This window comes from Myxine glutinosa, chromosome 12, assembly GCF_964187855.1.
Source record: "Myxine glutinosa chromosome 12, kmMyxGlut1.1, whole genome shotgun sequence".
NCBI classification, from domain to species: Eukaryota; Metazoa; Chordata; class Myxini; order Myxiniformes; family Myxinidae; genus Myxine; species Myxine glutinosa.
In genome coordinates, this window is record NC_136272.1 from 9,557,722 (window position 1) to 9,701,900 (window position 144,179).

Consider the following 144,179-nt stretch of genomic DNA (forward strand, 5'->3'; position numbering starts at 1 on the left):
GAAACTTGACCGCAACCTTCACCCGTGATGTACCAAAGTTTGTTCACGGCATTAAAAAAAAAAAAAAATCCGAGGGGGGTCTGCAGGTGGTTTGAGTGACTGTTGCTCCTTTACCAGGTGAGCTTAAGGACCCATTGTTCTATTTTTATTTCTAGAAGGCTTACCACATCGAGGATTTGGCTGCTGTTGCTGGCTTTACGAACGACATTTCTTCCGCCACTGTTTCTGCGGCTCAGTACTTGCTCAACTTTCCAGTTCCATTCAAAAGCTCGGCTGACTGCATCGGCTTTATCTTTGGCCTTTAGTTCCCAGAGGTCCTCCATCTCCAGGGGCTTTTTGTAACCCAGGTAGACCATCCTAAATGTCAAAGGGTTAGATGCTTTCAACGGATCATGAATCCCATAAATATACGCGCATTTGTTCAAATTGCTTTCGCGTGACATTACAATAACTAGGAAGTTGAGAAAATAATTTGATTCAACACACTCACTGCCCTGTATCATCAAACTCAGCTCTTCTGGACTTGGTGGATTGGGCTAAACTTCACCATTAGCTATTTTTACTCACCTGTTAAACCAGCTAAACAAAAGTTTGTTTAAGAATGAAGCATCTTCTTCAGGGCTTTTCTTCTGCAGGGGAAAAGAGAACAGGTGAATGAGTGAAATTGTACAACCAGAAATTGCAGAGCATGATGTTTTCCATGGAGGTAAGATAAATACAAGCACATCTTTTTGTATCTTAGAGATTGAGGTTTGTGGAACAGCTGAGTTACAGAGGGGTGATGTTGACACTATGATGGAGCACAAGGACTTGACATACAAGAGGACAAAGAGATGTGGAAGGAACAAACATACAGGTAACATAATAATGGGTGTACAGATAGGACAAGGGAACCAAGTCGGCTGAGTACACAAGAAATGGGAAAGTAGATTGGAAAAGATGACAAACAAGGTATGTGTGGAGAAGTGCAGGAGGAGAGTCCACGGTGACAGAAAGAGGAATACATAAGAAATGGTGATGGATCGCCATTTTAAAGGAAAGGAGAAAAGAACACGATTGGAGGGACTAGATGAGGCAATGTAATGTTGGAGATAAGGGGTTGATAAAAGAGTGGAGGTGAGCAGTTAGTCTGGGTAATTTAATAATACAAGATCGAGGATCAAGAATGGGTGAGATGATAGACGGTAAAAATGCAACAAATGGACAGAGTGGCAGTGGGGTCACGTTTGGGACTCAAGCAAGGGCAAGGGCAAGGGCAAGGACCGACACACACACACTGACACACACACACACTAGAGTTTTATTTGGTAGGGTTAATGTGTCCATCCTTCTTGTGACAGGGTGACATTGGGAGATATTCCAGGATTGAAGGACATGCTCCACTTGTCAGACTAACATCTAATAAATTTCAGGTGAGTAGAGAGTGGCTCTTATCTTGTCTACCTGTTAGTATAGGCGATTGAGGGGGATAATAACGAGGATAGATCTTTATACTGTATAATTTTCATCATCCTACCATGTCTACAAGTATGTAGGGCCACAAACAAACTGATCATCCTTCCTACTCTGTTACCTAGAAAATTCAAACATCATTCTTGTAAACATACCAAAGCTCACCTTTGAAACAACCTTTTTTCAATTGTATTTATTGTTGGAGCAAACAAAGAACAAGAAACCAATTTTGTGCAATTCAAATAAATCAAATTTTATTCATCCATAACATACTCCTTGAAAAAGCTGTTGACCTTTTTTAAAATACAAAATGAGGACTCACGTGGAGACCATGAGGTAGCTGTTGGGACTCTCTGCGTGGTACGTCAGCAAAAGCTGAAATAATAAAGCTGATAAACTGGAGCCCGTAGGATATGAAGAAGAGAGAAAACATCCCAGTTTCATACACCGCTGTCTGTACACATCAAACGGAAGGGTCACGATCTGGATAAGCAATCAAAACAAGATATGATGGAAGTCACAAGGATCACCAATTGTAATATCAATAAATACCTCATTTAACGCTTTGCGAATAAGAGTTTGAAATGGAAAAATCCCCGTGAGAACCGACAACAGCCAGAAGATGAAGAGAACTCCCGAGGTCTTCATCTCAGCTAGGCATCCAAGTTTGTTTATCACCAACACTAGCAGCTGTCAGACAGAAGCCATTACTGTACAGCAAGAAGAAGGCCCAGTCATTGTGAAAGACGATCCACATTGCTTGTCGACAGCTTGATTAATGTCTCCTCGGATGGTGTGCTCCCAACTAATGGGAACTAACACTGGATGGCAATTTCAGTCAAACATCAAAGTTAAAACTAGGCAAGTCAGAGGTGAGCATGCCATGAAAATGAATAACTAGTCATGCTGGTGAAGGCTAGGGTCAATCTACCTGGGCAGACAGGTAGAACAATGGATGACATCAACAGGATATTAATCGAGGTATACCCAACGACCGTGGGAAGCAAGGAGAAGCTGACGTTTCGAGCATTAACCCTTCATCGGAGCAAAAGAGGTTTGTTTCCACCACAACGTTAGTCTGTTGTCCTTTTTTGCTCCGACGAAGGCCTAATGCTTGAAACATCAGCTTCTTGCTTCCCACGGCGGTTCGCATACTTCAATCGACATCCTCTTGATTTCATCCAGTGAGCATGCTTCCAATGGAGTTGTCCTGGCACCGTTAAAGTTGTGGTGAAAATGGTGACTTTCTTACCCAGGAGATGATGTCCAACAGCGGGTTCAAGTACAGTATAGGTGGAATGTTCCTGTTGTCTTCAACTTGTTGAATTATTGTGATAACAAGCTGAGCTACTGTTGAAGCCAGGAGCAGACATACCAATATCTGTGAGAAAGAAGAGGTTATTAGAATCATAAAATTCCTCCGTTTCCTGAATCTTCTTCTTTTTTCAATGGTGATGAAATACCAAATGAAAACAGGTGAATTGTAGAAAGCTTGGAAAGGTGATTCTTACAATAACTAGAGTTCACAGAACACTTTTCCCTCACAATCTTGGGGGAAAAAAAGGACATGGGCAGGGTCTGTGAGCGGCAAATTTCATTGGTCGAGATGATGTAAACTGCCGTAATCTTTTGGCCAAGTACAGTCGGACCCCGCTGTTCACGGGGGATACGTTCCTGGAAAATGCCACAAACCGCGAATGGGGGGCATTGTTTCAATGGGAAAAGGGGGGATTGGTTCCTGAATTGTGAAAATCCACGAATATCAAGGAACAAACCACGAATGGCGAGACAAAAATCCGCAAATGGCGAGGCAAATCATGTGAATGTCGACGATTTTTTTTGTTTTGTTTTGTATACAGAGTCGAGGCTCGTGAAAGAGCTAACATTTATCAAACAAGCAAATCAAACAAACAAGCAAACAATGTATATAAAAAGGGGAGCGGTCGACAAGATGGGGAGAGAAGGGGAGGAAGCACACAAACACAACATTTGAGAGCAGGGACATCGGGAGATGTGTGGGAGGGAGAGGGCCTGGGGGGAGGGGGGGGCAGGATAGGTATAAAACGCAAGGACACCAAGGACTTCCAGGAAAGAAGTCGGCACCTCAAAAAGTGGATTTGGGGTGAAATTAGCGGGGGTAGAAAAGATCAAGGTTTTGGATTGGGGAAGATAGGAGATGGTGGTGAACAGCCGTTTTAAAGACCTGGAGGGAGGAGTGGGATTGAAGAGAGTGAGGGAGTTTGTTCCAGAGGCGGGAGAAAAGAGGAATGAAGGAGTGAAGGTGAGCAGAGAGTCTTGATTTTGGCAGTTTAACCATAAGAGGGTTGCAGGCAGATCTTGTGCGACCTGTAGGAATATTTGGGGGACAGAGCCCAGAGAGAGCTGGGGGAGCAAGGCCGGAGAGGAGTCGGTAGAAGACGGAAAGACCACCAACCTGCCTGCGGTGAGTAAGTGAAAGGCCCTCGGAGATAGCGTCATCGCGGGAGATTCCAATGATTCTGAATGCTTTGGTTTCAACAGCGTGAAGACGAGCTAGGTGTGAGGCAGGAGCACCAGCCCAGAGGGGAGAGCAGTACTCCATTGAGCTGCGGATGAAAGCCTCGTATATGGTGAGGAGCTCAGGTGTGCCAAGGAAGGACTTCACACGACGGAGGATGCCCAGTCGGCGACTGGCTTTGGAGGCCAGATTTGAAATGTGGTTTTCCCAGGAAAGATCATGGCAGATAGTGAGACCCAAAAGCTTGAGTGACAGAACTTCTTGGAGAGGATTATTCAGAAAGTAGATGGGAGGGTTGTCCAGTCGGTCTTTAAGGAGAGACATCGTAAGAGTGTGAGATTTGTCAGGATTGAAAGACATGTTCCGATAATAAGCGATAATCAGCATGACATGATCAACATGACGAGAATCAGCGAATGTCGATGAAAGTCCTGGAAATGGCAAAACAAAACCCGCGAATGTCGGCAATAATCCACGAATGTCCATGAAAATCCACGAATGCATGCCATGCCATTGTTTCAATGCGGAAAGGGAGACAGTTAATTGCATTAACAGGTACTGTGGAGTGTTTTCATTCTGAACAGTAACTTGTGGGGATGACGTGTTATGCAGCTGGCGGAACATCCCACGAAACATTGTTTACCTGTGAACGGCGATGGAATATCACGTGAAGCTGTTCAGAGTGCTAATGACGGGATATCCGGTGAAACATTGTTTACCTGTGAATGGCGATGGAATATCACGTGAAGCTGTTCAGAGTGCGAATGACGGGATATCCCACGAAACATTGTTTTCCTGTGAATGGCGATGGAATATCACGTGAAGCTGTTCAGAGTGCTAATGACGGGATATCCGGTGAAACATTGTTTACCTGTGAACGGCAGTGGGATATCACGTGAAGCTGTTCACAGTGTGAATGGCAGAATATCCCGCAAAAGCCATGAAAATGTGAAGCACAGCGCCGCGAATGGAGGGTTTTTTTTTGCGTACGTCCAGCTGCTTTGCACATGGCTGGTAAAAGATGGGTTTTATAAATGTGTAAAGCTAGCAACTCGTGGAAAAAAAATTTTGCGCCGTAGAAAAAACAAACAAATTCGTGGGACACGGCTGCGAATAGAAAAAAAAAAAACTGCGAATTCGCCGGACACTTTTCAGTGAATAGAGAAACAGGTCGCATTTTATCAACCGTGAATACGCAGAACCCGCAAATAGCGGGATCCAACTATACTGCTAAAGGAAGGTGTTTGAGAGTGCTAATAAAGTGATTTGTGTTCTATGGTGTTCACGTATATAATTCAATTTAAACAAAATAAGTATTTTAAAGGACGTATAAAAAAATTAAAATAAAATAAAGAACTTTCAGAAGTTAAAACCGCTGTCGATGCAGCATCTATTACACCACCTTATTTAACACAGAACATTAGTTCTTCATGCCTATTGTTTGTGTCCTTAATGACATCCTTAAAACAGTAGGTTTCCTGTTTGGAATGATTTACAATTTGGTTTGACTGCCAGAGTAAATTTTTTTATCATTCCTCTATGTGCATGCGTACCGGTGTGTACCCCGGTTTAGAATAGGTACACCGTATCCCTGCGTATCGTAAGAGACGACTAAAAGAGTTGGCGTCAGGAAGGGCATCCGGCCAGAAAAAACATTGCCTCAAAAATGAGAACCATGACAATTACAACTACATATGGGCAGGGTACAGCCCGAAGTACCCAGTGGGGGACCCCACTCCCTCTCGTCAAAACTCAAGGTGGGGACCGCGATCGAAGCAAGGGTGGAAATCACTCCATTTATGACGACGAAACGTCTGATGCCTGACGTAGAGATCGGTTTCTGAGGTTTGGGACATGGAATGTAGGGATGACTGGGAGATCAGGAGAAGTGGTGGAAGTATTGGTCAGAAGAAGAGTGGACATATGTTGTGTGCAAGATGCGAGATGGAAAGGAAGTGGTGTGAGAATGGTGAAGGGTAGGCAGGGACAGAAATACAAGTTTGTGTGGCAAGGGTGTCCGGAGGGCGTGCATGGCATTGGTGTCCTGTTTTCTGAGGAGTTTGTAGACAGTGTGGTGAGTGTGACTAGAGTGAGTGATAGGTTGATGTTGGTGAAAATGATGATTGGAAAGCTCTTGGTGAACGTCATCTCGGGATATGCTCCGCAGGTTGGTCGGAGCGATGAGAAGGACAAGTTCTGGTGTGCGATTGAGAAGCTGATGGAAAATGTGAAAGATGAGGAAGTTGTTGTGGTAGGAGGAGACCTAAATGGACATGTGGGAAGGAGTATGGAAGGTTTTGAGGGAGTTCATGGGGGTTACAGATATGGTGCGAGGAATGGAGAAGGTGAAAGGATTTTGGAGTTTGCTGATGGAGCTGATTTGTTGATTTGTAATACTCAGTTCCAGAAAGAGAATAATAAGCTTGTTACATACATGTCAGGTGGGTCGATGTTGACTACCTGATAGGGGGCACCTCCGGGACACAAAGGTGATCCCGGGGGAGAAGGCTGTTTCACAGCACCACTTGGTTGTCTGCGACATAAGGGTGAAAGGTGCGAGGAGAGCTCGGTGGGTGAAGTACGAACCGAGAATGAAGGTGTGGAGATTGAAAGAGGTGACAGTAAGGGAGGCATCAAAAGAGAGGCTGAGTAGGGTAGAGGATGATGTGGTTGAGCTTGAAAGTGGTTGGATGTCAATGAAAGATAGTCTGTTGGGAGCCGTTGGTGAGGTATGTGGATGGACAAAAGGACCACCGAGGCACTCGGAAACATGGTGGTGGGATGATGAAGTTGGAAAGAGTATCGACGAGAAGAGGAAGAAGTTCAAGGAGTGGCAGAAGGGGAAGGGTACGGGAGCAGAAAAAGCAGAGCATGAAAGCTACAAGGCAGCCAAGAAGGCTGCAAAGAAAGAGGTAGCAAAGGCGCAGGAGGCAGGTAGGAAAATGTTCGGAGAACGCTTGAATTCGGAAGAGGGTCAGAGAGCAGTATTCAGGATTGCAAAGTAGATAGCAAAAGAGAGGTGTGATGTGATGGGGGTGAGTTGCTTGAAGGATGAAGTGGGACAAATCGTTGTGGACCCAGATGGAATTAAAAGAATATGGAAAAGATATAAGGAAATGCTGTTGAATACAGAGAATGAATGGGATGGCAACATAGAGAGTAACCCAGTTTTAGGACTGGCAGAGAAGATAACTGAGGAGGTTGAGGACGCGATAAAAGCAATGAAGAGTTGAAAACCGGGAGGGCCGACGGGAGTTGTGGGAGATATGTTGAAAGCAGCAGGAAGTTGGGGTGTGCAGAGAATGACAGAGATCTGTAATCTGGTGGTCAAAGAAGGTCGCATTCCAGCGGATTGGGAACTGAGTACCCTCGTCCCTCTATACAAGGGGAAAGGTGACACTCTGGACTGTGGCTCGTATCGAGCGATAAAGTTATTGGAGCATGGAATGAAGGTATTGGAAAGGGTGTTGGAGAGGACGATAAGGAAGAAAGTGAAGATCGACGAAATGCAGTTTGGATTCATGCCAGGAAGAGGAACGACAGACGCGCTTTTTATTGTAAGGCAGTTGCAGTAGAAGTACATGGAGAGGAGGAAGAAGTTGTTTCTTGGGTTTGTTGATGTGGAGAAAGCATTTGATAGGGTTCCACGCGACGTAGTGACATGGGCATTGAGGAGGTTAGGAGTGGAGGAATGGTTGATCAGAGTAGTGATGGCAATGTACGAGAGAGCGCGCACAGCTGTAAGGACGAAGGACGGGAACAGTGGTGAGTTTGAGGTGAAGGTGGGAGTGCATCAGGGGTCAATACTAAGCTGTGATAGAGGTGCTGGCTCAGAACGTAAAGGAGGGTTTACCGTGGGAGTTGTTGTATGCAGATGATCTGGTGTGGATTGTGGAAAGTATGGATGGACTGAAGGAAAAGATGAACAAGTGGAAGGAATGTATAGAGACAAAAGGTCTGAAGGTGAATATCGGAAAGACGAAGGTGATGGAAAGTGGTAAAGCATGTCGTGAGGTGGAAAGAACTGGGAAGTGGCCGTGTGCTGTGTGCAGGAAGGGTGTCGGAGTGAACTCTATTCAATGTACAATGTGCGCTGAGTGGGTTCATCAAAAATGTAGCGGTCTGAGAGGGTCATTAACCAGTGTGGCATCTATATTCAAATGTAAGGTGTGCACAGAGGGCGCTGCAGATGGAGGAAATGTTGAGTTGGATCTTGGAGATGGCGTGAAGCTGGAAGGTGTGAAAACATTTTGCTACCTCGGAGACATGCTGAATGGAGAAGGTGGATCAGACTCGGCAACGGTTGCTGGAGTGAGATGTGCATGGAAGAAGTTTCGGGAACTGAGTGGCGTGCTGATGAGGAGGGGAGTGTCGTTGAAGCTGAAGGGAAAGGTGTATGCTGCCTGTGTGAGAAGTGTTACGATTCATGGGAGCGAGACATGGGTAATGAACGTAGAGCAGCAACGAAGGTTGGAAAGGGTGGAAATGTGAATGGTTCGATGGATGTGCGGAGTATCGTTGAGAGAGAGGAAGACAAATGATGAAATGCGAAAGATGATGGGAATAGAGCCTGTGATTGATGCTGTGAAGAGAAACAGGTTGAGATGGTTTGGTCATGTGTTGAGGAAGGATGAAAGTGACTGGTTGAGAAGAGTGATCTATCTATAATTCCAGTAATCTCTGTGTGTATGTATGTATGTATGTATGTATGTCTGTATGTCTGTGACCGCTGTTTCTCGACAACCACGGGTCCGATATACTTTAAACTTGCCAGGTATATTGCTGGGGACCCGAGGATGTGCCTTTTCAAGGTTTCATATTAATCGGACAAGTAGTTACCGAGCTATGTCCAAAAAACGATTCAACCCATCAGAGAGCAGCGAGCTATCACATGTGCCGAACGTGCCGAACAGACTCTGCCTCGGACGGCACATTTGAGAGCGTATTCATTTATTTCACGTTGGCAAACTATGTTGGCGTTAAACTATGTTTTAAAACTAATTAAAACTAATTTGCGATTCTTTCGCTTTCCTGCGCGTTTGTGCACGCTATGGCGATTTCGTTACCAAACTCCGCAAGCCGTTCGCTTTGGACCAAACCATTTCATGTAAATAGAGGGGGGGGATTGTCACCGTACTCGCAAGCCGTTCGCTTTGGACCAAACCATTTCATGTAAATAGAGGGGGGGGGATATAATTTTAGATATATATATAGTACGGGCATGCCCTAGTAAAAATGAATGTCGAAGGAAGTGGAGGATGGGGAAGACCGAGAAAGACTTGGCAAAAGGTGGTGGAAGAAGAAATGCGGGCAAGGGGGTTAACAAGGGGAGATGCAGAAAATAGGGCAAAATGGAGAAGATTGTCATGGGGACCGCAAGGCTAACCCCCAGTCTAGCAGGGAAAATGGCCTTAAAATGCATGTTGTTGTTGTTGTTGTTGTTGTTGTTGTATGTGCATGCGTAATCGGGCCAAATTCGGAGACAAAGTTCTGCTAAATGGTAGGTTCGTTTTTGGATGCATGGTCCGATTGGTGTTCAAATATACAACATTGAATTGAAATCAGGTTGTTCCTCGTTCATAAACTGTCGTCTGTGGGAAGACAGACAGACAAAGTGAACCAATTCCTTAACCTTGGTTTTTGTTTCGTGCATGTGGGGTAAATATATGAACACAAAAGGACATCAATGATTACACGTCACTGCTACAGACACTTACACCAAAGGGTCACGGGGATTTGCACACGTTTCATTGACAAGGAAAAGCGGTGTATGCAAGTAAGGTGGTAGAGCAGAGATTAAAGAGAGCAGTGGAACAAGAGTGGCATGATAAGAGACCATCATTTCACCTGGCGAAAGACATAATGGCAAGAGATGCGGTTGCGGGGTGGAGGCACCCTCCTGCGCCAGAGGTGAATAAGCATGACTGGCGAACAAAGCCAAAGGAAGCCGATTGGCACCCAGGTTAGAACGGTCTGCTCGAAGCAGATAGTTAGGTCTGGGTCTGCCCTGTCCAGCAGAGAGCCATTCTGGTCAAAGAAGATGTGGAAAAGTTAACACCGCATGATTATTTAAATACAGTACAAATAAATGTGACAATTCATACTATTGCCCTGACTTACCCAAAATTCTGAACCACAAAATGCATCCATGTTGTTGGATTCACTGTGCAAGGTGTTAAATGTCAGTCTAGCTGCTGCAAAGTATGCTGCCACCTGTGATAAATATAAAAATCATTGCAAATCATTGGAGCTTCTACAGTGGCAGAAACTGCGACTACCACAGTTGAAAAACACGCAACAGAAAACTAGAAAGCATCTGAAAATGCAAAGCCCATCAGCTTTGTATTCAGACTTCTTCTTCTGTATGCTAAACATGATGAAAACAGCTAGAAAAAAATACAAAAATATTAAAGATTTGAGGAGACCGTGACCTTTTGACCTCAAAAGCAATAGGCTTCAGTGACCAAATATGCAAACCCTGCTCAAATTTCTGGTCAATCAGATGGAAATTGATGATTGTGACCTTGACCTTTTGACCTTCTTGACAGAACACAGGTTATACTTAAGGAATTGGGTCATATGACAATTAGGTAACTGATATGTTATGCAACCTTGACCTAAAAAACAAAATTAAAAAAAACAATCACCTATTAGCTTTTGATTGATGAACCAGTTCAGTGACCCACTATGCAAATTCTTAAAATTTCAGGTCAATTGGATGAAAATTGACAATTTTAGGTGACGCTGACCTTTGATCTTTTGACCAAATTATGAATTTGTCTTCTCCACATTCTCATAACAAGAAAGAGCAAACAGAGATTGCAAACCCTCACCAGGACATGTTCTTAGTGGTTTATATGGTGACCGGGCCACGTGACTGATGACATCATCATAAAAATAAAAAAATCCTCCAATTCATTTATTTAGATGACACTCAAGAAATTTCATCTTGATTGGATGAGGTTTTAACTTGTCGAATTATGACGTCACAATGAAGGCACCTATGACAATCATTAACATATTGTCACGGAACCGCGATTAACACCACAGTTGCGGATGGCCGATGACGAGGCTTTAACTCCCGAAGCGAGAACTCAATAGCGGATTCCAAATCAAACACTTAAACTAAAGTTAAACGTGCGGAATGGCGGGACGGGACACAGCAAAGCTCCGCCGCCTTATCTATTAAAATCCAACAGGAAACTGCGTTCAGATATATTCAGAAAATAATATAAGGATTTATTAACGGTTCCGAGAACAAAGAAATATGATGCTCTAAACCCCCTATATGGAGTACTCCCGCTCAACAGAGTTATTAAACAAACCACAGGGCAGACGACGAAATGAACAAAGAGCGTGTGTGTGTGTGGTGCGTTCTTAGCTCTGCTCGCTCGGGAGCATGGCGTGGAGATCGTGCAGGCCTCGGATGGCTAGGCCCTGACACGTGGGCGGGAAGGGTCTCCCCGACGCGACTCACTCGCCGACCCCAGTCCTCTCGCCCCGCAACTCTCAAACGCTCGCCCCGTCCGAAGGACCACGTTTTCTGGGGCTGTCGTCTCTGCCCGGCGGCCTTGGAGATCGTGAGTGGTTGGCGATGGTACGCAAGAGGCCACGAATGGAATACGGCCACCAACGGGGCGAACCTCGGCACGACAGCCGCCCACGCAAGCACGCGATCCAATCGCAGGGAAGATGGAGGGAACGAAGGCAGGAAAGAACTAGAGGGTAAAATGTCCAGTGCACTCTATCACGACTGAATCCTCTCAGCTCACCCAAGTAGCGTCTGCTCTGCCTCGTGTCCAACTCCGAACTCTCCTTCTTCTCCTTCGTGTCGTCACTTCCCTCACGCATCGTCCCGCCCTCTTGTGACGCCCATTCATCCGCCCTTCCCCATGACGTCAAAAGATCCACCCCCTTCTCATCGTGTCTCAGCAGGGTGCGTTTTGGTTGGTGTTGTTCCATTGATGTGAAAGGGAAGGGAATTAATTAATGTAGGTGCGCTAGGGGCATGAATTCCTGCTGTCTAGGTGCGATGCCAAAAGGGACATTGGATTGACCACAGGGGTGGGAAAACACACAAAGTTACCCTTATCGCCCTAACTACTTAGCACTTCCTGTCCCCGTACAGGAAATATATGTGCAATTATCCCGGCATACGCCTACACATACTAACTTAAAGGTACATAGTGGGTTCTAGCTATCGCGACATCCCGGAGCATTTTACCTACTCAGATCTACTCTGCTCTACATATTGCTCTACCAAATTCATAACACAGCCCCCCCCCGCCCCCCCCGGAACCGTAGCTCCTGCAAGGTTCACCGCAGGCGCTACCATTCCAGCCTTAACACTTACTGTCACACACTTAATTAACCTATGAAATAAATCAGGAAGGGCTGTGGGAAGTGAGTCGGACTACCTACCTACACTTCCTTAACATGCTAAACCCCTTAACCATCATGCAAGTATGTACATTTTCTTCATTGTTCCTGTGGAGGGAGGAAACAAACAACACGCAACACTAACTTAACCACAAAACTTAACCATCTTTCCAAAAACTCAAAACTCTAGCCTTTGTACATACCCCGTTCTACAGACCGCGTCCCCCGGTGGATGCCACAAGACACAACCTTACCTGTGGGGCCATCCCAATGCACCCCTAAATTTCCACGGGCCCTGTCCAGATGTTGCAGGTGAGTGACATGGCTCGGTGGATTTCGCCCACATTCATGCAACACAGACCCCCGAACCGCTCATCCTCATTCCAAAAATCATCAAGGCATTTCAAAATTCAACAAAGCACTTATTTCAATACACCCCCCTGCAGGACCATGGCATTGATGTCATTCGCGTGCGTGTGTGCATTCCTCAACTCGGCAGTGGGGAGGTACCGCACAAAAAGATGGTGGGGGCGCATCAGGCTGTGGTGCCCGCAATCCCAAAAACAAGTCAACAGACTTACAAGTTCATTGCCCCCCCCCCCCCCCCCCTTTACCTCTTGGCCCCGTGACAGCCCAACAGCCCCTTTCCGCCGTTACCTCGCCGGTGAGGGTCTCCACACACACCAGGCTCCTTTGCCTCCTGCCTCCACGCAGCAACACGGGTCACTGGGGGACTTCCTCCCCCACGGCGCCCAACCAGACCCTCCACCGACGAGCTCCAATTTCCAGTTACCACTGGCTGCCAGGGGTAATTGCCGCAGAGGGGGGCCCGCAGGCATCGCTCCTCAGAGCTTGCTCTGTACCTGCGGACACACACACCTTCCCCACCCACAAGACCCCAAAACACACTTCCTCCCCCGCTGCCATTCAATTTTCCACACAACTCAGCACAATTCCATAGATGATGGTAGTACAAAAGATGTTTAAAAGTTTGCCATGGCCTGCTACATGTGAAATCCCATTCATAGTTCAAATCATTGAATCATTACACATTTCCATTTCCAAAACACATTTCAAAACTCAATAATCACCACTCGCTCATTTTTTTTTTTTTTTCAACCTCACGACCACATCAAAACACATAACCACAACACAAAAACATGCGCCACCCACAATACACTGTGTGGCCCCCATTCCATCCTCTCACCGGCCATGTCATCACTCTCACCCGCCTCCCAACTCCAAATTACATGTCCCCAATTTCCAAAGCAAGTCCTGAAGCCTGGGACAGTACTCCTCAAAACACTCACCTCAAGTGCAGGTAGTTGCAGGTTGGTCAGGTCCAAGAGTGTCATCCACCACACCTAATTTCCAAAATTTAACATTGGGCCTAGCAAATACTTCCAAATTTCTCTTTTGTCCCCACTACACTGGCAGGTATGTGGATCCGCATCCAACGGTGATCATCACTACACAACCACCTGTGGCCATGACAGCTCTGCACCTCTACCGTGCAAGGGTCACCGGGACAAGGTGAGCAGTCAAAAGGCCAACATGGCCCATGAGTGTCCATAAGGGTGCGACCCACCATCCATCCTTCGACCCCCTGCGAGGAACACAGCTGCACCAGCCCCAGCTGGCCAATGTGGTGAGCACTTGCTGCCACAACACACACTACCGCACACACAACCTCGGCCCTGGGGGGCACGGTCGCAGTGCGTGGCATCCCTACAGCCACGTCCCCTGCACCTCCCCCATCATCCCCCAGTCCGACTACAGAACTGCAGCCCCCCAGTGCTCACCCACACTTGACCACACCAAGGTCCAGTCAACAGCCATGCTCCACCAGGAGACCCACCCAGAAGACATGGTCCACACACCTCGGACACGCACAGCACCACGTTGACCCTCAGGCTACACAACTACATCCCCATCATCCCGCGTCCCAAATATCAGCACAGTTGCCCCCGCAACCAGTTGAAAGCTGTGTCTTGCTACCCTATTAATTTCATCACAGCCTCCAACACTTTGGTCTGCACACCTGGATCAATAATGGCGTCACTGTACAGTGTCCACCATGACATTTCAAAATCCACCCTTAAATTTGCATCTAACCCACAGATTACCCATGCCAACCATTTGTCACATTTCACTAACCTCACCAAAGAAGGATGCTTTGCCATACACATGCCAGCCGAGCATGGCCCATATGCTCGGCTCGTTACACATCTCCCGATTCACATCCCCATGGCTCTCTTCCCAACCCGAGAGTCCATAAATCATAACGGAGCATCTGTGGAAGGTCACTCACACCATCACGTTCCACAGATGCCCCAATGGTTGTCCGGCAGGCTATCTCCATCCCTGTCCATTCGGTTTGACCCGCGTCCATCGACCAACACGGCATGGCAGGTCATCACATGCCGGTTGTCCCAAAGTCTCAGGGAGAGGGTGTCAGGTCGCATGCCCGGGTGGTCACTACATCAGGCCCAAGCTGGCCATCTGCGGTGCCACCACCAAAGCGCGACTCACAACACCTCCCCCTAGTGGTCCTCAATAAATGCCAACCCAGGCTTGAGAAACCACCTCGGACCCCTCTGGAGGTCTTAACCCCCACCAGGGTCCGGTGACCCTGCCGGCCCGAGCCACCAGCTCGGACGGCGCCCCGACGGACAAGGGACGCCACACTCCACCAGACCCCCCGTGGGACCCAGGTCGTACCTCGACACCCAAGGCTGGACCCCACGCCCAAATCCCGCCATCACAGCCCCCCAGCTGGCTGGCATACCCAAATTTTGAAAGGGGCAACTTTTGCCCGAGGCCATCACCCATGACCTCTCCATGTCCAGATCCCGCAGCCCGGGGACCAATCCCAACCATGGCTGCTCCAAATCAAGTTCCCATTGTAATTTTATTTTAAATTTTCTTTTACAAATTTTCATTCCCACTGCCAAACCGCAGCTGCAGGGAACAACCTCTACCACCGGTTGTTCTGCCCCTCCCTGCAGTTGATCCAAATTCCCTACAGGGACCAAATCTCCAGAAGCTCTATCTCCCGATCCTCCAAGATCCAAATCCAGCCCGGAGCCAACACACTCCCCAAAATGGTTGTCCAATTTTGGAGCCTCTGTTTCCAAATAGCAGTGTACGGTGAGCGTCCCCTCGGTCATTCCAACCACCTCCTCGGACCAACTCACCTCTTCCCCCAGACTCCTTTGGGCCTGGACAAGCTCTACCTCCATGGGACTGTCACAGGTCTCCAGCCGCTGGATCAAATCATCCTCATGCTCATCATCATCATTTCCACAAATCATTCCTGGCCCCGCCAGGCTTTGATCAATATCCCCAAAAAATACCCGGTTCGGCTCCATTGCACGGACCCCCAAAAACTCTACCCCCTCTTGCGCCGCACCACCGCCCTGGTGCTGCACAATTCCAAATTCATCCCCCGGTTGGGGTGTTGTGACATCCACACGGTCCCGATAAACAACCAGGCCAGAATGTGGGAAACATTCCCCATTACAACTCTCACATTACAAATTTCCTTCCCCATTCACCTGTGGGCACTCCCCGCTCACCTGTGGACACTCCACGTTTACCTGCCGGCATTCCCAATCTACCTGTACACCTGCAGTCTCTCCATCTACCTGTGGACATTCCCCGCTCACCTGTACACTTGCCACAATTGCCACTCCCGGTGCAATTCCCTGCTCGTGAGCAACATGCACATCTGCTCCCATTCCCAATTTAGCTTCCATCCCTTCGATCTGTTCTTTCAAGCCGTCGTTTAATCTATCCATTTGCCCCTCCATGTTTTTGGTTTGGGCATTAATTTTGTTCTCCAATTGCTCGTTCTGAGCATTCATTTCCCCTTTTAATCCATTAATTTGGTCACTCATATCCTTCATTCCTTCCCTCCATTCATTCCCCTGGGAATCCATTTTGTTTTTCATTTCTCCCATCTCCTTACTCATTCCCTCCATTTTATTTTCCAACCCACTTTTCATTTGTCCCATCTCATTACTCATTTTATTTTCCAGCCCTTCAATTCTGTCATTTATTCCCCGAATTTCTGCAAGGTTTCACTCACCCTGTGCGTTCATGTCTCCCATATCTTTTTTTATGTTATTTTCCATCCCTTCCATTTTCCTAAGCAATTGACCCAACATCTGGTCGGTTGTCGGGGCCGTTCCTACTGCTCCCGACTCCCCGGTGGGGGAGGGGGGTAAGTTGGTGCTCGGGACGAGGGAGGTTCCAAGGCTCACCTCTGCATCTTGTTCCCCTATTTCCGGCTCACTCCCGACGCTGACGGAGGCCTCGCTGCGTACCTCCATTTCGTCAATCTCCGACATCCGCCTTCCGGAAGATTGTTTCCCGCGCGCGTTTTTATTTTAATAATTCCAGTAACACAATTTAAATTTGACGAAGACGCGATATCGCGCTCCGTATGCCCAATAGATTACTAAATTTCTCCGCCTCGCCAAAAAAAATTTGCGTTCGAACGTCGGGCACAATGTACGCCCGACCGTGTCGATGTCTCGCAGCGTACAAAAAAAATTTGTCCGACGGTTTCGAATCCCACTCCTAGCACCACTTGTCACGCAACCGCGATTAACACCACAGTTGCGGATGGCCGAAGACGAGACCTCAATAGCGGATTCCAAATCAAACACTTAAACTAAAGTTAAACGCGCGGAATGGCGGGACGGGACACAGCAAAGCTCCGCAGCCTCATCTATTAAAATCCAACAGGAAACTGCGTTCAGATATATTCAGAAAATAATAAGGATTTATTAACGGTTCCGAGAACAAAGAAATATGATGCTCTAAACCCCCTATATGGAGTACTCCCGCTCAACAGAGTTATTAAACAAACCACAGGGCAGACGACGAAATGAACAAAGAGGGTGTGTGTGTGTGTGTGTGGTGCGTTCTTAGCTTTGCTCGCTCGGGAGCGTGGAGATCGTGCACGCCTCGGATGGCTAGGCCCTGACACGTGGGAGGGAAGGGTCTCCCCGACGCGACTCGCTCCCCGACCCCAGCCCTCTCCACCCGCAACTCTCAAACGCTCGCCCCGTCCGAAGGACCACGGTTTCTGGGGCTGTCGTCTCTGCCCGGCGCCTTGGAGATCGTGAGTGGTTGGCGATGGTACGCAAGAGGCCACGAATGGAATACGGCCACCAACGGGGCGAACCTCGGCATGACAGCCGCCCACGCAAGCACGCGATCCAATCGCAGGGAAGATGGAGGGAACGAAGGTAGGAAAGAACTAGAGGGGAAAATGTCCAGTGCACTCTATCACGACTGAATCCTCTCAGCTCCCCCAAATGGCGTCTGCTCTGCCTCTGCCTCGTGTCCAACTCCGAACTCTCCTTCTCCTTCGTGTCGTCACTTCCCTCACGCACCGTCCCGCCCTCTTGTGACGCCCATTCGTCCGCCCTTCCCCATGACGTCAAAAGTTCCACCCCCTTCTCATCGTGTCTCAGCAGGGTGCGTTTTGGTTGGTGTTGTTCCATTGATGTGAAAGGGAAGGGAATTAATTAATGTAGGTGCGCTAGGGGCATGAATTCCTGCTGTCTAGGTGCGATGCCAAAAGAGACATTGGATTGACCACAGGGGTGGGAAAACACACAAAGTTACCCTTATCGCCCTAACTACTTAGCACTTCCTGTCCCCGTACAGGAAATATATATGCAATTATCCCGGCATACGCCTACACATACTAACTTAAAGGTACATAGTGGGTTCTAGCTATCGCGACATCCCAGAGCATTTTACCTACTCAGATCTACGCTGCTCTACATATTGCTCCACCAAATTCAAAACAATATGTTATTCCGCATTGAGAGTTCTTTACAATGAGCAATGCCCAATTTTTTTCAATGCAGTGCTTTCGGGAATATAGAGGTGCAAATTTTTCAGTTTTTCCAAGATGGTGCCCATAACATGTGACCTCTGGCATCATAATTATTTTAAAATTCTACAGGTTCACCGATGGTGAAAATGTCCTGTCAATCAGACCAACGGTTGCAGAGAAAATCATATTTATTCTTTGTGGACAAACAGACAGACTCAAATGCAACACCCTCTCCTCTGGCGAGTTATAAAGCTTTGTTAAAAATGTGATGACAAAACTCAAATGGTGAAAAAAAAAAGTTATGCCATGCACGCCTGCACAAACACACACAAACAAACCCACATCTCCCATTGTATAGGGTACATGTTAACTCGTCCTTATAATAACGAGATGTGCCATAGATGAGGAAAGCCTGCAAACCAACCATTATATACACAAAGACGAACTTGTAGATCATAAACTGCATGCCAGGAGACAACTTGTCTGCATGACAACAACAATAACAACAACAACACAACCAGACAATTGTGTCAGTACTTTTTATTCATGATTTCTGGAGGTGTAAAGACTCATGGAAGAGTTAAAACAAAAAGATTATCTTCAACAGGAAGATGGATGAAAGTCAGATGGGATTGGAGGGAGTGTTTCTATTAAACAAGGCCTTGGATGTACATGAAGAATAACAATAATCTGTGAGCTATCATTCCTATTATGCAGGGAAGTCTGGGATTGAATAGATTGGATTGGACAGAACTCTTATGTCTCCCTCTTCAAAATCCTGGTGGCGTCTGGTCAAATCTGTTTCTGGTGTTTGGTCCCCCTCCATCCCCTCCCTCACCTCAAACGGCCACACGGCTGACTCCGCACGTGAAAAAGCTGAATGCCTCAACTCTGTGTTTGCCTCTAAATCTTGTGTCCCAAACTCATCCCTCTCTGTACCCACCATACCCAGTCGTACCCAGCTGCTCCTGGACTCTGTGTCCTTTCCTCCTGACAAGGTGGAAAAGTTTCTGACAACCCTCGACTCTGATTCTGCAACTGGACCTGACGGCATCAACCCTCGGGTCCTAAAATCCTGTTCTTCTGCTCTTTCACTCCCTCTCTCTGTTCTCTTCACCCTCTCTTTTGCTCAAGGTTATCTGCCATCTGCTTGGAAATCTGCCAACATCACCGCTTTGCACAAAAAAGGTGCAAAAACAGATCCCAGCAACTACAGACCAATCAGCCTTCTCCCAATTATCAGCAAAGTCATGGAATCCATCATTGCCTCAGATATGAAATCTTTCCTCTTCTCCAATGGCTTGATCTCTGATCATCAATTTGGTTTCAGACCTGGTCACTCTACTCTGGACATGCTGCTTCTGCTTTCTCAACAATGGATGGAGGTCCTCAATGACAAACAGGAAATTAGAGCTGTCTCCCTTGACAAATCACGTGCCTTCGATACGGTCTGGCACCCCGCTCTGCTCACCAAACTCTCCTCTTTTGGTATCCATGGAAATCTCCACGCATGGCTGGCGGACTTCCTCTCTAGTCGGTCAACGTGTGGCCCTGAATGGGTTTCTCTCATCTCCTCTTCCTGTTCAGGCTGGAGTTCCCCAAGGCAGTGTTCTGAGCCCTGTGCTTTTTCTGGTCTTCACCAATGATCTCTCTAACTCTCTTGAAAGGCTCTATGTCTTTGCTGATGACTCTACTCTCTGTTGCTCCATTCTTCATCCCTCAGATCGGCAGTCTGCAGCCTCCTCACTCTCTGCAGACCTGGACAAAATCACAGACTGGGCAAACAAGTGGAACATGTCTTTCAATCCTGACAAATCTCACACTCTTACGATGTCTCTCCGAAAAGACTGACTGGACAACCCGCCCATCCACTTTCTGAATAATCCTCTCCAAGAAGTTCTGTCACTCAAGCTTTTGGGTCTCACTATCTGCCATGATCTTTCCTGGGAAAACCACATTTCAAATCTGGCCTCCAAAGCCAGTCGCCGACTGGGCATCCTCCGTCGTGCGAAGTCCTTCCTTGGCACACCTGAGCTCCTCACCACATACAAGGCTTTCATCCGCAGCTCAATGGAATACTGCGCTCCCCTCTGGGCTGGTGCTCCTGCCTCACACCTCGCTCGTCTTCACGCTGTTGAAACCAAAGCTTTCAGAATCATTGGCATCTCCTGTGATGAAGCTAACTCCAAGGGCCTCTCACTCGCTCACCGCAGGCAGGATGGTGGTCTTTCCGTCTTCTACAGACTCCTCTCTGGCCTTGCCCCCAGCCCAGCTCTCTCTGGGCTCTGTCCCGCAAATATTCCTACAGGTCGCACAAGATCTGCCTGCACCCTCTTATGGTTAAACTGCCAAAATCAAGACTCTCTGCTCACCTTCACTCCTTCATTCCTCTTTTCTCCCGCCTCTGGAACAAACTCCCTCACTCTCTTCAATCCCACTCCACCCTCGAGGTCTATAAAACAGCTGTTCACCACCATCTCTTATCTTCCCCCATCCAAAACCTTGATCTTTTCTACCCCCGCTAATTTCACCCCAATTCCACTTTTTTGAAATACCAACTTCTGTCCTGGAAGTCCTTGGTGTCCTTGTGTTTTATAATTCTCCCACCCCCCCCACCCACCCCACCCCCCCCCCTTCCCACGCCTCCTCCCCCCAAGCCCTCTCCCTCCCACACATCTCCCTGCTCTTAATGTTGTGTGCTCTCAAGTGTTTGTGTGCTTCCCCTTCTCTTGTCTTCCGCTCCCTCTTTTTATATATTTTGTTTGGCTGGTTGATTTGTTTATGAAGTAAATGTCAGCTCTTTCACGAGCCTCGATTCAGTATCCAAAAAAAAATAAAAAAAATTGAAGCAGTCGAGTGGAGATGATTCCAGACACGAAGTGACTTGTTTACCTTTCCACCTTTACATGACATAAACTTCAGAGTTGGTGACATCTTTCTTTACCATGGATACATTTGAAATCAGTTGTTCTGATCATCCGCGAGTATAAAACAGGTTGGTTACTCCATTTCATGTTGTATTCTTATTGCCGATCATCGTCATGCGCCATCTTCCCACTAAATATGCAATTGGGAAGGAATTAGGAGAAAATGTGAAAAATCAAAGCATGGGGAAAGGTAGGAAAACATTGGGAAAATAGAGACAAAAGTGTGTAGGGAAGAACAGGAAGGTGCTGAATGCGGGAGAAATCCCCCCGTAGTATAATGGAGCAAACGTGGACATCACCAAAACTCACAAATTAATGTGGCAGAAATAGCGCCATCTTTGTTGGTAGCCGATATTATAAATCATCTTCCTTTATCTTACGATATGGAGTACTGTATAATGTTGTGATCATAAAAAATTCTTTTAAAAATGATAAAAATTATCACGTGCATTTTCACTTGCCCAGCGAAGGTGGGCCGAGATAGGCACTCCCGCCCGGAGGACTCCATCAGTCCGTCCGTCAGTCAGTCAGTCGTGCGTCAGTCAGTCACAGTCGTGCGTCAGTCAGTCACAGTCGTGCGTCAGTCACAGTCGTGCGTCAGTCGGTCACGGTCGTGCGTCAGTCGGTCACGGTCGTGCGTCAGTCGGTCACGGTCGTGCGTCAGTCGGTCACGGTCGTGCGTCAGTCGGTCACGGTCGTGCGTCAGTCGGTCACGGTCGTGCGTCAGTCGGTCACGGTCGTGCGTCAGTCGGTCACGGTCGTGCGTCAGTCGGTCACGGTCGTGCGTCAGTCGGTCGCGGTCGTGCGTCAGTCGGTCGCGGTCGCCCGTCGGGTCGCGGTCGCCCGTCGGGTCGCGGTCGCCCGTCGGGTCGCGGTCGCCCGTCGGGTCGCGGTCGCCCGTCGGGTCGCAGTCGCCCGTCGGGTCACAGTCGCCCGTCGGGTCACAGTCGCCCGTCGGGTCACAGTCGCCCGTCGGGTCACAGTCGCCCGTCGGGTCACAGTCGCCCGTCGGGTCACAGTCGCCCGTCGGGTCACAGTCGCCCGTCGGGTCACAGTCGCCCGTCGGGTCACAGTCGCCCGTCGGGTCACAGTCGCCCGTCGGGTCACAGTCGCCCGTCGGGTCACAGTCGCCCGTCGGGTCACAGTCGCCCGTCGGGTCACAGTCGCCCGTCGGGTCACAGTCGCCCGTCGGGTCACAGTCGCCCGTCGGGTCACAGTCGCCCGTCGGGTCACAGTCGCCCGTCGGGTCACAGTCGCCCGTCGGGTCACAGTCGCCCGTCGGGTCACAGTCGCCCGTCGGGTCACAGTCGCCCGTCGGGTCACAGTCGCCCGTCGGGTCACAGTCGCCCGTCGGGTCACAGTCGCCCGTCGGGTCACAGTCGCCCGTCGGGTCACAGTCGCCCGTCGGGTCACAGTCGCCCGTCGGGTCACAGTCGCCCGTCGGGTCACAGTCGCCCGTCGGGTCACAGTCGCCCGTCGGGTCACAGTCGCCCGTCGGGTCACAGTCGCCCGTCGGGTCACAGTCGCCCGTCGGGTCACAGTCGCCCGTCGGGTCACAGTCGCCCGTCGGGTCACAGTCGCCCGTCGGGTCACAGTCGCCCGTCGGGTCACAGTCGCCCGTCGGGTCACAGTCGCCCGTCGGGTCACAGTCGCCCGTCGGGTCACAGTCGCCCGTCGGGTCACAGTCGCCCGTCGGGTCACAGTCGCCCGTCGGGTCACAGTCGCCCGTCGGGTCACAGTCGCCCGTCGGGTCACAGTCGCCCGTCGGGTCACAGTCGCCCGTCGGGTCACAGTCGCCCGTCGGGTCACAGTCGCCCGTCGGGTCACAGTCGCCCGTCGGGTCACAGTCGCCCGTCGGGTCACAGTCGCCCGTCGGGTCACAGTCGCCCGTCGGGTCACAGTCGCCCGTCGGGTCACAGTCGCCCGTCGGGTCACAGTCGCCCGTCGGGTCACAGTCGCCCGTCGGGTCACAGTCGCCCGTCGGGTCACAGTCGCCCGTCGGGTCACAGTCGCCCGTCGGGTCACAGTCGCCCGTCGGGTCACAGTCGCCCGTCGGGTCACAGTCGCCCGTCGGGTCACAGTCGCCCGTCGGGTCACAGTCGCCCGTCGGGTCACAGTCGCCCGTCGGGTCACAGTCGCCCGTCGGGTCACAGTCGCCCGTCGGGTCACAGTCGCCCGTCGGGTCACAGTCGCCCGTCGGGTCACAGTCGCCCGTCGGGTCACAGTCGCCCGTCGGGTCACAGTCGCCCGTCGGGTCACAGTCGCCCGTCGGGTCACAGTCGCCCGTCGGGTCACAGTCGCCCGTCGGGTCACAGTCGCCCGTCGGGTCACAGTCGCCCGTCGGGTCACAGTCGCCCGTCGGGTCACAGTCGCCCGTCGGGTCACAGTCGCCCGTCGGGTCACAGTCGCCCGTCGGGTCACAGTCGCCCGTCGGGTCACAGTCGCCCGTCGGGTCACAGTCGTCCGTCAGTCAGTCGTCCGTCAGTCAGTCGTCCGTCAGTCAGTCGTCCGTAAACACATGAAACTTCTTCTCTGAAACCGCTGATGGGATTGCGACCAAATTTGGCACCAATAATATTTGTTGTGTTGTGACTAAAGTTTGTTCACGGCATTCAAAAAGAACAAATCGCGGTATACGGGGGTTTACCGGGGTCAAAGTGGATCCAGGTTTGACCCCCCAAAATAGCAATTTGCTTTTTCCTCTGAAAGTACAAACACTATTTCGATGAAACTTGATCACAAGCTTCATCACCCGTGATGTACCGAATTTGTTCACAGCCTTAAAAAAAAAAATCGAAGTCTAAGGGGATCTCCGGGGGTCAAAGTGGGTCAGGGTTTGACCCCACAAAATAGGTATTTGCTTTCTTTTCTGAAACGACACACGATTTTGATGAAACTTGACCACAACCTTCACCACCCGTAATGTACTAAAGTTTGTTCACGGCGTTAAAAAAAAACTTCCCCTTTGGAGGTCTATGGGGGGGTTGCCCCCCAAAATAGGTATTTGCTTTCTCCTCAAACAACACACGCAATTCCGATGAAACTTCACCACAACCGTAATTATCCATGATGTACCAAAGTTTGTTCAAGGCATTAGAAAAATTGGGGTCTTAGGAGGTATATTGGGTTGGGGGAGAAAGCGTTGCCCCCCAAAAGGTATTGTTTTGTTTGTTTAAAGTCTTATGATTATGTTAGTATGACTACATGCTGCCCTGTCTTCCAGCAACCATTGAAATTGATGAAAATACCTTTAGTCGGTGTAGTATACTGTTAATTCTACCAGGTGAGTGCCAGGGCTATTGCCCTTATGTTTAAAATGGAGGTACGGGTCTTTACGTAATGCAAATACAAGCGAATTAAATGAAGTTCAATTTGTATGAAAGGTAAATCATAACTATACCTGATGGATATAGATGTACCTGTAGTACTGGAATTATGGGTGAACATCACGTGGGATTTTAATCTGAACTTTGGATTAAAACAAAGTAAATCTTCAAAGGGCTTATCATTGTTAGTGATCATGGAAAGGTAACTGTGAAAAAACAAAAAGAATCGTCCGTCCCGGTAATCTCTAATGTTGTTCATCGAGTCCGTGCATCAAAGGGACAGTATACCTGCAAATACCTGTATGTCACTTAATTTACCATACGAGTAACAAAGAACCTACTACCAAACAAATGTTAACTTTTGAGATGTTACCTGCATGTTTACAGGTCACACAGAAACATGTCCATTTATATGCTGAACTTAATTTTTGCACAAATGTCAGATCGTAGAAACTTTCTTATATCAGCAGAAACTTGGATTAATGGGGGTTCCCAGCCCCAGGGAGGGTTACCCCCTGAAACTTGGATTTATGGGGGTTCCCAGCCCCAGGGAGGGTTACCCCCTGAAACTTGGATTAATGGGGGTACCCAGCCCCAGGGAGGTTTACCCCCCTGAAACTTGGATTAATGGGGGTTCCCAGCCCCAGGGAGGGTTACCCCCCTGAAACTTGGATTAATGGGGGTTCCCAGCCCCAGGGAGGGTTACCCCCCTGAAACTTGGATTAATGGGGGTACCCAGCCCCAGGGAGGTTACCCCCCTGAAACTTGGATTAATGGGGGTACCCAGCCCCAGGGAGGTTTACCCCCCTGAAACTTGGATTAATGGGGGGTTCCCAGCCCCAGGGAGGTTTACCCCCCTGAAACTTGGATTAATGGGGGTTCCCAGCCCCAGGGAGGGTTACCCCCCTGAAACTTGGATTAATGGGGGTTCCCAGCCCCAGGGAGGGTTACCCCCTGAAACTTGGATTAATGGGGGTTCCCAGCCCCAGGGAGGGTTACCCCCTGAAACTTGGATTAATGGGGGTTCTCAGCCCCAGGGAGGTTTACCCCCCTGAAACTTGGATTAATGGGGGTTCCCAGCCCCAGGGAGGTTTACCCCCTGAAACTTGGATTAATGGGGGTTCCCAGCCCCAGGGAGGGTTACCACCTGAAACTTGGATTAATGGGGGTTCCCAGCCCCAGGGAAGGTTACCCCCTGAAACTTGGATTCATGGGGGTTCCCAGCCCCAGGGAGGGTTACCCCCTGAAACTTGGATTAATGGGGGTTCCCAGCCCCAGGGAGGGTTACCCCCTGAAACTTGGATTCATGGGCGTTCCCAGCCCCAGGGAGGGTTACCCCCTGAAACTTAGATTCATGGGGGTTCCCAGCCCCAGCGAGGGTTACCCCCTGAAACCTGGATTCATGGGGGTTCCCAGCCCCAGCGAGGGTTACCCCCTGAAACCTGGATTAATGGGGGTTCCCAGCCCCAGCGAGGGTTACCCCCTGAAACCTGGATTAATGGGGGTTCCCAGCCCCAGGGAGGGTTACCCCCTGAAACTTGGATTCATGGGGGTTCCCAGCCCCAGGGAGGGTTACCCCCTGAAACTCAAGATCCCTACTTGTCCCTTATTTACCAACCGATTGCTCTGAAACCCGACACAGCCCTTCCACTAGTAACTAGATAGTCCGCAGGATCGCTATGTCTTCGATTTTCCGATTAAATTTTTTTTTCGATTAATGGGATCATGAGGGCACCTAGGGCGGGTTCCAGTGAAACGAGCGGTGGGAAACATGAATATTCAGTTGTGGTGAAAAGTGTGGTGGCCATGATGGATATTCCACCAGCTAAAGGCAATCCAACAATTACAAATACAATAAACGCGCTCACGGTAACGTCCGTCGTGACTCGTGAGAGAAAATACCGGCAAGTAGAAAAGTTCATCAGGTCCACGTGAGTACCTCGCGGGTCGTGGGGAAGTGGGGGAGAACGGGGACCTCCGCCCAGAGGTTCCACAGGAAGCAAAAACAGCAGTGGAGTATCGGTACCGATATCTAACTCCACGACACGTGTCTTGAAGCTCTAAAGTCGAAATCCCGCCAAGAGCAGACTCACCCTCCAGGCATCGATCCTCACGCGCGTGCACAAACCTCTTCTTCTTCCTCCTCTCAATCAACCCTCCATATGGTACTGGGAGTTGATGGTTGCTCCTGTTTTTAAACCACGCCCACCCATCATAAAGTTTGTCGGGAGCGTCAGTTTGTGAGTGAGGAACAAGGTTAGCGAATTAATTATCCCTGCACCGTATGTTCACGAATAAAATGATGCTTGTAATTTGTAATATACAAAAGCACTGCATTAAATGTAATGTCCCACACGAAGGTTTGAGACCAACTGGTTACCTCCACCGCCAAAGGTGGATGGAGGTTATGTTTTCACCCCTGTCTGTCTGTCTGTCTGTCCATTTGTGAACAGAATATCTCAAAAAGTTGTGGACGGATTTGGACGAGGTTTCGCAGAGATGTAGCGAATGTCACAAGGACGAAATGATTAGATTTTGGTGACGATCCGGATTCGGCTACTCGAATGTTTTAAGTGATTCTTCACCATTGTGAGAAAGGGCCAAAAACGATACATAGCAGGATATCTCAAAAAGCTATGGATGGATTTGGACGAAACTTGGTGGACCAGTTGGGTGTCTGGCAAGGAAGAATCGATTCAATTTTGGTGAAGATCTGAATTTGGATTCGGATATGAGAGTTATTTAAGTTTTTAAGTGATTCTGCACCATTGAGTGATAATCTGATATGGTCAACCAGGTGGAGGTATGCTCTCACCTGAGTGCCGTTCTAGTTCGTTTCTGCATTCACCCGTGGATCGTCACATACTATTGATACTACTTACACTACTTATACTTATGTGGTGTCCGGTTCATATTTTTATTACTTCCGCCACCGAAGGTGGATGGAAGTTGTGTTTTCACCCCTGTCCGTTTCTTACTTGCGAAAATCGAAGATTGTTCGAGTATATTGTTTGGTCTTGTGCGTTATTACTTGCCGGAAAAATTTTCCGGCAAGTATGTTGATCTGTTCGTTTGTTACTTGCCGGAAAAATTTTCCGGCAAGTATGTTGATCTGTTCGTTTGTTACTTGCCGGAAAAAATTTTCCGGCAAGTATGTTGATCTGTTCGTTTGTCTGTCTGTCTGTCTGTCTGTCTGTCTGTTTGTCTGTTTGTCTGTTTGCAGCACTGCGTCTACACCGTTGCACGTAGAATCGCCAAACTTTGCACACATATGGGTCTTGCCCTGGAATAGACTGTGCCCAATTGATGACGTCATCGGTGACGTGGTTCGGCCGCCATCTTGGAAAAACCGAAAAACTTTGCACCTCTATATCTCCGAAAGTACTGAACAGAAAAAATTGAGACATGGCTCATTGTAAAGAACTCTCCATGGGGAATAAAATATGTAAATGATGATGTCATCAGTCACGTGGTTCGGTTGCCATCTTGGAAAAACGGCAAAACGTTGCGCCACTATATCTCCAAAAGTGCTGAACAGAAAAAATTGAGACATGGCTCATTGTAAAGAACTCTCCATGGGGAATAAAATATGTTAATGATGACGTCATATGTCACGTGGTCGGCCGCCATCTTGGAAAAACCGAAAAATTTAGCACCTCCATATCTCCGAAAGTGCTGAATAGAAAAAATTGAGACATGGCTCATTGTAAAGAACTCTCCATGGGGAATAAAATATGTTAATGATGATGTCATTGGTCACGTGGATCGGCCGCCATCTTGGAAAAACCGAAAACCTCTGCACCTGCACATCTCCAAAAGTGCTGAATAGAAAAAATTGAGACATGGCTCATTGTAAAGAACTCTCCATGGGGAATAAAATATGTTAAGGATGACGTCATCGGTCACGTGGTTCGGCCGCCATATTTGTCCTAAATGGCCGATAAAAAAGTACATTCCGGCAAGTCCTCGGTCTCTGACCGATTTTTCATTTGTCTGTCTGTCTGTTTGTCTGTCTGTTTGTTACTTGCCGGAAAAATTTTCCGGCAAGTATGTTGATCTGTTCGTTTGTTTGTCTGTCTGTCTGTTTGTCTGTCTGTTTGTCTGTCTGTTTGTCTGTTTGCAGCACTGCGTCTACACCGTTGCACGGAGAATCGCCAAACTTTGCACACATAATGGTCTTGCCCTCTAATATACTGTGCCTCAATGATGACGTCATCAGTGACGTGGTTCGGCCGCCATCTTGGATAAACCGAATAAATTTGCACCTCTATATCTCCGAAAGTGCTGAACAGAAAAAATTGAGACATGGCTCATTGTAAAGAACTCTCCATGGGGAATAAAATATGTTAATGATGATATCATCGGTCACGTGGTTCGGCCGCCATCTTGGAAAAACCGAAAAACTTAGCACCTCTATGTGTCCAAAAGTGCTGAATAGAAAAAATTGAGACATGGCTAATTGTAAAGAATCCTCCATGTGGAATAAAATATGTTAATGATGACGTCATCGGTCACGTGGTTCAGCCGCCATCTTGGAAAAACCAAAAAACCTTGCACCTCGATATCTCCAAAAGTGCTGAATAGAAAAAATTGAGACATGGCTCATTGTAAAGAACTCTCCATGGGGAATAAAATATGTTAATGATGACGTCACCAGTCACGTGGTTCGGCCGCCATCTTGGAAAAACCGAAAAACCTACCACCTCCATATCTCCCAAAGTGCTGAATAGAAAAAATTGAGATGTGACTCATTGTAAAGAACTCTCCATGGGGAATAAAATATGTTAATGCTGACGTCATAGGTAACGTGGTTCGGCCGCCATCTTGGAAAAACCGAAAAACGTTGCACCTCCATATCTCCAAAAATGCTCAATATAAAAAATTGAGACATGGCTCATTGTAAAGAACTCTCCATGGGGAATAAAATATGTTCATGATGACATCATCGGTCACGTGGTTCGGCCGCCATATTTGTCCTAAATGGCCAATAAAAAAGTAAATTCCGGCAAGTCCTCGGTCTCTGACCGATTTTTCATCTGTCTGTTTGTCTGTTTGCAGCACTGCGTCTACACCGTTGCACGGAGAATCGCCAAACTTTGCACACATAATGGTCTTGCCCTCTAATATACTGTGCCTCAATGATGACGTCATCAGTGACGTGGTTCGGCCGCCATCTTGGATAAACCGAATAAATTTGCACCTCTATATCTCCGAAAGTACTGAACAGAAAAAATTGAGACATGGCTCATTGTAAAGAACTCTCCATGGGGAATAAAATATGTTAATGATGACGTCATATGTCACGTGGTCGGCCGCCATCTTGGAAAAACGGCAAAACTTTGCACCACTATATCTCCAAAAGTGCAGAATGGAAAAAATTGAGAGATGGCTCATTGTAAAGAACTCTCTATGGGGAATAAAATATGTTAATGATGACGTCATCTATCACGTAGTTCGGCCGCCATATTTGTTCTAAATGGCCAATAAAAAAGTACATTCCGGCAAGTCCTCGGTCTCTGACCGATTTTTCATTACTTGCCGGAAATTTTTTTCCGGCAAGTATGTTGATCTGTTCGTTTGTTTGTCTGTCTGTCTGTTTGTCTGTCTGTTTGTCTGTCTGTTTGTCTGTTTGCAGCACTGCGTCTACACCGTTGCACGGAGAATCGCCAAACTTTGCACACATAATGGTCTTGCCCTCTAATATACTGTGCCTCAATGATGACGTCATCGGTGACGTGGTTCGGCCGCCATCTTGGAAAAACCGAATAAATTTGCACCTCTATATCTCCGAAAGTACTGAACAGAAAAAATTGAGACATGGCTCATTGGAAAGAAATCTCCATGCGGAATAAAATATGTAAATGATGACGTCATCAGTCACGTGGTTCGGTCGCCATCTTGGAAAAACGGCAAAAAGGTTGCGCCACTATATCTCCAAAAGTGCTGAACAGAAAAAATTGAGACATGGCTCATTGGAAAGAACTCTCCATGGGGAATAAAATATGTAAATGATGACGTCATCAGTCACGTGGTTCGGTCGCCATCTTGGAAAAACGGCAAAACGTTGCGCCACTATATCTCCAAAAGTGCTGAACAGAAAAAATTGAGACATGGCTCATTGGAAAGAACTCTCCATGGGGAATAAAATATGTTAATGATGCCATCATATGTCACGTGGTCGGCCGCCATCTTGGAAAAACCGAAAAACTTTGCACCACTATATCTCCGAAAGTACGCAACAGAAATAATTGAGACATGGCTCATTGTAAAGAACTCTCCATGGGGAATAAAATATGTTAATGATGACGTCATCAGTCACGTGGTTCGGCCGCCATCTTGGAAAAACCGAAAAAATTTGTGCCACTATATCTCCGAAAGTACTGAACAGAAAAAATTGAGACATGGCTCATTGTAAAGAACCCTCCATGGGGAATAAAATATGTTAATGATGACGTCATCAGTCACGTGGTCGGCCGCCATCTTGGAAAAACGGCAAAACTTTGCACCACTATATCTCCAAAAGTGCAGAACGGAAAAAATTGCGACATGGCTCATTGTAAAGAAATCTCCATGGGGAATAAAATATGTTAATGATGATGTCATATGTCACGTGGTCGGCCACCATCTTGGAAAACGGCAAAACTTTGCACCACTATATCTCCAAAAGTGCTGAATAGAAAAAATTGAGACATGGCTCATTGTAAAGAACTCTCCATGGGGAATAAAATATGTTAATGATGACGTCATCGGTCACGTGGTTCGGCCGCCATATTTGTCCTAAATGGCCGATAAAAAAGTACATTCCGGCAAGTCCTCGGTCTCTGACCGATTTTTCATCTGTTTGTCTGTTTGTCTGTTTGTCTGTCTGTTTGTCTGTTTGCAGCACTGCGTCTACACCGTTGCACGGAGAATCGCCAAACTTTGCACACATAATGGTCTTGCCCTCTAATATACTGTGCCTCAATGATGACGTCATCGGTGACGTGGTTCGGCCGCCATCTTGGAAAAACCGAATAAATTTGCACCTCTATATCTCCGAAAGTACTGAACAGAAAAAATTGAGACATGGCTCATTGTAAAGAACTCTCCATGGGGAATAAAATATGTTAATGATGACGTCATATGTCACGTGGTCGGCCGCCATCTTGGAAAAACGGCAAAAATTTGCACCACTATATCTCCAAAAGTGCTGAACAGAAAAAATTGAGACATGGCTCATTGTAAAGAACTCTCCATGGGGCATAAAATATGTTAATGATGACGTCATCAGTCACGTGGTCGGCCGCCATCTTGGAAAAACCGAAAAACTTAGCACCTCCATATCTCCGAAAGTGCTGAATAGAAAAAATTGAGACATGGCTCATTGTAAAGAACTCTCCATGGGGAATAAAATATGTTAATGATGATGTCATTGGTCACGTGGATCGGCCGCCATCTTGGAAAAACCGAAAACCTCTGCACCTCCACATCTCCAAAAGTGCTGAATAGAAAAAATTGAGACATGGCTCATTGTAAAGAACTCTCCATGGGGAATAAAATATGTTAATGATGACGTCATCGGTCACGTGGTTCGGCCGCCATATTTGTCCTAAATGGCCGATAAAAAAGTACATTCCGGCAAGTCCTCGGTCTCTGACCGATTTTTCATCTGTTTGTCTGTTTGTCTGTTTGTCTGTCTGTCTGCCTGTTTGCAGCACTGCGTCTACACCGTTGCACGTAGAATCGCCAAACTTTGCAAACATATTGGTCTTGCCCTGGAATAGACTGTGCCCAATTGATGACGTCATCGGTGACGTGGTTCGGCCGCCATCTTGGAAAAACCGAAAAAAATTTGCACCTCTATATCTCCGAAAGTACTGAACAGAAAAAATTGAGACATGGCTCATTGTAAAGAACTCTCCATGGGGAATAAAATATGTTAATGATGACGTCATCAGTCACGTGGTCGGCCGCCATCTTGGAAAAACAGCAAAGCTTTGCACCACTAGATCTCCAAAAGTGCTGAACAGAAAAAATTGAGACATGGCTCATTGTAAAGAACTCTCCATGTGGAATAAAATATGTTAATGATGATGTCATATGTCACGTGGTCGGCCGCCATCTTGGAAAAACGGCAAAAATTTGCACCACTATATTTCCAAAAGTGCTGAACAGAAAAAATTGAGACATGGCTCATTGTAAAGAACTCTCCATGGGGAATAAAATATGTAAATGATGACGTCATCAGTCACGTGGTTCGGTCGCCATCTTGGAAAAACGGCAAAAAGTTGCGCCACTATATCTCCAAAAGTGCTGAACAGAAAAAATTGAGACATGGCTCATTGTAAAGAACTCTCCATGGGGAATAAAATATGTAAATGATGACGTCATCAGTCACGTGGTTCGGTCGCCATCTTGGAAAAACGGCAAAACGTTGCGCCACTATATCTCCAAAAGTGCTGAACAGAAAAAATTGAGGCATGGCTCATTGTAAAGAACTCTCCATGGGGAATAAAATATGTTAATGATGATGTCATATGTCACGTGGTCGGCCGCCATCTTGGAAAAACGGCAAAACTTTGCACCACTATATCTCCAAAAGTGCTGAACAGAAAAAATTGAGGCATGGCTCATTGTAAAGAACTCTCCATGGGGAATAAAATATGTTAATGATGATGTCATATGTCACGTGGTTCGGCCGCCATCTTGGAAAAACCGAAAAATTTTGCACCACGAAATCTCCAAAAGTGCTGAACAGAAAAAATTGAGACATGGCTCATTGTAAAGAACTCTCCATGGGGAATAAAATATGTTAATGATGATGTCATATGTCACGTGGTCGGCCGCCATCTTGGAAAAACGGCAAAACTTTGCACCACTATATCTCCAAAAGTGCTGAACAGAAAAAATTGAGACATGGCTCATTGTAAAGAACTCTCCATGGGGAATAAAATTTGTTAATGATGACGTCATATGTCACGTGGTTCGGCCGCCATATTTGTCCAAAATGGCCGATAAAAAAGTACATTCCGGCAAGTCCTCGGTCTCTGACCGATTTTTCATTTGTCTGTCTGTCTGTTTGTCTGTCTGTTTGTCTGTCTGTTTGTCTGTTTGCAGCACTGCGTCTACACCGTTGCACGGAGAATCGCCAAACTTTGCACACATAATGGTCTTGCCCTCTAATATACTGTGCCTCAATGATGACGTCATCAGTGACGTGGTTCGGCCGCCATCTTGGAAAAACCGAATAAATTTGCACCTCTATATCTCCGAAAGTACTGAACAGAAAAAATTGAGACATGGCTCATTGTAAAGAACTCTCCATGGGGAATAAAATATGTTAATGATGACGTCATCAGTCACGTGGTCGGCCGCCATCTTGGAAAAACGGCAAAACTTTGCACCACTATATCTCCAAAAGTGCTGAACAGAAAAAATTGAGACATGGCTCATTGTAAAGAACTCTCCATGGGGAATAAAATATGTAAATGATGACGTCATCAGTCACGTGGTTCGGTCGCCATCTTGGAAAAACGGCAAATCGTTGCGCCACTATATCTCCAAAAGTGCTGAACAGAAAAAATTGAGACATGGCTCATTGGAAAGAACTCTCCATGGGGAATAAAATATGTTAATGATGACGTCATATGTCACGTGGTCGGCCGCCATCTTGGAAAAACGGCAAAACTTTGCACCACTATATCTCCAAAAGTGCTGAACAGAATAATTGAGACATGGCTCATTGTAAAGAACTCTCCATGGGGAATAAAATATGTTAATGATGACGTCATCAGTCACGTGGTCGGCCGCCATCTTGGAAAAACGGCAAAACTTTGCACCACAAAATCTCCAAAAGTGCTGAACAGAAAAAATTGAGACATGGCTCATTGTAAAGAACTCTCCATGGGGAATAAAATATGTTAATGATGACGCCATCGGTCACGTGGTTCGGCCGCCATCTTGGAAAAATGGGAAAACTTTGCACCACTATATCTCCAAAAGTGCAGAATGGAAAAAATTGAGACATGGCTCATTGTAAAGAACTCTCAATGGGGAATAAAATATGTTAATGATGACGTCATATGTCACGTGGTTCGGCCGCCATCTTGGAAAAACCGAAAAATTGTGCACCTCCATATCTCTGAAAGTGCTGAATAGAAAAAATTGAGACATGGCTCATTGTAAAGAACTCTCCATGGGGAATAAAATATGTTAATGATGACATCATAGGTCACGTGGTTCGGCTGCCATCTTGGAAAAACCGAAAAACGTAGCACCTCCATATCTCCAAAAGTGCTGAATAGAAAAAGTTGAGACATGGCTCTTTGTGAAGAACTCTCCATGGGGAATAATATATGTTAATGATGACGTCATCTATCACGTGGTTCGGACGCCATATTTGTCTTAAATGGCCGATAAAAGAGTACATTCCGGCAAGTCCTCGGTCTCTGACCGATTTTTCATTCTGTCTGTTTGTTTGTCGCCTTCAAGTCACAATTTTCAACCGATCTTCGCGAAGCTTCACCAAATGGTAGAGTTCGTCATAAGCAAGAACCCTAGTGTTTTTGGGGTCAAAAGGTTAATAGGTCAACATAGGCCAAAGGTCACCAACTTTGTCAAGTTTTTAAAATCCTCAATTTTCATCTGATTGACTTGAAATTTGAAGAGGATTTGCATATCTGGTCACTGAATTCAACCATCAAGTATTTTTTGAGGTCAATATCGGACAAATGGTCAACATAGGCCAAGTTTCTAAAATCCTCAATTTTCATCCAATTAACTTGAAATTTGAAGAGGATTTGCATATCTGGACACTGAATTCAACCACCAAGTATTTTGAGGTCAACATCGACCAAAAGGTCAATATAGGCCAAAAGGTCAACATAGGCCAGATTTCTAAAATCCTCAATTTTCATCCAATTAACTTGAAATTTTAAGAGGATTTTCATACCATGTCACTTAATTCAACCACGAATTATTTTTGAGGTCATCATAGGCCAACAACTTATTTTAGGGATTTTTCAAGTATCGTGCTATGCACGACATATTTCTTGTTTGTTTGTCTCTCTGTCTGTCTGTGAAGATATCACAAAAAGTTGTGGATGGATTTGGAAGAAATTTGGCAGAGATGTAGCGTATGTGACAAGGACGAAATTATTAGATTTTGGTGAAGATCTGGATTCGGATCCGGCTACTAGAATTTTTTAAAGCGATTCTTCACCATTAGGAGATAGGGCCAAAAACAATATATAGCAGGATATCTCAAAAAATTATGGATGGATATGGTCCGGACCTTGATACTTCTCAAACACAACAAAATTGGCGATGAGGATGGGATGTTCCTGTTCCCTTATCTGCACCGTTTCTACCCCTGCGTGAGAAAACCTGCGATTCCGTTCCCGACTTGGCAGAAAATGTTTGAGAACTACTTACTTGTGATTGACACCGCTGGTGAGGCTTGGCCTATGAGCCGAAAGTGTGCCATTCTGTTACATTGCTTGGGGACAGAGGGACGACTTTTTTGCTGTCCAGTATCGACTCCGAATTCTGTTCTGACACCTCCACGAATGCATACTTCTCAAACTCCAAGGGAATGCATGAATGAAAACTGTGTGTTTGGGTGTGTTTAAACACCCCTTTTTAAGATGATTTACGAGGTGCTCACAAAAAAAAGCCTCACTGAAATGGCAGTCCGACATCTTCGTCAGTCCTCTGTCCCACCACTGGGTTCTTAAGCCGCCATTTTGTTTTGGCCTTTCGAAACGTGCCTTTTTTTTGCAAACAAGATCGAGGCTTGTTTAACAGCCAACATCAATCACAAAAAAAAAAAATCGGACACACAAAACATACAATAAAGGGAGCGGGAGACAAGATGGGCAGAGAGAGAGAGGGAAGCACACAAGTACAACAGCAGAGAACAGGGACATCGGGAGATCTGTAGGAGGGAGAGGGCTTGGGGGGAGGGAACATGGGAAGGCGGGGTGGGGGGAGAGGTATAAAACACATGGACACTGCTAGAACTTCCAGGAAGAAAATAAGTCGGTATTTCAAAAAAGTGGATCTGGGGTGAATTAACGGGGGTTAGAAGAGATCAAGGTTTTCGATGGGGGAAGACAAGAGATGGTGCTGAACAGCTGTTTTAAAGACCTGGATGGAGAAGTGGGATTGAAGAGAGTGAGGGAGTTTGTTCCAGAGGCGGGAGAAAAGAGGAATGAAGGAGTGAAGGTGAGCAGACGAGTCTTGATTTTGGCAATTTCACCAGAAGAGGGTTGCTGGCAGATCTTGTGCGACCTGTAGGAATATTTGCGGGACAGAGCACAGACAGAGCTGGGGGGTGGGGGCGGGCAAGGCCTGATAGGAGTCGGTAGAAGACAGAAAGACCACCAACCTGCCTCCGGTGAATGAGTGAAAGGCCCTCGGAGTTAGCTTCATCGCCAGAGATTCCAATGTTTCTGAAAGCTTTGGTTTCAACAGCGTGAAGCCGAGCCAGGTGTGAGGCAGGAGCACCAGCTCAAAGGGGAGAACAGTATTCCATTGAGCTGTCGATGAAAGCCTTGCATGTGGTGAGGAGCTCAGGTGTGCCAAGGAAGGACTTCGCACGAAGGCGGATGCCCAGTCGGCGACTGGTTTGGAGGACAGCTTGGAAATGTGGTTTTCCCAGGCAAGATCATGGCAGACAGTGAGACCCAAAAGCTTGAGTGACAGAACTTATTGGAGAGGATTGTTCAGAAAGTAGATGGGAGGTTTGTCCAATCGGTCTTTTCGGAGAGACATAGTAAGAGTGAGGGATTTGTCAGGATTGAAAGACATGTTCCACTTATTTGACCAGTCTGTGATTTTGTCCAGGTCTGCAGAGAGTGAGGAGGCTGCAACTGCCGATCTGAGGGATGAGGAATGGAGCGACAGAGAGTCGAGTCATCAGCAAAGAGATGGAGAGGATTTTCAAGAGAGTCAGAGAGATCATTGATGAAGACCAGAAAAAGCACAGGGCCCAGAACACTACCTTGAGGAACTCCAGCCTGAACAGGAAGAGGAGATGAGAGAAACCTATTCAGGGCCACACGTTGACTACGACTAGAGAGGAAGTCTGCCAGCCATGCGTGGAGATTTCCATGGATACCAAAGGAGGAGGGTTTTGGTGAGCAGAGCGGGTGCCAGACCATATCGAAGACATGTGATATGTCAAGGGAGACAGCTCTAATTTCCTGTTTGGCATTGAGGACCTCCATCCATTGTTGAGAAAGCAGAAGCAGCATGTCCAGAGTAGAGTGACCAGGTCTGAAACCAAATTGATGATCAGAGATCAAGCCATTGGAGAAGAGGAACGATTTCATATCTGAAGCAATGATGGAATCCATGACTTTGCTGATAATTGGGAGAAGGCTGATTGGTCTGTAGTTGCTAGGATCTGTTTTTGCACCTTTTTGTGCAAAGCGGTGATGTTGGCTGATTTCCAAGCAGATGGCAGATGACCTTGAGCAAAAGAGAGGGTGAAGAGAACAGAGAGAGGGAGTGAAAGAGCAGAAGAACAGGATTTTAGGACCCGTGGGCTGATGCCGTCAGGTCCAGTTGCAGAATCAGAGTCGAGGGTTGACAGAAACTTTTCCACCTTGTCAGGCGGAAAGGACACAGAGTCCAGGAGCAGCTGGGTACGACTGGGTACGGTGGGTACAGAGAGTGATGGGTTTGGGACACAAGATTTATAGGCAAACACAGAGTTGAGGCATTCAGCTTTTTCACGTGCGGAGTCAGCCATGTGGCCGTTTGAGGTGAGGGAGGGGATGGAGGGGGGACAAACACCAGAAACAGATTTGACCAGACGCCACCAGGATTTGGAAGAGGGAGACAGATAAGAGAGTTCTGTCCTGAGAACGGAGAGATATTGTTTCCTGGCTCTCCTGTGGGTGGACACACACTTGTTTCGGGCTTTGTGAAAGGAAATGAGATTTCCTTCCGTTGGATTTGCTTTCCAGGAGACGAAAGTAAGTTGTTTTTGGGCAATAGCCTCACCACAAGAATCCGTGTACCATGGATGGGAGGAAGGGTATGACAACTGAAGACGAGATGGGATAAATCTGTGCATGAGAGAGAGCAATTTACTTTGGAAGAATTCCCAGGATGAGTTTATGTCAGAGGCGGTAGAGATGGGAGACCAGTCCAGATGATTGATGGCTGCTTGAAGACCGTGCCAGTTGGCCTGAGTGAAATGCCAGACTCGTCGACACTGAGGAGGCCCTCTGAGAATGGTCAGAGAGATGTCCACTTTAACAAGCATGTGATCAGATGAGCCGATTGGAGCAGAAGAAGAGCAGCAGACATTTTCAGGGAAGTTAGTCATAACCAAGTCCAGAAGAGAAGATGCTCCGTTGACTGAGATCCGGGTCGGGAAATTGACAGATTGTGTCAGTCCCAGTGACAAATGTCTTGTGATTGTTTTGTATTTATTTATGCGAATGTGTTCTTGTATTAACTGTCATTAATCAAAAAGGCTTTGGCACTATCGAGCGATTTTGAAAATATCCCAAAAAAATAATTGTTTTCAAAAGTTTTTTTTTTTTTTTTTGGCATGAAACACTCGTCACTCACTGATGAACCTCTGAAATTTGACGAAGATCCGTTCAGCTATCTCTGAGAAAAATGGCGACAAACACATACTTATATATTGTTACGGACCGCGGATAAGATGCTGGTTTGCCGAGCGGATGGCACCGCGGCCGAACAGTTACCCCGACTAACCCGATTCCTGAACGTTGGCCGGATCGCGCCACAGATGGGGGAAAAGACTAAAGCGAAGGATGTGAAGAAGAAGAAGAAGACAAAGGGTAAGGAATATGAATATAATTTATTTACTATTGACAACCAAAAGTAACCAAGGAAGAAGGAAAGATAATAAAATAATATTCAGAAGAATTCAGAGACACAGTGCAACACTAGCTTATACAAACTTAATTAATACCCAAGGACAGAACAAACAAAACAAACTCACGTACACAAGAAGGATGGAAAGGCAGGAGGTGGATGGCTGGAGGGAAAGGAAGGTCCAAGGATGCTGCAGCACGATCGGCGCGTTTGGCAGCCGCCGTTCCTTCGCGGCCCCGCTCAAACTGCCGTCCAGGCCCCAAGCTGCGGTTACTGAAGCTGCTGTTGTTGTTGCTGCTGTGTTGCTGCGTGGACGTCGCGTGCTTTCTCCAGGCTTCTTGCTGTTAACTCCATTTCTTGGTCCAACTTTGGTGAGCAAGGCGACGAATAGCAGGCTTTGTGCTTCCCTGGATATCCTCTTCGCAGTACCTTGCGCGCGTGCTTTTTATAGCACCTCCGGCGATCAAGCCGCCGGCCTTTAGGACACGCCCATCGGTCAGCTCGCCTCGGCCCTGATTGGTGGGCACAGGCCCTCTGACCCCGAGCTGAGCACATGCTTAATGGCGGCTATTGGGGTGAAATCAGCAACCCAACTGCTGGCAACCGCTGCGCTGCAACCGTACAGTGGATGGCAACCCACGGCTGTAACAAACCTGTGCCCCATGCAGTTGGCAATGGAGGCTTGGAGGGGATGTAATTGGCAATCGAGGCTTGGCAATGAAAGTTTTTGGGAGTGGGAATGGGGAATGAAAGGAATCTACTCTATTTCACTTGGTGCAATGGAGTGTCATCTTAGTGGAGGACAAGGCCTTACCCTAATACACATAATAAAGATATAACTATCAACCAGGGGGAAATCTATGATTGGCTGACGTGATTGTTTATGACCTAATTATGGGACGCCCTTTGACCTGTATACATAACTGGAGTAAGGAGGGTCCAGAATAAAGCAATATTTCACAACAATTTACTATACAATACAACACAATAAAAAAAACACAATCCTCATATCCGCAACACTGCACCCTCCTCCTCTTAGGCACGTCCCGGGCCTATAACTTTAACTTAGTGTGACACGTAGGTGGAGTTCCCTCTATTTTTAACCTGACCCTGAGTGCGACAGTTTTAAAACATAAATAAATATGTCCCGCTGCTCCATTGCACCCTACCTAACAGACTCACGCCCACAGCTAACCGAATTGCGGAATTGGTCTTCAAGCTATACATGGACGGTGGGGAGCATTATTTACAGTGACGCTATTTTTTTTACAAAACTAACCCAGGACCTGTGATTGTTCTTTCTGGGGGGGGGGGGAGACAGTCTGCTCTGCATCGACGCACCATGAAAGCACCCAAAACGCACCAACACACCCTCAAGCACCAATCGGTGCACAGTCATCACTGTTCATCAATAAAAAATAAAAACAACAACCCCTAACCCTGCAGGTGGTCTCTTGCTCTTCGGCTCCCTCTGCTGGCTATTACTCTCTTCCTGATGTTGTCATCTTCTTTGCTGGCGGCCTATTTGCACTATTAAAATGCACCCAACGTGTCCATGTTTATTTATTTATGGCCCACAGGGCCGACTAGTGTGGTTTACCTGTGGGGCATCGGTGCCCTGTGGCCAAGGTCCGCCAGCAAGATTTCGGGCCTTCATGGCCGGTTCCAACAGAGGGGCCATGCCCCAACCCATGGGGTCCATAAGTGGTGCTCGGCCACAGACATGTGGTCCATAATGTGGTGCATCGATGCAGACAGCTGGTTCTGGGAGTCTCGGGCGCACAATGGCGGACTCACGCTCCCCTCGGCGCCCAGTGGCGCACAGGTCCTCATGTGGGAGACAAAGGGGGGGGGGGGGAAGACAGATGAGCGAGGGGTAAGGTCTCAAGGGTACACATCAAACAAGGCAATGCAAGGCGAAGTGCGTACGGAGAATGAAGTGAGAAAAGCTCGTCCCTACCGTACGTCACCCCCCCCCTTGTCACCTACACTACCCTTGCCCTTACCCCATATGTACAACAATCTACACATTTACAAATCCGTCGCTACTGTCACGTCTTCCCCATATTTCTTCTATTCCAAATTCGTCACCACAATCCCTCTAACCAAAATTTGCCATCACCCAATTCATCATCAATCCTCATAAGGATGGAAAGATGGAACAACAAAGCACAATGTCACACCCACGTCATGATGCGTCTCACAATCCAAAACATTTGCATCATAAAAATAATAAAAACCACCTGGCATGGTGTGGAGGTACGTCATCCCAGGTGAGTGGATGTAGATGGTGCGAGGAGATTCTTAATCCTAACTATCTATCGAAAATTCCAGTAATCTCTGTGTGTGTGTGTGTCTGTGTGTGTGTGTGTGTGTGTGTGTGTGTGTTTGTCTGTGACCGCTGTTTCTCGACAACCACGGGTCCGATATACTTGAAACTTGCCAGGTATATTGCTGGGGACCCGAGGATGTGCCTTTTCAAGGTTTCATATTAATCGGAGAAGTAGTTACCGAGCTATGGCGATTTCTTTACCAAACTCCGCAAGCCGTTCGCTTTGGACCAAACCATTTCATGTAAATAGAGGGGGGGGATTGTCACCGTACTCGCAAGCCGTTCGCTTTGGACCAAACCATTTCATGTAAATAGAGGGGGGGGATTGTCACCGTACTCGCAAGCCGTTCGCTTTGGACCAAACCATTTCATGTAAATAGAGGGGGGGGGATTGCCACCGTACTCGCAAGCCGTTCGCTTTGGCTTTGCGAATGGACCAAACCATTTCATGTAAATAGAGGGGGGGGATATAATTTTAGATATATATATAGTACGGGCATGCCCTAGTCTTCTAAATGACATTAACACACTTTACACTACCCGGGGTCTTTCACTGCCAATCCATTGGCAATCTTACTCTATGTGGTTTAAAAAACCAAATTCCCATTGACCAAACTGTGGTGCTTCTCAATTTGGGGTCTCACTCCCCCGATGCAACTCCCTGTGCCCTTGCACAATTTCAGGACTGGGTCATGCAGCTCTCCCAGCAGGTCTACCCACCTGCACACCTCCACCACTGTAGTTGCCACCCGAGCTTACCTAGCTCCTCACCCTAACCTAACTAACTGGGGAAGGCCCCTCCTGGCTCTGTCACCCCTTGGTGCCCTCTGGCACTGGGCTACCCGGGTCCGTCCTCCGGATCCTCAGGCCCCATCCACAACAACTCTACCGGCTCCCAGAGTCCACCTGCGGCCTCACCTGGCCGACATCCTCACAGTGGTGGAGTGCCCAAACCAACTACACACACTAACAGGCGACACGCCCAGCCATTTCCACAACACTAATGCACCCATCCAAATACCATTCTTTCACCCGCACCACAGATGCCAATATCCAACCGCAATTTACCTATACCCTCTACCTAACACTTACACTACCCTCCCCGGGTATTCGTGATGGGGGTCCATCCTTCCCCCATTCACACCTTCGCACCATCCACTCCACTCCATAGTTTCCACCATACTCACTCCACGACCATCCATTCCAATACTCCATATATTCCACACTCCATGTATTCCACACTCCATGTATTTCACACAACCATTCTCCATACACCTGTTGTTGCACACCTGTGCAATCACACCTGGTGCCACCTGCACCCTCCTTCCTTCCTGGACCATTTGGTCAGCACAATACTCATCACCATCACTCACTCAAACACTGCTCCATACACCTGTTCAGTTGCACACCTGTGCAATCACACCTGTTCACCATACACACGGCATCATCTAATCTACCTGCCTGCTAACTTAGTGCTCCCCGTCTTCCCTTTAAACTAAGCACATACCACGTCATTATAATCCACACTAATCTACCTGCATCCCCACTACAGGTATCATTGTCACTAACTAATCTTAACGTTACCTATTGTCATCTTCTAGGTCCCTACACATTATCCAAACCCTCCCTCGGCGAGCTTACACTGCCATAAACCCCATAAAACTAGTGCTCCTTTGCCCCCGCTGTGAGAGATGGCAGAGTTGCCATCCCACCACATCGGGCATCTTCGACTATCAATTTTGCTCACCAAATTTCAGCCAATCAAAAATTTGCCAATCACTACCAATCAATCTACCAATCATCACTGCCAATCCTCAAATTTTGTTTTCCTAATTTCGGGTCCAAAACACTATCCTCATCATCACGTCTACTCACTAGTGCCTCTCGGTGCGCCAATTCACTTCTAAAGCTCGGCTTCGTAAAACCGAGCAATGAATGCGGGTTGTTTGGTGCCAGCGGCTGGATACGTCCGGCACTCGGTGCAGGGAAGGAGGTTTACCCGGGCCGAGATCCCACGCACCACCTCGGCACGGAGCCATCCAATGGCCCGATCTCGACCTGCCGGAACACCTCAACAAAAAGGGGTCGCCATGACGACCCTTCCTATCGGGCTGCCCGCTCCGCCTAGTGGAGCACGGACGCGGCTGTTCCGAGCGAGGCCCAGCATGGGTCGCGTACGGCGGTTCTTTCGAAACCGCCGTGGTTCGGATCCCCGCTGGTTCTCGCGGCATGCGAAGCTGCTCGGCGCGCACCGAGGGCGCGATTCGGCTAAATGTCGTTCTAACCGCTAACCCGGTTAACGTCGATGCCTCACCTGCATGCTCACGCACATACGCTACCCCTTTCACCCTCACCGAGCTCGGTGCTCCAACGCCGCCCGTACACCCCGCGTACTTCGCTATTGCACTCGTTCTTTCGCTCACAGACTTGGTCACACACCTGACCACCGCACACCTTTGCACACCCTCGTCGTTCGCACACCTCACCAACACACCTCTTCGCGCCCCCTCCTCGGTCACCTCCTCTGTGACAATCACAGGTGCACTCTCACTTGCACACCCAACCATGTGCCTCACGACCAATTCCAGTGTGCATTCCCACACACGCTCTACCATTCCAGGTGTGCATCCTTCCATTCCAGGTGTACATCCTCTCTCCCCTGCCACAACCAACTTACGCTCCGTGTCACTCTTACTACTTTTACCACCACACTCGGTCGCGCATTCACCCTCACTCTCACCAGCGCACTCTTTCCTTATGCCCCCGTCCATTACACACCTTTCTCGCGCACACTCTCGCGCACACTCTCCCGTTACATCCTCCGTAACACTCACCACAGGTGTGCATTCTCCGTTACTTTTGACAGCGCACTCTTCCCTCATGCACCCGTCCGTTACACACCTTTCTCGCGCATCCTCTTGCGCACACTCTCTCGTTACTTCCTCCGTAACACTCACCATACCGCGCTTCCATGTGCCCCCTCGCACACGCGCTACGACCAACTCACTCTCGACAGCACACTCACTCCTTGGTGCGCACTTTTTCCTCACACACCCCAGAGTCGGACATTCTCGCACACCTCCTCTTTCGCACACCATACCTGTCGCACACGTCACCAATGGCCTCTCACGAACACCCGGATCCAAATCAACCCCCAAGCCGACTGAAGCTCCCCTCACATCCATCATATGCATTTCCGAATATATCGCCACTCACCTTGGCACCTCATCTCCGCACCTCCTTTGCCACCTGCAAACTCTTTATTTGGTTAGCGAGCACATAGTCATGATTTGAGCACCGACCTTGTACATATTCCATCACCTCCTCCTTTATTTCCCTCTTAGTTTCCGTCCGTCTCTTCTTAATTTCACTCACCCCTCTTCCACCTCCTTTAACTTTTGCTTCACCTCTTTTATTTCCCGGTGCATCTCCTCTATCTCGTCCTCTAAGGCTACCTTGACCATTTCTTTGTGCGTCCTCACCTCCCGGTCCTTCGTCTCCATTACTTCTGTCACCTCGTCCAACCTCGTTGTCAGTCCCTCACGTACCATCTGACATTGCCTCTTCGTCGCTATCAACTCGTCTCTGATGTCTTTTTGTGTCGCTTTTAACCCCCCCTAGTACCGCAGTGTTCTTTTCTACCTGCTCCACTAACTCCGTCTGTCCCACCGTCAGCTGTTCCACCTCCTCAGTCAGGTCCTCTATGCCCCCTTGTAACCTAGCCGTATTATTCCTCACCTCTTTCTCCATGCACTTCTCACCTCGCTTTACCTCCTCGCTTACACCTCGTCGTATCTCCTCTTTCATCTCCTCCATCTCTTTTGTAGATGCCACCCTCATCTGTCCCAATTCATCCCTCTGAGCATCCAATTTACTTTGGAACCCGATTTTCACCTCCTCTATCTGGTTCCCCATCCGTTTCATTTCCCGGGCGGATTGCTCCCCTACTTCCCGCAATTTGCCTTCCATCCTATCTTCTAGCCCCCTTAACCCATTTTTCACCCCCTCTATCTGATTCTCCTGGGCAGCCATTCTATTTTCCACCCCTGTTAACCCATTCTTTACCTCTTTTATCCCGTTGTCTAACCCCTCAAATTTGCTGGCTATCTTCCCAATTTGGGCACTGGTACCCCTCACTTCGTCCCTCATTACCCCCATCATTCTGCTTTCCATTTTCTCACTATCAGCCCTCCTTCTGTCTTCCATTTCTTCACCCGACTTAACCATAAAGGCCTTTATTTGTTCCATAAAAAGGTTCAAATCTACCGGTGCTGCTACGGTCACGGGCGCCGCTAAATTTGGTGCCGCTGTAACCGCGTGCGCAAAGGCGCCATTTTGCGCGCCCGTAACCTCATGCGCGAGAGCGCCATCTTGCGCGCCTGAAACCTCCTCAACCACCTCCTCATTGCCCTCCTCCACATACATTTCCCCAAGGTCCTGGGTCGATTCTACCCCGTCTATCTCTCCCACCGGCATCCTGTCGCCTTGACCAGCCATGGCGCGATTTCAAAATTCGGGTTTTGTAAAACAAAACAAATTTCGGCAGCTCGTAATTTTGAGCGCATTAAGCGCACTTCGGGTCCGACCCCGCTCCCGACACCAATTGTTACTGCCAATAGTACAATTGGTGTTCCAAAATTTGGGCTAAATAAATTTAGTCCCAGGTTCGAATCCGATACTCCTGACACCAATTGTTACGGACCGCGGATAAGATGTTGGTTTGCCGAGCGGATGGCACCGCGGCCGAACAGTTACCCCGACTAACCCGATTCCTGAACGATTCCTGAACCCGATTCCTGAATTCCTGATCGCGCCACAGATATTCAATGGGGAAAAGACTAAAGCGAAGGATGTGAAGAAGAAGAAGAAGAAGACAAAGGGTAAGGAATACGAATATAATTTATTTACTATTTACAACCAAAAGTAACCAAGGAAGAAGGAAAGATAATAAAATAATATTCAGAAGAATTCAGAGACACAGTGCAACGCTAGCTTATACAAACTTAATTAATACCCAAGGACAGAACAAACAAAACAAACTCACGTACACAAGAAGGATGGAAAGGCAGGAGGTGGATGGCTGGAGGGAAAGGAAGGTCCAAGGATGCTGCAGCACGATTGGCGCGTTTGGCAGCCGCCATTCCTTCGCGGCCCCGCTCAAACTGCCGTCCAGGCCCCAAGCTGCGGTTACTGAAGCTGCTGTTGTTGTTGCTGCTGTGTTGCTGCGTGGACGTCGCGTGCTTTCTCCAGGCTTCTTGCTGTTAACTCCTTTTCTTGGTCCAACTTTGGCGAGCAAGGCGACGAATAGCAGGCTTTGTGCTTCCCTGGATATCCTCTTCGCAGTACCTTGCGCGCGCGCTTTTTATAGCGCCTCCCGCGATCAAGCCGCCGGCCTTTAGGACATGCCCATCGGTCAGCTCGCCTCGGCCCTGATTGGTGGGCACAGGCCCTCTGACCCCGAGCTGAGCACATGCTTAATGGCGGCTATTGGGGTGAAATCAGCAACCCACCGCTGTAACAAACCTGTGCCCCGTGCAGTTGGCAATGAAGGCTTGGAGGGGATGTAATTGGCAATCGAGGCTTGGCAATGAAAGTTTTTGGGAGTGGGAATGGGGAATGAAAGGAATCTACTCTATTTCACTTGGTGCAATGGAGTGTCATCTTAGTGGAAGACAAGGCCTTACCCTAATACACATAATAAAGATATAACTATCAACCAGGGGGAAATCTATGATTGGCTGACGTGATTGTTTATGACCTAATTATGGGACGCCCTTTGACCTGTATACATAACTGGAGTAAGGAGGGTCCAGAATAAAGCAATATTTCACAACAATTTACTATACAATACAACACAATAAAAAAAACACAATCCTCATACCCGCAACAATATTATACACTTGACACACACACTCGACAATGTAAATGGCGACTCTCTTATATATATAGATGACAACCTTGAATGACTCGTGTAACTCCCGACAAGCAGCCATTTACAATGATTTTGATAGCTTTTGAAAACCCCTCAATGTAAGATGAGAACGTGAATGGCACTAGGCACTGCGCAGCACATAACATGTATGTCACATTTAAATAACAAAATTATTGAGAGGTGGATCTGGGTTTGAAATCACTTACTCGTTAATATCATTGCTTGGACTTGTTAGTAGTGTATATATGTTGCTTCTGGGACACTCTCATTTTCCCATTGACTAACATGTTAATTTTCCTCTTAACCTCATTGCCCATTAACACCTCTATTTCTCCCACCCTAATCTTTATGAACCTTTTGTCTATAGTACCTATCCTTAATGTTGTTCATTAGACCACTCAAACACGACAAATATTTGTTTTCCCTTATAGACCTATAATCCTTCTTCTACATATCATTTGGCAGATTATCTTTGACCCACTCAAACATCGACCCATTCACTTACATGTTAATTTTCCTCTCACCTCTTTACGAACCTTTTAGCCTTTTGACACCTATCCTTATTGTTGTTCATTAGACCACTCAAACAATGATTCCCCCTTGGTCTTATGGTACTCTTACTATCAATGATCCCGAGTAGACCACTCAAACATCGACCCTACAAATATTTGTTTATGCGTGGGAAATAATTTAATTCTCTTGCCACTCCCTTCACCATCTAATATATTAACAAAAAAGATGTTTGAGTTTGGTTCTTTATTAAGATATTTGAACTGAGCTAAGATAAAATGGTAAACCTCCCTCAATGTTATTGTCTGAGCGCCTCCAGTGCCGCCCATTTTTTGGTAAGCTCCACCCACTTTTTGATAAGCCCCACCCACTTTTTTACTAAGACCCGGCCACTTTTTTGTAAGCTCCGCCCACTTTTTGGTAAGCACCACCCACTTTCTACTAAGCTCCGCCCACTTTTTGGTAAGCTCCGCCCACGTTTGGTAAGCCCCGCTCACTTTTTACTAAGCTCCGCCCACGTTTTGTTAACCCCACCCACTTTATAAACTCTGCCATTGTATCATTTTCAGTTCAGACATTACATCATTTTCAGGGAATTTCCATCACATCATTTCCAGTTAAGACATGCCCAGGGAATTTCCACAGGAAATGACACCCAGTCCTTATAAAAGGCACCGACCACACAGGCTTTTTCAAACACGCTTTCTGCACTTGAGAATGGACTACTATGCCGAAATCTTGGGGACATCATGACGAGCCTCGATCTTGTATACAAAAACAAAAACAAACAAAAAAAAAAAATGGAATGGGATAACTTTGCTATTCCTTGGAGTCCTACTACCTGTGTAGAACTCAACCTTCAGATTGATGAACTGGACTCGAACCTCTTATCAATGGAGGTAAGTTTGTTTATTTATTAATTTATTTATTTATTTATTTCATTAATTATTTATTTAATTATTTATTTTAATTTTTTTTTTTTAGATGAGACTCGTGTAAGAGTTAACAAAGTTTATTTTAATATTCATAGAGCTTGATTTATACAAATAAAAATATTGTATTAAATTAATACATTGTTATTTTCTTTCACAGGAAATTGTATCTGAGATACGAAATGAAAATTCTGCTTTTAACACAACTTGGGATGAAGTTATTTTTTTGTTTGAAGACATTTTGAACAACCAAGACCCCCAGAACGAGGTCTACCTTGATGACCCAGCCAAAGAGTTATACCTTGGAGATCCACAAAATCCTGAAAAAGAGTTTTACCATGATGATACTTGTTGTGAGTTATCAAAACAAAACCCACTGAACAAGTTCTACCTTGATGAGCCAGAATACAAGTAATACATTGGAGACCCACAAATTTCTGAAAATTGGGAAAGGGGAGTTCTCCCTGATGGTCCACAGTTATACTATGTAAGACACATCATAGAAACCCTAAAAAATTGTGAAATGGGAATTCTCCCTGATGGTCCGCAGTTATACTATGTGAGACACATCATAGAAACCCTAAAAAATTGGGAAACGGGAATTCTCCCTGATGGTCCGCAGTTATACTATGTGAGACACATCATAGAAACCCTAAAAAATTGGGAAAGGGAAGTTTTCCCTGATGGTCCGCAGTTATACTATGTGAGACTTATCACAGAAACCCCCAATATTTCTGAAAATTGTGGTTCTACCTTGGAGACTTGGAAAGATGGTTATATTTTTGGAGACTCGGAATGGGGGGTTTGTTTTGATGACTCGGAATGTGATACCTATCTTGGAGGCTCAACAGGAATGTGGTTATACCTTGGGAACTTGGAAAGTTGGTTTTATTTTGGAGACTCTACCTGTGGGGTCCATCTTGGGGACTCTTTGGATTCTAAAGCAATGAACAATGTTCTTTGTTTAATGACGCTTGATTTAAGCAATATCAAGAAAGTTCGAGGAAGAAAATGCTGGAAAATTCTTTCTTCCCATTTCTACTTCTTTAAACTTGAAAGCCTTGAAAGACAGAATTGGGAGAAGAGGAAAACAAAAAAATTAAATATGTATTTTTAAAAAAGAAGAAAAAAAAGATTATGTTAGGGTTAGGGTGGGATTTTGAATGTGAGGGTTAGGGATGGGGTTGGGTTAGGGATGGGGTTGGGTGAGGGTTGGGATTTTGAATGTGAGGGTTAGGGTTGGGGTTGGGTTCGGGATGGGATTGGGTTAGGGTTGGGATTTTGAATGTGAGGGTTAGGGATGGGTTGGGTTAGGGATGGGGTTGGGTTAGGGATGGGGTTGGGTTAGGGATGGGGTTGGGTTAGGGATGGGGTTGGGTTAGGGATGGGTTGGGTTAGGGATGGGGTTGGGTTAGGGATGGGTTTGGGTTGGGGATGAGGTTGGGTTAGGGATGGGGTTGGGTTAGGGATGGGGTTGGGTTAGGGATGGGGTTGGGTTAGGGATGGGGTTGGGTTAGGGATGGGGTTGGGTTAGGGTTTGTATATTATTATGACTCACTCACACATACACACACACAAAAGTTAAGCCCCAACTGAAAAGTTGAGGGATTCTGTGTTTGGGGTTCACAGATCTCAAGAACGTATCCCCATTGTACACACAAAAGTTAAGCCCCAACTGAAAAGTTGAGGGATTCTGTGTTTGGGGTTCACAGATCTCAAGAACGTATCCCCATTGTACACACAAAAGTTAAGCCCCAACTAAAAAGTTGTGGGATTCTGTGTTTGGGGTTCACAGATTTAAAAACGTATCCCCATTATACACACACAAAAGTTAAGCCCCAACTAAAAAGTTGTGGGATTCTGTGTTTGGGGTTCACAGATTTAAAAACGTATCCCCATTACATTTTATTTATTTATTTATTATTTTCAAGGGTATTAACTGCTTACTTGTGTTTTTTGTAATTCTTGCGAGTAAAATGAACCCAAGATTTCTTCTCCATTTAAATCATATAATTTGTAGGTCCAAGGGACTGTATCCATTACATCAATGATTTTAAATAATTTGAGAAAGCCCGTAATGACTAATTAAGTCATTCAAAATGACTTTTCCATTTGTATATTCTTACAATATCACCAACTTTAAACTTGGGCTTTCTCAAATTAATCTCCTTTTCATATTCTAATTTTGTAAATGTTTCCGATGGTTTTGATTTTGTTGATGAATGAACTGTATTATTGTAATTATCTACAATATCCTGAATTAAATACACCCATTTTTGAGAACCGAGTTGTGTGAATTTTTTATATAGTCTCTCAAAGTACGATTAAAATGCTCAATAACAACTGCTTTTCCTTCATTAAAGGTGCTGTATAATTTAATACCCTCCCCCTTAAGAAATTTCATAAATATTTTGTTATAGAACTCTGTTCCCTCATCAGTCCATAACTTCTTTGGTTTCCTTTTATTCCTATCAAATATTAGCTTAAAGGCTAACATTAAAGTATTACCTCTCTTGTTTTTCAAAGGAACAACCCAGGCAAATCTACTCCTCAAATCAATAACGGTTAAAGCATACCTGTATCCCTTATCATTATTTAGTTCGATTAAATCAGCGGACCATATTGATCCACCGTTTGCCCTTCACGTGACTCGTGGTGGTCCCTCCCGGCTCTCCCCCCGTTGGTATTTTTTGTGCACATAAGATTGTTCACGGTTCTGTTTAAATTTTATTTAAATATGTATAACCTTTCCCCTTCAGTGTTTTACTCAGTGGTATTTTACAACATGCTGTTTTTCTTCCTATTTAAAAGGCTTTTCTCAATTTCCTCTCCAACTCATTCCACCTCAAAAAAAAGAAATTCAATATCTTATACGTCTCCCTCACTACATGGTCTAAATTCATATTCATTCCATCCCTCCTGCATCATTCTGAACCGGATTGCTAACTTGAAAATCACAACAAACCCAATTTGTTTTCAATGTTCGTCTTTCATTAATCATCCACTTTCTAAACTCCCCTCTTGCCCCACCCATCCAAATCCCTCCCCTTGCACCTACACTCCTAAACTCCCGCCTTGCCCCGCCACTCTTAAACTCCCCCCCTGCCCCTCCACTCCTGAACTCCCCCCTTGCCCTTACACTCCTGAACTCCCCCCTTGCCCTTCCCCTCCTAAACTCCCCCCTCACTCCTCCACTTCAAAACTCCCCCCCAACCCCTCCCATTCAAATCTCCCCCCATACCATTCCTCTCCAATTCTCCCTCCTCCCCCCTCCTCCTCGAAGCTGCCTCCTCCCCACTTCGTCTCCCTTCTATCTCATACCTCCACCCCCCCCCAACCTTCTTCTTTCCTCTGCCCCCCCTCAAACAACCCCTCACTGTGCCTCATCCCTTCACCTTCAAACCTTTCATCCTCCTCATCCTTCCCTTTCTTGGAACTCTTCTGCAATCGCTGACACACTAACAACTGCTCTCCCTACCTCCCCCTCTCATCCTTCATCTTACCCTACTCCTCCCCTCCCCTGTCCTGTACCCGATGCTCCCCCTCTCTCTTCATTAACGGTATGGACCTCAAACATCCGGGGCCTTCGCTCAAACCTGACTGATCTCTCCATACAGGTTGCTTCTGACAATCCAGACTTGATCTGCTTAACAGAGACTTTCCTCCGTCAAGATGTCTCTGATTCCTTAATATCTCTTCCTGGTTACTCCCTCCTCCGGTATGATAGACCTGAGCCTCGGCCTGGTGGTGGGGTGGCTATCTTTATCAAAAACTCTCTTCCTCACTCTCCTTGCACTGCCCTCTCTCCTCTTCACCCCCAGGAGTACCTCTGGCTACGGCTTCCTCTCCGCTCCCACCTTTTGTTCATATGTGTTCTGTACCGTCCCCCAAACAGTGATGACTCCATCTACATTTCACTGTCCGACAACATGGACCAACTTCTATCCACTCATCCCAACTCTCTCTTCCTCATATGTGGTGACTTCAATTGTCATCATGCCACCTGGTTGGCTGCTCTTCTTCTGCTCCAATCGGTTCTTCTGATCATGTGCTTGTCAAAGTGGACATCTCTCTGGTTCCTCTCTCACCAGTCATGGCACCTCAGCAAAGGACTTCTGTGACTCACTGGGATTGACACAATCTGTCAATTTCCTGACCCGGATCTCAGCCAATGGAGTATCTTCTCTTCTAGACTTGGTTATGACTAACTTCCCTGCTAATGTCTGCTGCTCTTCTTCTGCTCCAATCGGTTCTTCTGATCATGTGCTTGTCAAAGTGGACATCTCTCTGGCCATTCTCAGAGAGCCTCCTCAGCGTCGACGAGTCTGGCATTTCACTCAGGCCGACTGGGACGGTCTTCAAGCAGCCATCATTCGTCTGGATTGGTCTCCCATCTCCACTGCCTCTGACATCAATTCTTCCTGGGAATTCTTCCAAAGCAAACTGATCTCTCTCATGCACAGATTTATCCCATCTCGCCTTCAGTTGTCTTACCCTTCCTCCCGTCCATGGTACACTGAATCTTGTGGTGAGGCAGTTGCCCTGAAACAACTTGCCTTTGCCTCTTGGAAGGCTAATCCAACTGAAGGAAATCTCAGTTCCTTCCACCAAGCTCGGAACAAGTGTGTGTCTACCCTCAGGAGTGCCAGGAAGCACTATCTCTCCTCACTCAAGAATGAACTCTCAAACCTGTCTCCTTCCTCCAAATCCTGGTGGCGTCTGGTCAAATCCGTTTCTGGTGTTTGTTCCCCCTCCATCCCCTCCCTTACCTCAAATGGCCACACAGTTGACATCGCACGTGACAAAGCCGAATGCCTCAACTCTGTGTTTGCCTCAAAATCCTTAGTCCCAAACCCATCTCTCTCTGTTCCCACCTTTCCCAGTCGAACCAAACTGCTCCTGGACTCTGTGACCTTCTCTCCTGACAAGGTGGAGGAGTTTTTGTCAAACCTCGACTCTGATTCTGCAACTGGACCAGATGGCATCAGCCCACGGGTCCTAAAATCCTGCTCTGCCGCTCTATCTCACCCTCTCTCTGTTCTTTTCAACCTATCTTTTGCTCAAGGTCATCTGCCAGCATCCTGGAAATCAGCAAACATTACCGCTTTACACAAAAAAGGTGCAAAAACAGATCCTTGCAACTACAGACCAATCAGCCTGCTCCCAATTATCAGCAAAGTCATGGAATCCATCATTGCTTCGGATATGAAATCTTTCCTCTTCTCCAATGGCTTGATCTCTGATCATCAATTTGGTTTCAGACCAGGTCACTCTACTCTGGACATGCTGCTTCTGCTGTCTCAACAATGGATGGAGGTCCTCAATGCCAAACAGGAAATCAGAGCTGTCTCCCTTGACATATCACGTGCCTTCGATACGGTCTGGCACCCAGCTCTGCTCACCAAACTCTCCTCCTATGGTATCCATGGAAATATCCATGCATGGCTTGCGGACTTCCTCTCTGGTCGTAGTCAACGTGTGGCCCTGAATGGATTTCTCTCATCTCCCCTTCCCGTTCAGGCTGGAGTTCCCCAAGGCAGTGTGCTGGGCCCTGTGCTTTTTCTGGTCTTTATCAATGATCTCTCCGACTCTCTGGAAAATCCTCTGTATCTCTTTGCTGATGACTCCACTCTCTGCCGCTCCATTCCTCTTCCCTCAGATCGGCAGTCTGCAGCCTCCTCACTCTCTGAAGACCTGGACAAAATCACAGACTGGTCAAACATGTGGAACATGTCTTTCAATCCTGACAAATCTCACACTCTTACTATGTCTCTCCGAAAAGATCGACTGGACAACCCTCCCATCTACTTTCTCAACAATCCTCTCCATGAAGTTCTGTCGCTCAAGCTTTTGGGTCTCACCATCTGCCATGATCTTTCTTGGGAAAACCACATTTCCAAGCTGGCCTCCAAAGCCAGTCGCCGACTGGGCATCCTCTGTCGTGCGAAGTCCTTCCTAGGCACACCTGAGCTCCTCACCACATACAAGGCTTTCATCCGCAGCTCAATGGAATACTGTTCTCCCCTATGGGCTGGTGCTCCTGCCTCACACCTGGCTCGGCTTCACGCTGTTGAATCCAAAGCTTTCAGAATCATTGGAATCTCCCGCGATGAAGCTATCTCTGAGGGCCTTTCACTCACTCACCGCAGGCAGGTAGGTGGTCTTTCTGTCTTCTACCGACTCCTCTCCGGCCTTGCTCCCCCAGCTCTCTCTGTGCTCTGTCCCCCAAATATTCCTACAGGTCGCACAAGATCTGCCAGCCACCCTCTGATGGTTAAACTGCCGAAATCTCGGCTCTCTGCTCACCTTCACTCTTTCATTCCTCTTTTCTCCCGCCTCTGGAACAAACTCCCACACTCACTTCAATCACACTCCTCCCTCCAGGTCTTCAAAACAGCTGTTCACCACCATCTTTTATCTTCCCCCATCCAAAACCTTGATCTTTTCTACCCCCGCTAATTCACCCCAGATCCACCTTGTTTGAAATTCCAACTTCTTGCCTGGAAGTCCTGGCAGTGTCCATATGTTTTATACCTCTCCCACCGCCCCCTTCCCATGCCCCCCCCCCCAAAGCCCTCGCCCTCTCTCAGATCTCTCGATGTCTCCATGTCTCTCGGTCCCTGCTCTCAAATGTTGTGTTTGTGTCCTTCCCCCTCTCTCCCCATCTTGTCTACCGCTCCCGATGTTATTTGTTTTGTGTGTCTGTTTGTCTTTCTGTGTGATTAATGTTCGCTCTTTCACGAGCCTCGATCTTGTATACAAAAAAAAAAAAAAAAAAAAAATATGTGGTCGGTGTATTTAGAATAAACTTTCCTTCTTTTAAACTTTGTGATTAATAGGTTTATGTAATTCTTTAGCCAAAAGCTCCTCAGTCTTGATGACATCATTAGAGCCTAATTGTTTTTTGAGGAATAACCAAGACCAAGTTTCAATTTAGCACTTATCATTTATTTTTACAATAAACCTATCAACTTTCTCTCTCAACGTAGGATTTCGTATCAAAGACAAATTATATAACATTTCTCTGTCTGCTTCATGTTTTTCATCCAATGTAGTGGTATTCCCATCAGCAATATCATGCTTCATACACACTTCATCAACCTTATTTTTTGGTTTAGACCAAGGTTTAGGATTGTTAGCCTCATCTAATCTTTTATCCAAGTTTGTTCCAGGACCACAGAAAGAATACCCTGGAAGGTGTAATTCCCCCGGAATTCCAGTTGTTGTAAATTTACTTCCTGACAGAAACTTTTGTATGTCTCCTCCACTTTTAGGAGAGATGAATTGGCACTTTTTAGAGCCACACACTTGACATATTCCTTTTTGATAAACTCTATTATTTTTAGCTTTAACATAAGAGATATTTTTAGATTTAGTTTTCTTTTTACATTTGAGACAATAACTCATATTTATTTATCAGAAAAATTCCGACAGAGTATCAAAACCTTTTTGGTTTTCAACATATACATTTCTGTCTTAATTTTTAAAACATAAAGAATCCTCAGGAATGCCTTCACTCTCTCCTCCATTTATTTACAAATAAAAACCAACTAAAGTCAATAGCATCATCAACCACATAATCTTTGTCTTCTTCATGTAAATCTCCTCGCTGAACTCATCTCAACCATTTTTAAAATCATTATCTTAGTAAGAGTCGTTAATTCTTTATTTTCCTCTTCGGTGCGTTGAGATTGATTTATTTGCTGTAATACACTCAATCTTTTACGAATCTCACTGATTTCCATATTTTTATATTTTTCCTCCCTCTCTCTTTGCTCCCTTTCCTCCCTCTCCTCCTTCTCCTTTTTCTCCCTTTCCTCCTTCTCCTTTTTCTCCCTTTCCTCCTTCTCCTTTTTCTCCCTTTCCTCCTTCTCCTTTTTCTCCCTTTCCTCCTTCTCTCTTTTCTCCCTTTCCTCCCTCTCCTTTTTCTCCCTCTCCTCCTTCTCCTTTTTCTCCCTTTCCTCCTTCTCCCTTTCCTCCTTCTCCTTTTTCTCCCTTTCCTCCTTCTCCTTTTTCTCTCTTTCCTCCTTCTCCTTTTTCTCCCTCTCCTCCTTCTCCTTTTTCTCCCTTTCCTCCTTCTCCTCCTTCTCTTCTTCAACTCCTTCCTCATCCCTTGATACCCTTGAGCTTGAGCCCCAAAGAATCTTATACATATACTCATCTGGATTTTGAGATATTCTTGTATCTATAATTATTTTTCTCATAATAGGATACCAATAAGATTTGTTGACGATTTCTAAAAGTTTTATATTTCATAACTTTGAAAAGTTCATTTTTATTTAATATTTTAAACAAGTCTCTATTTGTGGGTTTAGCAATATCAGTATAAGGCCAGTTTTTAATGACAAAATTTCCATGTATATGCTCCAAATCATAAGGTATGTAATACCGAGCACCCTTTTCTTGTAGGTATCACTGAATACAAAAATTATAATTCTCTTGTAGTCTTCTTCCTGCCATTTATGTATCAGAAATATATGTGAGATTAATATTATGACAGGTAATACCACCCCATCTTCCCACTACCAAATCGGTTTGTATTCCTCGGCTTTCTATCCTTATCTCATTACCTTCCTTCTTTGTCATGCTAATCATCGCTATACTATCATATATTTTTCTTTTCTTAAAATCATGTATTTGTTGTTTACTAATTGTACTTCCACATAAATCCTTATCCTCGCCAAGCGGATAATATTCTTCTTTACGAGACTGATTCAAATCATGTAGGTCTTCTAAGTTTATTGAAAAATACCAATTATACCCTAAATCAGGCATATCATACCCCCATTTATTAATTCGCATATTAACTATATGTCCTTCTTTATAAAATTCAATTGTAAGCAGGTAGTTAAATTCAATGAGGAAAGGTGTATGGTCAGTATAACCAGGTGTTGTGGTTGAAAATTTTACTTGTTTAACAAAACGTGCTGTTTTCTTTAAAAATATATATTGTGATAAATCACTGAATCTAATTAAGTCATTCGCATCTGTAGGGTTTGGATAATTGATTAATTTATAAGTATTCTTCATATTAATATTTTTACTTATACTATATTTTTGTCGTTCAGCCTGTGCCTTTGTATAATAATTTGATAAATCAATATCCTGAGAGGATTTTCCAAAGATAGAACCATCTTTTCCAACATAATTCATTTATATTAGATTTAAAATGATATCATTAAAATTTTCATTATTGTTGAGTTGAAATAATACATATAAACATAATTGACCACAACATTTAGAATTAATTTCTTGAACTTGAAATGTTTGATAAACACCATTCTGTAAGAATTGTATTACTTCAACAGGTGGTGGCATACCATAACTATCAAAATAATATTTATCCTGACTATTATTTATCATATTTATCCTGACTATATGACTGACTTGACACCGTCAAGACATCAAGACCAACCTCATCTCCATCTCTTCTGCTCCATCATTTGAACACCTGGCTTTTAAACTCTCTGGTCGCACGCAGTCAGTCATGGCTGTCGTCTACCGCCCTCCCAAACCACACCCATCATTCCTGTCTGACTTCTCCTACTTTCTGACCCAGCTATGTTCCCTCTCCCCCGCAATCCTCCTCCTTGGTGATTTCAATATCCACATGGACTCCACTGACTCCACAATAACCACTGACTTCACTGATTTACTCACCTGCTTTAACCTCACTCAACATGTCGACTTTCCTACCCATATCCATGGTCACATTTTGGACCTTGTCTGCTCCACTGGATTAAATTTGCACCATCTCTCTGGCTCCGACCTCACCCTCTCTGACCACTTAGCCATCACTCTGACCATCAACATCCCCGCCCCAACACCAAGGCATTATCGCACTATCAACTTCCGTAAGCTAAACGCTCTTTCACCTACCTCATTCTCATCCACCCTCTCTGAAAAAATGTCCACTTCTCCCTTCATTGACCTCCACACCCCTTCCGACCTCACTGACTACTACAACCACACTCTCTCCTCCTGCCTTGACCAGCTTGCGCCTGTAAAAACCAAAACAGTTTCTTTCACCCATTCTGCTCCCTGGTTTACCCCTGAACTCCGCCTGATGAAAACTCGTGCTCGCCAACTTGAAAGACTCCGCAATAAAACGGGTCTCACAGTTCACTCCCAAGCCTACAAGGACCACCTACAACACTACAAAGATGCCCTCTCCCGTGCCCGCTCCGCCTACTACTCTCAAATTATCCACTCTGGCTCCGGAAACCCAAAAGCACTCTTCTCGACAATAAACAAACTCCTCCGCCCCCTGAACACCACCACCCAGTCATTCACAGTAGACAACTGCATCTCCTTCCTCTCTTTCTTCCAACGCAAAATTGACAACATCTACAACAGCTTGACCACCGCCGCACCCGTTCCTCCTCCAACCACCTGCCCCCCCTTGTCCTGCCATCCCCTGTCTCGGTTCTCCCCAATCTCCCCTACTGACCTCTCTGAACTCCTCATAGGAATGCAAACTGCCACCTGCACTCTTGACCCCATCCCCTCCAGCTTTGTCAAGGCCTCCCTCCCTGCTCTCTCTCCACTTATCATTGCAACAATAAACTCCTCCCTGTCTACAGGCATCGTCCCACCTTCCCTCAAAATTGCTGCTGTTACCCCCATTCTAAAAAAACCTGGTCTAAACCCTGACACCCTAAACAACTTCAGACCCATCTCCAACCTACCCTTTCTGTCAAAAGTTTTGGAACGCGCTGTAGCCACTCAACTCAAACATCATCTCTCTGCCAATAACCTGTATGAAACATTCCAATCCGGCTTCCGCTCCAACCACAGTACTGAAACTGCTCTCCTCAAAATCACCAACGACCTTCTCCTCTCCTCTCACGCTGGCAACCTCAACATTCTCGTCCTCCTCGACCTCAGCGCTGCCTTTGACACCATCGATCACACCATCCTCCTCACCCGACTTGAATCCACCTTTAACGTTACCGGCACTGCCCTCTCTTGGATTAAATCATACCTCTCTGACAGACGCCAGTTCATCTCCATCAATAACTGCAAATCCCCCACTGCTCCCCTCCCCCAAGGTGTCCCCCAAGGTTCAGTTCTTGGCCCCCTCCTCTTAATCCTTTACCTGTCCCCCCTCTGTCACTTAATCCGCCGTCATGGTCTCCAATTCCACTGCTTCGCCGATGACATCCAGCTTTTCATCTCCACCAAGTCCGTCTCCACCGACACCCACTCTATCCTGACAAACTGCATCACTGAAATAAAATCCAGGCTTCAAATCAACTTCCTCAAGCTTAACTGTGATAAATCTGAAATAATCATCATTGGCCCAAAAACGCTCACAAAATCCACCCATAACTTTGCCCTCAACATCGACGGTATCCCAGTATCCACCTCCCCTCACATCCGGAATCTTGGCGTCATCTTTGACCAAACCCTTTCCTTCGACAAATACACTAAACAGATCACAAAGTCAGCCTTCTTTCACCTGAAAAACATTGCCCGTCTCCGCTCATCCCTCTCCTCCATGGCTGCAGAAACCCTCATCCACACCTTCATCACCTCCCGTCTGGACTACTGCAATAGCCTCCTCTATGGTTCACCCTCAAAAATCACCAATAAACTCCAATACATTCAGAACTCCGCTGCCCGTCTACTCACCCATTCCCGGACCCGTGACCACATCACCCCCGTCCTTTACAAGCTTCACTGGCTCCCCATCCCCCAGAGAATCCAGTACAAAATCCTCCTCTTGACATACAAAGCCCTCCATAACCTGGCCCCATCCTACCTGGCTGACCTCCTCTCCAGACACACTCCCACACGCAACCTCCGCTCTGCTGGTACCAACATCCTGACCCCCTCCATCCGGACCAAATTCAGATCCTGGGGGGACAGGGCCTTCTCCATCGCTGCTCCCACCCTCTGGAACTCACTACCTCACACCATTAGAGACTCCTCCTCACTCACCACATTCAAAACATCACTAAAGACCCACCTGTTCAACACTGCATTCAACATTCAACCCACAGCATTTAACCCCTGACTATCTCTTCTCCTTCTCCCTCCTTTTGCTTTAAATATTTCCCTATTGATTCTTGTCTTTTTGCAATTGTTGTTTTCATGTATTGTTATGCATTATGTTTTCCACTCTGTCAAAGTGCCTTTGGGCTTCTGGAAAAGCACTATACAAAATAAATGAATTATTATTATTATTATTATTATTATTATTATTATGAATACAAACCCAATGAGAACCATTCTGTGTGTCTAAATTCATAATAATATTCTTTGTATTCTTATTTATATGTATTAATTCATCTCTCATACAAATAACCACATTATCAATTTTTAGTGTTTTACAATACTTAGCTAGTTCTATATTTGATGTTGTATTCTTTCCAAATTGTTTAAACCATTTATCCATTTATTTATGAGAAAGATACAATCCATTACCCCGTTTAGTTAGTTTAACACCCGCTTGAGCGATAGAGGAAAGCATATCTCCAACCAACAATCTAGCTTTATCAGGTAGACTTTCAAGTTTTTGAGCAAAATCTACAATTACACCACTTCCACGAATTTGTTTCTCCAACTCCTTGTTATGTCTTTCCAATTATTTTTGAGCTTTTAGTTGTGCCTTCCTTTCATTAGCAGTTTTTACCGCTGCTGAAATACCACCAGTCAATGCTCCCGCCGCACTTAAACCAGCAAATAAAGGAATTAGAAACGGGAGAAATCCTCCTCTTGACTCGTCTATTGAATATTTCTTTAACATAGGTTTTGTCATTTTAATTTTAAGTGAACCAGTATCATTTAGTGTTTTTACTTGTGTGTGTGTGAGTGAAACATCAATTCTTACAGCTCCTTTTCTTTGAATTGTATTAACATTAATAATACAAGGCTTTTGATTTTGAATACAAGATGTTAATTTATTAAGATTGATTTGATTAACATATACCCCTACCATTTATTTATGAGAAAAAACCTATGTGATATTAATCATAACACCATTATCTGTATTAATCTGTAATTCTGTTTCCTCCAAAAGCAAACAATATGCATTAACCTCTTCACTCTCCCCTCTTTCAATGTATAGAGAAGTATCCACTCGATTAGACTTTATAGTTTCCTTTTGAGAACTCAGGTCAATTGCATAGATTGTATAAAGTTTTTGAAACGCAACCATATCCAAAATAGGTTCATTATTACCGTTGCTTTCACACACCTTTTGGTAAGACTTGTAGGCTTCCGCATAATCATTTTTTTCCCAATCAATTTCCAATCTATCTCGCGGATAAAATGTGCCATCAAGAGAAACCTGAAGTTGTTTCACCTTAGCATTATCACTCAGCGCATTATTCTTATCAGTACCTTCATCTCCATCTGGTTTCTTAAAAATGAGCCATAGGTATCGTGGCTTTCCTTGAAGAACACCTAAATTCCAAGTGTAGGTAGTGTGGTCCAGTTTAACGTGTTGACATCTTCTTTTAAGGTATGATACATTTAGTGGTTTCTTTGAATTAAGTCTTCTATTTAACATCTCTTCCATTTTAAGATTAGTAGCAAGGGCATTTTATGAGATATTTCACAAATCTGTTAACTAAATTGTTACCAAAAAATTTCTTCACCAATATGTTTGTAAAGGTGTGTAATAACTAATAACATGTGTTAAAATGTTGAAGTTCAACTCCCGTGGGAAACCCAGAATAAAAGCTGTTGAATTCGGGTACCGAAAAATTATTTTCGAGAATTTTTATTTTTTTTAATCGGCCCTTAAGTAACTTATGAGGGGTCAAAGAAGGGTTTTTCATGATTCTGAGTTGATTGTTAACATTTATATTTTCACTTTTACATTTACACACAAAGTAGCTTTTATTTCACATACATATATAATACTCAAGAGTTATTTCTCATTCACAATGTCAGAAGTTTCAACAGTCATTGTCTATGTCTTCTTCAGACTCAACAACATCATGACTGCAGTTTCTGCATGTAATGCCATTACAGACTCCACAGGCCGAGATGCACGTGACCCCATTCTTCTTGCAGCTGCATCGCCGGTTGCTGCAATCTCCAAGATAAGACTTCAGCAGGTGAAAACCACCCAACCTTGGAATGACAGGTAGATTTGCCTGCTTTATTATATTCACAGCCTTCAGCCAAATCGGAAGATCAAAGGTCACTATAGCGACCCCAGCGCGCCGTATGCACTCTTTCAGAGTGGTGAAGATTGTGTTGAGGTCATTAGGGTCTCCTTCAATAACTGGGAGGAACTCGATCTGTGTGCTCTGCTTTGCATCATTAGCATGGATTCTCTTCATCCAGCCATTCCAGTTGGAGTGTGGGAACTCAGGATCGTTGGCTTTGATCACCCACCCTGCTGCCGAGAGTGTGTCACCTGGAGTGAGGAGTGGCTGATCATGAGCCAGGGAGGAGGAAAGCTCAGCGAGGGGGAGAAACATGATCGCGTTCGTTCCTATCTGTTTCCTGTTCGTAAATGGAATAATCTTTACTTCAGTTCCTCTCAGGATCTTAGCTTTGTCGAGTGCCTTCAACTTCACCCGGGGGAAAGCTGCTGTTGTCTGTGGATCTGGCAAAGGTGGTGCCGGAGAGGTGACTTCGATCCAACCCATTGAGTGAAAGGGAGTGTTTCCGTGAATAGAGACAATGTTTAAATCTATATTGTCTCCAACAAACTGAGTGACTGCATTGTTTGTTTCCCCAACCTCCATAAAGACCACCTGATCATTACTTGACAATTCACTTTCACTGGCTGGCACTTTGGCTGTCATCACTGATTGATCCTCAAGCGCAGCATCAACCGCAACCTCATCATTGATCTGTTCATCGGTTTCCTCCACAATGGTGTCAAGAGTGCCAGAAGTATCTGGAACATCATCTCCACTCCTACTATTAAGGAAGCAGTATTTGTAGTTTTGTGTCTCCGTGTAAGACTCAGTGTATCCCAGCCGGTGGAACTTGTTGAGCATCCATTTTGACCCAAATCTATGATCAAGTTGTATGGCAAGCCCCATTTGGTGTGGCAATACTCTAGACCGAGGTCGACAGGCCTTAATAAAATTCTGCCCCCAAATGGCAACTCTTTCGTCTGTCTTGACAATCGGTCTCAAGAACATCTGAAGGCTTGCAGGAACAAGTGTCAGCTGACTATCGATGTCAGTCATACTGTGTGTGGTGGGGTATGACTTTGGACCTAAATCAATCAAGGCAATATCATTGGATATGAACTTGAGTGCCGTCTTTATGATCTGAGTCTTCTCATCTCCATGGTCAAGATTAGCATGATGCTCTCGCAGAATATTGTCGGTGCCATCTTTGAGACAGAGTACATCTGCCCTTCTTTCCTGTGTTGTGAAATACAAGGTGTCTTCGTATTTCTCTAGAAGTTTTATCTTTAGCCAATGCTTTGAATAAGAAAGGCTCTTCTCTGGTGACTGATCAAACTCCTGCAGCTTTTCATGGACTTGGTCCATGTTCATTACCCCATTCTCTAATTCTGAGTCTAACCATTCGCAGAATTCAATAAAAACTGCCTCTCGCTCCTCATCAATACTCCTCTGTCCTCTCTTCCTTTTTCCTTCCTCATCAGTCTTGGACAAACTGTCACCTCTCGCAAACATAAGTTTGCATCGCAAATGGTACAGTGTTTCTTCTGCTACCAAGTCGTTGATCCCTTCCAGGTGTCCAGTGACTTCAGTGCCCCAGTCATCCCCACGACTCCGTGCTGTCTTCAGCAAGCTTGCCTTCAGTGTATCTGCAGTCAAATTATCTGGCACTCTGTATTTCTTTCTAGCTTGTGCTGGATTATTTTTGTAGAGCTGGGCTGGTTGGTTGCAAAGAATGCATACATCCTTATACAGGAGGTCAACTGACTGTGATCTTCTAGAACTGCAGCCAGTTGATGAACTGACCTCACAAGAAGTGCGTCTTCTCTTCAACTTTGATGACTCTTTCTCTGCCTTTGATGCTTGAGCTGACTTCTTGGTGGTTGCAACAAAGTTGTTGTACAGATCATTTTTACACTTCTGGTGGTACCTCAGTTTTCCTTCCTTTTGAGCCTCCTTCATACGTTCCACAACAGTAACATTTTCGACAGTTTCTGCTTGTTTCAATAAAGTTGAGTATCCCTTTGGAGATGCCTGTATGAGCCTTTCAGCTGGTGTATCCGAGCGTGCACAGATGAAGCAATTGAGCACAGGTGGAGTAACGTCTTCATCCATATTGCTAGACTCCATGTCCTGCAAAGTAGAAAATGAGATATATTTAGAAATTATTTTTCCACAAAGGAGTGTCTGTGGTGAAATATAAATGTTAACAATCAACTCAGAATCATGAAAAACCCTTATTTGACCCCTCATAAGTTACTTAAGGGCCGATTAAAAAAAATAAAAATTCTCGAAAATAATTTTTTGGTACCCGAATTCAACAGCTTTTTTTCTGGGTTTCCCACGGGAGTTGACCTTCAACATTTTAACACATGTTATTACACACCTTTACAAACATATTGGTGAAGAAATTTTTTGGTAACAATTTAGTTAACAGATTTTCATATGTTTCCCTTACTATAGGAGTATATTCACTGATATACCAACACAAATCATTAATAACAAATTTATTATTATCACCAAAAGCATTTTGAGCCCCAAAAAGCAGTCTATTTACATTATCATTCCTTTGTAGTTGAAATCTAATTTTAAGCCCATACAAAACTTTATCATAATCACAAAATCCAAATATACCTTTAAGAGGTACTGCTACGGTAAAACTATTCTCTGCTTTTGTTTCATCATTATACATTGCCTTCCTTTGACTATAACCAGGGTCAGCATTTGTTCCCGTTGACATATCAGGAATAAAACCTTCAACAGCTCCCTTACCCATTCTATCACCAAACGAATATAGTGTAAATTTCATCATTTCAGATGTAGCAGAGACATAATCAACCGCTTCAACCTCTTGTGTTCCAATATACAGGCGAACACTATCAAACATTTTCCAGAAGAAATCATTTACGAGTGTAGCATTAGTATTATTCGCAGCCTTAGTGAATTTAAATTTACACAGCAAGAAACTATCAGCTATATTCAAGTAAGTTTGTTGATTATTTATTTCAAAACTTTTTGTGCCATTTGAATTCCAGTCTGTTCCTGTTATAGCATTTACCTTAAAATAGGCTTCCTTTTTCGTGGAGTTTGAAATGATAATTGTATCATCCAAATCATAGATACTATCAATCGCTTCCATACTTGTATTTATATAGTATTAAAATTGTTGAAACCCTGACCCAAGTATTTTAATGATTTTTTGTCGTTCTTGTGAAGGTGGTTGAGTTTTACCTTTTTTTATTTCTTTGATTGCTTGTAATTTATGAGACTCCTTTTGAGCATCTTTTATACTCTTTATAGCACCCGCAACGGAGCCCACGGCAGAAGCAGTTGAACCAATTAGGTCTTTATGTTTAAGGATGGTTGAACCAATACCCATTAGAGTATCAATTATCCCATCTCCTTTATTTCTAAATTGATGTCCCACACCCCGTTGTCTCTTTGGTTTATAGTATCCTCTACCAAGAAACATACCTTCACCCTTATAGTATGGTGAAAGGAACATCCCATCCCCTGTAATTATTTTATATTTTCCCAACTCGTGTTTTCTCACAATAACCATTATTTATTTATCAAAAAAAACTTCACGAAGGTGAATTCTGATGGATATAATTTCTTCATTAAAGGAGATCATACGATTATCTTGATCGGTTATCCTCAAATTTACTCTGTATATGGTTTTTCCTGACACAGGTAAATAGACAAGATTTTTTGGTTCCATATTGAATTTATAACCAATCGGTGTTGAGTATGCGCTGAATGAAAATATTGTATTTGTTCTTATTCCATCGTTATAAGCACCATCAATCAAATCACAATGAATTAATACTGAATTTATACCGGAGGATATTTGAATCACATTATCACTGTAAGACGTCCCGTTAGTTTCAATCTTTTTTGAAGAGAAACCCAATAGCTCTCTGAACGAATTTTCAATCGTGAAATCAACTTTATAATTATTTTAAAGTTTAATCGTTGATTTTGAAGTGTGTTTTTGAATATCTATTACAATATTTTTGGGTTCATCACCTTTTTCTTTCATAAGGCGAGAGACTTCTTGAAGATATTTGAGAAATCTCGTAAGCTCCGGGTGAAACGGTTATAGTTTTTTATCCACTTCCTGGATTATAACTAAACTTGTTGTTTTTCTCTGTGATATTAAACAAGGTATTATAAGTTTCCATCAACAATAAAGATGCCTCATATGAGGTAAGGGGGTCAAGTTGTAGTGGGTAAGGGAATGATGCTGTGTAATCACTCGTTGTAAAATTAAAACTAAGAATTGTGCTTCTCATCTTATTTAATATCTAATAAAATATCTTTGTATTGACATTTATTAATTATTTTCATATTCATCAACTGGTCTAAAATGGCGGATGTTTCATTAAAACAATTGTTGTTTCCAGCCTTCTTACTACCTAACAACAATAATAGCCTATTAACTAATTGTGATGGGTCATTTGGAAGAAAGCTAACACCCGAACCAAGCTTACTTAAAGCATCAATAATATGTTTCTCCTTCTCATTCTTCTTACTTTTACCAGCAACAGAAACTCTATAATCAAGTGCGTTTAGTAAATCAATATATACCCTATCTTCCTCTCTTTCCATATCAAGTGGTTCCTCAAAATATTTTGAACTGCTGAATCCGGAGTTTGTTGGAAGAAACATTAATCTTGGAGTTAATTCAACATTTGGTTGAGCAGAACTTAAGAACACCAATTTATCATTAAATATCAATAACTTTTCTTTCACAAGATGGAACTGTGCTGGTTCTTCTGTTGGAATGAGACCTGCTCTGGTTTTTGAACCCGCCGAATACTCATTGTTTTGAAGAGCTTCCACAACATAATTAGGGGGTTGATTTACCTCCTCAAGTTTCCGAAATAATCCCTCGTCATCATATTCTAATTCACCAAGTTCTTGCTCTGTCATTTGACTAAAATCTTTGATCATTTGAAGTTTTTTTGGAGTAAATTCTACCGTGGGGACTGTAGGTGAGTGTTGAGTTTTCAAAAGTGGTTTCAAGAATTTCTCTTGTTTTCTTTCAAAGACTTCTTCGCCAGTCAGTTTTTGTCTCCGTTTCTTCTTTATCCCTTCCTGTTGTTTAACAACTTTTGAAACTAATTGTTGATGTTCCTTAAGCTTTCTTGCTCTTTCTTCGGCATTCATTTAGTATTGAAAAATATCATTTAATGAACTGTAAAGGTCAATGGGAAAATTTTCCTTTTCTTCATCATCTATCTATAATTCCAGTAATCTCTGTGTGTCTGTGACCGCTGTTTCTCGACAACCACGGGTCCGATATACTTGAAACTTGCCAGGTATATTGCTGGGGACCTGAGGATGTGCCTTTTCAAGGTTTCATATTAATCGGAGAAGTAGTGACCGAGCTATGTCCAAAAAACGATTCAACCAATCAGAGAGCAGCGAGCTATCACGTGTGCCGAACGTGGCGAACAGACTCTGCCTCGGACGGCACATTTGAGAGCGTATTCATTTATTTCCCATTGGCAAACTATGTTGGCGCTATGTTGGCGTTAAACTATGTTTTAAAACTAATTAAAACTAATTTGCGATTCTTTCGCTTTCCTGTGCGTTTGTGCACGCTATGGCGATTTCTTTACCAAACTCCACAAGCCGTTCGCTTTGGACCAAACCATTTCATGTAAATAGAGGGGGGGGATTGTCACCGTACTCGCAAGCCGTTCGCTTTGGACCAAACCATTTCATGTAAATAGAGGGGGGGGGGGGGGGGGATTGTCACCGTACTCGCAAGCCGTTCGCTTTGGACCAAACCATTTCATGTAAATAGAGGGGGGGGATTGTCACCGTACTCGCAAGCCGTTCGCTTTGGCTTTGCGAATGGACCAAACCATTTCATGTAAATAGAGGGGGGGGGGGGGATATAATTTTAGATATATATATAGTACGGGCATGCCCTAGTTATAGTAAATGTGTTGAAATAAATCCTTTTCTTTAAATATTTCATCAAATTCTTTATTGGTATTAATACGAGTTGTTATTTCTTCTTCACTAATACTTGTATCTCTGCTTTTCATATGTTTGCGTTGAGTCTCCTCATCGATATCAAAACCGAATGATAAAATCTTAACTCCATCACCACACAATTGTTTCATAATTTGTCTCATTCCTTCAGGATTAGTTTCTAAAATCCCAAGACCATTAGATTTTACTTTATTTAACTCACTCTTACAATGTGAATATTTTGTAGAACCAAGAGAGACCTCCTCAAATATTTGACCTTCGTTCCTCAATCGCATATGTTCCTCCATTGAAATGTCGTAATAATCTTTCCTTTCTACTTCTCCTGGTCGCTTTGCTCTGGTTGTAGTACTCACAAAACGAATCATAGGGTGTTTTTAAAAAAAAACTTACAATCTTTTCATTTTTACTATTCAAGAGTTTAGATTTATGAAAGTTCTTTCCTGAAGCAGATTTACCCACAAGATTAATAATAATAGTTATCATTTATATATGTAATTATGTTTAAAATAAAAATACATCCTTTAATATCTCATCTTGTTTCACAACAATATATTTATATTTTCCAATCGTGTGTTTCATATAATTTTCAAATTCTTTTTTACTACATAACGTAGAGCAATTATCTCTCCAAAAATTATTTACATCTATTGAATTTAACTTAAATAAAATAAAAGTATTGGCATTGTTTCTTATTGGGCGTCGAGGGAGTTGAAAATATGACTGACTAAGATAAATACAATTACAAGAAGAATGTCTCCCTCTTGTATAGTAGCTATCCATTACTGTTTGGTTTCTCTCATTAACACAATCATCAAAGATAACGAGGTTCTTTTTTGATTTATCTAAATCTTGAGGTGAAGGTATATCATCCGTATTATCACTGAGAATACAAGTTATGGGTTTTGGTTTCGATTTTGATTTCTGTGTATCACAAAATAATTGTATTATATTGTTGTGGATATGAGGACTGTATATTTTTTGGATTGTGTGCTGTACTATTGTGATTATTGTTTATTCTGTGCCTCCTGCCTCCGGAGCTGTGTAAAGACCAAAAGGGCGTCCCATAGTCCACAAGCATACACGTCAGCCAAGTAATAGAATATACCTGTTGATAGTTATCTCTTATTCTGTGTATTAGTGTAAGGCTGTGTCTTCCATTAATTGAAATACTCCATTGCACCAGTGAAAGAGAATAGATTCCCTTTCCTTCCCATCCCCAAAACCTCCATTTCCATATTACATCCCCTCTCGTCACCGCTGAGCCCTCGATTGCCCATATTACCTCCGATCCAATTGCCGCCATTGACCACGAGGCAGGGTTGGGGGAAGGAAGGCGTTTCCCCACCTCGTCAGAGAGGGGAGGAGTGAACCAGCCCCGCTCGACCAACCATGAGCCAGGGGTTTGGCTACAGAGGGCGGAGGAAGAGCGGTCGGGGAGGTTCGCAAAGGTTGAGGGGCGGGGGCCTATATAACCCAAGGCAGGGCGTGTCCAAGGGAGAGATGCGTTTTTACAGAGTCGAGCTTGGAAGCAGAAACGGAGATGCACTTTTGAGCCGAGACAAGGAGGGTCACAAAGAGCTGAGTTGGTCATCAGTGGTTGCGTTCAGTGGTTGCGTTCAGTGATTGCGTTGAGGGGTTGCGTTGGAGACGGAGTGGTTGGACCAAACAACAGAAGAGAGGAGAGAACCCGTCACGCCAGACCCCCCACCAGCGCGTCGGCTCTGACCGTGATCCAACCCGTGATCCGACCCGTGACCCGACCCGTGATCCGACCCGTGATCCCACGCACACGACAGGATCGGAGGCATCAGCGGCCGTCGAGGTCCCGCCCGACGTCCCGTGCAGGATCAAGCTCCAGCCAGCTCCGTGCCGTCCTCCCCCTCCAGCCACGCACCGCCTTCCAGCCAATCCACTCTGCAATTCCCCGTGTGAGTCGTCTTTGTTTGTTTTGTCCTGGGTAGTTAATTAAGTCTGTATAAGCTAGTATTTTCCCTGTGTCACCTGCGTCTTATGTGCTTGTAAATAAACTTGATTGCTCCTTTTTGCTTGTGTGTGTAAATAATAAACCCCATTACTCGTCTGTACGTCTTCTCGTTTTAATTCCTTTTCCTCTTACATTGCGTCGCTTTTGTCTTTTCCCTCATTGAGCAGCTAGGGTGCGATACGGCCAAAGTCTGGGTGAATCGGGTGAGTTTTGTTAGGTCGCGGTCTTACACCACCGCTCGGTCTATAACATCTAACCGCGATCTATAACAATTGGTGTCTGGGAGTGAGATTCGGGGCCCGAACCAAATTTTTAAAACATCTAGAAAAAAAATTTTGGTCAAAATTACGAGCTGCCGAAATTTGTTTTTTTTTTAAGCAAAACCCGAATTTTGAAATCGCGCCATGGCTGTTCAAGGCGACGGGATGCCGTTGGGAGAGATAGACGGGGTAGAATCGACCCAGGACTTAGGAAAAAAAATGGTGGAGGAGAGTAAAGAAGGTGCGGTTGAGGGTGTATCAGGTGCACAAAATGGCGTCCTCACGCATGTGGGTGTAGCGGCACCAAATTTTGCCGCGCCCTTTGTACCAACGGTGGAAGACATGCAATTAATTATGGCTGAAATGGAGGCCCTTTTGGACAGGAACAGGGAGCGATTGTTAAACCAAATGGAAGCTGACAGTGAGCGATTGTTAAACAAATTGGGAAACCAAAAGGAAGCAATAACGAACAAATTGGGAAACCAAATTGAAGAAATAACGAACGGAATGAGGGCCGATAGGGAGGAAGGGGAGCAGAGGGACAGAGACCGCAAGTTGGGCGAAAGGGTCCCAGGGGTGCACGAGGAGGTAACGCGAGTCGAAAAGCGCTGGTTGAGCGAAGCGGAGGAAAGCACGGGTACAATGACGGGGGTAGAAATCGCGACCCGGGGCTTGGAAAAGCCGGCGACCGATGAGGTAGAGGGAATTTTATTAAAGCCAACGGTCGTCGAGGTGAGTACAGAAAAAGCGGAAGTGGGCATTGAAATTGAAGAGATGACGGAGGTAGCCCGGGAATTGCAGGGAGAAATGGATAATGTACAAAGTCTGTGTTCAAATCATGATGAGATGCTCACTAACCAAATAAAAAGTTTGCAGGTGGCAGAGGAGGTGCGACGAGGTACGGAGGTGAGTGGCAATGTACATGATGTGAGGGGAGATTCAGTCGGCTTGGGGATTGGTTTGGATCCGGGTGTTCGTGAAAGGCCGTTGGTGAGGTGTGTGACAGGACAGGTGTGCAAAAAAAGAGGTGTGCGAGAATGTCCGACCATGGGGTGTGTGAGGAAAAAGTGCACGCCGAGGAGTGAGTGTGCCGTCAAGAGTGAGTTGGTCGAAGCGCGTGTGCGAGGGAGCACAGGGAAGCGCGGTGTGGTGAGTGTTACGGAGGAAGTAACGAAAAAGTGTGCGCGGGAGGATGCGCGAGAAAGGTGTGTAACGGACGGGTGCATGGGGAAAGCGCATGCTGTCAAGAGTAAGGGAGAATGCATGCCTGTGGTGAGTGTTACGGAGGAAGTAACGAAGAAGTGTGCGCGGGAGGATGCGCGAGAAAGGTGTGTAACGGACGGGTGCATGGGGAAAGCGCATGCTGTCAAGAGTAAGGGTGAGTGCGTGACCGAGAGTGGAGGTGAGAGTAGTTAGAGTGAAACGGAGCGTGAGTTGGTTGTGGCAGGTGAGCGAGGATGTACACCTGGAATAGAAGGATGCACACCTGGAATGGTAGAGCGTGAGTGGGAATGCACGCTGGAATTGGTAGTGAGACACGTGGTTGGGTGTGCGGGTGAGAGCACACCTGTGATTGTCACAAAGGAGGTGACCGAGACAGGGGCGCGAAGAGGTGTATTGGTTAGGTGTGCGAGCGACGAATGTGTGCCAAGGTGTTCGGTGGTCAGGTGTGTGACCAAGTCGGTGAGCGGAATGAGTGTACCGAGGTGTGTAAGGAAAGGTACGAGGAGAATGGGAACGGCTGCATGTATGAGCACGAAAGGGGTAGCGTATGCATGTAAGCCTGCAGGTGAAGCGTCGACGATAACCGGGTTAAAGGTTAGGTCGACTTTTAGCCGGCTCGGGCCCTCGGTGCGTGCCGGGCTTCGCGTGCCGCGAGAACCGGCGGGGATCCGAACCACGGCGGTTTCGAAAGAACCGCCGTGCGCGATCCACGCTGGGCCTCGCGTGGAACGGCCGCGTCCGGGCTCCACTGGGCGGAGTGGGCAGCCCGATAGGAAGGGTCGTCATGGCGACCACTTTCTATTGAGACGTGCCGGCAGGTCGAGATCGGGACATTGGATGGCTCCACGCCGAGGTGGTGCATGGGATCTCGGCCCGGGTAAGCCTCCGTCCCTGCCCCGAATGCGGGACGTATCCAGCCGCTGGCACAAAACGACCCGCGTTCATTGCTCGGCTGTACGAAGCCGGGCTGTAGATGTGAATTGGCGCACCGAGAGGACCTAATAAGTAAACGGGTGATGGTGATAGTGATAGTAGTGATTTGATACAAAATTTAGAAAAGTGAATAGAATTGGCGGTAAATAGAAAATTTTTGATTTGTTGAAATTTGATGTGCAAAATTGGTAGTGAGAGACCCCCGATGTGGTGGGATGGCAAATCCACCATCCTTCCCATGTGGGGGCAAAGGAGCAATAGTTTATGGGGTGGCTATGACAACCGAGCCAGGGAGGGCTTGAATAATGATAGGGATCTAGAAGAAATTGACATTAGGTAACGTTAAGTTTAGTTAGTGACTGATACCTGTAGTGGGGACGCAGGTAGATTAGTGTGGATTATAATGACGTGGGAGCGCAATAGTTTAAAGGGACGACTGGGAAGCGCAAGTTTCAGAGGGGAGAAGTTAGCTGAGATGATGCCGTGTGTGTGAGGATTGAACAGGTGAGAATGGAACAGGTGTGATTGCACAGGTGTGCAACTGAACAGGTGTGTGGAGCAGTGTATGGGTGAGTGATGGTGATGTGTGTTGCGTTGACCAACTGGTCCAGAAAGAGGAGGAGGGTGCAGGTGGCACCAGGTGAGATTGCACAGGTGTGCAACGACAGGTGAATGGAGGACAGGTGTATGGAATAAATGGTATGGAGTATTGGAATGGATGGTCGTGGAGTGAGTAGGGTGGAAATTGTGGAGTGGAGTGGATGGTGCGAAGGTGTGAATGGGGGAAGAGTGGACCCCCATCACGGATACCCGGGGCGGGTAGTGTAAGTGTTAGGTAGAGGGTACAGGTAAATTGTGGTTGGATATTGGCATTTGTGGTGCGGTTGCAGAATGGTATTGTGGATGGGTGCATTAGTGTTGTGGAAATGGCTGGGCGTGTAGCCTGTTAGTGTGTGTAGTTGGTTTGGGCACTCCACCACTGTAAGGATGTCGGCCAGGTGAGGCCGCAGGTGGGCTCTGGGAGCCGGTAGTAGTTGTTGTGGATGGGGCCCGAGGATCCGGAGGACGGACCCGGGTAGCCCAGTGCCAGAGGGCACCATGGGGTGACAGAGCCAGGAGAGGGCTGCCCCCAGTTAGATAGGTTAGGGTAAGGAGCAGGTAAGCTCGGAGGCAACTACAGTGGTGGAGGTGTGCAGGTGGGTAGACCCGCTGGGAGAGGTACACGTCGCGGCCCAGAAATTGTGCGAGGGCACCGGGAGATGAATCGGGGGAGTGAGACCCCAAATTGAAAAGCACCACAGTTTGGCCAATGGGAATTGGTTTTTAGAACCCATAGTGTAAGAGGGCCAATGGTTTGGCCGGAGAAAGACCCCGGGTAGTGTAAAGTGTGTTAAAGTCATTTAGAGGATAGTTAGGATGAAGGATCTCCTCGCACCATCTGCATCCACTCACCTGAGGTGACAGGTACTCCACACCATGCCATGTTTAATTATTTTTACTGTGCAAATGTTTGGAATGTGAGACGCATCATGACGTGGGTGTGACATTGTGCGTAATTCCATCTCTTCCTCCTTATGAGGATTGATGATGAATTGATGATGGCAAATTTTTGAAGTAGAGGGATTGTGGTGACGAATTTGGTATAGGGGAAATATGGGGAAGACGTGACAGTAGTGACGAATTGGTAATGTGTAGATTTTGTACATATGGGGTAAGGGCAAGGGTAGGCTAGGTGACAGGGGGGTGACGTACGGTAGGGACGAGCTTTCTCACTTCGCCCTCCGTACGCATTTTGCCTTGCATTGCCTTATTGACGTGTACCCTTGTGACCTTACCCCTCGCTCAATTGTCTTTCTTTTGTCTCCCACATGACCTGTGCGCCGTTGGGCGCCGAGGGGAGCGTGCGTGGGTCGGCCATTGTGCGCCCGAAATTCCCAGAACCAGCTGTCTGCATCGATGCACCACATTATGGACCACATGTCTGTGGCCGAGCACCACCTATGGACCCCATGGGTTGGGGCATGGCCGCTCTGCTGGAACCGGCCATGAGGGCCCGAAATCTTGCTGGCGGACCTTGGCCACAGGGCACCGATGCCCCACAGGTGAACCACACTAGTCGGCCCTGTGGGCCATAAATAAAATAAATAAGAAGGACACATTGGGCACACTTTATTGAAAATAGGCCGCCAGTAAGCAAAGCAAAATGAAAATGACAACATCTGGAAGACAAATAATAATCACCAGCAGAGGGAGCCGAAGAGCAAGAGACACCTGCAGGGTTAGGGGTTGTTGAATTTATTTTATTGATGAACAGTGGTGACTGCACTGATTGGTGCTTGAGGGTGTGTTGGTGCGTTATAGGTGCTTTCATGGTGCATTGATGCAGAGCAGACTGTCTCCCCCCCCCAGAAAGAACAATTACAGGTCCTGGGTTAGTTTTGTAAATAAAAATAGCGTCAGTGTAAATAATGCTCCCCACCGTCAGTGTTTAGTTTGAAGACCATTCCGCAATTCGGTTAACTGTGGGCGTAAGTCTGTTAGGTAGGGTGCAATGGAGCAGCGGGACACATTTATTTATGTTTTAAAACTGTCGCACTCAGGGTCAGGTTAAAAGTAGAGGGAACTACACCTACGTGTCACACTAAATAAAAGTTGTAGGCCCGGCACGTGCCTAAGAGGAGGAGGGTGCAGTGTTGTGGATATGAGGACTGTATATTTTTTGGATTGTGTGCTGTACTATTGTGATTATTGTTTATTCTGTGCCTCCTGCCTCCGGAGCTGTGTAAAGACCAAAAGGGCGTCCCATAGTCCACAAGCATACACGTCAGCCAAGTAATAGAATATACCTGTTGATAGTTATCTCTTATTCTGTGTATTAGTGTAAGGCTGTGTCTTCCATTAATTGAAATACTCCATTGCACCAGTGAAAGAGAATAGATTCCCTTTCCTTCCCATCCCCAAAACCTCCATTTCCATATTACATCCCCTCTCGTCACCGCTGAGCCCTCGATTGCCCATATTACCTCCGATCCAATTGCCGCCATTGACCACGAGGCAGGGTTGGGGGAAGGAAGGCGTTTCCCCACCTCGTCAGAGAGGGGAGGAGTGAACCAGCCCCGCTCGACCAACCATGAGCCAGGGGTTTGGCTACAGAGGGCGGAGGAAGAGCGGTCGGGGAGGTTCGCAAAGGTTGAGGGGCGGGGGCCTATATAACCCAAGGCAGGGCGTGTCCAAGGGAGAGATGCGTTTTTACAGAGTCGAGCTTGGAAGCAGAAACGGAGATGCACTTTTGAGCCGAGACAAGGAGGGTCACAAAGAGCTGAGTTGGTCGTCAGTGGTTGCGTTCAGTGGTTGCGTTCAGTGATTGCGTTGAGGGGTTGCGTTGGAGACGGAGTGGTTGGACCAAACAACAGAAGAGAGGAGAGAACCCGTCACGCCAGACCCCCCACCAGCGCGTCGGCTCTGACCGTGATCCGACCCGTGATCCGACCCGTGACCCGACCCGTGATCCGACCCGTGATCCCACGCACACGACAGGATCGGAGGCATCAGCGGCCGTCGAGGTCCCGCCCGACGTCCCGTGCAGGATCAAGCTCCAGCCAGCTCCGTGCCGTCCTCCCCCTCCAGCCACGCACCGCCTTCCAGCCAATCCACTCTGCAATTCCCCGTGTGAGTCGTCTTTGTTTGTTTTGTCCTGGGTAGTTAATTAAGTCTGTATAAGCTAGTATTTTCCCTGTGTCACCTGCGTCTTATGTGCTTGTAAATAAACTTGATTGCTCCTTTTTGCTTGTGTGTGTAAATAATAAACCCCATTACTCGTCTGTACGTCTTCTCGTTTTAATTCCTTTTCCTCTTACATTGCGTCGCTTTTGTCTTTTCCCTCATTGAGCAGCTAGGGTGCGATACGGCCAAAGTCTGGGTGAATCGGGTGAGTTTTGTTAGGTCGCGGTCTTACACCACCGCTCGGTCTATAACATCTAACCGCGATCTATAACAATATCTTCAATATTATAATCATTTAGTTTGTTTTGAAGTTTAAATAAACCGATAATGTCTTCCTTTTTAAGACCTGCATTAAAACCCTTTGAGAGTCGTTGATACTCGGGTTGAAAACTAGACTTTGTAAAAATTATTAAATTATCATAATCTAAAAAATTAGGACCAAGGAGCATCTTTAAAAGTAAACAGGTTTTTCCACATCCGCTTGAACCAACTATTAGACATCTCAATGAATTTGGAATGTTTTTATGGTTATTAAATTTTATCTTATTTTCCCAAACGGGTAAAAAATCATTCATTTATATATTTGGAAAACAAGTCATCTAACTTTTTTTGAGCTATTTTAGAAACTCTATATTTTATCCTGAGTTCGGGTTTAATTTCAAAATAATTCATTATTTTATTTATATGGTATCTTGTATTAACATTTCCATTAAAATTATTTTGAATAATAAATATCATTAAACCCTTATACATTTCCTCAATACAAATAGTCTCTTCCCTTGAAAGAAATGGTGTATTATCATCACAATACTTAACATTCATCTCTCTTATTCATCTTGTAAAGTAATTCATTTTTGGTTCTAATTTAAAAGAGTTATATATTTTTTTATATTTTTTATTATCATTAATTAAAATTAAATCACAGAAAATACATTGTTTATATGAACCCTCATTATTAAGCCCTATTCTATCACAAGCCGGACAATTCTCTAATTTATCATATGGAGAGTCTGGAAATTCTAAATATCCTTCAGAACTTATCATATTTATATGGTAAATTGTTACTTAAACTAAACGCAAGTTTATTCATTAATAAATACAATGTTTCAAAGCACAAAAGACAAATTTCAATCAATCTCTACTTCGGTGAAAGATATAGAAAAATATGTCAAAGATGTTAAAGTGAACAAAGATAAATATGGAAATTTTTGGGTGAAACCAGTTATGGAAAATAACATGAGCCCCTCTATTTCATTTAAAGGAAGAGCTCCAACTATACCTGGAAAGACATCCATTAAAGTAAATCTAACAAAAGTTTCTCCTCTACTCCTGGCAATTTATTCAAAGCTTGAAAAAGTGATCGATCGCGATACTTTGAAAAAGAATGATAAGACCATCAACAATACTCATGGAGAAATTTGTATTTACTTTAATAATCCAAAGGGTGTAGATCTTAGTAAAATGAATGATGTTAATATTTCTGGTGAAATGTCATTTCATTCTATGATAGTTAGAGATTATTTAAAGATAACTTTTGATATTAAAAATGTAGAGATTGAATCTGTTAATGAAAGAAAGTATCTTGATATTGATGGGAATATTTTTCCTGCTAATTAAATATGAGTCATTACAGCAGTGAAGATTTTACTATTTTATTGAACTCGGACGATAGTGATGATAGTATTTCATTGACCTCGGACGATGGTGATGATAGTATTTCATTGAACTCAGATGATAGTTATGATGCTAATAGTTTGTGCTCAAATGATAGTTATGAGAGTAGCTTTATTGATGACTCTGAGTATGATTCTGAGTATTCATGTGATAGTTATGACTCAGATGATTCTGAGTGAAAAAGTGTTTTAGTTTAAGTATAGTTTCATATATAAAAAGCCTATAAAAAGGCACTTTCTTCTATAAGTGATTTACTTTAAGCACAGTTTCATCTTTAAAAAAGCCTCTAAAAAGCTGTTTTACTTTAAGTATAATTTTGCTATATAAATATGATCAAAGCAACGTATTGTGACGTTTGTGAACAAGAATATAAACAATACAAAAGACACCTTAAAACTAACAAACACACATTTAATCTACTTCACCTACTATCTCCTATTCAGAAGGAAACAAAACACTGTTCTGCCTGTAATAAAAAATATCCTCAAGAAAGGCTTCGAAATACATCTTAAAACAAATCAACATTTATCAAATTTTATCACAACTAAAAACTCTGATGGTGCATTCAAAGGACATAGTAAAATAAGAGTCTTTAACTTCAAACCTCCTGAACCAGAGTCTATAGTTGATGCTGTAGAAATAGTTAAACCTGCTGTTCAAACGTTGATTGAAAAAACACTAAAAGAAATGAAACCACTTAAATTTTATATGGGAGTAAAATTAGAAATGACAAAGGATGAAGGAGTTATAGATGCACCATACATGAGAACTGAGCCACACTTTATATCTTCATATCAAGATTTTAAAACATCAGGAGTCTATGATGAACTTATTAAACAAGAGCAAGATGTGGATAATTCAATCGTAGGAAGTGGATTCAATATAGGAAAAATTATTTACATAGACATTCATATTCTTAAATCAGATCCTCTAAAAGCTTCTTCTTACATTGATTTACCCAGTGTTATCAAAAATAGAAAAGCAGTTATCAATATCAAAAATAAAGACAATAAATGTTTTCTCTGGTCTATTCTAGCACACTTACATCCTCCACATTTTCATGATGAAAGAGTATCTCATTATAAAAAATATGAGAATACATTAAATACGAAAGATCTAAAGTTTCCGATGACTTTAAATGATATTCCTAAATTTGAAAAGTTGAATAATTTATCAGTTAATGTTTATGGTCTAACAGAAACAAACAACATTCAGGTTTTAAAGCTTTCTGACAATTGTAAACAAACTCATATTAATCTTCTATATTTTAATTCAGATGAAAATTCACATTATACATACATCAAAGATATTACAAAATTAATAAAACCACAAGTATGTAAAAGAACAAATAAAATATATATTTGTATGCATTGTCTTAACTTCTTCCATACACAAGAAAGATTAGATAAACATTCAAATTATTGTGGTGAACATAAATCAACGGTAATCAACATGCCTAAAAAAGGCTCAAAGATCACATTCAAAGATGAAAAGAAAACAATAAAACATCCATTTGTTATATATGCTGATTTTGAAAGTATTTTAGAAAAAATTGATACTGCTTCTCCAGATCCAAAATAATCATACACAAATAAATATCAAAAACATACTCCTTGTGGTTTTTGTTATTATATCAAATCATCGGTTGGTGATGAATATAACAAGTTAGAGGTGTATAGAGGCTCAAATACCCCAGAGGAGTTTGTGAAACGACTAGAAAAAGACTGTGTCCGATTAACCAAGATAATGAGAGAAACCAATAAACCAATGTCCTTAACAAGTAAAGAAAAAAGAGAATTTAGACTGCCAAAGGTTGCCTGTCATATTTGTGAGAAGAAAATTGGTAAAGGTCTAAAGGTTAGAGACCATTGTCATCTCACTGGTAAATATAGAGGTCCGGCTCATCAAAGTTGTAATATTAATTATCAACTCCCCTCTTTCATTCCTGTCTTTCTTCATAACAACGCTCATTATGATACACATCTATTTATCAAGGAACTCTCAAAGACTTCTGGAAGTATCTCAGCAATTCCAAACACGGATCAGAAATACATTTCATTCACAAAAACAATTCACACATCTCCTATTACTCATATCAGATTTCTTGATACATTTAAATTCATGGCAAGTCCATTGGCTAACTTGGTTCAAAATCTAAAAGAGTTTCCATGTCTTTCAGAGTATTTTTTAGATAAAGATTTTCTAACACAAAAGGGAATTTACCCCTATGACTATATGGACTCATTTGAGAGATTCAATGAAACACAACTTCCTTCAAAAAAAAATTTCTATAACAAATTAAACAACAGTCATATATCTGATAAAGATTATGTACACGCACAAAATGTTTGGGAAAAATATAACATCAAGAATCTTGGCGAGTATCACGATTTGTATCTCAAAACTGATGTGCTTTTATTGGCCGATGTATTTGAAGCCTTTAGATCTGTTTGTCGCACTGGATATGGATTGGATCCTGCTCACTACTACACAGCACCTGGATTGGCCTGGAGTGCGATGTTGAAAATGACAAAACAAGCTTTGGATTTGATAACCGATGTTGATATGCTTTTGATGATTGAAAAGGCAAAAAGAGGTGGAATTTCACAAGTATGCTCGAGTAGATACGCAAAAGCAAATAACAAATATCTTCCAAATTATGATTCAACGAAAGAGAGTTCTTACTTGATGTACTATGACGCGAACAACTTGTATGGCTGGGCAATGTCTCAGGCTCTTCCTTATGGAAAACTTAGATGGGTAAAGGAAAAAGACTACAAAAAGGTTTTACAAGATGTATGTATCTCTACACAAAAAGAATTGGATAAAGAAAAAGTTGGTTATTATTTTGAAGTTGATTTGAAATATCCAGAGGAACTTCATAACCTACACAAAGATCTCCCATTTGCTTGTGAAAAGGAAAGTCCAAAGAAGGAGTGGTTAAGTGATTATCAACAATAATTTAATATAGGTGAATCAACAGAAAAATTACTTACTACATTATATAACAAGAAAAATTATGTTCTACACCAAAGAAATTTGCGACAATATTTATCAAAAGGTCTTTTTTTTTTTTTTTTTTTTTTTTTTTTTTTTGTTTTGTTTTGTTTTGTTTTGTATACAAGATCGAGGCTCGTGAAAGAGCGAAGATCCATAGGGTTCTAAAGTTCAATCAAAGTCATTGGTTAAAGGGGTACATTGATTTTAATACACAAAGAAGAACAGAGTCAAAAACAGATTTTGAGAAATACTTTTATAAATTGATGAATAATGCGGTCTTTGGTAAGACCATGGAAAATGTGAGGAAAAGACAAAATATCAGACTATCAACATCTTGGAAACAAGCATCAAAATTAATTAATAGACCGAGTTTTACTAGAGCTGAGGTCTTTACTGAGAACTTTTGTGCGATCCATTTGATTAAAGAGAGTATTGAAATGGACAAACCTATTTACATTGGAACATCAATTCTTGACTTGTCAAAGTCATTAATGCATTGTTGCGGATATGGGATTTGCATCCATCCATATCCGCTTGTAAATATTCCCCTATTTCCTCAATACTTCCCAACTCTCCCCAATCCCCCATTCCCTAGTCCCATTTTCTGTAAACAACACTCTGTAGACCCGACCTCCCCCTATTTCCCCCATTAAATGTCGCATCCAGGTCCACCGCATCTCATGTAAGACACCTATCGGACATCTTGCTAGTTATTCTTAGTCTATGTCAGTTAAGGATTCGTTTCCATTAATTCTGACCCTTCATTGCACCAGAATGTGATTGTATGGCACCGTTAGGAAGTTTAGGACCTCCCAATACCTCCCCGCAGCTCTTCCTCACAGTTCTCTTCAACAACAACAACAACAACAACAACGAGCGCAGGGAGTGCGCGTCCTCAATCCGGCTTGGTTGGTAGGAGTGGTGGGAGGGCACCAGGCCTTCCCAACGAGCCGCCATCGGACATGTGCTCGACGGGGTTACCAAACAGGGGCTCCCTGTCGGCTCCTCGTCAAGGGCGGAGCCCGGTAACCCCCGCACCCAATGGAAGCGGCGGACCGGCCCCAGTTGGGGCGGAACCAACCAGCCGAGGGCGTGTCACTCCCTGTGGAGCATGCGCAGTAGAGAGAGAGAGGTGACAACAGATGCACGCCGAGCTGAGAGAAAGCAAGACGTCCCCTCCGAGCGCTGTGAGACCTCCCTGCATCTTTGGACTGTGTTTATCCTGTCCCTGAGCCACGGTGCACCTTGTGCCATCGACCTACCTGTCCATGCCTGCCATCAATCCCTGTGTAAGTCTACCTTGTCCGTTTGTCCGTGGTCTGTCTGGGTAAAGATAAGACTGTATTTAAGTGCCCATCTCTTCTGTGTCTTTACCTCACTCTGCCTTGTAATCTACCCCCTTTTCTCCACCACTGTAATTATACCCTCCTCCGGAGGTCTTGAGAACTGTACTGCGTCGTTTCATCTTTCCCAGTCGTCGTGTCCTTTCTATCATTGATTTGGCATCGCGCGATTTGGCCAACGTCTGGGTGAATCGGGTGAGTCGGGAAGAAAGGGGGAACAACTGTTCGGCCGCGGTTACCTCCGCTCGATAAATAACATCCAATCCGCGGTCCATAACAACTGGTGTCGAGGAGTGGGATACGAGGCCCGAACCAAATTTTTTTTTTTTAAAACATCTAGACAAAATTTGGTCAAAATTATAAAGTACCGAAATTGCTTTTGTTTTACAAAAACCCGAATTTTGAAAGTCGCGCTATGGGAGATCAAGACGGCTGGGTTCCGGTAGAGGAGAGTGAGGCAGGGTCGATCCAGGACCAAATTGAGGGACATGAGGAGAGCAAAGCAGTGAGGGCGGCAGGTTCGCAAAATGGCGGCGCTAGGCATGGGGAAGAAGAGCGCGAACAACAGGTCGGCGCCGCGCATGGGATTGCGGTAGCGGTACCCGTGCCGCCGATGGACATGCAAGTCCTCATGGCGCAAATAGGGGCCCTGTTGGCCCAGAATAGCGAGAAATTGAGGGATGACATGGGAAACCAGATCGGGGGTTTAAGGAATGACATGGGGTCCAATAGCAAGAAATTGAGGGAGGACATGGGGGCCAATAGCCAACGGTTAGAACAAAGAATGGGGGCCCAGATCGGAGGGTTAGGGAGTAGAATAGAGGGATTAGACAATAGATTAGGGGAAATACAGGAGGGGTTAACGGGGGTAGAAAACAGAATGGCCGCTCAAGAGAATCAAATGGAAGGGATGAAAAAGGCGTTAGAGGGGTTAGAAAACAGTATGGAAGGCAAATTGAGGGACATGAGGGACCAAGCGGAAAGGGAAGTTAAACAAATGGGGCAGCAGATAGAGGGGGTCAGAATGGGGGTAGAAACTAAATTGGATGCTCACAGGGAGGAAATGGAGCAGATGAGGGTGGCATCTGGGCAGGAGATGCAAGTGATGGGAGGGGAGATCAGAAGAGGTGTGAGTGAGGAGGTTGGAGGAGTGCGCGAGGAGGTGAGGCACTGTGAGGAGCGCATGGAGAAGGAGGTGAGAAAGGGGACTGTAAAATTGCAAGGTGGTATAGAGGACGCTGGGAGTAGAACAGCTGACAGTGGGACAAAAGGAGTTGGGGGCCAGGTAAAGAAGAACACAGCGGTAATAGAGGGTTTAAAATCAACACAGAAGGAGATGAAAAAGGACGTAGGGGTAATTAAAAAAGAGTGTCAGATGGTACATGAGGACCTGACGAGGAAAATGAACAAGGTGGTAGAGGTGATGGAGGTTAAAGAGCGGGAGGTGCGGGAGCACATAGAAAAAAATAAGGTGGAGTTAGAGGAAGAACTTAAGGGGACGCACGAGGAGATGAAGGAGGTGAAGCAGAAATTAGAAGAAGTGGAAGAAGGGGTGAGCGAAATTAAGAAGCGACGGAGAGAGGATAAGAAAGAGATAAAAGAGGAAGTAAAAGAATTGGTCCAAAGTCTGTGTTCGGATCGTGATGATGTGCTCATTAACCGGATGAGGGATTCGCAGGTGATGGAGGAGAAGCGAAGAGAAAGAGGACCCGGTGTAAGTGGTGACCAATATGGTCGTGCGTATGATGCGCCAGGTGATTTAATAAGCTTGGGGGTCGAGATGGACCCGGGTGTTCGTGAGAGGCCGTTGGTGAAGTGTGCAACAGGTACGGTGTGCGAAGGAGGAGGTGTGCGAGAATGTCCGACTCTGGGGTGTGTGAGGAAAAAGTGTGCGCCAAGGAGTGAGTGTGCTGTCGAGAGTGAGTCGGTCGTAGCACGTATGCGAGGGAGCACATGGAAGCGCGTAGTGAGGAGTGTTACAGAGGATGTAACGGAAGCATGCACGCCTGTGGTGAGTGTTACAGAGGATGTAACGGGAGAGTGTGCGCAAGGGTGTGTGCGAGAAAGGGGTGTAACGGACGGGTGCATGAGGAAAGAGTGCGCTGTTGAGAGTAAGGGTGAGTGCGCTGTCCAGAGTGGAGGTGAGAGTAGTAAGAGTGACACGGAGCGTTAGTTGGTTGTGGCAGGTGAGAGAGGATGTACACCTGGAATGGAAGGATGCACACCTGGAATGGTAGAGCGTGTGTGGGAATGCACACTTGAGTTGGTAGTGAGGCACGTGGTTGGGTGTGCGAGTGAGAGCACACCTGTGATTGTCACAGAGGAGGTGACCGAGGAGGGGGCGCGAAGAGGTGTGTTGGTGAGGTGTGCGAACGGCGAATGTGTGCCAAGGTGTTCGGTGGTCAGGTGTGTGACCAAGTCTGTGAGCGGAATGAGTGTACCTGGGTGTGTTAGAGAAGGTGCAATGACGAGGAGCATGGGAACAGCTGGATGTTTGAGCAAGGAACGGGCTGCGGGGTGTAAGCATGCAGGTGAGGCATCGACGGTAACCGGGTTAGAGGTTAGAACGACTTATAGCCGAATCGGGTTCTCGGTGCGCGTCGGGCAGCTTCGCGTGCCGCGAGGACCAGTGGGGATCCGAACCACGGCGGTTTCGAAAGAACCGCCGTACGCGATCCACGCCGGGCCGCGCTTTGAACGGCCGCGTCCGTGCTCCATTAAGCGGGGCGGGCAGCCCGATAGGAAGGGTCATCATGGCGACCCCTTTTTGTTGAGGCGTTCCGGCAGGTCGAGATTGGGCCATGGGATGGCTCCGTGCCGAGGTGGTGCGTGGGATCTCGGCCCGGGTAAGCGTCCTTCCCTGCACCGAGTGTCGGACGCATCCAGCCGCTGGCACCAAAGAACCCGCATTCATTGCTCGGCTGTACGAAGCCGAGCTTTAGAAGTGAATTGGCGCACCGAGAGGATCTAGTAAGTAGACGGGTGATGAGGTTAGTGTTTTGGACCCAAAATTAGAAAAAGGCAAAATTTGATGATTGGCAAAGGATTGGCAGTAATGATTGGCAGATGGGTAGTGATTGGCAAATTTTTGATTTGTTGAAATTTGATGTGCAAAATTGGTAGTGGGAGATGCCCGATGTGGTGGGATGGCAACTCTGTCATCCCTTACAATGGGGGCAAATGCGCTATAGTTTATGGGGTGGCTATGACAACCGAGCCAGGGGGGGCTTGGTTATATTGATAGGGACTAGAGGTGACTATAGGTGACAAAATTTAAGTAAGAGACTTGGTACCTGTAGTGGGGACGTAGTAGCTTAGTGTTTGATAATGATGTGGGAGCGCTGAGTGTAAGGGAAGACGGAGGAGCGCGAGTTTTAGAAGGGAGTAGGCAGAGCAGATGATGCAGTATGAATGGAAGTGCTGGTGAGCAGCTTCAAATGAGGCATCGGTGAGGCAATGCTCCGAGGTGTGTGTGAGTGTACAAGTGATGAATGAGAGAGCATTGCGGATGAGTGTCATGGTGAGTAGTGAGTGTTGTGGATCAGCGCGAATTCGCTTGGGGGAGAGAAGGGTGCAAGCGGCACCAAGTGTGAGTGCACAGGTGTGCACCAACAGGTGAATGGAATAAATGGTTGTGTGGAAGACATGGTGTGTGCAATATATGGAGCAGAGAATGAGTGGTGTGGAGAGAGTTGGAGTAAGTGGTACGGAGTGGTGTGCATGGTGCGAAGGTGTGGATGGGGGAAGAGTGGACCCCTTTCACGAGTACCCGGGGAGGGTAGTTTAAAGAGTAGTTAGAAGGTATAGGTAAATTGTGGTTGGATATTGGCATCTGTGGTGCGGGTGGAAGAATGATGTTTGGATGGGTGCATTAGTGTTGTGGAAATGGCTGGGCGTGTAGCCTGTTAGTGTGTGTAGTTGGTTTGGGCACTCCACCACTGTGAGGATGTCGGCCAGGTGAGGCCGCAGGTGGGCTCTGGGAGCCGGTGGAGTAGTTGTGGATGGGGCCCGAGGATCCGGAGGATGGACCTGGGTAGCCCAGTGCCAGAGGGCACCAAGGGGTGACAGAGCCAAGAGGGGCCTTCCCCAATTAGATAGGTTAGGGTGAGGAGCTAGGTAAGCTCGGGTGGCAACTACAGTGGTGGAGGTGTGCAGGTGGGTAGACCTGCTGGGAGAGCTACACGTCACAGCCCCGAAATTGTGCAAGGGCACCGGGAGATGAATCGGGGGAGTGAGACCCCAAATTGAGCAGCACCACAGATGGTCAATGGGATTTTGGTTCTTCGAACCACATAGAGTAATGAGGGCCAATGGTTTGGCAGGAGAAAGACCCCGGGTAATCTAAAGTTGTTAAAGTCATTTAGGAAATAGTTAGGATTGATGAACCTGTCGCACCATACGCAGCCACTTACTTACCTGAGGTGATGATGATGGCTCCACACCTGTGTTTTCTTTGTTTTGTGTTGCAGGAGATGAGAATTGCTGTTTGGATTTGTGAAACGCATCACGACGTGGATGAGACATTGGGGTGATTCCATCTCTCCCTCCTTAGGAGGGACTGATGATGAATTGGTGATGGCAAATTTTGATGTTGAGTTGGAAATGGCAAATTTTGCTGAGAGTTGGAAATGGCAAATTTGATTGGTTAGGAGGGAGAGAAGACGAATTTGGTTTTTGGGAGGAACGGGGAAGACAGTAGGGACGTTTGTTGATGTGTAAAGTAGATGTTTATGGGTAGTGTTGTGTTTTGTGGATACAGTAAGGGGTAAGGGAGGGGCAATGTAGGTTACCTGGTGGGGGGGGGGGGGGTGTACGGTAGGAACGTACCTGTCTCACCTGGTTCCCATGTGCCCCCAGTGTGCATTACCTTGTATTGCATGCACTTTTGCGCCCTTACCACCTTACTCACTTGTCTTCTTTTGTCTCCCACCTCCGAGGATCTGGCTTTGGGGCAGAGAGAGAGGAGAGAGAGGTGCTGGCTCCGCAGTTGTGGGCCTGTACTTCCGCTGCTTGCTGCCTGGATCGATACACCATATGGACCGCAATTTTTGTGGCCGCCCACAATGGACCGCAGTTCTTTTGCGGTCAAGCACCACCCGTTGATGGACCTCTGGGTCAATGTGGCACCTATGCCATACAGGTGAACCACTTTTAGTTGGCCCCCCTGATGGCCACAATTCAGAAATGGATGTGGTTGGCGCCTTTCTTTATTTCTGAAGAAGCCAGAAGGCCAAGTGCACTCCATGAAGGCAAGACCAGCGGCAGAACATCGGCCGGCTGTGACACCACCGGTGACCATGGACACTTGATTGTGCATTGTTATTGAACACTTTATTGGTGCACCGGATGGTGCTGACTGTGCATAAGGGGGTGGTGCTTTTGGTGCTTGGAAGGGGTGCTCTGCACATTAATAAAGGCCGTAGGGCCACAGGGCACTCGTGGGTTGGTGTATCGATGCTGGCATGCGTGCTCTCCCTATGCATAACATCTGCATGTGTTCCTCAAAGAACAGGTCCTGGATCGTAGTGTAAATATCAGTGTAGTCTTGTATAAATGATGCTCCCTACCGGCTGTATGTTTAGTTTGAGGATGCTTTCCGCGATTCGGTTATCCTGTGGATGTGTTTCTGTTAGGAGAAGGGTGCAACGTCGCAGGGGGACATATTTACTCATTTGTGAACATCTGTAAAACTGTCACACTCAGGGTTGAGTTAATAGTAGAGGGAACTACATCTGAGTGCCACACTAAAGTAGGTAAAAATTTATCGGGTCGGGACGCCCCGAGGTCGAGAAGGGTGCGGTGTTGCGGATATGGGATTTGCATCCATCCATATCCGCTTGTAAATATTCCCCTATTTCCTCAATACTTCCCAACTCTCCCCAATCCCCCATTCCCTAGTCCCATTTTCTGTAAACAACACTCTGTAGACCCGACCTCCCCCTATTTCCCCCATTAAATGTCGCATCCAGGTCCACCGCATCTCATGTAAGACACCTATCGGACATCTTGCTCGTTATTCTTAGTCTATGTCAGTTAAGGATTAGTTTCCATTAATTCTGACCCTTCGTTGCACCAGAATGTGATTGTATGGCACCGTTAAGAAGTTTAGGACCTCCCAATACCTCCCCGCAGCGCTTCCTCACAGTTCTCTTCAACAACAACAACAACAACAACAACAACGAGCGCAGGGAGTGCGCGTCCTCAATCCGGCTTGGTTGGTAGGAGTGGTGGGAGGGCACCAGGCCTTCCCAACGAGCCGCCATCGGACATGTGCTCGACGGGGTTACCAAACAGGGGCTCCCTGTCGGCTCCTCATCAAGGGCGGAGCCCGGTAACCCCCGCACCCAATGGAAGCGGTGGACCGGCCCCAGTTGGGGCGGAACCAACCAGCCGAGGGCGTGTCACTCCCCGTGGAGCATGCGCAGTAGAGAGAGAGGTGACGACAGATGCGCGCCGAGCTGAGAGAAAGCAAGACGTCCCCTCCGAGCGCTGTGAGACCTCCCTGCATCTTTGGACTGTGTTTATCCTGTCCCCGAGCCAAGGTGCACCTTGTGCCATCGACCTACCTGTCCATCCCTGCCATCAATCCCTGTGTAAGTCTACCTTGTCCGTTTGTCCGTGGTCTGTCTGGGTAAATATAAGACTGTATTTAAGTGCCCATCTCTTCTGTGTCTTTACCTCACTCTGCCTTGTAATCTACCCCCTTTTCTCCACCACTGTAATTATACCCTCCTCCGGAGGTCTTGAGAACTGTACTGCGTCGTTTCATCTTTCCCAGTCGTCGTGTCCTTTCTATCATTGATTTGGCATAGTGCGATTTGGCCAACGTCTGGGTGAATCGGGTGAGTCGGGAAGAAAGGGGGAACAACTGTTCGGCCGCGGTTACCTCCGCTCGGTAAATAACATCCAATCCGCGGTCCGTAACAGTATGATTACTTTTATATTAATCTAAAATCAAAGTATAAGGATAATGTGTCATTGTTGCATATGGATACTGATCGTTTTATTTTTAAAATTAATACTGATGATGTTTATTCAGACATGAAAAAGGACATTAATATCTATGATACAAGTAATTACAGTCCAGAGAGTGAGTTGTTCTCTTCTAAAAATAAAAAGGTGATTGGAAAGTTTAAGGATGAATTAGGAGGAAATGTCATGAGTGAATTTGTGGGATTGAGGTCTAAGGCTTATGCTTATAAATACATTGTGAATAACGTTGAAAAGACTGATAAGAAGTTAAAAGGTGTAATGAAAAATGTTATTAAAGAAACAATAAACTTTAAGGATTATTATAACTGTTTAACAACAAAGAAAGAAGAGTTTAGAAAGATTAATGGAATAAGAAGTTATAAACATAAATTATATTCATAAGAGGTGAATAAGAAAGCATTGGGGGCTTTTGATGATAAGAGGTTTATTTTAGAAAATGGAATTGATAGTCTCCCTTATGGTTATATAAGTAGATAAGTGATAAGTTAAAAAGGGGGGTTAGGGATTTTAACGGGCTACCGCCGCCTTTTTACTATTATATAAATGATAGAACCAAGTACCAACCAGACTAAAGAGTGGAGGTGTAATCAACCTTGGTATATAAATGGTAAACATAACGAATGTGAAAAATATCAAATAGGTATAATTGAAAAGACAACTGGTAAAAAAATTTACAAAACAAATAAGAGAATTAATTTAAATACCGGTGAATTGGGTAAAAAAGATGGAAATATTTTTGAGTGGACGGAAAACTTTGATGGTTGTCAGGAAAATATATACTTTAATTTTAAAATGGTATGTGGCACTGGAGGCGCTCAAACAAGAACATTGAGGAAGGTTTACCATTTTATCTTAGCTCAGTTAAAATATCTTAATAAGGAACAAAACTCAAACATCTTTTTTGTTAATATTGTTACGGGTCGCGGACAAGATGTTACTTTGGGCCGAGCGGATGGTCAACCGCGACCGTTACAGGATCCCCGATTAGCCCGACTCCCCCAACGTTGACCAAATCGCGCCACAGGTATTCAATTTGGAAACCTCTAAAGCGACCGAAAGAGAAGGAAGAGAGAAGAAGACAGAGTACGGAGGAACAACAGGATTTATTATACACACAAGCAAAAAGAAGGAGCGATCAAGTTATTTACAAGCAATGGATGGAAGGAGCAGTCACACAGTGAATCGTTAGCTTATCTATGCAGTTTACTTATAAACCCCAGGACAACATTCAAGACAGACGACGTTCACACTTACACGGGGAAAATTGCAGGCAGGTATGGCTTGAGGATGGATGGCTATTGAGAGGCAAGGGAGGTTCAGCTTCCACGTGTATTGCTGCCTGGCGCGCCCTTTTCGTGGCCTGCGTCCTCTTAACTGCAGCGCAGCTGGTTGCACGATGGCTCGCAGGCTCGGTCACACCTGCTCGTTCAGGCGTCTTCCTTCTCCCCAGCACCAAAGAGCGACAGCAAGCAAGAGGACGGGGTCAGAGCAAGAGGGTAAGAGTGCGTCCCGCGGCGGTTTATATTGGTTTCTCACCGAACCTTCGCGTACTTTCTCGGGGGTTCCCGCTCCGCCCTCTTTTAGCCAAACCCCTTGTTCTGGGTTGGATGAGCGGGGCCGACTTACTCCTCCCCCCTATGAGGAGGGGGGCGACCCGTCTTCTCTAGCCACTCCCCTTGTTCGTAATGGCCGCAAATGTCAAAAACCGGTCAGCAGCTGCAGGTAATGCGCCGTCACGTTGCACAGCAGTTCAGTACTGCAATAAACGGTTGCTGTCAAAGCTCAAGTGGGGGAATCCCTGGCACTTGAGCTGCCATGGATCATCGGAGGGGCCTACGCTTATTTCGTTTGATGCAATGCAGAGCCAATCTAGTGGGAAACACATATTTAGCCTACATAGAATAAGGAAATAAGCTATTTAAAAAGATATATCGTGGCCTGTCTGTAGGTTCATGGAATTAACTAGGGGGACGTCTTTCGATCTTATTTACTCTACGAGGGCCAGTTAAAACACCGCAAACCAGTTCTCACATTCTTTACACTTTCCAAATTCGTTACACTGCACCCTCCTTTCTTCTGGTCCGTTCCCGGGCCTACAACTTTAATTTAGTGTGACACGTAGGTGTAGTTCCCTCTACTTTTAACCTGACCCTGAGTGTGACGATTTTAAAACACAAATAAGTATGTCCCCCTATTGCATTGTACCCTGTCTAACAGACTCAAGCCCACAGCTAACCGAATTACGGAATTGTTCTCAAACTATACATTTACGGTGGGGAGCATTATTTACAGTGACGTTATTTCTTATTTACAACGCAACCCAGGACCTGTGTTTTTTTTCTTTTTAGGGAACAAGAAAAAGAAATTCCTGTTGGGAGGGAGGAGACAGAACGCATTGCATCGATGCACCAGTACCAATACCACCAAAGCACCTAAAAGCACCAAAAGCACCACAAAGCACCAAAAGCACCACTCGGTGCACAGTCACCACTGTTCATAATAAACACAACAAAACAACTGGTGGTGGTCTTCTCTTTTTCTGCTGGGCCGATGTTCTTCCCGACATCTTCTGGCTTCATGCGGCCTACTTGGAAATAATAAAAAGCACAACTTGTGTTCATTTTTATTTAGGGCCTCAGGGGCCAACTAAGGGTGGTCCACCTGTTTGGCATAGGTGCCACCTTACCGAGGTCCGCAAGCAAGATTCCCTGGCCACTATGGCCGGTCTCCAACAGAGGTGCCCTGCCCCAGAACCTGGGGTCCATCAAGTGGTACTTGGCCGCAGAACAGCGGTCCATAAAGTGGTACATCAACGCAATGCATGCTGGTTCTGAGAATCTCGTGCGCACAATGGCCACCTCACGCACGCTCCCCTCGGCGCCCAATGGCGCACAGGTCCTCAAGTGGGAGACAAAAGGGGGGAAGACAAATGAGCGAGGGGTAAGGTCACAAGGGTACACGTCAATAAATGCAATGCAGGGTGAAGTGCGTACGGAGAGCGAAGTGAGAAAAACTCGTCCCTACCGTACGTCACCCCCCCTGTCACCTACACTACCCTTGCCCTTACCCCATATTTACAACAATTTACACCTTTACAAATTCGTCACTACGTCTTGTCTTCCCCATCTTTCCCTTCCACACCAAATTCGTCTCCAATCCCCCCTATCCAAAATTTGCCATCACCAATTCATCATCAATCCTCATAAGGAGGGAGAGATGGAATTACGCACAATGTCACACCCACGTCATGATGCGTCTCACATTCCAAACATTTGCATCAAAAATAATTAAACATGGCATGGTGCGGAGTACCTGTCACCTCAGGTGAGTGGATGCAGATGGTGCGAGGAGACTCCATTCCTAACTATCCTCTAAATGACCTTAACACACTTAACACTACCTGGGGTCTCTCCCTGCCAATCCATTGGCCAACTTACACTATGGGTTCTAAAAACCAATTCCCATTGACCAAACTGTGGTGCTTCTCAATTTGGGGTCTCACTCCCCCGATTCATCTCCCGGTGCCCTTGCACAATTTCTGGGCTGTGACGTGTAGCTCTCCCAGCAGGTCTACCCACCTGCACACCTCCACCACTGCAGTTGCCTCCCGAGCTTACCTGCTCCTCACCCTAACCTAACTAACTGGGGAAGGCCCCTCCTGGCTCTGTCACCCCTTGATGCCCTCTGGCCCCTACCCGGGTCCGTCCTCCGGATCCTCGGGCCCCATCCACAACTACCGGCTCCCAGAGCCCACCTGCGGCCTCACCTGGCCGACATGCTCACAGTGGTGGAGTGCCCAAACCAACTACACACACTAACAGGCTACACGCCCAGCCATTTCCACAACACTAATGCACCCATCCAAATACCATTCTCTCACTCGCACCACAGATGCCAATATCCAACCACAATTTACCTATACCCTCTACCTAACACTTACACTACCCGCCCCGGGTATTCGTGATGGGGGTCCATCCTTCCCCCATTCACACCTTCGCACCATCCAGTCCACTCCATCGTTTCCACCATACTCACTCCACGACCATCCATTCCAATACTCCATATATTCCACACAACCATTTATTCCATTCACCTGTTGGTGCACACCTGTGCACTCACACCTGGTGCCCCCTGCACCCTCCTTCCTTCCTGGACCATTTGGTCAACACCACACGCAATCACCACTACTCCCTCATACACTGCTCCATACACCTGTTCAGTTGCACACCTGTGCAATCACACCTGTTCCTTATACACTTCCAATCCTCAAACACACGACATCATCTCAGCTAACTACTCCCCTCTGAAACTTGCGCTTCCCAGTCGTCCCTTTAAACTATTGCGCTCCCTCGTCATTATCATCCACTCTAATCTACCTGCGTCCCCACTACAGGTATCATTGTCACTACCTAACCTTAACGTCACCTAATGTCATCTTCTAGGGCCCTACACACAATATCCTAACCCACCCGGGCCAGTTTTCACTGCCATACACCCCATAACTAGTGCTCCTTTGCCCCCCCGTCTGTGAGGGATGGTGGATTGGCCATCCCACCATATCGGGGAGGTCCCACTATCAATTTTGCTCACCAAATTTCAACCAATCAAAAATTTTGCCAATCATCTGCCAATCACCGTACCAATCATCAAATTTTGCCTTTTCTAATTTTGGGTCCAAAACACTAACCTCATCACCCGTCTACTTATTAGATCCTCTCGGTGCGCTAATTCATGTCTACAGCCCGGCTTCGTACAGCCGAGCAATGCATGCGGGTTCTTTGGTACCGGCGGTTGGATGCGTCCGACATTCGGTGCAGGGACCGGGGCTTACCCGTGCCGAGATCCCACGCACCACCTCGGCGCGGAGCCATCCAATTGCCCGATCTCGACCTGCCGGAACGTCTCAATAAAAAGTGGTCGCCATGACGACCCTTCCTATCGGGCTGCCCGCTCCGCCTAGTGGAGCACGGACGCGGCCGTTCCAAGCGAGGCCCAGCGTGGATCACGTACGGCGGTCCTTTCGTACCCGCTGTGGAAGTGTAACTCAGTGTAACTTATTAATTGGCACTGGTAACTTATTAATTAACACTGGTAACGAAGCAGATACATTTTACCTGCAAACTCTGTGAAAGACGAGTTCGTAAATGAGTGTCAGGAATGTGCCCGAACATGATAATCTCTTGTCCACCTGGTCACAGCCCCTGGCTGAAGCACCCCCCTATCGTTTGGTAAACGGAACTCACAGCAGGAGGGGAGCGAGCTGATGCCAGGACTTGGTGCATGCATGACCTCGGGGCATTAGCGGAGAAAGGATTAACGTTCAGCGGACAGGGGATTAAGTCCAGTTTGTCCATATAAACGAGAGCAAACGTTGAGTCGAAAGAACTTGTGAGCAGAAGCTCTGACCGACGGGAGTGGCGGAGGAACATCGGCCGAACGAGAAGGACCATGCGAAAAGAGTTAACCTGGTCCATTGAATTAAGCGGTATCATTTGGTAATTGGAATGAAGTGAATAACCAGTTAATAAACCAGACCTTTTGTAAAACCTGTGTCCGGTCATTGGAGTCTTGAGTCTCAGCTACAAATTCCCTTGCAATCTGGAGGCACCGCTGGAATTTCGAGTGGACGTCGTCAAGGTAAGCATGACGTCTTGGGGATCTGTCCATTATGAAATATGAATTCTGAAGATGGAGGATTTGGTGTGTGGGACTTGCGATTGTCCATAGGTAATACAAGGATGAAACGTTTTAAATGATGCTATTCGTGTGCTTGCGAGGATATGATTTATTATACGCTGGGTATTAAAAGCCTTACTCTGGTCTGCAGGCAAATCGGCTCATGAAGTGCACCATAAGACGATTTGTTTGCCGGTTCGGTAAGGTTCGGTAAGGTCCGTACACGTGTACAATCGTGTACACCCGTTTTAAATAAATAATTTTTTTTCAGTTTTCCCGCCATGTCTAAAACTCGTTCGATCAACAAATAAATTCATGACAGACAATCCCACCTCATGCCGGTCCAGAATTATTGTGAAAGATGGCGATTGGATAAAAATTGCATACCAACACTCCCTCACTGTCCCTCATTGTCCCTCATGTCCATTCCGGCACCCTGTCTCTTGCTCCCGCTCCTTCTCCCTCCCCTCCCTCTAGTTCTCATAGGTGGACGTTTTGCGAGAAGCAAAGCGTTTTGCAGGAAGCTTCCAGGAAGCAAAGCCAGGGCTGTTGCTTTTTGTGTATTTTCTCTGCGCCCCATACTCGCAGATTTGGTTGGTACAAATATTTTATTGAAAGGTGAAAGATGCTTTTGTGGAAGAGCAATGGCAGACCACGCATTGTCACCACTTTCATGAGCTCAGAGAAATAAAACAGCTAGTGGAAATCGGCAGCAGAGTGGGAATCGGCAGACAATGGAACAGCTAGCGACGAGTGTTTGTGAGTAACAACCACCCTCTGGTCGAGGCTCATAGGAGGGGTGATGCTTACTGATTCGGCACGCTTACAATAGGTGTTAATGGTGGGATGTCAGAGGTTTTGGTGTGGTTTAATGTTCACACTGTTTTGGAAAATAATGCTCGATGCAACATGATCCTAAAAAGAACCCATCCCTCCATCTGATGATCAAGGAGATGGAAGGAATGGAAAATTTGAAGTATTAAAGTTACGGAACTCAAAATGTCTGGGTTTGGATGTAGTCATTAAAGGATTGAGTCATTCATTGGTGTGATGATGGTCCTAATATTTATTTATCTGGTTAAGTGGGTCCCAAGGTATGGTCACCGTACTCGCAAGCCGTTCGCTTTGGCTTTGCGAATGGCCCAAACCATTTCATGTAAATAGAGGGGGGGGGGGGGGGTTCTGTGGTCGTTACTGCCACGTGGTTTGAATAAAATAGTTGTTGATTGAACTAGTTGACGGATATATAAATCCCATTCGAATGTCAAGTGAATCGAATGAAAATTAAGGATTTTTCAAATTGTTGTGGACTTTGGCCTATGTTGAATAAAATAGTTGTTGATTGAACTAGTTGACGGATATATAAATCCCATTCGAATGTCAAGTGAATCGAATGAAAATTAAGGATTTTTCAAATTGTTGTGGACCTTTGGCCTATGTTGAATAAAATAGTTGTTGATTGAACTAGTTGACGGATATATAAATCCCATTCGAATGTCAAGTGAATCGAATGAAAATTAAGGATTTTTCAAATTGTTGTGGACTTTGGCCTATGTTGAATAAAATAGTTGTTGATTGAACTAGTTGACGGATATATAAATCCCATTCGAATGTCAAGTGAATCGAATGAAAATTAAGGATTTTTCAAATTGTTGTGGACTTTGGCCTATGTTGAATAAAATAGTTGTTGATTGAACTAGTTGACGGATATATAAATCCCATTCGAATCTCAAGTGAATCGAATGAAAATTAAGGATTTTTCAAATTGTTGTGGACTTTGGCCTATGTTGAATAAAATAGTTGTTGATTGAACTAGTTGATGGATATATAAATCCCATTCGAATGTCAAGTGAATCGAATGAAAATTAAGGATTTTTCAAATTGTTGTGGACTTTGGCCTATGTTGAATAAAATAGTTGTTGATTGAACTAGTTGACGGATATATAAATCCCATTCGAATGTCAAGTGAATCGAATGAAAATTAAGGATTTTTCAAATTGTTGTGGACTTTGGCCTATGTTGAATAAAATAGTTGTTGATTGAACTAGTTGACGGATATATAAATCCCATTCGAATGTCAAGTGAATCGAATGAAAATTAAGGATTTTTCAAATTGTTGTGGACTTTGGCCTATGTTGAATAAAATAGTTGTTGATTGAACTAGTTGACGGATATATAAATCCCATTCGAATGTCAAGTGAATCGAATGAAAATTAAGGATTTTTCAAATTGTTGTGGACTTTGGCCTATGTTGAATAAAATAGTTGTTGATTGAACTAGTTGACGGATATATAAATCCCATTCGAATGTCAAGTGAATCGAATGAAAATTAAGGAATTATTTCATTATTAACGATTAATGAAGTACTTATTTAATTAATTACATTTCTTATTAAATTACAGTAATTACATTACAGTAATTACCTGAGGTAATTACAGTAATTACAGTTCCGGTAATTACAGTAATTACAGTAATCATTACAGTAATTGCAGTAATCTTATTACAGTAATTACATTACATTAACTCAGGCACCTTTTGAGTAAGGAAGCTGATATTTGGACATGACACTGACCAAGTGATGTGGCTGTGGAAGCTGATATTTGGACATGACACTGACCAAGTGATGTGGCTGTCAAGGAAAATATTGATTTATTGATTAATCATTTAATAAATTAACTCGTTGATTTATAAATGACTTATTTAATTAAAAGTCCTCAGAGATACATCTTCGGATGAAATACTTACAGATTGGTTATGCTATGAGCCAATTGATTAAGGAAAATATTTTGTGATGGCCATATTGGCAATTTCGTGGCCATATTCGTGGCAACTCAGTTAGTGCCACTGCACCTTTAAAATGCATCCCTGCGTTCATTTTTCGATCGATTGAGTTGAAATTTTGAACAATCGGATCTGGACTGTCGTTGTTAACGACTCTAGCACGCACTCGTCCAATCAGGATGGAGCGGTATGGTCCCCGGATTATCACTGCCCGCAGTTTTAATTAGTTTTACTTTTTCTCTTGGTCATATAATTTTGAAGACATGCATGTCATGATAGAGGAAATGTTTGTTCTGTTAAACGGAATAAATGTTGTTTATTTGTGTGGGTGTGTATTTTTGTGTATTTTGGATATATTTTCACGACTAATTCCAGTTATCGTCCTGCAAAAGGTCTGCTCGTTCTTTTTCCTTTGAGTCGTAAATTCCTGTTGAATTCTCATTAAAATGCGGAATTAAGTACGCTGTGTGATGATGGAGATCCTTGATGACGAATCAGGAATAGTGAATGAGCAAACAAATATCACGGATGGTACACCGGATAAGGAAAATGTAGATGAAACCCCTTTTGCTCAGGTGCTGTGCAGCGCTGCACAAAGATCCATATGAGCGGAGCCTGGGTGCTGTGTAATTAGTACACAAAGAACCAATTACTAGGGTGCTGAATAAACACAAAGATCCATTTTTTGGAGCTGGTTCTCCCGGTGCTGTGATTTATTCAAAGAACCAAATTTTGTAAGAATTAAGATATGATTTGTCGACATTATAAATACTTTAATATATGTAACGATTTTTGTAACGATCATCCTGCAAAAGGTCTGCTCGTTCTTTTTCCTTTGAGTCGTAAATTCCTGTTGAATTCTCATTAAAATGCGGAATTAAGTACGCTGTGTGATGATGGAGATCCTTGATGACGAATCAGGAATAGTGAATGAGCAAACAAAATAACGAATGCTGCGGCTGGAGCAGTGGAAGCGATTTTTGAATTGTTCAATGATTATTCGATATTGTTATGACTTATTGTCAATAGGTATACTAAGTGGCCATGAGGTAGCCTGTTGCTATGTACAGTTTTATTCTATTGTTGATTATACCACATAGCTGTGGTGATAAAGGAAATGTTCGTTTTAAATAGATGATTATGATAGGACCATGACTATAAAATCATGATGATTATTATGAATGATATCATAGGGTTCAAATGCAGAATGCTGCATGAACTTGGGAAAGAACTTTCAAGCCCTATGGGATAAATTGGGTGTTACAAGCGATGGAGTTTCAAAATTTAGCATGATTGAAGGAATTTTACAGTCTTATTTCAGGAGTTTTACGAAATTTATATTGCCAAGAGATTTGGGTACTATTAAAAGAAAAATGATGAGATTTTTCCCAAAGAACTTTAATATCTGCCATCCATTTTGGCTGTCTCACGAATGAAGGATGAGTTGCCTTTAGTGGTTGCAAAGAAAATTTGTGGAGACCAGGCAAAATGGGGAAATATGTCAGATATGACCCTAGGACAGGACGGTGATTCATCAATTAACATGAGGTACGAACCAGAGGTGACGACCGATGAGATTCGATCTCAGTCAATGGATGGACCTGTCCTGACATCATTGGGGAAAGGGCTTATGCAAGGAGTCATCCAAAATGATTAATTTGATTTATTGATGAATATTGATGAATTAATTGAAATTGAATAATTGATTGAATCTAATTGATTGAATTTAATTGAATAAATTTAACTGAATAAATTGAACTGAATAAATTGAATTAAATATATTGATTGTTTGATTGATGAAAATGCGGTCTCAAGAAAGAAGCTTTGATATCTTTGCGAGATATTATCAATGTGGAGACAACCTGGGAAAATTGAGCAAGGTGGTGAGTTTATATACAGATATATATGTGCGGTTACCATTGTGTGATTTCCCCGTCAACAGAGCGGACACCTGAGGATTCACCCATTTCATACTGACCCTCCGGCTCATCTGCAAATACTGATCTGTGAGATTGGATTGTGCAAAAGCCACAGCTGAGGGAGATTCTCTGGAAATCACCGTGTGAACAGGTGGAGAGACCCTTCCTGGAGGTACGAGTGAAGCTTTAGACTTTAGAGGAACAAACTACAACACATCCAACGCTACTTTGATAAAAGGCAGAATGGGAAATGGAGCCTGCAAGAATACACAAGGACAACCAGAGATTCCACAAAAAGGTACTTGTACACATCATATGTACGACCGTTATGGTGCCGAAGCTATAAGGCAGGTCGAGAATTGGTATTTGTGGACAAAGGGACATGATGAGGAGTTTCCAAGAGATGGTACATTTGAGCGAAGTCGATTGGAAAGATTGGGACAAAGATTGAAAGCCAGAAAGAGACAGAATCTAACGGTAGACTGGCTTGCATTCCATCTTTGGGATGGTGAATCCAGACAACGGGAACAGCAAGAACGGATAACGGATCTAGAACTTAAAATAAAAAGGATACAGGATACAGTGGAGGAGACAAATGCACAACTGCCCTCGAAATTAGGAATGAAAGTGACAGTTGTCCCATCAGATTTCCAGTTGTCTCCCCAAAAAGGACGGTACAGAGAATTTTTTCGTGTTTCAGGAGATAACGAGAGATTGCAGTGGCAACTCAGGGATGTAGAGATGCAGCCCAGCAATACAAGTGCACAGGTGCACAGATCAGACAACGACAGAAACCGGTGTTTCAAGTGTGGACGGATGGGACATTGGAAAAGAGGATGTCCGTATACCAAAAGGAAGACAAGTTAATAGGGTAAACCAAGATCAAGGGTACCAGTGCTGACCGATACCTCAGACAATGATTAGGCCTTCATTGCGACAAATCCCAAATGACGATTGGCCTCAACAAATTAGATTACTGGACAAACATGAATAACTGTCGATGATTCTTGGGTCTGAAAAGATTTCGGAGCAAGAATTATTCATTTTTTCTTTTGCTTGTAAGCAAATTAGTAATTAATTGATCACATGCCGAAATTGGATCTTTTATGTTGGGCACACAATTTTAAATTTACAAAGTTGGAACAATTGCTTTGCAAATTTTAAACCAAGGGACAAGGGTCACATGATGATCAGGTGGGAATGTCGGACTATTGTTTCGCATGATTGATAGGTCAGTGGTCGACTGACATGTAAATGGGTGTGTAGTCAAATTTGGATAAATTATTGTGGGAACTGAAAGGGTAATTTCAATGTGACATCATAGGGGTTTTCTAAGAATAAACTTTTTGGTCCATTTGTGTATTAGCATTTCTAAAATTGAAGGACAAATTTTATGAAATTGAAATAAAGTTGACACCCATCTTGATCTGTAAATAATAGTTCCAACGCAAACAAATACGCATAATGCATGTGTGTGTGTATTTTTGTGTGTCAATGTTAGTGTTTTTTATTGTTTTGTGTATCAATCTTACAAGATTGTTGACACCGACAGTGTGCCTGTCTGGAAATGGATAGTTTTATGTGGATAAGATTGAATATACAGAGAATCCGTAAAATAAAATAGAAATATAATTTGATTATGAACATTATCTCTTTTGTCAAGGGAGATGGAATATAAAGATTTGATGTGCTGGGTTATGAGCAGCCATTAATTAATAGTAAAATTGTGAGTAATTTGGGGATTCCATTTTTGATAGAATTTATATGAGAATAACAGCTATTTATGGATATGAGCTTCATAAAAAGAAATGAGGGAGTACAAAATTAGCCAAATTTGGGAGAGGTCTTACACTGACTTCCCAGAATACTCTGCTCACGGATTTATATATATATATATATATATATATATATATATATATATATATATATATATATACTTGAATTTTATCAGCATATAAATTGTGCTGCATGTATAGATGTGTATTAGGCATAGATGATATGGGAAAATAGTAAAGAAAATCTTGCTGATTTGAACTATTGTGAGTTTTAAAACGGAATGCATTATGAATCTTAAACCAAGGGGCAGCCATGAACGCGCTGTTACGTTATTTATACTCAGAACGCGCTGTTACGTGTACCTGCAACATATTTGTTAATCTCGCACACCTATATTGGCATACTGGTGTCAGTAGTACTCACTGGGTGCATAGAAATGGATGAGCAACAGTTAAGGGGGTGTAAAAAAAACACTTACTTGGATATTTTCTACAAAAGTAGGGGTTTCAATAAGTGGTAGCTGTACACATGGGATTCATCAAATTAAGTTTTGGAGTTCAAACAAAGTCACTGGTTAACAGATGGGAATGGATAGTAAATAAATTCTTCGATGCTGGGTAAATGAAGTGAGATATTACAAAGACTTATTAGAGCTATTGTTCTTCCTTGCAGCAGTGGGAGAAAATTTAGATCCAACATAATGAATCTATAAATGAATGTGATAGGGATAATATCCTCAATTTGTACTAATTATTTGATTGTGGGTAAAGGAATTAATTTATCGTAGTGGATTGTTAACAAGCAGCCTGAAATGTCCTGAGAGTGTGCATCCATGTAATCAGAAATCCCAGATTTGTTTTTTACAAACAACATTTTGGTAGAGATCTTATGTGGACGAATACTTGCTTGGTAGATAAAAACGGTACTGCATGTTGGCAGCCACTTCAGTGGCCATTTAGGCCGAACAAATAGGGAAAAACTGTAATTGAATATGTAATTTACAGATGAGTATTTGGGAAGTAAAAAGGGAATTTATTGATTTGGGAGACATTTTTCGAAGGTTTATTAAAGTGTTGCAATATGACATTTGGCAAGGAAAATTATTGGATGGGAAAATTAGATCTGTTTATAAAATGAATTTGTTGACCCATTGAAGTTAATTCTTTGAATTGTTGTTTAATTAGCATTTTGAGTTCAAATTGGAAATAGTTTGGTAGAGCTTTGGTTAAAACCTTTGGTTGCAGTGTTTTGGAACAAATTGATAAACCGTAGGAGGTTGATAAGAATAGAAACAAATATGGACCTAAAATAGAAAGATTGTTATGATGATATGAATAATACCGAGATTAAAAGAATGAATCAAGTGATGTTGCAAATGAATAGTGAATACAGTAGAATTAAGATAATGGCATAACGACAATGTTATGAGTTGTGTCAATTACAATATCAGTGAACTCATATCACCACGAGTGACACACTGTTAGGAAAAAGAGGGAAAAGAAAAAGTGGAGAGGAATTATGGTAATAATACATTATGTTTAATTTGTTGGTTTGGAAAAATTGTTGTTGGGAATTAGGTATTCCCGTTTGTGATTGTAATCATATACAATGCTATTCTTAGTTTAGTAATAAAATACATACCTGATTGAATATTATTTGTGTGACGCATATAAATGAATATAACTTTTGTGTTAAGGAAAAACAACAAATTGTTGAATGTGAAACTGTCGGAAGATATACATGATTATGCTGATTTCATGGTAAGATGTACCCTATCTGATTCAGTGTGTGCGGAAAGCAGATTCAGATGTGACTGAGCATAAGGATAAGACGAGATCACATTTTGGAGGGATTGCTAACGGAATTGGGAAGAAGTTCGAGAAAGAAAATTTGTGGCTAAAAAATGAAGTTAATCATGGCATACACCCTCTTTCTCAAAGAATGATGAAGACATTCTCCCGTGTAACTTGGAGATGAATGCTTACCTTCACCAAGGAAATTTATGTGACCATTTGCCTGGATCACACTGCAACATATGAAAGAAAGGCGATCACTGACTCTTGTTCGAAGGCTTCGAACATTCACCACATCAGAAGTTGCAGGACAACGACATTTTACCTTCAACCTCTGTGAAATGCGGGGACATATGTTATTACTTCACCAACGTCCGGGGAGCCAGCATGGAGCTGCAAACCAATGGCTGTGCCTTTTCACAACAGCTGTGCATGATTCTGCTGGTTGCTCCTGGTAAGGACCATGAATGACCTGAACACCATGGTCCCAACATCATTGTGGATGCATGCGGCATCCCTGTTCCACATCTTGCTGGCCAATCAACGTCACACCAATACTTGCTGCCCACTCACAATGATGGAGGAGGCAAGTCGACTACAACTGGGTGAAGGCCTTGTTCAGGAATTACTATGGTTTACAGCAAAAAGTGGCAAGAATGCTACAAGGAGAGCAGGGTCAGTCTATGACTCCGCAATGTTACCACAACAGCGAAATCCTACACGAAGTAGTGCAGGAGCTATGAAGACATTAGGAGAAAATGTTTCATACCAGGATTCAAACACAAGTGATCAGCCCTTCCTTTCAAACAAAGTCAACATTTGTGTGGAGGCAAACGTTTTTTGCCAGATGGTGCAGATGCTTTACAAAACTTGAAAATGAAGTGAAATTGTTGTATCTTGGTGATGGTGAAGTGTTGTTTTGAAAATATATTTGTGATGCAAATGCAATAGATTGAACAATATGGAAGGAGTCAATGACCAACGAAATGTTTTGTGATTCTTGCAGGATGACGGTGTATGCCCAAGGGAATTTGATTACCAAAGTGATTGATTATTTACTTATACTTGTAATGATGTTTACTTGTAGTGATTGATTGTTTACTTATATTGATGTTTAGATTAATGGTTAATATAAACAAAAACAAAAAGATGAGGGAATTGTGGAAGTGTAACTCAGTGTAACTTATTAATTGGCACTGGTAACTTATTAATTAACACTGGTAACGAAGCAGATACATTTTACCTGCAAACTCTGTGAAAGACGAGTTCGTAAATGAGTGTCAGGAATGTGCCCGAACATGATAATCTCTTGTCCACCTGGTCACAGCCCCTGGCTGAAGCACCCCCCTATCGTTTGGTAAACGGAACTCACAGCAGGAGGGGAGCGAGCTGATGCCAGGACTTGGTGCATGCATGACCTCGGGGCATTAGCGGAGAAAGGATTAACGTTCAGCGGACAGGGGATTAAGTCCAGTTTGTCCATATAAACGAGAGCAAACGTTGAGTCGAAAGAACTTGTGAGCAGAAGCTCTGACCGACGGGAGTGGCGGAGGAACATCGGCCGAACGAGAAGGACCATGCGAAAAGAGTTAACCTGGTCCATTGAATTAAGCGGTATCATTTGGTAATTGGAATGAAGTGAATAACCAGTTAATAAACCAGACCTTTTGTAAAACCTGTGTCCGGTCATTGGAGTCTTGATTCTCAGCTACAAATTCCCCTACACCGCCATGGCTTGGATCCCCGCTGGTTCTCGCGGCACGCGAAGCCCGGCACGCACCGAGGGCCCGACTCGGCTATAAGTCGGTCTAACCGCTAACCCGGTTACCGTCAATGCCTCACCTGCATGCTTACACGCATACGCTACCCCTTTCTTGCTCATACATCCAGCCGTTTCCCTGCTCTTGGTCATTGCACCTTCTCTTACACACCCAGGTACACTCATTCCACTCACAGACTTGGTCACACACCTGACCACCGAACACCTTTGCACACACTCGTCGCTCGCACACCTCACCAACACACCTCTTCGCGCCCCCTCCTCAGTCACCTCCTCTGTGACAATCACAGGTGTGCTCTCACTCGCACACCCAACCACGTGCCTCACGACCAACTCAAGTGTGCATTCCCACACACGCTCTACCATTCCAGGTGTGCATCCTTCCATTCCAGGTGTACATCCTCGCTCACCTGTCACAACCAACTCACGCTCCGTGTCACTCTCACTACTTTCACCTCCACTCTCGGTCGCGCACTCACCCTTACTCTTGACAGCGCACTCTTTTCTCATGCCCCTGTCCGTTACACACCTTTCTTGCGCATCCTCTTGCGCACACTCTTTCGTTACATCCTCTGTAACTCTCACCACTGGCGTGCATTCTCCTTCACTCTTGACAGCGCACTTTTTCCTCACACACCCCATGGTCGGACATTCTCGCACACCTCTTTTTTCGCACACCAGTCCTGTCGCACACTTCACCAACAGCCTCTCACGAACACCCGGGTCCACAACAACCCCCAAGCCGACTGAAGCTCCCCTCACATCATGTACATTTCCGATTATATCGCCACTCACCTTGGCACCTCTTCATCGCACCTCTTCTGCCACCTGCAAAGTCTTTATTTGGTTATTGAGCAGCATATCATGAGTTGAGCACCGACCTTGTACATATTCCATCACCTCCTCCCATATTTCTCTCTTAGTTTCTGTCCGTCTCTTCTTAATTTCACTCACCTCTTCTTCCACTTCCTCTAATTTTTGCTTCACCTCTTTTATTCCCCGGTGCATCTCCTCAAGTTCGTCCTCTAAGGCTACCGTGACCGTCTCTATGTGCATCCTGACCTGCCAGTCCTTTGTCTCCATTACCTCTGTCACCTCGTCCAACCTCATTGTCAGTCCCTCACGTACCATCTGACATTGCCTCTGTGTCGCTATCAAGTCATTTTTAATTTCTTTTTGTGTCGCCTTTAACCCTCCTAGTACTGCAGTGTTCCTTTGAACCTGCTCCACTAACTGCATCTGTCCCTCCGTCAGCTGTTCCACCTCGTCCGTCAGATCTTCTATTCCCCCTTGTAACCTCGCCGTATTATTCCTCACCTCTTTCTCCATACGCTTCTCACCTCGCTTTACCTCCTCGCCTGGCCCCGAAACCTCCTCACTTACACCTCGTCATATCCCCTCTTTCATCTCCTCCATCTCTTTTGTAGATGCCACCCTCATCTGTCCCAATTCATCCCTCTGAGCATCCAGTTTACTTTCTAACCCGATTTTCACCTCCTCTATCTGGTTCCCCATCTGTTCGATTTCCCGGGCGGATTGCTCGCCTATTTCCCGCAATTTGTCTTCCATCCTATTTTCTAACCCCATTAACCCGTTTTTCACCCCCTCTAACTGATTCTCCTGGGCAGCCATTCTATTTTCCACCCCCGTTAACCCATGTTTCACCCCCTCTATCCCATTGTCTAATCCCTCTAATTTCTTGTCTAATCCCTTAAGATTATTGAATAACCCCTCAAATTTAGCTTCTAGCCGTTCCCCCATTTCTCCCATTTTGCCCCCCATTACCTCCGCTCGGTAAATAACATCCAATCCGCGGTCCGTAACAGTATGATTACTTTTATATTAATCTAAAATCAAAGTATAAGGATAATGTGTCATTGTTGTATATGGATACTGATCGTTTTATTTTTAAAATTAATACTGATGATGTTTATTCAGACATGAAAAAGGACATTAATATCTATGATACAAGTAATTACAGTCCAGAGAGTGAGTTGTTCTCTTCTAAAAATAAAAAGGTGATTGGAAAGTTTAAGGATGAATTAGGAGGAAATGTCATGAGTGAATTTGTGGGATTGAGGTCTAAGGCTTATGCTTATAAATACATTGTGAATAACGTTGAAAAGCCTGATAAGAAGTTAAAAGGTGTAATGAAAAATGTTATTAAAGAAACAATAAACTTTAAGGATTATTATAACTGTTTAACAACAAAGAAAGAAGAGTTTAGAAAGATTAATGGAATAAGAAGTTATAAACATGAATTATATTCAGAAGAGGTGAATAAGAAAGCATTGGGGGCTTTTGATGATAAGAGGTTTATTTTAGAAAATGGAATTGATAGTCTCCCTTATGGTTATATAAGTATATAAGTGATAAGTTAAAAAGGGGGGTTAGGGATTTTAACGGGCTACCGCCGCCTTTTTACTATTATATAAATGATAGAACCAAGTACCAACCAGACTAAAGAGTGGAGGTGTAATCAACCTTGGTATATAAATGGTAAACATAACGAATGTGAAAAATATCAAATAGGTATAATTGAAAAGACAACTGGTAATAAAATTTACAAAACAAATAAGAGAATTAATTTAAATACCGGTGAATTGGGTAAAAAAGATGGAAATATTTTTGAGTGGACAGAAAACTTTGATGGTTGTCAGGAAAATATATACTTTAATTTTAAAATGGTATGTGGCACTGGAGGCGCTCAAACAAGAACATTGAGGGAGGTTTACCATTTTATCTTAGCTCAGTTAAAATATCTTAATAAGGAACCAAACTCAAACATCTTTTTTGTTAATATTGTTACGGGTCGCGGACAAGATGTTACTTTGGGCCGAGCGGATGGTCAACCGCGACCGTTACAGGATCCCCGATTAGCCCGACTCCCCCAACGTTGACCAAATCGCGCCACAGGTATTCAATTTGGAAACCTCTAAAGCGACCGAAAGAGAAGGAAGAGAGAAGAAGACAGAGTACGGAGGAACAACAGGATTTATTATACACACAAGCAAAAAGAAGGAGCGATCAAGTTATTTAGAAGCAATGGATGGAAGGAGCAGTCACACAGTGAATCGTTAGCTTATCTATGCAGTTTACTTATAAACCCCAGGACAACATTCAAGACAGACGACGTTCACACTTACACGGGGAAAATTGCAGGCAGGTATGGCTTGAGGATGGATGGCTATTGAGAGGCAAGGGAGGTTCAGCTTCCACGTGTATTGCTGCCTGGCACGCCCTTTTTGTGGCCTGCGTCCTCTTAACTGCAGCGCAGCTGGTTGCACGATGGCTCGCAGGCTCGGTCACACCTGCTCGTTCAGGCGTCTTCCTTCTCCCCAGCACCAAAGAGCGACAGCAAGCAAGAGGACGGGGTCAGAGCAAGAGGGTAAGAGTGCGTCCCGCGGCGGTTTATATTGGTTTCTCACCGAACCTTCGCGCACTTTCTCGGGGGTTCCCGCTCCGCCCTCTCTTAGCCAAACCCCTTGTTCTGGGTTGGATGAGCGGGGCCGACTTACTCCTCCCCCCTATGACGAGGGGGGCGACCCGTCTTCTCTAGCCACTCCCCTTGTTCGTAATGGCCGCAAATGTCAAAAACCGGTCAGCAGCTGCAGGTAATGCGCCGTCACGTTGCACAGCAGTTCAGTACTGCAATAAACGGTTGCTGTCAAAGCTCAAGTGGGGGAATCCCTGGCACTTGAGCTGCCATGGATCATCGGAGGGGCCTACGCTTATTTCGTTTGATGCAATGCAGAGCCAATCTAGTGGGAAACACATATTTAGCCTACATAGAATAAGGAAATAAGCTATTTAAAAAGATATATCGTGGCCTGTCTGTAGGTTCATGGAATTAACTAGGGGGACGTCTTTCGATCTTATTTACTCTACGAGGGCCAGTTAAAACACCGCAAACCAGCTCTCACATTCTTTACACTTTCCAAATTCGTTACAATATATTAGATGGTGAAGGGAGTGGCAAGAGAATTAAATTATTTCCCACGCATAAACAAATATTTGTGGGGTCGATGTTTGAGTGGTCCACTCGGGATCATTGATAGTAAGAGTACCATAAGACCAAGGGGGAATCATTGTTTGAGTGGTCTAATGAACAACATTAAGGATAGGTGTCAAAAGGCTAAAAGGTTCGTAAAGAGGTGAGAGGAAAATTAACATGTAAGTGAATGGGTCGATGTTTGAGTGGGTCAAAGATAATCTGCCAAATGATATGTAGAAGAAGGATTATAGGTCTATAATGGAAAACAAATATTTGTAGTGTTTGAGTGGTCTAATGAACAACATTAAAGATAGGTACTATAGACAAAAGGTTCATAAAGATTAGGGTGGGAGAAATAGAGGTGTTAATGGGCAATGAGGGAAAGAGGAAAATTAACATGTAAGTCAATGGGAAAATGAGAGTGTCCCAGAAGCAACATATTGTTACGGCCCACGGATAAGGATGTTGGTTTGCCGAGCGGATGGCACCGCGGCCTAACAGTTACCCCGACTAACCCGATTCCCGAACGTTGGTCGGATCGCGCCACAGATATTCAATAAGGAAAAGACAAAAGCGACACGGCTGTGAAGAAGAAGAAGAAGACGAAAAAAAGGTTGAAAATACTAATAAATTTATTCCTACTATATACAGGCTCAAAAAAACCAAGGAGAAGGAAAGATAAGAAAATAATTTACAGAGGATTTTCGACACAGTGCAACCTAGCTTCTACAAACTTAATTAAATACCCAGGGACAAAACAAACAGAACAAACTCACGTACACAAGAGTCCAAGGCGTCCTGCAGCACGATCGGAGCGTTTGGCAGCTGCCGTTCCTTCGCGGCCCTGCTCAAAACCGCCGTCCAGGCCCCAAGCGGCTGTTGAGTGTTGTTGCTGCTGTGGCCGCCGCTGCTGCTGCTGCTGTGGACGTCGCGTGCTTTGCCAGGACTACAACAGGCTTTGTGCTTCCCTGGATGATGATCTCCTTAATGTTCTCTATGTTCTTTTGCTCACATGCTAGCCTCGGACTAGTTGGTTCTCTCTGGATGATCTTTTTACACAACTCAGCAACTACTCCACTCTACAACATCCTTGCGCGCGCGCTTTTATAGCGCCTCCGGCGATCAAGCCGCCGGCCTTCAGGACACGCCCATCGGTGTGCTCACCTCGGCCCTGGTTGGTCGCGCGACCCTCTGGCTCCACCCTTGATGACGACGGGCGGGCACGCCTTTCTTCCCCGACCCGAGCACATGTTCAATGGTGGTTTTGGAGGGGATGTAATTGGCAATCGAGGCTTGGCAATGATGAAAGGCAATGAAAGTTTTGGTAGTGGGAATGGGGAATGAAAGGAATCAACTCTATTTCACTTGGTGCAATGGAGTGTCATCTTAATGGGAGACAAGGCCTTACCCTAATACACATAATAAAGATATAACTATCAACCAGGGGGAAATCTATGATTGGCTAACGTGTATGCTTTATGGAATTAAGTACGGGAATGCCCTTTGACCTTTATACAACACTGGAGGCAGGAGGGTCCAGACTTAAGCAATAATTCACAACAATTTACTACAATACAACACAATAAAAAAATACAATCGTCATATCCGCAACACTGCACCCTCCTCCTCTTAGGCACGTCCCGGGCCTATAACTTTAGCTTAGTGTGACACGTAGGTGTAGTTCACTCTACTTTTAACCTGACCCTGAGTGCGACAGTTTTAAAACATAAATAAATATGTCCCACTGCTCCATTGCACCCTACCTCACAGACTCACGCCCACAGCTAACCGAATTGCGGAATGGTCTTCAAACTATACACTGACGGTGGGGAGCATTATTTACAATGGCTCTGCTTTTATTTACAAAACTAACCCAGGACCTGTGATTGTTCTTTTGGGGGGGGGGGGGGGAGAGACAGTCTGCTCTGCATCAATGCACCAAGAAAGCACTCAAAAACGCACCAACACACCCTCAAGCACCAATCGGTGCACAGTCACCATTGTTCAATAATAAAAATAACCAAACAACCCCGAACCCTGCTGGTGGTCTCTTGCTCTTCGGCTCCCTCTGCTGGCTATTACTATCTTCCAGATGTTGTCATCTTCCTTTGCTGGCGGCCTATTTGCACTATAAAAATGCACCCGTGTCCATTTGTATTTATTTTATTTATGGCCCACAGGGCCGACTACTGTGGTTCACCTGTGGGTCATCGGTGCCCTGTGATCAAGGTCCGCCAGCAAGATTTCGGGCCTTCATGGCCGGTTCCAGCAGAGGGGCCATGCTGCAACCCATGGGGTCCATAAGTGGTGCTCGGCCACAGATATGTGGTCCATAATGTGGTGCATCGATGCAGACAGCTGGTTGTGGGAGTTCCAGGCGCACAATGGCGGACTCACGCATGCTCCCCTCGGCGCCCAGTGGCGCACAGGTCCTCATGTGGGAGACAAAGGGGGGGAGAGACAGATGAGCGAGGTGTAAGGTCACAAGGGTACACATCAAACAAGGCAATGCAAGGCGAAATACGTACGGAGAGCGAAGTGAGAAAAGCTCGTCCCTTCCGTACGTCACCCCCCCCTGTCACCTACTCTACCCTTGCCCTTACCCCATATTTACAAAAATCTACACATTTACAAATTCGTCACAACTGTCACGTCTTCCCCATATTTCTTCTATTCCAAATTCGTCACCACAATCCCTCGAACCAAAATTTGCCATCACCCAATTCATCATCAATCCTCATAAGGAGGAAGAGATGGAACATCAAGCACGATGTCACACCCACGTCATGATGCGTCTCACATTCCAAACATTTGCTTCAAAAATAATAAAACAACCTGGCATGGTGTGGAGGTACGTCATCCCAGGTGAGTGGATGCAGATGGTGCGAGGAGACTTCAATCCTAACTATCCTCTAAATGACTTTAACACACTTTACACTACCCGGGGTCTTTCCCTGCCAAACCATTGGCAATCTTACTCCATGTGGTTTTAAAAACCAAATTCCCATTGACCAAACTGTGGTGCTTCTCAATTTGGGGTCTCACTCCCCCGATTCATCTCCCGGTGCCCTTGCACAATTTCTGGGCTGGGGCGTGTAGCTCTCCCAGCAGGCCTACCCACCTGCACACCTCCACCACTGTAGTTGCCTCCGAGCGTACCTGCTCCTCACCCTAACCTATCTAATTGGGGAAGGCCCCTCCTGGCTCTGTCACCCCTCGGTGCCCTCTGGCACTGGGCTACCCGGGTCCGTCCTCCGGATCCTCGGGCCCCATCCACAACAACTCTACCGGCTCCCAGAGCCCACCTGCGGCCTCACCTGGCTGACATCCTCACAGTGGTGGAGTGCCCAAACCAACTACACACACTAACAGGCTACACGCCCAGCCATTTCCACAACACTAATGCACCCATCCAAATACCATTCTTTCACCCGCACCACAGATGCCAATATCCAACCACAATTTACCTATACCCTCTACCTAACACTTACACTACCCTCCCCGGGTATTCGTGATGGGGGTCCATCCTTCCCCCATTCACACCTTCGCACCATCCACTCCACTCCACAATTTCCACCATACTCACTCCACGACCATCCATTCCAATACTCCATATATTCCATACCATTTATTCCATACAACCATTCTCCATACACCTGTCGTTGCACACCTGTGCAATCATACCTGGTGCCACCTCCACCCTCCTTTCTCCCTGGACCATTTGGTCAACACAACGCACAATCACCTTCTCTCACTCAAACACTGCTCCATACACCTGTTCAGTTGCACACCTGTGCAATCACACCTGTTCACCATACACACGGCATCATCTAATCTACCTGTTGCCCTGCTAACTTAGTGCTCCCCGTCTTCCCTTTAAACTAAGCACATACCACGTCATTATCATCCACTCTAATCTACCTGCGTCCCCACTACCGGTATCATTGTCACTAACTAATCTTAACGTTACCTATTGTCAATCTCTAGGGCCCTACACATTATCCAAACCCTCCCGGGCTAGTTTTCACTGCCATAAACCCCATAACTAGTGCTCCTTTGCCCCCGCTGTGAGAGATGGCAGAGTTGCCATCCCACCACATCGGGCATCTTCCACTACCAATTTTGCTCACCAAATTCCAACAAATCAAAAATTTGCCAATCACTACCAATCGTCTGCCAATCCTCACTCTGCCAATCATCAAATTTTGTTTCTATAATTTCGGGGCCAAAACACTATCCTCGTCATCAGTCTTCTCACTAGTGCCTCTCGGTGCGCCAATTCACTTCTAAATCTCGGCTTCGTACAGCCGAGCAATGACTGCGGGTTGCTTGGTGCCGGCGGCTGGATTCGTCCCGCATTCGGTGCAGGGACGGGGGCTTACCCGGGCCAAGATCCCACGCACCATCTCAGCACAGAGCCGTCCAATGGCCCGATCTCGACCTGCCGGAACGCCTCAACAAAAGGGGGTCGCCATGACGACCCTTCCTATTGGGCTGCCCGCTCCGCCTAGTGGAGCACGGACGCGGCCGTTCAAAGCGCGGCCCGGCGTGGATCGCGTACGGCGATTCTTTCGAAACCACCGTGGTTCGGATCCCCGCTGGTCCTCGCGGCACGCGAAGCTGCCCGGCGCGCACCCAGGGCCCGATTCGGCTATAAGTCGCTCTAACCGCTAACCCGGTTACCGTCGATGCTTCACCTGCATGCTCACGCACATACGCTACCCCTTTCACCCTCACCGAGCTCGGTGCTCCAACGCCGCCCATACACCCCGCGTACTTCGTTATTGTACTCGTTCTTTCGCTCACAGACTTGGTCACACACCTGACCACCGCACACCTTTGCACACACTCGTTGTTCGCACACCTCACCAACACACCTCTTCGCGCCCCCTTCTCGGTCACCTCCTCTGTGACAATCACAGGTGTGCTCTCACTTGCACACCCAACCACGTGCCTCACTACTAACTCAAGTGTGCATTCCCACACACGCTCTACCATTCCAGGTGTGCATCCTTCCATTCCAGGTGTACATCCTCTCTCTCACCTGCCACAACCAACTCACACTCCGTGTCACTCTTACTGCTCTCACCACCACTCTTGACAGCGCACTCTTTCCCCATGCATCCGTCCGTTACACACCTTTCTCACGCACACTCTTGCGCACACTCTCCCGTTACACCCTCTGTAACACTCACCACAGGTGTGCATTCTCCCTTACTCTTGACAGCGCACTCTTTCCTCATGCACCTGTCCGTTACACACCTTTCTCACGCATCCTCTTGTGCACACTCTCTCGTTACTCCCTCCGTAACACTCACCACAGGTGTACACTCTCTCGTTACATCCTCTGTAACACTCCCCACTCCGCGCTTCCATGTGCCCCCTCGCACACGCGCTACGACCAACTCACTCTCGACAGCACACTCACTCCTCGGCGCGCACGTTTTCCTCACACACCCCAGAGTCAGACATTCTTGCACACCTCCTCCTTCGCACACCGTACCTGTCGCACACTTCACCAATGGCCTCTCACGAACACCCGGATCCAAATCAACCCCCAAGCCGACTGAAGCTCCCCTCACATCATGTACATTTCCACATATATCGCCACTCACCTTGGCACCTCGTCTCCGCACCTCCTTCACCACCTGCAAACTCTTTATTTGGTTAGCGAGCACATCATCACGATTTGAGCACCGACCTTGTACATATTCCATCACCTCCTCCTGTATTTCTCTCTTAGTTTCTGTCCGTCTCTTCTTAATTTCATTCACCCCCTCTTCCACCTCCTTTAACTTTTGCTTCACCTCTTTTATCTCCCGGTGCGTCTCCTCAATCTCGTCCTCTAAGGCTACCTTGACCGTCTCTATGTGCGTCCTCACCTCCCGGTCCTTCGTCTCCATTACTTCTGTCACCTCGTCCAACCTCGTTGTCAGTCCCTCACGTACCATCTGACATTGCCTCTGTGTCGCTATTAAGTCATTTTTAATGTCGTTTTGTGTCGCTTTTAACCCTCCTAGTACCGCAGTGTTCCTTTGAACCTGCTCCACTAACTCCGTCTGTCCCACCGTCAGCTGTTCCACCTCCTCCGTCAGGTCCTCTATGCCCCCTTGTAACTTTGCCGTCCCATTTCTCACCTCTTTCTCCATACGCTTTTCACCTCGCTTTACCTCCTCGCGTACCCCTGAGACCTCCTCACTTACACCTCGTCGTATCTCCTCCTTCATCTCCTCCCTCTCTTTTGTAGATGCCACCCTCATCTGTCCCAATTCATCCCTCTGAGCATCCAATTTGGTTTCTACCCCGATTTTCACCTCCTCTATCTGCTCTCCCATTTGTTTAATTTCTCGGGCGGATTGCTCCCCTATTTCCCGCAATTTGTTTTTCATCTTGTTTTCTAACCCCTCTAACCCATTTTTCACCCCCTCTATCTGATTCTCCTGGGCAGCCATTCTATTTTCCACCCCCGTTAACACATGTTTTACCTCTTTTATCTGATTCTCCTGGGCAGCCATTCTATTTTCCACCCTCGTTAACCCATGTTTTACCTCTTTTATCTGATTCTCCTGGGCAGCCATTCTATTTTCCACCCCCGTTAACCCATGTTTTACCTCTTTTATCCCGTTGTCTAACCCCTCAAATTTAGCTTCTAGCCGTTCCCCCATTCTGTTTTCCAATCCTCCAATTTGGTTTCCCAATTGCTCACTATTCTTGTCCATAAGGGCCTTCATTTGCATCATAAAAAGGTTCAAATCCACCGGTGGCACTGCTACGGTCGCGGGCGCGGTCGCCGTAGCCATGTGCGAGGCGCCATTTTGCGAGCCCGTAACCTCGTGCGCGAGAGCGCCATTTTGCTTGCCTGAAACCTCCTCAACCACCTCCTCATTGCCCTCCTCCACATACATTTTCCCCAGGTCCTGGGTCGATTCTACCCCATCTATCTCTCCCACCGACATCCCGTCGCCTTGACCAGCCATGGCGCGATTTCAAAATTCGGGTTTTTCTTGAAAACAAACCAAATTTCGGCTGCTCCAAATTTTGACCAAATATTTTATAGATGTTTTAAAAATTTGGTTCGGGCCTCGTATCTCACTCCCAGACACCAATTGTTACTGCCAATAGTACAATTGGTGTTCCAAAATTTGGGCTAAATAAATTTAGTCCCAGGTCCGAATCCGACACTCCTGACACCAATTGTTACGGCCCGCGGATAAGGATGTTGGTTTGCCGAGTGGATGGCACCGCGGCCTAACAGTTACCCCCGACTAACCCGATTCCCGAACGTTGGCCGGATCGCGCCACAGATATTCAATAGGGAAAAGACAAAAGCGACACGGATGTGAAGAAGAAGAAGAAGACGAAAAAAAGGTTGAAAATACTACTAAATTTATTCCTACTATATACAGGCTCAAAAAAACCAAGGAGAAGGAAAGATAAGAAAATAATTTACAGAAGATTTTAGACACAGTGCAACCTAGCTTATACAAACTTAATTAAATACCCAGGGACAAAACAAACAGAACAAACTCACGTACACAAGAAGGATGGAAAGGCAGGAGGTGGATGGCTGGAGGGAGAGGAAAGTCCAAGGGGTCCTGCAGCACGATCGGCGCGTTTGGCAGCCGCCGTTCCTTCACGGCCCTGCTCAAAACCGCCGTCCAGGCCCCAAGCGGCTGTTGAGTGTTGTTGCTGCTGTGGCCGCCGCTGCTGCTGCTGCTGTGGACGTCGCGTGCTTTGCCAGGACTACAACAGGCTTTGTGCTTCCCTGGATGATGATCTCCTTAATGTTCTCTATGTTCTTTTGCTCACATGCCAGCCTCGGACGAGTTGGTTCTCTCTGGATGATCTTTTTACACAACTCAGCAACTACTCCACTCGACAACATCCTTGCGCGCGCGCTTTTATAGCGCCTCCGGCGATCAAGCCGCCGGCCTTCAGGACACGCCCATCGGTGTGCTCACCTCGGCCCTGGTTGGTCGCGCGACCCTCTGGCTCCGCCCTTGATGACGACGGGCGGGCACGCCTTTCTTCCCCGACCCGAGCACATGTTCAATTGTGGTTTTGGAGGGGATGTAATTGGCAATCGAGGCTTGGCAATGATGAAAGGCAATGAAAGTTTTGGGAGTGGGAATGGGGAATGAAAGGAATCTACTCTATTTCACTTGGTGCAATGGAGTGTCATCTTAATGGGAGACAAGGCCTTACCCTAACACACATAATAAAGATATAACTATCAACCAGGGGGAAATCTATGATTGGCTAACGTGTATGCTTTATGGAATTAACTACGGGAACGCCCTTTGACCTTTATACAACACTGGAGGCAGGAGGGTCCAGACTTAATCAATAATTCACAACAATCTACTACAATACAACACAATTAAAAAAATACAATCCTCATATCCACAACAATATATACACTACTCTTGTTTGACTTTTCAACATTTTAACAAATCAATAGTAAATTCTTGTTTGTTGTCATTGTTGCTCAGACTACGCCGCAGCTCAGCTGCGCCAGTACCAGCGGCTGATCCGACAGGTGAAGCCGGATTTGGAAAGCTATGAGAAGCAGAAGGCTGAGGAGTGAGTATTCATTTGCAGTTCTCAATGGACTGTTGCATTCAGTATGCAGCAATTTAAGAACCGCGATTGCACACAAAATCTTCTGCTGTGATTAGGGTTTTAATATTTGGTATACAGAAACGAGGCTCATGGAAGAACGAGGTGATAGAGGGTAAAAAGGCAACATTGACGTTGGGACATTGGGCACGGATGGGCACGTCACACAAGGCAATGAATGAACAGGAAAAGAGGATAGTGAAGGATAGAGCAGGGGCAGGAAATGCAATTACCTGTAAGTAAGAGGGTTGGGTTAGATATGGTTAAGGTTGGTAGAAAAGATTGCAGGTGGATTGAGGATGATGTGAGATGGTGATGCACCAATTGCTTGGAGCCCCAGATGGGGAGAGCACAATTGATAGAGCGCAAGCCGAGGGAGCTAGAACGGAGGAGAGGCGTTAAAAAGCGAAACAGGAGCCAATGACCTGCCTGCAATTTGAGAGCAACGCGCCTTGTGCTTCAACCTCGTCACGGAAGATTGTGATAATGTTGATATTTAGATTGCACAGAATCTTTGAAAGACAGATCCGATGCTGGGATCCCAGGCCATAAGGGTAAGCAGTACTCCATTGTGCTCGGTTTCTTTTGTACACATGGTCGAGGCTCGTAGAAGTGTTGGAGCAGAATGGAAGGGACAAAATGGAAAGGGGGAAACGCCAACAGCGGGGTAATAGTGAGATCAAGGAGAGGGGGAGAAGGACACATGGGGGTGAAGAAGCTGCACATAAATGAAACAAAACAAGGAGAGAAAGGGGAAACTGGAAATGAGACAGAAAAGGCACAAACGAACCGGCTTGGAATCTCTCAGTAAATTTATAAACAGAAAAGGTATTCAATCCTGTTTCTGATGAAATATTGTCATATTAATACTAAACTTTCTCTGCACCACTTTTGTTTCAGGTCTGAGACCTTGTATCCGATGGCGCACAGTTTGCGACATGGCACACACGAGCCATCGACTGATGGTGTGGATCGAATGGTCGAAGACCTTGAGAAGCAGTGAGTCGTTAAATATTCCACACCGGTTATTTAAAAGGAATTAAACATTCCACACTTTTCAGTGTGCCCAAATTCCCACCTTTGTCTCTTTTTTTCCACACCCCTCTCATCGCATTGTCTATCTCTTGCTCTTTGTCCGTCTATTTTGTACATCGTAGGATCGAGAAGCGCTCCAAGTACAGCAGACGTAGACGGTTCCACGATGATGCAGACATTGATTACATCAACGAACGCAACGCAAGCTTCAATCGCAAAGCTGCACGCTTCTATGGAGCATACACGGCCGAGATCCGGCAAAACCTAGAACGTGGAACTGCAGTGTGAGTCCCTCCAACTTTGCTCTTGTTGTACAAGTTCCACCGACGAACAATCGGGTTCTTGCCTTGGAATCTCGGTTTTATCCCAATCCTGCATATGTCCCAACATTCGCTCTCCTTCGGTCTAGTTTGTGGAATACTTACCAGTTGGCTTTGGCTCAACCTTGTTATTGGATCGGACTGGTGGTTTCTGACTAGAAGCTCCCACCAAGGTCCAACATTTTGCGAATGTTTACTTTTTCTTTACCTTTACTTTAAGCAAAAATTTAAAAAAAGATTTCTTTCAATGCATACTAACCCATCCCCAAATTTCACATACCTGTCACCCCATATTTATACACACCCACGTCACCCTCGCCCCCAAATTTACACACACCTACGTCACCCTCACCCCCATATTTCACAAACCTACGGCACCCTCGCCCACAAATTTACACACACCGACGTCACCCTCGCCCCCATATTTCACAAACCTACGGCACCCTCACCCACAAATTTACACACACCTACGTCACCCTCGCCCCCAAATTTCACACCTCAGTCGCCCTCACCCCCAAATTTCACAAACCTACGTCATCCTCGCCCCCAAATTTACAGATACCGACGTCACCCTCGCCCCAAATTTCACATACCTACGCCACCATAGCCCCCAAATTTACACACACCTACGTCACCCCACTCCCAAATTTACACATACCTATGGCACCCTCGCCCCAAATTTCACACCTACACCACCCTCGCCCCCAAATTTACACATACCTATGGCACCCTCCCCCAAATTTACACATACCTATGTCACCCTCGCCCCCAAATTTACACATACCTATGGCACACTCGCCGACAAATTTCACATACCTATGTACAATTGTTATTTTCCTGTGAAATGTAACTTGTAGTCAAATTATTTGCCATTAAAGGAAAAAAACAAAAACGAATATGACATTTCATGTGAACTTTTTGATTCCTGTCTTTTCCTGTTTCCCTAACTTGTCAATTGATGAATTTAATATTTTAATTTCATTTTAATGAGCACCGAGTTTTGTTATTATGGATTTCAACTATTATTTCTTGTATTCAAGGATACCTACAAGAAAAGGGTGCTCGGTATTACATACCTTATGATGTGGAGCATATACATGGGAATTTTGTCATTAAAAACTGGCCTTATACTGATATTGTTAAACCCACAAATGGAGACTTGTTTAAAATATTAAATAATATTATAATGTTCGCAGGCAGGCAGGCAGGATTGAAATCTTTCCTCTTCTCCAATGGCTTGATCTCTGATCATCAATTTGGATTCAGACCAGGTCACTCTACTCTGGACATGCTGCTTCTCCTGTCTCAACAATGGATGGAGGTCCTCAATGCCAAACAGGAAATCAGAGCTGTCTCCCTCGACATATCACGTGCCTTCGAAACAGTCTGGCACCCAGCTCTGCTCACCAAACTCTACTCCTATGGTATCCATGGAAATCTCCATGTATGGCTTGCGGACTTCCTCTCTGGTCGTAGTCAACGTGTAGCCCTGAATGGATTTCTCTCATCTCCCCTTCCTGTTCAGGCTGGAGTTCCCCAAGGCAGTGTGCTGGGCCCTGTGCTTTTTCTGGTCTTTATCAATGATCTCTCCAACTCTCTGGAAAATCCTCTCTATCTCTTTGCTGATGACTCCACTCTCTGCCGCTCCATTCCTCTTCCCTCAGATCGGCAGTCTGCAGCCTCCTCACTCTCTGAAGACCTGGACAAAATCACAGACTGGTCAAACAAGTGGAACATGTCTTTCAATCCTGACAAATCTCACACTCTTACTATGTCTCTCCGAAAAGATCGACTGGACAACCCTCCCATCTACTTTCTCAACAATCCTCTCCAAGAAGTTCTGTCGCTCAAGCTTTTGGGTCTCACTATCTGCCATGATCTTTCTTGGGAAAACCACATTTCCAAGCTGGCCTGCAAAGCCAGTCGCCGACTGGGCATCCTCCGTCGTGCGAAGTCCTTCCTAGGCACACCTGAGCTCCTCACCACATACAAGGCTTTCATCCGCAGCTCAATGGAATACTGTTCTCCCCTATGGGCTGGTGCTCCTGCCTCACACCTAGCTCGGCTTCACGCTGTTGAAACCAAAGCTTTCAGAATCATTGGAATCTCCCGCGATGAAGCTATCTCTGAGGGCCTTTCACTCACTCACCGCAGGCAGGTAGGTGGTCTTTCTGTCTTCTACCGACTCCTCTCCGGCCTTGCTCCCCCAGCTCTCTCTGTGCTCTGTCCCCCAAATATTCCCTCCAGGTCGCACAAGATCTGCCAGCAAGCCTCTGATGGTTAAACTGCCAAAATCTCGGCTCTCTGCTCACCTTCACTCCTTCATTCCTCTTTTCTCCCGCCTCTGGAACAAACTCCCATGCTCCCTTCAATCCCACTCCTCCCTCCAGGTCTTTAAAACAGCTGTTCACCACCATCTCTTATCTTCCCCCATCCAAAACCTTGATCTTTTCTACCCCCACTAATTCACCCCAGATCCACCTTGTTTGTAATTCCAACTTCTTTCCTGGTAGTCCTGGCAGTGTCCATATGTTTTATGCCTCTCCCACCCCCTTTCCCATGCCTCCCCCCCAAAGCCCTCTCCCTCCCACAGATCTCTCGATGTCTCCGTGTCTCTCGGTTCCTGCTCTCAAATGTTGTGTTTGTGTCCTTCCCCCTCTCTCCCCATCTTGTCTACCGCTCCCGATGTTTTTTGTTTTATGTGTCGGTTTGTCGGTTATGTGTCGGTTTGTCGGTTTGTCTTTCTGTGTGATAAATGTTCGCTCCTTCACGAGCCTCGATCTTGTATACAAAAAAAACAAAAAAAACAGCAAAAAAAAAAAACCAAAAAAAAAACCAACTATTGGACCAATGAGTTTTTGTAATTGGTACCCGTGCTCTGCACGGTTACGCCCCCAATTGGTACGGTCGGTACCCGTGCTCTGCATGGGTAGGAAGCCAAGAGCAAACCGTGAATGCCAAATGATGAAGCAATAAATCGAATGCTAAACCTGGACACAATGTACTGTATTTCACCTCGAACATGGCAGGTTCCTGAGGTTTCTGCACATGCGCACCAAGCATTCTATGGTGGATTATGTCATTTTGAAAGTCTTGCATTACCTCTTGATTGTCATACTGGCAAAAAGTCAAGGTGTATACCCAACAACTGTCTTACCCAGGTGTACAACATGCACATCCACACAGTGTTGTCACTACCAGTCCCCACCGATGTGAACAGGATAAACATAGGGGCAATACCCCTGGCACTCAACTGGTAGAATAAACAGTAGACGACACTGACTAATGGTATTTTAAACCAATTTGAATGGTTTCTAGAAGACAGGGCAGCATGTACAATCATAGTAACATAATCACAAGACTTTAAACAAACAAAAAAAATACCTATTTTGGGGGGCAACACCTGGATTCCCTCCCCCCCCCCCCCACACCCCTTCCCTTCCTGTATACCCCCTCAGACCCCAATTTTTCTAATGCGTGAGCAAACTTTGGTGCATCACGGGTGATGAAGGTTGTTGTCAAGTTTCATCGAAATTGCGTGTGTAGTTTCAGAGAGAAAAAGCAAATTCCTATTTCGGGGAGTTAAACCTGGATGCACTTTGACCCCCAGTAGACCCCGATGTTTTTTTTTAATGCCGTGAACAAACTTTAGTCACAACACAACAAATATCATTTGTGCCAAATTTGGTCGCAATCCCATCAGCGGTTTCGGAGAAGTTTCAAGTGTTTACGAACGGACTGACGACGTGTCATCGCATAAGCTCACCTGAACTTCGTTCCAGTTGAGCTTATAATATTATATTCCAAGAGGCGTAATCACACAAGTGGTAAACCATGACAAGTTGGATAATAGCATCCAGAAGATAACTATTTACAACCGATCTTGTTAAATTATCATTTTTATACAATCTGGACTTTTTACAAGACTTCATACAAGTAAAGGAAGAATTTACAGCCATTTATTTTAACAACAAGGGTGGGTGGAGTCGGTGTTACAACAGGAATTGTTTTAATGAGCGATTACAATTAACAGCCATTACAACAGGAATTGTAACACCAGGGATCTTGTATAAAGCACACAGTCATACAGACAGGTGATCACAAATAAACACATGGGAGTGAAACATCACATTGATGCTCCATAAATGATATCAAAGGTAGAAAGCTTGCATCCTCGATTCAACATCTCACTTGGCTGGTGTTTGTTCAGAGTCTATTCCCGTTTCCCACGTGTTCTTCTGGTCCAGAGGTGTATTATGATTACTAGTGAGATACCCGTGCGTAGCACGGGTGGGAGGCCAGAAGCAAACAGGCAATGCAGATACAGCGAATGCTAAAGCGTGAAACCAATAAATTCCACATTCCTGCAGCACCCTCATTAGCACGTCAGACATGGACAGCAAGTTCGTGAAGGACTTCCATGAAATACGTACCTGTTCACAAACAAACGGGTACGTTCACATACAGAAACATCGATCATGGGTCCATGGCGAATCTGCATATGGCGATCCGTGAAGTTCACGTTTAGAAGATAGAAACCATCATGGCATTTCGTCATTCACTTGAACTCGATAATATCTCTTTTGCATTCCAAACAACATAACTCCAATCACAAATTAATCACAAAATAAACTTTTAACAACATTGTTAATGTTTCCTTCATTGTAAAAACTACCAAGTCAACAGTTAAAAGGATTTTGAGCCGACAGTTGTTATGGCCTCGGCAAGTTCGATGGAGACACCGATCTGTTGGTTTATGCACCGCCCAAATAGCTATGTGGAATTCTCTCATGTAGAGATTAAACCCACGTTGTTTGAACTTTGGCCGAGGTCATTATTTACTTTTAATGATGTTTATATACGAATCAAAAAGAAGATAATTGGTTTTGGGTCGTCCTTTCTGCATATCTCGTGGGATTGTGAGTTGGAGAGACGACCGTGATGGCGGGGAGGGGGTTGGCATTCTCTCAAGCACGGATTCAACCCGTGTCCTTATAAAAGGTCTTTGTCCGAGGTCACCGAGTCGGATCGGTGCAGCAGTTTGTGGGCACCCGGGAAAATAACGTTATGCGGGAATCCAAACCTGAAAATGCTGGAGGCCAAAGCTGAAATTGGAAAAACAATATAGCCTATTTTACTCTTGGGGATCCCAGGATTACCGACCCAAAATATCGTTGCGATCGGTTCAGCCGTTTTTGCGGTACCTTTGAACGGACGGACAGACATTTGGTGAATTATAGTAAGATGGTCGATAGTTTCGAGCTTCATGCTGCAGAACCACGGACCCATTCCGAGAGCCTTAAATAAGTGCAATAACGTTATCCTTTCAGAGGATTGAAAAGCAATAAAAATTTTAACTTTTGTAAAGTTTCATATACAGTCACGTGAAAAAGTAAATACACCCCATGTAAAGTTTTTACCTTTTCAACATATTTCAGCATACAGCTATTTGATCTTCATTTCAACAATATTGATAGATAAAGGTGATATAATATAACAAATATGATGAAACATTCACATTTTGTAGTCCATTGTATAATTTAAATAAACATAAATGCAAAATTAGCATGTGGAAAAAGTAAGTACACACCTACATTTATCACTACTTCAAATACCTAAAATTAGAATCAGGTGCACCAGCTCAGGTGCAAATGATGACAACATCGTTAGAGAGAATCTTGGAGGAACCTGTCTTATTTAAACCTGAGACATTTAGTTTGGTTTGCTCATTGTTGTTGAAGTGTGCGGCATCACCATGCCTAGATTAAAAGAGCTCTCTGGGGCCTTCAGAAAGAAGGTTATAGATGCCTAGGAGTCTGGGAAGGTATTTAAAAAGATCTCCAAACAATTTGAAATCAATCATTCGACTGTCCGGAAGATCATCCACAAGTGGAGAAGATTCCAAACAACTGCCAACTTGTTCAGGCCAGGCCGCCCCAGCAAGTTCAGCCCGAGAGCAGACCGCAAGATGCTGAAAGAAGTCTCTAAGAACCCCAGAATGTCATCACGGGACCTACAGGTAGCTCTTGCCACTGTTGATGTCAAAGTGCACGAGTCTACCATTAGAAAGAGGCTGCACAAATTTGATCGACATGGGAGGTGTGCCAGGAGGAAACCTTTGCTGTCCAGAAAGAACATCAGGGCAAGACTAAAGTTTGCCAATGAACACCGAGGCAAAGACCAGCACTTCTGGAACAATGTGCTCTGTACAGATGAGTCAAAGCTAGAGCTATTTGACCACAGTACCAGAAGACATGTTTGGCGAAAACCAAAGACAGCATTTGACCACAAGAAGCTGATACCAACTGTAAAGCATGGTGGTGGAAATATTATGGTTTGGGGCAGCGTTGCTGCATCAGGGCCTGGGCAGCTCACCATCATATAATCCACTATGAATTCTTCATTGTACCAGAGGGTGCTTGAGGATAATGTGAGGCCATCTGTCACAAAGTTGAAGCTCAACCGAAGATGGACCTTGCAACATGGCAATGACCCTAAACATACCAGGAAATCCACCAAGGAATGGCTGAAAAGAAAGAAATGGAGGGTTTTGGAATGGCCAAGTCAAAGCCCGGATCTAAATCCCATCGAGATGTTGTGAGGGGATTTGAAACGAGCTGTGCATGCAAGAAACCCCTCAAACATCGCACAGCTGAAAGAATTCTGCATGGAGTGGGCAAAAATTTATCCCAGTCGATGTCAGAGACTGGTCGACAGTTATAAGAAAGGCCTACTTGAGGTTGTTTCTGCCAAAGGGGGCAATACCACCTATTAGAGCCAAGGGTGTACTTGCTTTTTCCACATGCGAAATTTGCATTTATGTTTATTTAAATTATACAATGGACTACAAAATGTAAATGTTTCATGATATTTGTTATATTATATCACCTTTATCTATCAATATTGTTGAAATGAAGATCAAATAGCTGTATGTTGAAATATGTTGAAAAAGTCAAAACTTTACATGGGGTGTACTTACTTTTTCACATGACTGTATGACTGAAATTTGTCAGTCGGTGGAAGGGGGAGGGTGGGCAGAGTCAGTCGGTGGAAAGGGGAGGGTGGGCAGTCAGTCGGTGGAAGGGGGAGGGTGGGCAGAGTCAGTCGGTGGAAGGGGGAGGGTGGGCAGTCAGTCGGTGGAAGGGGGAGGGTGGGCAGAGTGAGTGGGTGCAAGGGGGAGGGTGGGCAGAGTGAGTGGGTGCAAGGGGGAGGGTGGGCAGAGTCAGTGGGTGCAAGGGGGAGGTTGGGCAGAGTCAGTGGGTGCAAGGGGGGGGTGGGCAGAGTCAGTGGGTGCAAGGGGGAGGTGGGCAGAGTCAGTGGGTGCAAGGGGGAGGGTGGGCAGAGTCAGTCAGTGCAAGGGGGGTGGGGGGCAGAGTCAGTCGGTGCAAGGGGGAGGGTGGGCAGAGTCAGTCGGTGCAAGGGGGAGGGTGGGCTTTGTAGGTGGAAGGGGGAGAGTGGGCAGAGTCGGCGGAAGGGGGAGGGTGGGCAGAGTCAGTCGGTGGAAGGGGGAGGGTAGGCAGAGTCAGTCGGTGGAAGGGGGAGGGTGGGCAGAGTCAGTCGGTGGAAGGGGGAGGGTGGGCAGAGTCAGTCGGTGGAAGGGGGAGGGTGGGCAGAGTCGGTGGAAGGGGGAGGGTGGGCAGGGTCAGTCGGTGGAAGGGGGAGGGTGGGCAGAGTCGGTGGAAGGGGGAGGGTAGGCAGAGTCGGTGGAAGGAGGAGGGTGGGAAGAGTCAGTCGGTGGAAGGGGGAGGGTGGGCGGAGTAGGTGGAAGGGGGAGGGTGGGCAGAGTGGGTGGAAGGGGGAGGGTGGGTGGAGTAGGTGGAAGGGGGAGGGTGGGCAGAGTCGGTGGAAGGGGGAGGGTGGGCGGAGTAGGTGGAAGGGGAAGGGTGGGCAGAGTCGGTGGAAGGGGGAGGGTAGGCTGTGTCAGTCGGTGGAATTGGGTGTGTGGGCAGAGTCAGTCGGTGGAAGGGGGAGGGTGGGCAGAGACAGTCGGTGGAAGGGGGAGGGTGGGTGGAGTAGGTGGAAGGGGGAGGGTGGGCAGAGTGGGCAGAGTCGGTGGAAGGGGGAGGGTGGGCAGAGTCAGTCGGTGGAAGGGGGAGGGTGGGCAGAGTCAGTGGAAGGGGGAGGGTGGGCAGAGTCGGTGGAAGGGGGAGGGTGGGCAGAGTAGGTGGAAGGAGGAGGGTGGGCAGAGTAGGTGGAAGGAGGAGGGTGGGCGGAGTAGGTGGAAGGGGGAGGGTGGGCAGAGTCAATCGGTGGAAGGGGGAGGGTGGGCAGAGTCAGTCGGTGGAAGGGGGTGGGTGGGCAGAGTCAGTCGGTGGAAGGGGGAGGGTGGGCAGTCAGTCAGTGGAAGGGGGAGGGTGGGCAGAGTCAGTCGGTGGAAGGGGGAGGGTGGGCAGAGTCGGTGGAAGGGGGAGGGTGGGCAGAGTTGGTGGAAGGCGGAGGGTGGTGTAGAAGAAGAAAATTAATTTGCGCACGTAATTTGTGTAAATCAAGTGGATTTCCCTGAGCCTTGACCTTGCCATTGCAAACACGTAAACTTAATGAATACATATATTAATCAGTGTTAAAGTCCCTTGTTAGCCTGATATTGTATGAATAGTATATTTATGTGATACGACTTTTCATACATCTATATACACATATGTGGTAAAAAGATTTAATACATAGAACTTAAAAGAATGATGTACAACCCTCACTGATTCGAACTTTCTCCGACCCTGTTTTTCTCTTCGAGATTGACAAAGAGCCGATGTCCTCAGTCACGCTAATCGATCAGAAGCAGAAGGCTTTGTTTATTTTGTAAGATGTTAGAAATCTCTGTTTTCTCGATGACTTGACATTTTATGGCTCGGAGAGTTGGATATGAAGAAAGAAAAGAGCTGACCCGAGGAGTTGAAGACTCACGCAATGCTTGCTATCTTTTTGAACCTTATGTTGAAGTGTTCTCATCCTTAACTGTAAAAAGGAAGACTCCAACTTGTTCTTTGTTGTTCGGTTTATTAGGTTTATTAAACTTTAAGGGGAAGGGGCAGAATGTACTGACTCAAGATAATCACTATACTAAGACATGAACTGCACTTTGACGAAACATCTTTTCCCTGCCGGTCGTGGCACTCCAATCCTGGTTCTGAGCAGATCTTCCTCCGTCCTTCGCTCTTGGCCAGCGCAGCTCTGTCTCCTTCAAGTCACATTTACCTTTTATTATCAATGTTCAATACCATATATGGTATGGAATTTAAGACTCCGAACAGACTCCCCGGGTCAGACAATGGAACAGTCTGGGTTCTATCTTGGAGAATCCTAAGGACCATTTCTTAGACAGCTGTCACAGTTAAAGTGATAAAACACCTTTTATCTATCCCATAGGTCACTCCTTCCTGACCCCTCCGAACAAGAATGTTCCAAGCTTCATTTGAAGAGAAAAACACATTTTAACAAGAGCGAAGGAGAATATAAATAATTATATATGCCTCCACAATTCCTCATTTTTTTTTTTGTTTATATTAATCATTAATCTAAACATCAACCTATTTAATATTCGACCCACAAATTTGATAATCCAATTTTCCCATTCATAAGGCATACACCGTCATTCTGGAAGAATATGCTCACAAAACATTTATCTTTCCATATTGATAATGCAATTCACTTCATTTGCCTAAAGCATACAACACTTCACCTTTACCAAAACACAATAATTTCAGTTCACCATTAAAATAACAAGTGAATCCTCTTGGATTGCGCTGAGGTTCGGGCTTGGAATTTCTAGGAGGAAGTATAATTTGTATGCAATGAAAGTACATGTAATATGGGATCGAGTAAGATCGAGTAAGCTTCACCAGTGCGCGTGCGCGAATTTACGTCACGTCGGCAGCGAGAAGGCGTTCCCCAACACGAACCAATCAGGAACTGCCACGCCCACTTATATGATCTCCGAATTCCTGTGACAGGAATTAGCGTTACACTGGCTGGAAGTCAATCGCTAAAGGCGCTTCCTCAGCGCCAATCACCAGTGCGCGTGCGCGAATTTACATCACGTCGGCAGCGAGAAGGCATTCCCCAACACGAACCAATCAGGAACTGCCACGCCCACTTATATGATCTCCGAATTCCTGTGACAGGAATTAGCGTTACACTGGCTGGAAGACAATCGCTAAAGGCGCTTCCTCAGCGCCAATCACCAGTGCGCGTGCGCGAATTTACGTCACGTCGGCAGCGAGAAGGCGTTCCCCAACACGAACCAATCAGGAACTGCCACGCCCACTTATATGATCTCCGAATTCCTGTGACAGGAATTAGCGTTACACTGGCTGGAAGACAATCGCTAAAGGCGCTTCCTCAGCGCCAATAAAAACATCTGCAACATTGGCAATACGTTTGCTTTGACACAAATGTTGACTTTTTTATTGAAAATAAGGGGCTGATCAGTCGTGTTTGAAATTCAAGTATGAAACATTATCTTCTGATGTCTTCATGGCACCTACACTATTTTGCGTAGGATTTTCTGCTGTTGTGATAGCTGGGCAGAGTCACAAACTGACCCTGCTTTTCATGTACCATTCTTGCCACTCTTGCTGTGAGCCATAGTAGATTTGAACAAGGCCTTCATCCAATTGTCGTCGACTTGCCTCCTCACTCATCATGAGTATGGAGCAAGTGTTGATGTGATGTTGATTGGCCAGCAAGATGTGGAACAGGGATGCCAGATGCATCCGCAATGATGATGTTGGGACCATGGTACTCAAGTTGTACATGCTCCATACCAGGAGAACCCAGCAGAACCGTGCACAGCTGTTGTGAAGAAAAGGCACAGCCGTTCGCTTGTAGCTCCATGCTGGCTCCCCGGAAGTTGGTGACGTAATAACACACGTCACCGCATCCCGTGGAAGTTGCAGGTAAAATGTCGTTGTCCTGCAATTGCTGACGTGATGAATATCCGAAGCATTCGAACAAAAGTAGGTGATCGCCCTTCTTTCATATGTTGCAATGTGATCCAGGCCAATGGTCACATAAATCTCCCTTGGTGAAGGTAAACATCCATCTCCAATCTTACAAAGGAGTATGTCTTCACCATTCTTTGAGAAGGAGGGTGTATGCCAAGATTAACTTCATTTTAGCCACAAATTTTCTTTCTCGAACTTCTTTCCAGATGTCGTCATCACTCCATTTGAGATGTGACCTGGTCTTTCCTTTACTCTGCCACATTTATATCTGCTCGCCACACAGATTGAATCAAATGGGGTACATTGTAACATGAAATCACTATATTTTAACTAATCATGTATATCTTATAACAGCTTCACACGAATAATATTCAAATCAAGTATGTGTTTTATACTACTAAACTAAGAATAACATCCACAATTGCTTTCAGGTTCATATAATTCAAAAATTAAACTCATGCAGTTATTTTAACACTACTCAAAGAAAATAAATGCATTATTAGTTGAGTGTATATAAGTAAAATCACAAACAGGAATATCTAATTCCCAACAAATCTTGCAAACAGCAAACTATGCATAATGTATTATTTAGCATAGTCCTCCCACTTTTTCTTTTAATAGTGTAACTTATGGTGATATGAGTTCACTAACTCGTAAAACGGACACTATTCACAATGGTTTGTTATGTCCTTATCTTAGCTCTACTGTACTCATTTGCAACATCACTTGATTCAATCTTTTAATCTCAACATTTATGTTGCCATAAAAGTCTTCCTCTTGTGGTGCCACATGTATTTCCTCATTTGTTGCTTCATTTATTTCTGCATGTGGTGCTTCATGTACTATCATAGCGTTATTTGTTATCTTATTCAAACCCACCGTTACTAAGGTTTTCAAGCAAGCCACCACTAAAACTATTGCCAATATAACTACTAATCCAACAAACAAGTATTGGAGTATCTTAGCTGCCACTCCTCCGAATGTGTTTTCCAACCATGCAAAGGCACCCCCTTTCACATAATCGTGATATCTTGCTCCCTCTTGTCTTATTGTGTCGGCTATGTTATAAATGTCTCCCGAATTATCAGGTATATATGTACAACAATCTGTACCAATCACTGCGCATGTACCTCCTTTTTCCGCTAACAGCATATCTAATGCCATACGATTTTGTAATGCCATGGTTCTTGTTGCTGCCAGCTCACTTGTAAGGTTTGTCAATCCACTGGCTGTTTTATTTGCCAATATTTCTATCTCCAATGCCATTTGCCATAGCTCATGGCCTGCCTTCCAGGTTCCATAAAATGGAAATACTACCATTCCAACCCATTCTCCCATACTAACGGTTCTTTTCTGCCTAGCATGTAGGATGCGCATTGGTGACTGTTAACAAGCGCATGTGTGGAAGTACAAAACCAAGAAAGCATGATCCTGACCATGCCAGTGGGAGATACGCATACGCCTTGTGTCCACATATAAAATATGTATTATTATAGGTCCATGTAGTATCTGTCATCCAAGTTCCTTCCCAATACAAAGATATCATCTTTAAGCTAGTGTCCCTTACTGGGACAAGCAATCTTTTATAGCCCAACTCGTAACTATAATGGTGGCAGGTGGAGTTTCCCATAAACCTATTATTCTCTTTGGTTCGATGTCGGACGAAACATAGGAGCCCTTTCATTTGTTGTTGAATAGTTATGGAGGGGGGCATAACTTCATTGTCATATTTAGGCCTATAACTGTCTGCAAATTCCTCACATTGATAGCCCCCTTTTTCCCAACCAACATTCCCTAGCATCATCGCCATTGGTAAATAAGGTATTGTTGCTACCAACCTCTTTGGGAAGCGACTACATAATTCATCCCAACCAAAAGGAACTGCCCCCAATGGTACTCCGTTCTCACTAGAATGTGGCATTTGTGTGCATATCCAACAATTACTTTCATTTGCTATATCAGCCCTTGTGTGGGCTGAATGTAAAAAAGTATTAATCCCGTGTAATCCATCGGGTTCCAAAGGTGTGTCCCTATCTTCCATCAAACTTCTCTTTTGCTTATGTCGTACCGCATAATCATATATTTGTATGTCGGCCACCAATGTTGCATTTTGTGCTCTCATTAGCCCGAAGTAATGCATGCAACACAGAGTCCCCACCACTAGAGAACTCATTCCTAGGATAAATATCACCATTTTCAAGGAGTATCCGAAGTAGAAGTCTTTGTTTTCCCCTGATTTGTCGCCTTGTCTTGATAAGGTCTTTCACTTTGTCCCACCTGTATCCATCTGTAAAACATGTAAGCTACCCCTTGTATATGTTCATACCTATAACATAATTATATGTCAATGACATTCAACATTATATACCAAACTAACAAGCTTCCTAAAAGGTAACTAAAGACACATCCCTTAATATGTAACATAAATCTGATTATTTGCCTTATCCTGATCCCCCTATTTTTGTAGAAAATATCCAAGTAAGTGGTTTTACGCCCCCTTAACTGTTGCTTATCCATGTCATGCGCCTAGTGAATACTACTAACACCTGTATGCCAATATAGGTGTGCCAGATTAACAAAATATGTTGCAGGTACACGTAACATCGCGTTCCGAGGTTAAATAACGTAACAGCGCGTTCATGTCTGCCCCTTGGGTTTAAGATGCACAATGCATTCCGTTTTTAAAACTCACAATAGTTCAATTCAGCAAAATTTTCTTTACTATCTGCCCATATCATCTATGCCTAAGACATATCCATACATACAGCACAATTTATATGCTGATAAAAGTCCAGTTTATATATGTCAAAATCCATGAGCAGAGTACTCTGGGAAGTCAGTATAAGACCTCTTCCAAATTTGGCTAATTTTGTACTCCCTCATCATTTTGTTATGAAGCTCATATCCATAAATAGCTTTTATTCTCATATAAATTCTATTAACAACGGAATCCCAAAACTCCTCACAATTTTACTATAAATTAATGGCTGCTCATAACCCAGCACATCAAATCTGTATATTCCATCTCCCTTGACAAAAGAGATAATGTTCATAATCAAATTATATTTCTATTTTAATTTATGAATTCTCTGGATATTTGATCCCATCCACATGAAACTATCTATCTCCAGACAAGTACATTGTCGGTTTCAACGACCTTGTAAGATTGACACACAAAAACAAAAACACACACATTAACACACAAACGTACACACACCCAAATAGTATGTATATTTGTTTGCATTTGGAACCATCGTTAACAGATCAAAATATGTGTCAATTTTATCTTTTATTTTGTAAAATTTGTCCGTTAATGTTTAGCGCTAATTACACAAATAGACAAAAAGTTTATTTCCAGAAAACCCCTATTGTGTCACATTAAAATTACCCTTTGGTTCCCCCAATAATGTATCCAAATTTGACAATACATCCATTTCAATGTCAGTCGATCACCGTGCCAAAACATCAATGATGCCAAAGAACAGTCCAAAAATTCCCACCTGACGATCATGTGACGCTTGTCACTTGGTTTCCCAAAAATTGGCAAAGCAATGTTCCACACTTTTATATAAAAACTTGTTTTGCCCAAAATGCTCCCTAAAACCACATTTATAATCGGCAAATATGAAGCTTCCAGAAGGAACTCTAATTCTGGATCTTTTAATTCATGTTCCAAAAATATCCAGTTTTGGCATCTGATCAATTAATTATTAATTTGCTAACAAGCCAAAAGTAAAATCATTCCTGCTCCGAAAACTTTTCAGACACAAGAAGCGTCAACAGTTATTCATATTGGTCTAGTGATTTAATCTGTTGAGGCCAGTCGTCATTTGGGATCTGCAGCAATGAAGGCCTAATCATTATCTGAGGTACCGGTAAACTCTGGTACCCTTAATCTTGGTTTTCCCTTGCGAAATCGTCTTTTATTGACATACGGACATCTTATTTTCCAATGCCCCATTTCTCCACAATTGAAACACCGGTTTCTGTCATTGACTGGTCTGTCCACCTGTGCACTTGTATTGCTGGGCTGCATCTCTAGATCCCTGAGTTGCCACTGCGATCTCTGGTTATCTCCTGCTGCATTATTGCATTGTTGCCCAGAAAACCTATTGCATTGATTCGTAGTCATCAGGGCTTGTGTCTGTAATTGCATCAATTTTTTCAGCATTTACAGCACTGTTCCTGGCCTGAATTCGCTGATGATGCAAGGCATAATTCAATATTTCTTGCATTGGCTTGCCTTCCCAAGCAATACACTGTCTTTCCACTTCATTCTTCAATTGTGGCAACAAACCATTAATAAAAAGAGGTTTTAAGGCATTGTCGATGTGTGCCCGGTCGATTCCCGAATATAGTTGGAAAACATCTCGCAATCTGTCCAAATAATCGCTAGCATCTTCGCCTGGTTTCTGCTTGCATGGAACCACTGTGTTCCAATCCATCACAGGTGGCAATTTTCTTATGGCCTCTATCAATCTATTCATCTGTACTGTCTTAGCCTCCGTGGGCATGTCCAACTGTCCATCTGCCGCATTGACCCAGTTTGCCTCAAGCATTAAGTCCCTCAAAGTGGTGGTATTGGGAATTAACCACTTCAAAAGTATTTCCATGTCTCTTGCAGTGGGCAAGTGAGTTTCCACAATCACTCGCAGCTCCTCTGCGAATTGAAGTGGATCTGTTTTGATTGATGGCATACTACTCTGCAATGCCTTTCCCAACCTGTGTTGTATCTGCTTCACCTCCTTTTTCAAACCCCCAGTTTTGTTCTGGTCTCCCTCTCCCTAGACTCAATGTCCCAGTTATAAAATGGTTTCCAATCCACTTCCAACTTCTGTCTCCCTCGTGCTTCTATTTCTTCTCTGAGTGATTCCAATGTGTTCCTGTCAAAAGTGCCATCCATGGGGAATTCCTGTTTTCGTCCTTTCGTCCATTCATGCCAGGATTCCACATCTTTAAGTGACTCTGCACCATATCGCTGATGCATGTAGTTAATACAAGCACCTCTGTGGGACAAGTCCAATTGACCTTGCTTCTCTTTGGAGACTCCATTCCCCATTTCACCTGTGTGTGAGTAACACTCTATATGCACTCAATGTACCAGATAACTACCAAGACTACACTTTAGATTACACCTGCACCCACTATCGACTGTGTGTACTGCAATAAATCACTGAAATTTGTTCCACCTTATACAGAGTAACGTTGAATGCGCAATTTCCTAGCTTATTTCCTATAAGCTCGACTCCGTAGTCTCCCAGGAAGTGTCTCTCCACCTTTGCAATTGATGACTTCAAGTGATTGCCAGAGAGTCTCCCTGTCCTGTGGCTTTCCCACACCCCAACCGCACTGATCGGTGTTGTAGTTGGGTCAAATGGATCAGTATGAAATGGGTGAATCCGCAGATATCCCGTGCTGTTGGAGGGGAAATCACACAGAATAGTAACCGCACACATATCTATATATAGACTCACCACCTTGCTCTTTTCCAAGGTTATCTTCACATAAATGTCTCACAAATATCTCAAAACTGCTTTCTTGAGACTTCACCTTCATCAATCAATCATCAATTTATTCAATTAAATCCATTAATCAATCTTCATCAATAAATCACATTAACCAATCAGATAACTCTATACCTAAGCCATTTCCCAATGTTGCCAGAACAGTTACATCCACTGATGGAGATATATGATCATTGCTCGTCACCTTTGACCTATACCTTTTGTCAATTGACAAATCACCGTTCTGCCTCTGGATCATATCTGACATATTTTTTCAATCTTGTCTGGTCATTATATCACAAATTCAAGTTTAGCAACCACTGAAAGTAACCCAACCCTCCATTTGTGAAATAGTCAGCCAAGATCAATCAAACAGGTATGAGACAGGTCACTGAAAAAATGTCCCAATTTAAATGGTACCCTAACTTCTTGACAATTAAAATTTCGTAAAACTCCTGAAGTGTTCTACCAGCAGATGAAAATTAATTCATAATATTTGCCAATGTTAATCCAAGCATGCTGAAATTTCGACACTTCATGTAACCCTATTACTCATTATGCCTCATTAATCTTACAGGGCTCAAAAGTTGTCCTTTAAGCCCGTGCAATCATTTTACACCGAAAACCTCATGATCGCATTCCTGTCAATCATAACATCATGATTTTAAAATCATCATCATAATTATCATCACTATTATAATCATGGTCATATCATAATCATCTATTTGAAAAACAAACATTTCCTGCATCACCACATCCATGTGGTATAATCAACAATAAAAATAAAACTGCATATAGCAAAAGGTCACCTCCTGACCACTTAGTATACCTATTGACAAGAAGTCATAGTAATATCGAATAATCGTTAAAAATTTAAAAGATTAAAATCACGTCTAATTCGCCTGCCGCTTTGTCGTACCAAAATCGTAAAATAATTAAACAGCAGTACACCATATCAGTGGTTCTTCGTGAAAGCCCAGCACCCTTGCTAAGGAAAAAAACTCTTAGTGGTTCTTTGTGACTATTTCACGGCACCCTTGCTGAAAAATGTGTAAACAAAAATAAAATCATAAAAATATACCATATCAGTGGTTCTTCGTGAAAGCCCAGCACCCTTGCTAAGGAAAAAACTCTTAGTGGTTCTTTGTGACTATTTCACGGCACCCTTGCTGAAAAATGCGTATACATTGGTAGTACACCAATACATGGCTTTGTGCATCTTTACATGCTTTGTGGATTTCGCCCACCGACCACACTTAATTAATACAATAAACATTTCTTCCGTTCAACAGAACAAACATTTCCTGCATAAGCATTTCAAAACAAAAAAGAAGAAGCACTCATTTCCAAATCAAAATAAAAAATCAATCCTTTATTGAAAACTGAAGAAGAAGAAGAAGAAGCAATTAAATGAGCTTGATATAGGACCATGCCACAATTAGGGGTATTAATACTGTGCGAAATACGACACTCATTTTATTATCCTAAAGATAACTGTGTATTATTGGTCGCACTCATTAGTTTAATGTTTTATATATTTTTCCCTTACAAGGCTTTCAGAGATTTTTGTGTTCATGCTGTCCCCTGCCTTGGTCTATCTGTGTGAACCGTTACACTCATAAAGTGACATTTAACCATTTAAACTGTGTCGTATCATCGCACTCATCACTTTAGCACTATGGGGCCATGGTTTGAGGGAGAGGGGGGGGGGGGGGGGAAGAAAAGAAAAGTGAGGATAAAGGACTGAGGAGTGAAGTAAAATAAAAATGAAATGAAAAAAAAAAAGATGAACAAAATCACAATCATCTCCCTCAAAAATCATCACAACCTTCTGATTTCAATTTAAGGACGTCAATGCTCCCCTTTTAAGAATTCACTGTTAAAACAATTAAAAGACAAACCAGCATAATCCCGTTTTTCTTTTTTTTCTTTTTAGTCCAACTTCAATTTTGAAAATTAACTCAAAAGTTCAGCCAAAAGGTTTAACCAATAGAAATATTTGTCCATTCTAATCCATTTTCCTATCCAATCCTACAAGGAGCCTGGAAGAGAATGGAAAATCTGCCAATTTTAATCCAAATAAAATTCAATAAAACACCATTTAGCTCACCATTGCCTGATTCCCCATTTTACAAGTGGGAAACACAATTCCACTTCTTGGGGGCCATCCAAGAAGCGAAATGCTTCCCACTCATCCTATGACCTCCATCAAAAGAGGATATTACATTTAAACCCATATGATTGTCTGTCCACACAGAACAATTTGGATTTTTTCTACATTTGTTGATGTGAATGACAAAAAATCAGCCTTCCCTCACAGGTGCAACATCACCTGTGCAAGTGTGTAAAATCACAAGCATGTCGGTGTGTTTTAACACAGCCATCGTAAAATCACTGAGAACAATCCTGGCAAAAAACTACGCAATCCTGATTTCTGTGTCTTTTCATAATTTGAATCCAAATAAAATTTTCAAATGCATCTTCAATGATTTTTCTTATAAATTCTACATCCCAGTGACATGGGATCGCCTCTCATCATTTTGTACCTTAATTGAATGAAATTTAGCTGTCCAAGATGGCCACCGAAAAAAATAAAAATCCTGGAAAATGTATATTTTTAGGAAAAATTACAGGTGAAAACATCATATTTCAGAGCAGGAAGGTGGTGAAAGGGAGGGGGAGGATGGTTGGGGGAGACGGAAGAAGGCAGGGGGGGGGGGCAGGAACACAAAGGAATGAATGGAGGGAAGGAGTGAGGGGTGGGCACAGAGGAATGAGGGGGGGGGGGGCGGAAGACAGGGTGGGAAGAATAAGCGGTGGATGAAGGTACAACGACAAGGCAGAGACAAGCTGCAATACAAATAAATTGGAAGAAGAAGAAATATGTGAGAAGGGAAAAAAAAAACAACAACACCACCAACACCAACAACGATTATTTGCTCCATGGAAGCCTTTGCTTCCTCGAATAACTTACTTCAAAAGGACACAATGCATACTCATTTAAAGACTGTTTTAGGGCCCCAGTCAAGGCCTGCCTTTTTTGCGTGTGAAAAAAGGTAAAAAGTCCAAACATTTGAACAGCCTCGGACGTGCACCTTGACCCCATGGTCAAGGCACAACGTCAACAAGGCTGTCCCAATAACAATACACATGCGCCTCAACCCCAAGAGGGAAGCGCATGGTCATTCAAACGCATGCATCATGCCCCCGAGGGGCCACAATGCATGGTCATTCACTTGGGACCACTCCTCTCAATAGGAGTAACACCCCTTGATCCTCTGACAGCGAATTTACTCCTGTCAGGTGACTGTTTTAGGGCCCCAGGCAGGGCCTGCCTTTTTTGCTTGTGAAAAAAGGTAAAAAGTCCAAACATTTGAACAGCCTCGGACGTGCACCTTGACCCCATGGTCAAGGCACAACGTCAACAAGGCTGTCCCCATAACAATACACATGCGCCTCAACCCCAAGAGGGAAGCGCATGGTCATTCAAACGCATGCATCATGCCCCCGAGGGGCCACAATGCATGGTCATTCACTTGGGACCACTCCTCTCAATAGGAGTAAGACCCCTTGATACTCTGACAGGGAATTTACTCCTGTTTTAGGGCCCCAGGCAGGGCCTGCCTTTTTTGCTTGTGAAAAAAGGTAAAAAGTCCAAACATTTGAACAGCCTCGGACGTGCACCTTGACCCCATGGTCAAGGCACAACGTCAACAAGGCTGTCCCCATAACAATACACATGTGCCTCAACCCCGAGGGGGAAGCACATGGTCATTCAAACGCATGCATCATGCCCCCGAGGGGCCACAATGCATGGTCATTCACTTGGGACCACTCCTCTCAATAGGAGTAAGACCCCTTGATCCTCTGACAGGGAATTTACTCCTGTCAGGTGACTGTTTTAGGGCCCCAGTCAAGGCCTGCCTTTTTTGCATGTGAAAAAAGGTAAAAAGTCCAAACATTTGAACAGCCTCGGACGTGCACCTTGACCCCATGGTCAAGGCACAACGTCAACAAGGCTGTCCCAATAACAATACACATACGCCTCAACCCCAAGATGGAAGCGCATGGTCATTCAAACGCATGCATCATGCCCCCGAGGGGCCACAATGCATGGTCATTCACTTGGGACCACTCCTCTCAATAGGAGTAAGACCCCTTGATCCTCTGACAGGGAATTTACTCCTGTCAGGTGACTGTTTTAGGGCCCCAGTCAAGGCCTGCCTTTTTTGCATGTGAAAAAAGGTAAAAAGTCCAAACATTTGAACAGCCTCGGACGTGCACCTTGACCCCATGGTCAAGGCACGTCAACAAGGCTGTCCCAATAACAATACACATATGCCTCAACCCCAAGAGGGAAGCGCATGGTCATTCAAACGCATGCATCATGCCCCCGAGGGGCCACAATGCATGGTCATTCACTTGGGACCACTCCTCTCAATAGGAGTAAGACCCCTTGATCCTCTGACAGGGAATTTACTCCTGCCTGTTTTAGGGCCCCAGGCAGGGCCTGCCTTTTTTGCTTGTGAAAAAAGGTAAAAAGTCCAAACATTTGAACAGCCTCGGACGTGCACCTTGACCCCATGGTCAAGGCACAACGTCAACAAGGCTGTCCCAATAACAATACACCATGCGCCTCAACCCCAAGAGGGAAGCGCATGGTCATTCAAACGCATGCATCATGCCCCCGAGGGGCCACAATGCATGGTCATTCACTTGGGACCACTCCTCTCAATAGGAGTAAGACCCCTTGATCCTCTGACAGGGAATTTACTCCTGTTTTAGGGCCCCAGGAAGGGCCTGCCTTTTTTGCTTGTGAAAAAAGGTAAAAAGTCCAAACATTTGAACAGCCTCGGATGTGCCCCTTGACCCCATGGTCAAGGCACAACGTCAACAAGGCTGTCCCAATAACAATACACATGCGCCTCAACCCCAAGGGGGAAGCGCATGGTCATTCAAACGCATGCATCATGCCCCCGAGGGGCCACAATGCATGGTCATTCACTAGGGACCACTCCTCGCAATAGGAGTAAGACCCCTTGATCGTCTGACAGGGAAATTACTCCTGCCGCGTTTTGGGCCCGCAGGTAAGGCCTGCCTTTTTTACAATGAAAAAAGGTAAAAAGTCCAAACATTCGAACAGCCTCGGACATGCACCGTGACCCCATGGTCAAGGCACAACGTCAACAAGGCTGTCCCCATAACAATACACATGCGCCTCAACCCCGAGGGGGAAGCACATGGTCATTCAAACGCATGCATCATGCCCCCGAGGGGCCACAATGCATGGTCATTCAATTGGGACCATTCCTCTCAATAGGAGTAAGACCCCTTAATCCACTGACAGGGCATTACTCCTGCCCGTTTTAGGGCCCCGGGCAGGGCCTGCCTTTTTTACACGAAAAAAGGTAAAAAATCAAACATTTGAACAGCCTTGGACGTGCACCTTGACCCCATGGTCAAGGCACATCGTCAACAAGGCTGTCCCCATAACAATACACATGCGCCTCAACCCCGAGGGGGAAGCGCATGGCCATTCAAACGCATGCATCATGCCCCCCGAAGGGCCACAATGCATGGTCATACAATTGGGACCACTCCTCTTAATAGGAGTGAGACCCCTTAATCCACTGACAGGGCATTACTCCTGCACATTTAGGGCCCGCGCGAAGGCCTGCCTTTTTTTACATCGAAAAAAGGTAAAAAGTCAAACATTTGAACAGCCTTGGACGTGCACCTTGACCCCATGGTCAAGGCACATCGTCAACAAGGCTGTCCCCAAAACAATACACATGCGCCTCAACCCCGAGGGGGAAGCGCATGGCCATTCAAAACACATGCATCATGCCCCCCGAAGGGCCACAATGCATGGTCATACAATTGGGACCACTCCTCTTAATAGGAGTGAGACCCCTTAATCCACTGACAGGGCATTACTCCTGCCTGTATTGGGGGCCACAGGGAAGCCCTGCCTTTTTTACAAGAAAAAAGGTAAAAAGTCAAACATTTGAACAGCCTTGGACGTGCACCTTGACCCCATGGTCAAGGCACATCGTCAACAAGGCTGTCCCCATAACAATACACATGCGCCTCAACCCCGAGGGGGAAACGCATGGTCATTCAAACGCATGCATCATGCCCCCCAAAGGGCCACAATGCATGGTCATACAGTTGGGACCACTCCTCTTAATAGGAGTGAGACCCCTTAATCCACTGACAGGGCATTACTCCTGCCAGGTACCCTGGGCACGAGGTGCCAGGAGCAATTCATCTGAAAGATTACGCCGTACTTTATCTGTCAGAGACACCCTCACTGTTATGGGACGTCACACGCATGCGATGTTCATGTCCATCTGCACGCATGCGCACAAATGCGATCGCCACTTCCGGGTTTATTATTACTAGGGCATGCCGTACGTGGGTGCCCGTTCCTTGCCAAAAAAAAAAAAAAACGCTACCCGTACGCTCTACCCCGCCCGTACGCCCGTACGCCCGTAAACAAAAAAAACAACGCTCTTCGCTTCCGCCCTTCGCTCTGACTGAATTGGGAGAAATAATGCGCATAAGAAATCGAGAAATTATTATTTTCTCCGGAAGAAATCGAATTACGAACCGTAATGGCGCACGCGCTCGGCTCGGCTCGCTCTCACATCGGCCACGCCTACGCAACAAAGCGTTCTGTGATTGGCTGCCGGAAGTGAAGTCTTCACTGTCCGGAAGGTCGCAAATTGCAGTTACGATGAATCGCAAATTAGTTTTAATTAGTTTTAAAACATAGTTTAACGGCAACATAGTTTTCCAACGTGAAATAAATGAATACGCTCTCAAATGTGCCGTCCGAGGCAGAGTCTGTTCGCCACGTTCGGCACACGTGATAGCTCGCTGCTCTCTGATTGGTTGAATCGTTTTTTGGACATAGCTCGGTAACTACTTCTCCGATTAATATGAAACCTTGAAAAGGCACATCCTCGGGTCCCCAGCAATATACCTGGCAAGTTTAAAGTATATCGGATCGGTAGTTGTCGAGAAACAGCGGTCACAGACAAACATACATACATACATACATACAAACATACAAACATACAAACATACAAACATACACACAGAGATTACTGGAATTATAGATAGATTATTATTTTTTAATTTATACACCGTTCTAGTGATGTCATGGTATTTCACGCTTTTCATCTTATCAAAAAGATGTCAAAACCATATCAGTACATTCACACTACAAATACGTTGTTATGAATGCACATTTTGCAACGATAATCACAAATTTCGTTTTATCACGAGACGATCACTCAAAGGGCAAATCTAGCACCATTTCTCGATATTTGAAATATATATATTGTGATCACTTGATCACTCAAAATTGATCAGATCACTCAAATATATATATTGTGCTCGCGTACGTATCAATCAACAAAACGATGTAATATGCTGTGCACTCCCCATGTTGGTGCCGGACTTAGTGCGGATGCGGCACAGCGCAGAGCACCCGTCCTCAAGCGATCCCTCAACCTAAGCCTCCGAGTAGCTGGATTACAGGCGCACGCCACCACGCCCGGCGATCTCACCCACCCGCTCCTCGCTAATGCGCAGTAAACGTGTCTTCAGTGACTCGCTGGTGCATCACGATGCGTGCATGCAAACTGGCGTGCCGAGGTCATATTTAACAATCAGGGACGGAGGAGGTGTGAGAAGGGTGAGGTAGGGGTAAGTTAAGGTTGGGGGGTGGGGTGCGCAGAGATCAGAAGGTGGTGAGGGTAGAGACGCGGTGATGGGGGAGGACAGGGTTCGGGGGGGGGGGGGGGG

At 45.1% G+C, this 144,179-nt stretch overlaps 2 protein-coding genes across 2 annotated transcripts in view; one reads left to right on the forward strand and one right to left on the reverse strand.

Moving 5' to 3' along the window:
* LOC137438237 (ATP-binding cassette sub-family C member 2-like) overlaps positions 1-374 on the reverse strand; it is a 94,549-nt gene extending 94,175 nt beyond the window's left edge. The window contains exon 1 of the mRNA XM_078766242.1: positions 165-374. Coding sequence (XP_078622368.1) covers positions 165-356 — 192 coding nt within the window. The 5' untranslated portion in view covers positions 357-374. The remainder of the gene's footprint in view (positions 1-164) is intronic.
* Positions 375-26,163: 25,789 nt separating this feature from the next.
* On the forward strand, positions 26,164-120,516 carry LOC137437278 (pre-mRNA-splicing factor syf2-like). The gene is made up of 4 exons (XM_078766243.1): positions 26,164-26,326; positions 118,439-118,529; positions 119,466-119,564; positions 119,723-120,516. Exons 1-4 carry the CDS (start codon positions 26,164-26,166, stop codon positions 119,886-119,888), a joined length of 519 nt encoding a protein of 172 aa, XP_078622369.1. The 3' UTR covers positions 119,889-120,516.
* Positions 120,517-144,179: the final 23,663 nt, after the last annotated feature.

Bases quoted from the DNA above. Each gene is read 5' to 3' on its own strand.
- LOC137437278 (XM_078766243.1), top strand. From the start codon at position 26,164: ATGAGGGCACCTAGGGCGGGTTCCAGTGAAACGAGCGGTGGGAAACAT. The intron at 26,327-118,438 runs GTGAGAGAAAAT...ATTGTTGCTCAG, and splicing joins GGTAACGTCCGTCGTGACTC to ACTACGCCGCAGCTCAGCTG. The intron at 119,565-119,722 runs GTGAGTCGTTAA...TGTACATCGTAG, and splicing joins GTCGAAGACCTTGAGAAGCA to GATCGAGAAGCGCTCCAAGT.